At 37.4% G+C, this 134,641-nt stretch overlaps 2 protein-coding genes across 16 annotated transcripts in view; both read right to left on the bottom strand.

Moving 5' to 3' along the window:
* Positions 1-2,019, bottom strand: part of ARPP19 (cAMP regulated phosphoprotein 19) — a 17,956-nt gene extending 15,937 nt beyond the window's left edge. The window contains exons 1-3 of one of the 3 annotated variants that reach the window (XM_059890234.1): positions 1,934-1,979; positions 1,611-1,665; positions 1,069-1,196 (exon numbers count right to left, since the gene is read on the bottom strand). Coding sequence is in view for 2 of the 3 variants with exons in the window: in NM_001113255.1 (NP_001106726.1) it covers positions 1,611-1,655 (45 nt within the window). In the remaining variant the exon portion in view is untranslated. 3 annotated transcript variants of the gene reach the window in all.
* Positions 2,020-13,139: 11,120 nt separating this feature from the next.
* Positions 13,140-98,705, bottom strand: ATOSA (atos homolog A). 13 transcript variants are annotated; one of them, XM_059890849.1, is made up of 15 exons: positions 98,492-98,705; positions 97,052-97,168; positions 71,670-72,010; positions 50,748-50,801; positions 40,054-40,238; positions 38,979-39,181; positions 38,588-38,713; positions 35,956-37,801; positions 33,005-33,124; positions 29,912-29,991; positions 28,734-28,842; positions 25,440-25,598; positions 19,947-20,015; positions 17,501-17,700; positions 13,140-13,730 (listed from the first exon to the last, which is right to left on the bottom strand). In XM_059890849.1, the coding sequence occupies exons 3-15, from the start codon at positions 71,704-71,706 to the stop codon at positions 13,577-13,579; spliced, it is 3,342 nt and encodes a 1,113-aa protein (XP_059746832.1). In that variant the 5' UTR covers positions 71,707-72,010; positions 97,052-97,168; positions 98,492-98,705; the 3' UTR covers positions 13,140-13,576. The 13 variants fall into 13 exon arrangements, 11 of the variants coding, with proteins under 11 accessions (XP_059746832.1, XP_059746833.1, XP_059746834.1 ...); XM_059890850.1 differs by lacking the exon at positions 98,492-98,705 and adding an exon at positions 98,288-98,421; XM_059890851.1 differs by lacking the exons at positions 50,748-50,801; positions 98,492-98,705 and adding exons at positions 58,324-58,418; positions 97,548-97,990.
* Between the last annotated feature and the right edge of the window lie 35,936 nt (positions 98,706-134,641).

The following is a 134,641-nucleotide window of genomic DNA, read 5'->3' as shown; positions in this document are numbered from 1 at the left end:
TCTCCTGTTTAGGGACGGGACCCATGCTACGGGCACTTAACATCTACAGCCAAACCTTAATTCAAGAAGAGACACTATTATATTACTAACACATTGGCGTTAGTGAAAACAGCCCTAAAAACGAGGACCTGAATTAAAATTTTAATGTAGACACAAAAAGAAAACATTCAGGATAGCCTTAATCTTGTTAAGAGACATAATATTAGGCTGTCCCAAGTGAATCAAGACTCCACGCTTTAACAACATACTAGCAAATCTCATAAAGGAAAATTACATAGCACATTACTGTACATCAGCAGTTGAAAATGGGGTTGATTTAGTGTTTAAGACAAGACATCAGGGATATGGCTTGACCATTTTATTTGGATTCCTAAATCCTAAAGAAATAATGAACACCATGATAAATGATCGCAATCTTATGATATATATACTTCTCTTTATTTTCCCCCTAAGTTCAATTTTTATCAAAGTGTGAAAAATACCCAACAAAGTTTTCATTGGACTATTCTCGAATAAAGTAGTGACTTGGCCTATTATTTACGCTGTCTTTTTTCCTCCAGTTACTTTACAAGTAATATCATAACAAAACCATCCAATTCAGGAAAAGTTAATATGGTAAAGAACATATGGAATGGGTTTAGAACACTAATCAAATTTCCAGCCTGATTAGGGGCATGGCTGTAACCTTAAGCAGAAGTCCTTACAAAATGCAAGTATTAGACCAAATCCTATTTATGATAATGCCCTCTGATTCTTTAAACAATTACGGTGGAAGAAGCAAGCGCTAGCCTATACAAATATAAAGCCTTTATGTTCGTAATTTGAATCACACAGATCCGTGGCACATTTCTCTACACCAGCAAGATATTGCAAGTGAATTTACAAAATGTCCCCATGTTTCCACACAAAAAAAAGTGATCAATTAAATTGGTTAAAAAGAAAAAAATAAATTCCAATTTTTAGTCATATGCGAATCCCACTGGCTCACATTTCTAACCACACGTTGCGCCAAAAGCACTAGTTACCCAGCGCATTTAAGCCTCACAACAGTATCAAGCAAGGACTTACTATTATTTTACAGATGAGGAGACTAAAGCCAGAAGAGTTCAGCAACTGACCAAGGTTACATGGCCAACGATGACTGGATCTGAAATTCCAACCTAGGTCTAAGTCACCGCCCAAACAGGAGATACCGCCTTTGAAGTGAAGAGCACGCAGACAATACAAGTAGTTGAAGTTAGTCATTTGAGGGAAAAACAAGGGTTCCTAGGTCAGCAGCCCATGGAAAACCTTAGGCTCCACAAGGTTCAAGGCTCTAATGAAAAGATGGGTGGTTAAAGAAAACCCCGAGACACCGAGGCGTCAAAAGGCACATTCCAAACGCGGACAATACTCAATTCGGCACCAGGCCGGCTAACTACCCGAGCTCCTGCGGACCGCCGACTAGGGAGTGCCGGGCCTGCCCAGGGGAGGAGGGGCGGCACACCCGCTCTGCACCGGCGCCGGGCTGGCTTCGGCCGCGCCCCTCGGCTCCAGGCGGGACCAGGCCGCCGCCAGGCCCGGGTTCCCGGCAGCGACGGCTCCCTGGCCCGCTACGCGCGCACACTCACCTTCTGCTCCTCCGCGGAGGCTGCCTCGGGGACTTCCGCAGACATACTGCTCCCTCTACGGACGAGAGGCCGAGAAGAGAAGCGATTACCGGGTGGTCGAGGCCGCCCGACCACCGCGCCGTCGCAGGCCCACCCGCCTCCCGCCTCCCGCCTCCCGCCAGCTCCCCGAGCGCCCGCCCGGGCCGCCTCCGCCCCCGAAAATGGCCGCCGCCTTATGACGACACGCAGGCCCGCCGCGCTCGGCGGGCGGCCACCACGGCGGGCGGCCACCACGGCGGCTCGCCGCCGGCCCGCCGTCTCTCCCGCGCCGCGCCCTCGCCTACCTTACTCCGCTTCTCCAGTTCTGCGACGCCCAAGCACTTCCTTCTTGCCTTCAAAGGTCGCGGCTCGCGCCTAACCTCACATCCGTCTGCCTAATGCTTCCTGGGAACTGTAGTTTAAACGTGTAACTGCCTCTCCTCGCCCCGCCTGCCTATTCTGGTCCCTTCCTTTGGATCCAAGAACCTGCCTATTTCCACTTCTCCAGACTCGCTGAGTCCCGGATTCCTCTTACCTCTCTGCGCCGTGCCCACACAGAATTTCGGGCGCCCCAAAGCTCTGTGCTTCACAAGTCTTTCCCTACTCTGCCTTGCCTCAGTTCGGTTCAGTCGCTCAGTCGTTTCTGCCCCTTTGCGACCCCATGGACTGCAACACGCCAGGCCTCCCTGTCCATCACCAACTCCCGGAGTTTACCCAAACTCACGTCCATTGAGTCGGTGATGCCATCCAACCATCTCATCCTCTTTCGTCCCCTTCTCCTCCAGCCTTCAATCCTTCCCAGTTTTAGGGTTTTTTTCAAATGAGTCAGTTCTTTGCATCAAGTGGCCAAAGTATTGGAGTTTCAGCTTCAACATCAGTCCTTCCAATGAATATTCAGGACTGATTTCCTTTAGGATGGACTGGATGGATCTCCTTGCAGGCCAAAGGACTCTCAAGAGTCTTCTCCAACACCAAAGTTCAAAAGCATCATTCTTTGCCGCTCAGCTTTCTTTATAGTGCAACTCTCACATCCTTACATGACTACTGGAAAAACCATAGCCTTGACTAGATGGACCTTTGTTAGCAAAGTAATGTCTACGATTTTTAATATGCTATCTAGGTTGGTCATAACTTTTCTTACAAGGAGTAAGCGCCTTTTAATTTCATGGCTGAAGTCACCATCTGCAGTGATTTTGGAGCCCCCCCAAAATAAAGTTTCTCACTGTTTCCCATCTATTTGCCATGAAGTGATGGGACCGGATGCCATGATCTTAGTTTTCTGAATGTTGAGTTTCAACGAACTTTTTCACTCTCCTTGTTCATTTTCATCAAGAGGCTCTTTAGTTCTTCCGCTTTCTGCCATAAGGGTGGTGTCATCTGCATATCTGAGGTTACTGATATTTCTCCCAGCAATCTTGATTCCAGCTTGTGCTTCATCCAGCCCAGCGTTTCTCATGATGTACTCCGCATATAAGTTAAATAAGTAGGGTGACAATATACAGCCTTGATGTACTTCTTTCCTGATTTGGCACCAGTCTGTTGTTCCATGTCCAGTTCTAACTATTGCTTCCTGACCTGCATACAGGTTTCTCAGGAGGCAGGTAAGGTGGTCTGGTATTTCCATCTCTTTAAGAATTTTCCATAGTTGGTGGTGATCTACACAATCAAAGGTTTTGGCATAGTCAATAAAGCAGAAATAGATGTTTTTCTGAAACTCCCTTGCATTTTTGATAATCCAACGGATGTTAGCAACTTGATCTCTGGTTCCTCTGCCTTTTCTAAATCCAGCTTGAACATCTGGAAGTTCACAGTTCACGTACTGTAGAAGCCTGGCTTGGAGAATTTTGAGTATTACTTTACTAGCATGGGAGATGAGTGCAATTGTGCAGTAATTTGAGCATTCTTTGGCATTGCCTTTCTTTGGGATTGGAATGAAAACTGAACTTTTCCAGTCCTGTGGCCACTGCTGAGTTTTCCAAATTTGTTGGCATATTGAGTGCACCACTTTCACAGCATCATCTTTCAGGATTTGAATTAGGTCTTGGAATACCATCACCTCCACTAGCTTTGTTCGTAGTGATGCTTCCTAAGGCCCACGTGACTTCACATTCCAGAATGTCTGGCTCTAGGTGAGTGATCATACCATCGTGATTATCTGGGTCATGAAGATCTTTTTTGTATAGTTCTTCTGTGTATGCTTGCCACCTCTTCTTAATATCTTCTGCTTCTGTTGGGTCCATACCATTTCTGTCCATTATTGAGCCCATCTTTGCCTGAAATGTTCCATTGGTATCTCTAATTTTCTTGAAGAGATCTCTAGTCTTTCCCATTCTGATGTTTTTCTCTGTTTGTTTGCACTGATCACCAAGGAAGGCTTTCTTATCTCTCCTTGCTATTCTTTGGAACTCTTCATTCAAATGGGTATATCTTTCCTTTTCTCCTTTTCCTTTAGCTTCTCTTCTTTTCTCAGCTATTTGTAAGGGCTCCTGAGACAACAGTTTTGCCTTTTTGCATTTTTTTTTTCTTGGAAATGGTCTCGATCACTGCCTCCAGTACAATGTCATGAACCTCTGCCCATGGTTCTTCAGGCACTCTATCAGATTTAATCCCTAGAATTTATTTGTCCCTTCAACTGTATAATTGTAAGGGATTTTATTTATGCCATACCTGAATGGTTTAGTGGTTTACCCTACTTTCTTCAATTTAAGTCTGAATTTGGAAATAAGGAGCTCATGATCTGAGCCACAATCAGCTCCCACTCTTGTTTTTGCTGACTGTATAGAGCTTCTTCATCTTTGGCTTCAAAGAATATAATCAATCTGATTTTGGTATTGACCATCTGGTGATGTTCATGTGTAGAGTCTTCTCTTGTGTTGTTGGAAGAGGGTGTTTGCTATGACCAGTGAGTTCTCTTGGCAAAACTCTATTAGCCAAGTACTCTAAAAGAGTACTGCTTTTCTTTGTACTCCAAGGCCACATTTGCCTGTTACTCCAGGTATCTCTTGACTTCCTACTTTTGCATTCCAGTCCCCCATAAAGAAAAGGACATCTGTTTTGGGTATAAGTTCTAGAAGGTCTTGTATGTCTTCATAGGAGCATTCAACTTCAGCTTCTTCAGCATTACTGGTTGGGACATAGACTTGGATTACTGTGACTTGGATTACTGTGTAACATTGAATGGTTTGCCTTGGAAATGAAAAGAGATCATTCTGTTGTTTTTGAGATCGCATCCAGGTACTCATTTAGGACTCTTTTGTTGACTATGATGGCTACTCTGTTTCTTCTAAGGGATTCTTGCCCACAGTAGTATATATAATGATCATCTGAGTTAAATTCACCCATAGTCCATTTTAGTTCACTATTTTCTAAAATGTCGATGTTCACTCTCACCATCTCCTGTTTGACAACTGCCAGTTTGCCTTGATTCATGGACCTAACACTCCAGGTTCCTATGCAGTATTGCTCTTTACAGCATCAGACTTTACTTCCATCACCAGTCACACCCACAACTGGGTGTTGTTTTTGCTTTGGCTCCGTCTCTTCTTTCTTTCTGCCTTGCCTACTTCACCCTATTTATCTTTAACATCCCCAATCTGACGTCAAGGCCTCGGGCTTTTCTTGAGCCCCTATACTAGGTCAGAGTCACCTCTTAAATACTGTCATATGTCTGCATAGTTGCTTAAGAATGCACACTTTATCATTAGACAGTGTTTGTTGTGGATTTCTTTATTAATGTCACATTTCCTGTTTAGACAAGCCACATCAGGGCAATATTTGCTTATATTTTGTCCCCAGAGTCCAGCAATTCCTAGATAGTCAATAAATACCTGATGAAGGAAGTAAACTTCCATTAATTTATCAACTCCCAGGGGTCCATTCCCACTTTAGTGAAACTGCTAGCACCAAATTCCTCCAATAACATTTTAAATTGCCATTTTGGCTTTACATTTAATCTATATTCTACTTGACATCTGAATGCTATGCTAAGTCGCTTCAGTCGTGTCCGACTCTGTGCAACCCCATAGACGGCAGCCCACCAGGCTCCGCCGTCCCTGGGATTCTCCAGGCAAGACTACTGGAGTGGGTTGCCATTTCCTTCTCCAATGAATGAAAGAGAAAAGTGAAAGTGAAGTCGCTCAGTCGTGTCTGACTCTTCACGACCCCATGGACTGCAGCCTACCAGGCTCCTCTGTCCATGGGTTTTCCAGGCAAGAGTACTGGAGTGGGGTGCCATTGCCTTCTCTGACATCTGAATAGCTACTGGCAATAAGTGGTGGTTCCAATGAAGCCTCTCTCATAAAACTTGGGAATAAGATTGCCTTCTAAGGGTTAAGCTAGTTAAAAGCAACAGGTAATGCAATTCTGTGGGAATCTGGTAACCATCAAAACTCAAACCAGGGTGCCCTGGGTAAAATTGTTACCTAGTCCAAGCTCTCTATGCTGGCTGTAGGACAGGCCAATGAATCTAAAATAAATAAATAAATGGCAGGTTCTTTTATAGACCAGAGATTGGGGGAGATGAGGAAGCAAAGTAAAAAGGGCATTACTCTTGCAAATATCTCCTAGAATGGCAAGGCTCAGGAAGGGGATGGGTTAATTTCCTTCATCCTGCCATCTACATGTGGACTCTGGAAGGGTTCTGGAAGAAGGCACTTCACCAGTCAGGCAGATGGGCAGGATTCTCTGAGGCAGGCCATTGTATATGATTATCATAACAAAAGCAACAAAAAGCAAGTCAAAGAAACAGTTCTAACATGGAGTCAGAATTGGCTTTTGCTCTCAACAGAACCTCTGGCAGGAAAAATTGCACTGGGGTTGCAACTTCAAAGACAAAAGGTACACTTCTTTTGGGGAAAGAAAATGGGGATTGTCAGGCAAGGGAGTATTTAAAATAATACAGTTCAAGATGCTGGGCCTGAGCCCACTCTTCTACAAGGATCTCTATTGAGACTGACAAGCTGGTCCAGCTGAGAAACTTCCCAAGATCAACTAAATATTTGCTCTCATTTCATACTCATGGAGAAGGCAATGGCACCCCATTCCAGTACTCTTGCCTGGAGAATCCCATGTACAGAGGAGCCTGGTAGGCCGCAGTCCATGGGGTTGCTAAGAGTCGGACATGACTGAAGCGACTTAGCAGCAGTAGCAGCATACTCACAAAGGAACTTATTGAAAACTTGCCTTTCCTCTATGCAGACCTACAAGGAGAAGCCAAGAATCACTTTGGGAATATGAGGTGCCTAAAGGCCAATACTAATACGAAGAAGAGAAAGTGTGGACAAAAATGACCATGTTCGTAAACAACAGTGACATATAATGTTACTTGACATTTCTCCTACTTTTCCAAGTGTGTGTGAGTTTGTCCTTCTATAATCTTTTTTTAACCCTGCTGACTGTTACAGGGCTTGTCCGTCACAGTAGCAGGAATTACAGGATTTAGGGCTGTGCAGCTTGCAATTAAGAAGCAGCATGATGGAATTAATAGAGAACACTGTTGTGATAACTTGGATAAAGTACAGAGGGAAAAGAGGGCAAGTTATGTTGTTAAAATCTCAGCCTGTTCTGTTAATGTTCCAGCTACTGTGAACTCAAAAGCCATTTTCCCCACTCTTTTGACGGCCTGTATAAATTCCTCATGGGCTTCCCGTGGGGCTCAGTGGTAAAGAATTTGCCTGCCAATGCAGAAGATGCAGATTGGATACCTGGGTTGGGAAGATCCCCTGGATAAGGAAATGGCAACCCACTCCAGTATTCTTGCCTGGAGAATTCCACTGACAGAGGAGCCTGGCGGGCTACAGTCCATGGGGTAGCAATGAGTCAGACATGACTTAGCAGCTAAGCACAGGGAGAACGGAGAATGCACAAGTCAGGCTAACTTTTTCTTTTTTTTTTAAGTCAGGCTAACTTAAGTAACTAAAATTTTTATTGAGCAACTAAAATTTTACTTTTATTGAATGGACATTGTGGTATATATCTATGTCAATGTATTTGTGAGATAAAATCTAGTACACACATATATAGAAAATGAGTATATGTAACCTTAGATAAAGAGAATCTGGTCCTGAAAGATAGTGATACTCACAAGGGCAAATTTGAATTTCTGAAGGGCAGATTTTGACCAATGTAGAATTTACAAAGACCAATGCCCCATTGTGGGGACTGTCTGGGAGGCCATACTTCCCAAAATAATGTTCCTTTTGCATCATCAACCATGTACCTTAATGTTTAAAACTACACAGTGATCACCAATTCCCTATTTCTCAGAACTTTTCTTCCCTTGACCTCTAAGAAACTACTTTCTCTCTCTTACTTGTCTGGTCATTCCTTCTTAACCTCCTTTGTTGAATTTTTAAAAAATATTTATTTTTATTTATTTATTTTTGGCTGTACTGGGTCTTAGTTGCAGCATGTGGGATCTGGTTCCCTGACCAGGTATTAAACCTGGGCCCCCTGCATTGAGAGCACGGAGTCTTAGCCACTGGACCATCAGGAAAGTCCCTCCTTTGTTGAGTCTTTATCTGCCTCTTAATGTGGGGATTTTAACAATTCTGTCCTTGGATACCCTTCTCTTCTAATTTTACACATTCTGAGAAATCATTTCTACCCTCATGGCTTCAACAGTCATATATATTTTAGATCAGTGCTGCCCAAGAAAACTTTATGTAATGATGGAAGCATTGTGTATACGAGCTAGTCAACAGAGTAGCCACTAGCCATACATGAATAATGAGCCTTTGAACTGTTACTAGCACAACTAAGGAAGTGAAATTTCAATTTAATTTAATTGGCTACAAGGATTAGAATTATTGAGAAACCTTAGTAACAGAGATTCTCATTAAATCTGGGGTGAAGTCAAAGAATTGATGTTTAACCAAATCACAAAGCTCCCCCTTGTGATTCTGATGCATACATGCACAAAAGATTTTTCAGTCTTGGAACTTGGTTTATAAAAATTTTTTAAAGATCAAGGGTCTTTTTGCATTTTAGGTGCCCTAGTTCGAGTTTGTAGGAGTGAGTAAAGGAGGTAAGACGTTAAATCCAATCCACTCCTCACGAAGCTGAGTGAAGTCTGTCTACCTGCATCACTGCTGGTGTTGTATCAAATATCAAGAACAGAATACATTTTTAAATTGAAGTATAGTTCACTACAGATGGTGACTGCAGCCATGAAATTAAAAGACGCTTACTCCTTGGAAGGAAAGTTATGACCAACCTAGACAGCATATTCAAAAGCAGAGACATTACTTTGCCAACAAAGGTCCGTCTAGTCAAGGCTATGGTTTTTCCTGTGGTCATGTATGGATGTGAGAGTTGGACTGTGAAGAAGGCTGAGCACCGAAGAATTGATGCTTTTGAACTGTGGTGTTGGAGAAGACTCTTGAGAGTCCCTTGGACTGCAAGGAGATCCAACCAGTCCATTCTGAAGGAGATCAGCCCTGGGATTTCTTTGGAAGGAATGATGCTAAAGCTGAAACTCCAGTACTTTGGCCACCTCATGCGAAGAGTTGACTCATTGGAAAAGACTGATGCTGGGAGGGATTGGGGGCAAGAGGAGAAGGGGACGACAGAGGATGAAATGGCTGGATGGCATCACTGACTCGATGGACATGAGTCTGGGTGAACTCCGGGAGTTGGTGATGGACAGGGAGGCCTGGCGTGCTGCGATTCATGGGGTCGCAAAGAGTCGGACACGACTGAGCAACTGATCTGATCTGATCTGATAGTTGATTTTCAATGTTGTGGTAGTTTCAGGTGTACAGCAAAGTGATATATATATATATATATATATATATATATTCATTCATGCATATACATATATATGTTTCTTTTCAGATTTTTTTCCACTGTAGGTTACTACAAGATATTGAATATAGTTCACTGTAGTATATAGTATGTCCTAATTGTTTATCTGTTTTACATATAGTAGTATGTATCTGTTAATCCCAAACTTGTTAATTTATCCCTATTCCCCTTCCTTTTTGGTAATGATAACTTTTCTATGTCTGTAAGTCTGTTTCTATTTTGTAAATAAGTTCATTTGTATCATTTTTTAGATTCCACATATAAATGATATTATATGATATGAACAGAATATATTTTTAATGAAAGAGAAAGACTGGAAGATCAGTTTAGGGAAACCAAATGAGATACAGAGTGCCAGAAATCCTGAGTATAAATGGTTATGTCTGTGAACAAAATTCAGGGAACATATCTGACTAGGTCAGGTAACTGTAAAAAGAAAAGTTTCAACAACTTGACTGTTAGAAGTGGGACTTAGAAAGTGGGGGATACCATCTCTCTAGGGATTCAGTGAGACAAGAGAACTTTATATGAACTAGAAAGGCTGGAATAGGAAATTTTTGAATGAATTAAAAAGAATGAGGAACAGTGGGGTCTGGAAGAAATTTTTAAAACTTTAGGCATTGCCTTATTATATATCTTATTTCAGAGCAAATTAACTTTCTTTGCCAAGAATATTGATGAAAAGTATATTTTAATGCCAGGCCACAGTTACCAGTTTTAAAAAAAAAGAAAGAAAAGAAAAAAGGGGCAAAATACTAGTGTAGTTGAATGGAAAAGTCAGAAACTTTAACTGAGATTTGAATCCTGGCTCTTCAACTTACTGACCATGTGACCTTGGGCAAGTACTTCAAGTCTGTTTTTTCTTTCACTGTAGACTATATCCATACTCTCTGAATCATGGCTTTAATACTGAATAACAGAGAAATCACTTACAGAACCTGGCACACAGTAGGCATTCATATACTCCCTGCCTCTTCCCACAGTATTCACGTTTAAGACATACATCTCTCACAGATAATCCATGATGGAGTTAGTTGATTCCAACCCACACAGAGACAGTCTTAGGGATTGAGAGTGAGTTCCTATCATGAAAAGCCCACTTCCCATCTAGACTGATATTGTGTCCCAGGTCCAGTAGACCAATTGAGGTTTCACATATCAAAATTTGAACAGCTACCATCTCTGTAAAGAGATAGCTAGAAGGGCAGACGACAGGAGGAACTTTCACATTTACTTTATATAACTATGCAGTGTAAAAAGTTCTTAAACATGCATTGCATAAATTAAAGTCGAATCACTGCTTCACTCACAAACTGATTAGAGAAGAGTGGGGATCCCAAGGATGGAGTTTTTGGAGAAATTACTTCATTAACACTCTGGGAATGAGAGAGACCTGGTGGAGTCAAGTGACAGTAGGAGGGAAGCTTCTGTTGGGTGCCTTCCAGCCAGTCCCCATTGTCCTCATTTATTAATATTTTTCATTTTCTCCTGAGAAAATCTCCAAAGATTTCCCAGAGGTTACTTGTGTCCTTAAGTTTCTTTTAAAAAGAAGTTATCCCTCATTTTTCCAGTCTGCAAAACTGCCAAGTGAGCCTGCAGTAAGTGAGAACTCTCATAGGTAGCAGTGTTGGTTGTCTTACCTGCATATGTCAAACACTCTCAATGCAGTGACATAATCTGTGAGTACAAAGAGGGGGAGTACAAAGTCTTGGCCTATGACAAAAGAAGGGTAGGAAAAAAACCATTATGATAGAGATAGTGCCAGGGCAAGTGAGAGCAGACAGGGCTGGGTGACTGTACCTCACTGGGGAAAAGAACACAGACAAAAGAGGCCCTAAGAAGTGGATGGGTGAAAGGTCAACACGTCTTTACTGTGCACAAACTTGGCAGGAAGAGCACAAGATGCATCCAGCTGCTGCAGTCATTTTCTTGAAATCTACTTTAAAATGTCCAGAAAAGTGGAAAACCAAGCACTAGAAAAAATTCTACAAAGACTGCATTGTGGTATCTACATGAAAGACACCTGCAAACATATATATCACTAATTTTTGGATTACTAGAGAGGTTAAAGCAGCAATCACATTTTTTTAATTTAAAAAAAAAAGCACTTTTATGTTTTAAATGTTTTTGTATTTTCCAAGTGTTATATAAAATGATCAATACTGACTTTTGTCAAGTGTATAAAAAGTCTATTGGGATTGACATATATACATACTAGTATATACAAAATAGATAACTGATAAGGACCTACTATATAGCACAGGGAACTCTACTAAATATAATGCTTATATGGGAAAAGAATCTTAAAAAGAATGGATATAGATGTATATGTATAACTGAATCACTGGGCTATACACCTGAAGCTAACACAATGCTGTAACACAATGCTGTAATCAACTATACTCCAACTATTTTTTTTTTTAAACTCTAGCTACATGTATTTAAATACTTATTCTAATAATTAGTTGATGGAATTTAAGAAAAGGCACATTAATGATACTCTCACCTCATTTTCTCAATCACACAGACCCAGAAAGTTTAGAGGATTTCTGAAGTCAGTTCTGTCAGATACCATTAGAACTGGGACTAGAATCCAAACCTTTTGGGTCCTAATCCCATGTTGTTACCACATGGCTAAAGATTAAGAACAAATCTTTACAAACTTGTGCCACTGAAAACTTTATTTTTTAGTTTTATGGAATATAAATAGCCTTTTCTCTTTAAGCTGGTATTTCAAAAGGAAATTTATAAAGGGCTTCTTGCTGACTACCCCCAAAGCCATCCGATACACATTCACATCCAGTTCAGATTCTTTTGCATGGTCTATCCATTAGCCGAGTACCAAAAATAAAGACCTTCCCATCTCCCAAATTCCAGACTGCTCACTTAGTTCTAGACTCCCAGGTATTCCAAATCTGGTCTACTTGAACGGTAGGTATTTTCTAACCCACATTCATGGCTTTGGGCATTCCCAATATTCATCCATTGTTAGCCGATCTGCTGTTACCCATTTGTCCCTGTAGAAAGATCTAAAACTACTCCTCTTTCTGAGGGGGATGGATGGAAGACTTTGATGCATTCAGTCAAGTTCTCTTACTCAGTGGTTTTCCCAGTTGCCAAATGCCTTCCATGTGACCCTGAATGAGAAACTGATAAACGGGAATGAGGCTCAAGACATCTTCCCTCTCCTCTTATCAGCTGTAAAGCTAGAATAGAAACTGTATGATGGGTACCAGAAATTCAATCACATAAATGTCTCATCCAAAAATAAAAGCCAAATACACATTTCTTTGTTTCTTGCATATATTTACAATATAAATACTAATTTGTCTTCAAAGTACATATTCTTTTAACAATTTGCAAAAATTATCTAGAATGGGACAGCGATTTAAGGTAAATCCTCTGTAGTAGTGATTAAGGAAAAAATAGAACTGTTTTGGGGATAAGAGATTTTAGAAGGAATATGAATGGGCATGATGATCTGAAGTTGCAAAGGGAATGTGAAGCAGCTTAGTCCGCATTGCACTGCCAAGACAGCATGTTACAGGACTACTGTGTGAGACAGCAATCGGGACGAGGTGTTGTAAAAACTAAACCTGGGAGATACAAAAAGTACACATGCTTGCATAGTGCGTTAATCTTAAAGAAGCTCAACATTTCATTCTCATTTTCAATAACTTAAATGAATAGTACTTAAAACACATCACGCAAAATTAAAAGACTTGTGCATATATTTCAGATTTCAACAGTAATGTCAAAAATACACAGTATGATTTTACATAGGATTTGTGCTACATTAGAACACTAGAGACAAACATCACTTGAGTATTAAGGAAAACATTAAATATTAAATAACTGAGAAATAAAAAGTGTAAACACTAATCTAATTGTGGGGGGGAGGGGATTTGCTATTGCAACACGTCCAATGAAGTGGTTTCAACAGTACAAAAAGGATTAGGACATGAGTGTTTCCAGTCTACTTGGAATATGTAGAGCTCATTCCAGGAATCCTTTGATTAAAAACTGGTCCAGGAAAACAGGAGAAGATCCACTCTCCTGCTTGTCAATTTGGTACACTCCTTTCTATGCTAATTTTTACTTTCAAACTTGGGTACTGGGCAAATACTTTAAGCTGTCACTCTTTATCAACATCTTGGTGAAAACTGAGGGTTTGTTGGAGATTCAGTGTAAGATTTGAGTTCGTATGCAGCACCGCTATCAACTTCCATTGACTTTCTAGAGAACAGGAGCCGTACATCTCTATGGAGGTAGATCTTTCCAGATTTAGAACTCTGGAACCTAAACAAAGAAACAACAAAAAGATGCTTCATTTCAGGAAATAAGTGTTTAAAACAAACAGATCTGAGTAAGTTTTGAGCTTGAAAGTTTTAAGTTTTGAAAGCAGGAAAAATCAGTCTTGTTACAGTATTAACAGTCCCTCTTTAACAAAATATTTGACATATTATATTGCCAAAGCAAGTGCTGCTATGTTAAATGCTTCCCCTTCACTATTCCGTACACATTTCATACTCTCTTTTCCCTCTTACAATGACAGAGGTGCTTTCTGTAAATCTGGGTTTCACATACAATCCTACTTTATATTCCTGACACCAAAGCACATGCACCTTTCCTCACCTATAGCATTAAGTTTCAGTTCATGTCAGCCAGTCATACTACATTTGGGCATCCTCTAGTTCATACAAAGAATGACTCATTGCACATAACCTGCCCTCCTACAATTTTGATTCCACACTTGGAAAGTTACCACAGAAAACTATATCAAGCTTTGAGGACAATCACAGGATGAGAAAGGACTGCTACCATCCGTAGTGGCTAGCAAAGCCTAATTATCAATAGAAATCAAGAGGAGAAAGTTAGCACTGAAATGAAAGTGGTAATCAAAGCTGTATATGGAACTGTTTCTGTCTTCTGCTAACATCTATAGTATACTACTGCCCCCTTCTGATGCCTATGTCAGAAGCTTTCTCTATCTCCTTTATACTTTAATAAAACTTTATTACACAAAAGCTCTGAGTGATCAAGCCTCGTCTCTGGCCCCAGATTAAATTCTTCTCCTCCGGGGGCCAAGAATCCCGGTGTCTTTGCGTGATTCAACAACAACCTTTCATCTTGGGGGCTCGTCCGGGATCCTTCAGGACAAGGTAAAGATGCTTGGAGCTCTAGTTCTTTGTTCTTTTAGCGAACACGTTTTCTGCTGTGCTTTACTAACTCTACCGTGTGCTTGTGTGAATGAATGACATGCCCTGCGTGAAGTAAGTAAGGAGCCCTGCTCTGTGGTTCCACAGTGATCTCATACGGCTTATGGCAGAAACCTGTTGGGGGTTTATACCGACCTGCCAATGCCAAGAGGCACCCAATGTCTCCTTCGGGAACCGACCAGAAATGGGCAAAGCATATAGACCGAATTCTCCTTTCTCGGTCAAACTTTTTGGTCTCTTTGACCATTTCATAACTCCTTGGGAATTAGAAGTACTAACCTAATCTATCGGATCATAGACTTTCAAGGGACTATTGATCCATACTGTTACTGTGTACTGTGGCTTAGGTCCCAAACTTGGACTGGTAGCCAAGAAAGCACCTGGCCTCACTAGGAATCCAAAGTTAGGAAGCTAGATGGAGCTCTAGCTCCAAGAACATCTCTGAGGTTAAAGGTTACTCAGATTGGGACTGCAATGGGTTTTTTCCTTTGGTAACGCTGGCTCTTAGTGGATCAGAGGAGGCTCTTATACTGGTGTGGTGATGCTTGGAAAGAACATCTCAGTTTTATGTTCATGCCGGTCTTATTGTGGTCAGGAAATACTCAGGGTCGTGCACAGGCACTCAGGTGACAAATGTTTTCCCCAGTGGTCTTAGCTTGGGAGGCATTCCGGAAGGTTACTCTGATTGCACCCCGGGTGGCTTCAGAGGCAAGCAAGGTTAAGGGTGAAGAGCTGGACATCAAGTAGGGATGCTATCAAGTCTACCCCTGGTACATCCCCACCCCATCTCGGTGGTAGAACCAGGAGGGACAAGTATAGCGCCTGCGTCAGTAAGGGACAGACTAAGTCCAACCAGGAAGGAAAAGCTTTTGGTGGTGTAAAGTCTGTCTACACCCCCATCTAGAGCAGGGAGGGACGCCTCCGGTAGAAAGATGGCGCTGGTCGCTTTTTTTCTCTCTTACAGATGGGAGCTAACAATTCCAGCCTCACTCCTTTGAACTGTATCCTAAAAAACTGGGGTAGATTTGATCCCCTGGGCTTAAAGAAGACACACCTGGTCTTCCTATGTGATACTGCATGGCCCCAGTATCCACTGGAGGATGGCGAACGGTGGCTAGTTGGAGGGTCTCTTAAGTATAATACTGTTCTACAATTAGACCGGCTCTGTAAGGAACAAGGGAAATGGGTAGAAGTAGCAGAAGGCAATGGTACCCCACTCCAGTACTCTTGCCTGGAGGGTCCCATGGGCAGAGGAGCCTGGTGGGCTGCAGTCCATGGGGTTGCGAAGAGTCGGACATGACTGAGCGACTTGACTTTCACTTTTCACTTTCATGCATTGGAGAAGGGAATGGCAACCCACTCTAGTGTTCTTGCTGGAGAATCCCAGGGACAGGGGAGCCTGGTGGGCTGCCGTCTATGGGGTCGCACAGAGTCGGACACGACTGAAGCAACTTAGCAGCAGCAGCAGGGATTGGAGCTTTAATCACATAAAGCCTACAGGGATTGGAGGCTTTAATCACATAAATCTATCTGGCAGATTATGGGTATGTCAGACATACCCTTTATTGCTAATTTTTGTGATTTTCCTTTTGTATAGTAGAAATATCTGGGACTGTGGGTGACATTCCCAAATTAGCTGAAAAATCTGGTGGTCAGTTGTATACATTAAAGCAGACCTCAGGCTGTCTCACTCTCATTCTTTCTGAAGTTTTTCACCTTTTCAATCTGAAAAAGAACATGGTGAACTTTGGGAATTACACCATACTTTCTAAAGTAGTTTCTTTACAGCATTTACGGTATCTAATCATTGGTTACATATGGGTAAGGTTGTTGCAACAGATTATAAAGAAATGGCTGGTACCTTCTCCTGATGAATGGGGCTTCTTGGAGTAAGAAGTTAAGATGAATTATTGTCACTGATGTAATCAGTCTCCTCACTGATTGAGGGCTTACTATTAGGAGTAGAGTTATGGACAAAAGACTATTGAGCTTTCTACTAAGCAACAGACTTGCTCATGGAACCTAAGAACTGCACTAGGATATCAGGGCTACAAGGCTTACCCCTGGAAGTATGAACTTCAAGAGCAAACAAATGGTTTCTCACAACCTAGAGCTATGAGCTGGGTAGTAAAAGTTTGAGGAAAACATCTTTCTGAAAGAATAACCAGAATATAAGCTGTATGAGAACAGAGATTTTTGTCACTGCTGCTTCCCTACAGTCTAGAAGCATGCCTGACACATCAATATTTTCTGAATGAATGAATGAATAAATGAAGGTTAAGAATTTCCCTGTCCAACTCAGAAGCCACAAGCACCTACTGAGCACTTGAAATGTGGCTAGTTCAAATTGAGGACAGCAAATGAACATAAATATCTCACTGATAATTTTTATGTATATTACATATTCAAATTATATTACATATTCAAATTATAACACTTAAATGTGTTCAGTTAAATAAAACATATTAATCCTCCACTACCTATTACTTTTATTAATGTGGCTACTAGAAAATATAGAACTATTTATATGGGTCATATTACACTTTTATTGGGCAGCATTGCTTCAGAAAACTGTTTCACTGCCCTTCCAGATATATTAGCATTTTTTCGCTATAAAATATTTTACATTACACAGCTACCAATAAAAACTCCCCTAAGTCAACAAGTAATAATGACTGTAGAAAAATATGCCATGTGCTTTCTGCATCCTGGCATATCATAAAAAGTGTCCAAGTTAAGCAAATTCCAAGGGGCACTTGTCTAGTTAGAGAGACAGTTCTTTAAAATAAAGTAAAAATTTTAGAGTTTTCTTCTGAAGTAATGTATTTTCATATTCATTTAGAACATTACCTCAGATGTATGAGGTAGCGTAATAACCGTTCTTCTGTATGTCGGATGTTCTCTTTATTAACACTTCTTTTCATTTCTTGTTTAACAGGTACAGAAAAAGTTCTTTGTCGTAGGAATGTCTGATGATTGGCTGGCATATCTCGCAAGTCATATATCACAACAAACATCTTCACCACAGTCTTATTAGGATTAAATAAGGTCTGAAGAAACAATATAAAAATTATTTTTTAAAAACAATGATTTGTTGGTTTGACTTACAATGATTATGCCAACAGTAAAATAGGCTTTGTAATAATAAATTAATCCCAGTGGATATAATTCAGTTTGAAGGAATAAAGCTAATAAAATTTCAGAAGTTTATGAAATGATATTCAGTATTTTTAATAGTTCAATTTATTTTTTTTATTTACAGAAATAAGAGATTCTGTAACAAATCAAAATCTTTTAGTCACAAATCTCTTATTAATAATAGACAATACACAACTCTTACTCTTGTTCATATATTAAGAAATAGTTCCATTAAATAAAATACAGCTTCACTGAATTAAAACATTCCAGTTCAAATATTTCAAATATTACTTTATTAAAATGCATTAACTGCAAAATGTTCAAAATAACATTTCAGCTTTCCTCACATTTTAAGTGAATAAATAGAATTTTTTTAAAATAAAAAGTTTGGTAAAACTAGACTTTGATGTTTTAGTTACATATGGTTATTATAAAATTTAAAATATGTTCTCAAAAAAGAAGTTTTTGTTTGGAAATTTTTCCAAGTTTAGGAAATAAAGTTCATTATTATTAGTTACAAAGTACACTAAGTAATACTTTATATTCTTACAGTTAGATTCATTTCAGAAACTTCAGTGACACTAGACTTTTTTTTTACCACCATCAATATCATAATAGACCAAAATTAAATTCAATTGCTATTTGGCCATGAAGGAATATTATTTTTTTTAAGTACTAATTTTTAAACAAAATTCCAAGCTGCTGATTTGACTTTAACCAAATTACCAACACATCAATAGGTAACTTGGTGCCCATGCTTTCAGAAGCTCATCCGTGGCACTGGACATCACTCACTGAATCAAAATGAGAAATATATCAATATTATGATCCAATTTTTGAAATCTAGTGAGTCTTAAAATTAAGGCTAATATATTTAACAACTACAACAACTAGTAAGCCAGAAGTTCAAGCCATGTTTATACATAATTAAACTTACATAAGGAATGAAAGACATACCCAAGTTTCAGATTTAAAATAGCCAGCAGAGTTGGCAGTCTTCAAACAAGGGGTAAATGTGCTGCCTCTGGGTTTATGCCTCATTATTATGACAACTGATAGCTAGTTTTCCAGTGACCCACACTTTCACAACAGCTACATAGCCAGAGGCAAGAGATCAGAAGATGATCACTCTTTTAGTTCAAGAAATCCATTCACATAAAAATCTTACTTTAAAATGCGATGATTTTTCCTAAGTTATATATATGTATACATACTCCAATATAAACATGCATATAAATTGCTTAGTACTATGTTTCATTTCTGTGTGACACAAAATAAACAAATGTACAGACTCTGCCATACTAGAACAATGGGGATGCATAAAAGTGGTCTGACAAAGAACTGATTACACTGCAGCCAAAAGTCATAGAAAGGCTTGCTGAATTAGACGAGATCCTTAGTGTGAGGAACTCAGCTAGACTCCTTTTTTTTATTTTTTAATTTCAGCTTTTTTGAGTTACAGTTGACAAATACAGCTAGACTCTTTTGAAGAGTTACAAGAGTCAATACTGTAATAGACTTTAGACTCACAGGATTATCCTGGGTCTGACTTGGAAATGGACTGAATCACAAATAGGCCTTGATATAAAATTACTCTTCTAAGAGCTGTGGATCAAAGATGATGAAGGATTACTGCACTGGGCTAGAAGAGTTCTCCTAAGGCAAAACTAGATCAACATCTAGGCCAAAAGGAAAGATGCATTCTTTACCCTGACGTCTGCAGGACTTCATTTCTGCTTTGTGTAACCATCTCATTAAATCAATTTTAGAAATTATTATAGTAGGGATAATTTTTCTTCCCAAGTTCCCTGCTAAAGCAATACTAATACATGGGTCAATCTCAACCTGTCTTATTATATTAAATAGAAGATACTGGTAATCTAAATTTTATTTATACTGAAAATAGCTCTATTTAAGTTGTGTTAACTGTCATATGCTATTTTTCTAAAGCATTCACCTTGATTAGCTTATTAATTCTTTCCTTTTATGGAGGTCCCCAAATGGTCATTCCTGAGGCAGAGCAGGGAAACTCCAAACAAAGCTGCAGCCCCACTGTTACTTACCAAAGTTGTTGCAGCAGCAGTAGCAGGAGAAAGGGCTAAGTTCTATATGTATGTGAGAGAATGATTATTGCAATTGTAGGCTATAAAACACATACCACTTGTATTGTTCCTGAAGGAGGTACTCGATAACCCCTTTTACCAAGGGACTCTAAAGTAATCACACCCTTAAAATAAAAGAAGACAAATTGAGTACAAACTGATGCATATATATACACAGAAAAGACTAAAATTAAAATAATAAATTATGTAATTAATAACTTTTCACAACTGTATTTGTATGGGAAAAAAATTCACATTGAATTAATAGAGATACATTCAAGGAATACAAAATAGTAAGGATTTCACCCATAAGGAAACAATTTACTATTTTTTCTGGAGATGTTGCAATAAACAATACATAACATCAATGACCATGCTGCTTGAAATTTCTATTAAGATATAAGAAATAGAAGTAAGAAGTTCCTTAACTAAAAAGAGGATAAAGGGAGATTATTCTCTTGTATCATGTGGGAGGAGGAAATGAAGAAGCAAAACAATTTACTGATCTTTGGACATATGAAAAGTCAAAAATGAGGGATGATCCTGTTTATGTCTGGCCCAAAAAATGAAGTCAATTATTCAGTCAGGAAATTAAATTGTTATATACATAAATGACTTTCTGACTTGAGGTGGACCACCATCATCAGCATCACCTGTGAACTTGTTAGAAACACAGAGTTTCTTATTTCTCCCCACACGCCTATTAAATCAGATCTACATTTTAACAACATTCCCCAGATGATATCATATGTACGTTAAAGTTTGAGAGGTACTGTCATATTACACAAAATAATTTTCTGAGAAAGATGCTGTAACTACTGTAGAAGTCCAAACAATGGCAAACAGTATAAATTACAACACAGAAACTACAATTGAATGTGTGAAAGTTTCTAGATAACCAGGATGACCAAATGACTACAGATGGTGATTGTGGTACTTAATTCTTAGGTAGCTTCAAGAAAAAAATGCTGATTCATTTAACTGGGTGAATAGTTTTCTTTTGAGTATTCAAGTAGAATAATTGCATGTTCTACGATTCATATCCCATCATTTTACATTGTACTTGCCAAAACATGCCAACCTTATATAAAAGTAAATATAAAACAGGACTGTCCCATCAGGTAATATCTCTGTTGGGTTTGAAAGACTGACCAGGGGTAGGGGTGGGGGATAAAAGGGAAGGGACAAAGGTAAAAAGGAAGGCCAGACTCTAATATGTGAGTACCTAACCTTCAAGTGAACAGCACTTGACAATCAGAATATTAAATTAATATGTTAATAATGGGAAATGTTCATGTTCAGTTCAAGGGCACTGAAAAGACATGTGGTTCTTAATCAATCTGATATATCAATGGTAATTTAAAGCATGAAAACAGCATGTTAACAAACTGCGTCCCTAACCAAAACAGTAATGAAGCTTTAATAATTTTTCTCTTACAATTTTCTCTACATGAAAAAATGCTATAGTATATATAGTGCTCCTCTTTTTCCTAGTGCCAGAAAGAAAAGCAAAATATATCTAAGTAATAGCTACCTTTCTAATTATATTACTCCAGCCAATACACTACTGTTTTTCCTTGCCATCCTCTGTTAAATATATATAAGAACACTGGTGAGGGAAAATCTACTACCAAGCCTGCACTCATTTCCTTTAATATAATTCTAATAGTTTTTAGAACATAATAATAATAAATCAATTTATAAGGGAAGAATATAGATTTTTCTAAAACCTCAAATTTTAAGGCAACACTTCACAAAATTTCTAAGCAATGTAAGACTAGTATTGACGATGGCAAGTTAGGAATTTTAAAAAGAGATTAGGAAAGTATTTGGAATTTCATTAGTAGTATTATTAAATTTATTATTTTAACAATTTCATTATTTTAATCGGTTGGCATATTAATATTTATACCTAGAAAATTACTGTATATAACATAAGGAAGAAAAACACATTTCCTTCTGGCATTTTAGAATGGAATAGAAGGATTAAGATGAACTCAATTTGGTCAAAATCTTACACAAAAACTCTTTCTCAAGTGATTGTGTAATAGAAAATATGCAAAACTAAGTAAAACTGAAAGAAGATATCTTAATATGGCTAATTACAAATAGAAAAAATATATAAAATACATAGTGTTGCTTTTTAAAAATCAATTAATTAATTTATTTTTGGCTGTGCTGGGTCTTCGTTGCTGCACAGGCTTTTCTCCAGTTACAGTGAGTGGGGACTATTCTTTGTTGCGCGCGGCCTTCTCACTGTGGTGGCTTCTCTAGTTGCAGAGCACAGGCTCTAGGGTGCATAGGCTTCAGCAGTTGTGGTGTATGGGCTCAGTAGTTGAGGTTCCTGGGCTCTAGAGCACAGGCTCAATAGTTGTGGCACAGAGGCTCAGTTGTTCCACGGCATGTGGGATCTTCCTGGACCAGGGATTGAACCTGTGTCTCCTGCATTGTCAGCTGAATTTTTTTTTAACCACTGAGCCACCAGAGAAGCCCCTACAGTGTTGTTAATATGATCATAATGCAAGTCATACCAGGACGCTGCCATGAGCAACCTGCTTTAGACCTTTCTAACTGGTATCACCATGCAATAGTTTCTAAACAGTGAAATGTCACATTACCTAACACTTGGAGAATATTCTTACCATTAACACTGGACTGGAGAGAGATATTTATCTGGCTTTGAGCTAATCTTAAAGGAATTATTAAATGAAAAGCCCGATACTATCTCCACACCACAAAGACAGAATTTTCTGTGCTAAAATTTCACTTTTGTGAGTCAACTGTATAATTTGTTATGAGAAATCCCAAGGTCATTATTAGAGTAACAAAGAGGGATTTGATGTCTCAGTTCCACTGGTCTATGATATATACTACCTTAGCAAAACATGATCAGTCCTTTGAAAACAGACAACTACCAAAATATAAATAAGATTCCCTAAAAAACAAGATTAATTTTATTAATATACAGTAGGAAAGATCTGTTGTATAAAATTTGGACTGGGTCATTTGCAAAGGCAACTCATTTTTAATGAGTAAAAAATTACATAATGGAAAATTTATTAAAGACAATTATCAGAGAAAAGTAAAAGACTCTTAAAGGATATACTAACTTAACCTGATTTTAACTCTTTTCAGTATTTATTCAAAATCTGTGATCACCTGGATGTACTTTCTGGAGAAAGAATGATAAAATCCTTTACCTCTTAATCCTTCATTTTTTAGATGTCAACCAAGGTCAAGGATAAATTTTGTTTTGCCTTCTTTAAATAACAGTTCAAATTACCTCTTGCTCATGAATTTCACGCCAAGATATTTTTTGAGCTAATTTTCAGTCAATTCACTCTTTTATCTTGTTTCTAATTCCCCTAATGGTCATCTGGAACTCTGTACACTAATGACCTTAGACCTTATCTTTCCATTTCTATATTAGTATGTGCCAACAGAATATGTGAAACTAATGAGACTCCTTGATGTTCTAGTAAAGCAAAATGGGCATCTTTATAGATGTATTCTAATACTGTAAGCATTCAGTATGCACATTTTTTTGATATTGAGCTTATCTTAATGATATTTCAATGATATTTTCCATTATCTAAAATTAAGTTATTTTTTCAAAATTATACTGAAAAGTGGATATATCTTTCTATGTTAAGTGAATATCATTTGGTGTATATGATAACTGGGCAGGTTTGTGAAGAACTGAGCCTGTTTTTTGTAACAACCATTGTTATGCATCTTCACGATTATTACTCACAAATGTAATTATTATCAAAAAAAGAAAACCTTGAATAAATGATTACATATCGTTGTGCTTTTTGATTAAAGTATGAAACACATATCAGACTCCTGACTCTCAATTACATAATAGAATTCCCTTTTCATAGGTTTTATTCATAACAAAAGGCACTGTTGCTAACGTCCTTGAGAATCTAGAAGATGGGGGGAGAAGGATATTAGAAAGAAAGAAGGAAAGAAAGAAATTGGATCAGGTGATAAGCTAGGAAACTCAAATAGGAAGACCAGAAATATATATTTCTATGTCTATTGAAATTTGTATTTCCCAAAGTAAGGCCTAACATAAAAACCCTGATCTGACTCCATATTTTATACCATCAGTATAAACTTCTTAAACACTTGTATTAGTAGCCACTGACTTGTCTTTTGGAAAGGGGTTGACAGTAATCACACAGCAGGACCTGGTATCATTTTTGCAGTTGAGGGATTATTTTATCCTCAAATCTGCTGGAATAAAAAAATGATAAAGATAAAATTATAGGATCTTAAGGTTCAAGACGCTGCTCTTATTCCCCAGAGGTGTTTTACTCTCCACTAAAACATTGGTACAGAGTCAGAAATAGCTAGTATTCTAAAGAAACTTGTTGTTCAGTCACTCAGTCTTTGAGACCTCATGGACTGCAGCACATCAGGCTTCCCTGTCCTTCACTATCTTTAGGAGTTTGCTCAAATTCATGCCCATTGAGCTAAAAAATCCTGTTCTGTTATTCAGTCACTCAGTCGTGTCCAACTCTTTGCAACTCCATGGACCGTAGCCACCAGGCTCTTCTGTCCATGGGATTCTCCAGGCAAGAATATTGGAGTGGGTTGCCACACCCTCCTCCAGGGGATCTTCCCGACCCAGGGATCGAACCCAGGTCTCCTATTCTGCAGGCAGATTCTTTACTGCTGACCCACCAGAGAAGTCCAAATTCATTTCTACTTGATATTATTGGCCGTATTTAGCAAGCAGGCAAACTCGTTTGCAGTCCTGATGGTAGATTCAGAATAGCTTGCATTTGTGGCTAATTGTCGTAAATCAGTTTACGTACTCTGCACAGATTACTCATTCTTCCCTAACTCTGAACAGCAGGGCTGTGCTGCTAGAAGCTCTCAAGTCGGAGCCTCAGGAAACCAGGCAGCTTCTGGTGTAAAGTCTCACCCTTGGCATTCCCCGGGTCTGGGCCAATTTATCCATCAATTTCAAGAAACTACACAAGACCACATACAGAGCTAAAGAAATAAACTATGTAATATAGTATTCTCGTCTGTTTTAGGAATCCTAGGATTGGGATTGGAAAAAAAAATGGTCCAAAGATAAACCAAACAGGAGAAAGGGAGTGAAACGGTTTCACAGAAAACGTAGGTCACTAAATCTTTATTTAAACTCTACTGAGATGAGGATCATAGTGAAGGCAACACTGATAGGACTAGAGTGCACAGTAAGAACTTAAGAATTTGTGTGAACTCAGCAAGATATGGAATTACAGTGTCATTAATCAGAATTTTATCATTTTTTCAAATTATATAAAAACAAGTAAATTTTCAGCATCATCTCAAATACAAGAGAAGATATCTGTCATTGGAGCTTGCTCAGAAAGAAGCTGTAAGGTGCTGTTTTGGCATATTTGTCTCTATTTGGCCCTCAATCCCCTCTTAGGAAATGGTTTATATTTTCAAGCATTGCACCAAAGCAGTACTAAATCTCTTTAAACTTAAAGGCATTTGTCATTAAGATGGTTGATTTCAGCAGAAGACAATTGAAAAATACTTGCCATGTAAGGAGAGGGAGCATTATCCTCGGAAACACTGTAGAATGACACTTCAACTGGAAGAGTCAAATGGGTGGGGCAGAAGACACCACTTGCCCCTACCTCTGCAGTAAAGCCATCGACAATGCCAAGAGGATCTAAACGATAGTTCAAGACAGATTCCTGGAAGATAAGATAAAATAAATTTTCAGAAATAATTAAAAGTTAACACATTCTTTCTATTTAAAGCAATATGTTACTACCCTTTCTGGCACTAGAAGAGTGGTCACTGCCATTGCCATGCCCTCATTTCAAAAGTTCATCTGACCAGAAATCAATTTCCTCTCACATCAATCATATAAAGTTTGGCCTCCTTACTATTCCAATCTACATAGAACTATCTTTAAACTTAACCACTGTTTAGACATAATTGTGTAATAAGTTATTCTTATCTCTGTGAAGAAAAATATGCTCTACCAGAGCAAGTATAATATTACAAATTTTCTTATTCCTCACAGAGTATACTCCTAGTGTTAGCCACAGAGAAGCACTTGAAAGCTTGTTAACAGGTTATATTACAGAAGTTGCATCAAAACAGAAAGTCAAGTACTCAGCTTTGAGAAACAAGTGCTTCTTAAAAACTGTTGTATGTGACATATGTTTTATTTTTCAGTTTAATTTAAAAAACAGCAAATACACGTTGGGGAAAATATTTAAGAGTATATAAATAAAAGCAGTAGAGAAGCTCCTTATTCATCTCTCCCAAGTTCATTCAATGAGGAAACCACTGTTATTTAATATTTATCTGCCCAGGTATGAGAAAAAAGTAAATCTTTCCACAAGCTCTCTTTTACATATATATATATATGTGTGTATCAACACATATATGCATACATCATGAAATGTGAGTAGCATTTCTTTGATTCAATAATTCTTTGAAAAGAAACACTCCAAGCCCTCAAGAGTCTAAATTTGAAAGTGACATCAGCAATTCTCAAGTTCCATGGTCAAAAAGACCATGTCAATGATCTAAAGTAGTCTCTGATTTTAGATTTTTAAATGAATATACTAGCATGCATGCTAGGCTCTATTCAGTGCAAAACTACAAGAAAAGGAAATAAAAGGCATACAAATTACAAAGTAAAAAATAAAACCTTTCCTATTTCTAGATGATTTGGAAATCTACATACAAAAATCTGCCCCCATGAACAAAATTAATAAGCAAATTGAACAAGGTGATGGGTGGTTATATATGTGTTTATGCATGCATGCATGCCAAATTGCTTCAGTAGTATCTGACTCTGTGCATCCCTATGGATTGTAGCCTGCCAGGCTGCTCTGTCCATAGGATTCTTCAAGCAAGAATACTGGAGTGAGTTGCCATGTCCTTCTTCAGGATATGTTTTTATACATGCATATATATACATACAACATACATATGTACACACACACACACACACACCCATCGTTGTTGTTTAGTTGCTAAGTCGTGTCCAACTCTTTTGCGACCCCATGGACTGTAGCCTGCCAGGCTCCTCTGTCCTACATGCATATATATACATACAAACATACATATGTATATACACACACACACACACATATATATATATACACCCACTGTTGTTGTTTAGTTGCTAAGTCATGTCCAACTCTTTTGAGACCCTATGGACTGTAGCCCTCCAGGCTCCTCTGTCCATGGAATTTCCCAGGCAAGAATCCTTGAGTGGGCTGCCATTTCCTTCCTGACCCAAGGATTGAACCCACGGCTCCTGCAGTGGCAGGTGGATTCTTTACTACTGAGCCACCAGGGAAGCCTATATACATATATACACACACACATACACACATACCTATAAATACATACAAAATCATTCATTTATTCTTTGGCTGTACCTCACAGCATGCGGTATCTTAGTTCCCTGACTAGGGATTGAAACCCTACTCCCTGAAGTGGAAGCAGAGAGTCCTAACTACTGGACTGCCAAGGAATTCTTTAAAATCACTGTTGGTGGGAGTGTAAATTGGTATAGTTGCTATGAAGAACAGTATGGAGGTTCCTTAAAAAAATAAAAATAGAGCTACCATATGACCCAGCAATCCCACTGGTTTACCTGGAGAAAACCATAATTCAAAATGATACATGCACCCTAATATTCACTGTTGCACTATTTACAATAGCAGGACATGGAAGCAACCTAAATGTCCATCGACAGAGGATTGGATAAAGAATATGTGGTACATACATACAATGGAGTAATACTGAGTCACAAGAAGAATGAAATAATGCCATTTGCAGCGAAATGGAGGGACCTAGAGATTATCATACTAAGTGAAGTAAGTCAGGTAAAGATAAATAAAATATAATATCACTTAGATGTGGAATCTAAAAAGAGGGTACGAATGAACTTATCTACAAAACAGAAAGAGTTAAAGATGTAGAAAATAAACTTATGGTTACAGGGGGTTAAGTGGGGCAGGATAAATTGGTAGATTGGAATTAATATATACATACTACTATATATAAAACATAACTAATAAGGACCTACTGTACTGCACAGGGAACTCTACTCAATACTCTGTAATGACCCATATGGGAAATGGATCTAAAAAAGAGTAGATATATGTATATTTACAACTGATTCACTTTGCTATATAGCATAATCTAATACAACATTGTAAATCAATTATATTTCAATAAAAAACTTTTAATGTCATTTACAAGTACAATGTTTAAGACTTTTCTAATTGAAGACAACTAAACCCTTGATATACTTGATCTCAAGTACAACAGTCATTAAATAAAGCAGCACATGTATGAGAGACCATTTGACTTTTTAAAAATAATCTTATTTTAGAATAAATTTAGATTTACAGAGAAGTTGCAAATATAGTAAAAAGAATCATTTGATTTTGAAAATCAACCTCCTTTGATGATGAATCAGCTTCTATCAGCCCATCATCAATCCCTTCTGGATCCCAGAGACAGTTTTACCAGATAAGATGTGGTCAAGTCTATTTTCCAGGTAGAGTAATGGATACCTCCATCCAACCTGATTTCACCTATGTGCTCCATCTCTTCCCACCAGCTACCCAACTGTAAGCTATCACTGCCAACAATCTCCCTACTTCACTTGTCATGAAAAGGAAAGGGAAAAGGAAAAAAAAAAAAAAGGAAAAATAGGAAAGGAAGGAAAGAAGGTGATTTCAAGGCTTTAGAAAAATATAATCTATTTATTTCCTTTTCAAAAACAAATGATATAGCACCATGGATCTAGGTTAAGAAACATCAACTCTTAAAATAGTTTTAAAAAACATTACCTCAAAATTTCCTAAGAGACTAAGACTTGTTACAGGTGGAGCACTAGAACTCAGAAGTGGTTTTTCATGAATATCTGGATCATCTTCAATGTTTAAACATGGTTGAGGACTATTTAAAAACAGAACAAAAAATTAAAAAAGAACAAATCAGCAAATAGGCACATTAACAACAATGTTTTCTAACTTACTTTTGTACAAAACTAACTTAGGAAGATCTGATCAATTTTACTTAAACTCTCATAATAAAAATTTAATGTAATCAAATGTTAAGATATGAAATATCTTAAATTCCTGATTTTATAATCTTTGTTATTGTATTCGATAAAGAATATATATAAAGCATCCTAGATTTCAAGGTGGAATTTATAACATATCACATAGAAGCATCTACTGGAAACATATAGTAGTGTAATGCAGTCTTCTTAGACTGCAAGGAGATCCAACCAGTCCATCCTAAAGGAAATCAGTCCTGGGTGTTCATTCGGAGGACTGATGTTGAAGCTGAAACTCCAATACTTTGGCCACTTGATGCGAAGAGCTGACTCATTTGAAAAGACCCTGATATTGGAAAAGATTGAAGGTAGCAGGAGAAGGGGATGACAGAGGATGAGATGGTTGGATGGCATCACCGACTCAATGGACATGAGTTTGGGTACACTCCGGGAACTGGTGATGGACAGGGAGGCCTGGCGTGCTGCGGTTCAAGGGGTTGCAAGGAGTCGGACACGACTGAGTGACTGAACTGAACTGAACTGAATGCAGTCTTCTATATCAATCTTCATTTTAAGTTAAGAACTAGAATACAAAGCAAAATTATGTGACTAAGGAATATAATGCGAGTATTATTTGTCAAAATGGAACAAACTGCCAAGGCTGTTTTGCAAAGGTGTATAAGACAAAGGAGGAGGTGAATGACCAGAAGCAGACAAACCCACTTAAATGTTAAAACCAATGTCAAGTGTTTGTTTATTATGATGCCATTATATAGTTAGCTATGCATTGTCTTGATCTCTCTCATCTTTAATAACTGAATGTGTGAAATCATCTTGAAAATGATAAACTGAAAAATAAGATTCCTGTTAAAATTTTGATTTTCAGAATCAACATCATTTACTATGAAAGGCTAGAATTTTGTGTAATACTATTTCATATATACAAATGAATTTTAAGATAAATACCTTCTAGATGATAAGCTTTTCAGATGCAGGAATGAAGAATCCAGATCAAAGCAACCTGATTGTGCTTTTCTTTGAGGAACCTAAGGTTAAAATAATCACTTGTTAGGTTTCAAAAGAATTTCAAAAGACTGTATTTTTTTCTTGAATTGATCAAACAAATTTCATATGAAAGTTAAGCATGTCTTAAAAATAATACTTCTCTCTTAATAGTGTACTTAAAATCACCCTTTTTATTACATATTGTCCCTATGTCTTCATTTTATTAACTAGTTAAAAAATAAACAAATGATTAATAAAAGCACTTTTACTGTTTTTTTTTTTTTTTTTGGCCACACCTCGAAGCTTGCAGGATCTTAGTTCCCTGACCAGAGATTAACTAGGGCCACTGCAGCGCAAGTGCCAAGTCCAAACCACTGGACCACCAGGGAATTCCCTAGCTTTTGACTTTTTAAGGACCAGACCAGGGACTTCCCTGGTAGTCAGTCCAGTGTCTTAAGATTCTGGGCTCCCAATACAGGGCTCTGGGTTTGATCCCTGGTCAGGGAACTAGATTCCACATGCCACAGCTAAGACCCCAGTGTATTCAAAGAAAGAAAGAATCAGAACCAGTTTTCTCAAAAACCAAATTTTACATGTAACCTTAATATAGAAAAATATTTTTACTTTTTACTTTACATACTTCTGTATTGAATGTGGTAGCAATAAATGATTTATAACTTTACAATAAAAGGGGGGAAAAGAATTAAATGGTGATGGGAGCCTGGGGTCCTAGCAACTCCACTGCTCCTTTACCTATCCCTACTCCAGTGCACATTTCTAAGAACCCTGGCTGGGGCTTCACAGAGAATAGTTTTGAAAAATACTATTTCGGATTTTCAATCACTATTGTATACCAAATTACATTTAAGACAAACCACCAACTAGCTCAAAATACTCTAAAAGTCAAAGACCCTAGTGTAAATTAAAAGGTAAAATCACATACAACATGCAGGTTAGATGAATTTGTCTCTAAAATTAAAGTTAAATATGTATTAAAGTATCTGAGTGATTGGTCTAATTTGTGATTAAGAAACAGATCATACTGAAAGTCTAAACAATCTCAATATTTTTGAGAGTTGTACAAGTATACCATGCTATATTTTGGAGTCAGAACTTAATGTGAAATATTCAATCCAAATTCTCATGTCTTCAATTCAGGAACATTTTCTACTTTCATTTCTTCTAATACTGCATTTTCTTTATTCCATCTAGTCTTCCTTTTGGAATTTCTACTAGGCTTATATTGAACATTTCATTTTATCCTCCAGGCCACTTTTATACTGTACCATCTGTCTTTCCTTCTGCACTTTATTCCAGGTGCTTTCTTAACATGTGTCTATCTATTTATTAAATCTCTATTCAGATGATTTCAGTCCACCATTTAATTCATGTATATGGGTATGTGCACATATGTGTACACTTCAATTATATTTTTCATTTCTATTTTCCCAATTCCACATGTGCTCTTATCTCAGTTCCCTGTCTTTATCTTCTTTTATATCCTGGAAAATTTTACAAAGAATTATTTTTAATTCTCTTTCATGCTGCTCTAATAACAAGATTCCTAAATATAAATTCCCTTACTTCTTTCTCCTATTGATTCTTTTAAGGTGCTTTGTAATTCTAATTCCCCTGAGATCATCTTTAGCAGGAGCTATTGTTGAAAATAAATCCTTGGTGCCATGGGTTATAGATGTGGGATAATCTCATGTTTTCTCATATATAGCACACATTTTGAGCCCCCTACCTCGGGGTGATTTAGGCTTAGGTCCAAATTCTTTTGGGGGCTTCTTCTCCCATCTAATCTATACCTTCCTGTTGTACCTTTTAATTAAATAGGTGATTTTTTTCTCCTCCTCTCTCCCATTTCTAGAATGGCAGTCCTCTTCTGTTTCTGGCTTTATGGAGTTTGGTTTTAGGTCTCAGCTATGATCAGTATAGACCTGACTCCTGACCCAGCAGGAACATTAAACCTTAGCACTATATTAGATTTAGATATTCTGGAAAGCCATAATTAATTCACCCCTAGTTAGTATTTGGAAATGTATCTTTCCTGCTCATACACTATATTATGTATTTAGAAGTTGTGTTATATTTTATCCAGTATTTCTGTTTTTAGGAAAGAGGAAGGATCTTGTATCAACTCAGTCCACCATATTGAACAGAATTCGTAGTGGTCTTTACACCAGGATGATGCAAGTATTTTTCCTGACAACTTGGGTATTTTGAAAGCACCTCATAGGTAGGCCAAATATTTGGGATTATTTTATATTGTTTGGAATTCAACTTCTGTAAAACAAATACCTAAGGTCCTAGTTACAATTTAAATCTAGATCTCTTATTCAAGAATTATTTTACATTAGTAGCAAAATAACAGCTTAACTCTAGTTTAACTGAAATGGCAGCACTAGTGACTGTCAAACGCTTACCATATGTCAGGAATGACACTAATCATCCTCCCAACACTAAAGCAGACATTATCACTCCCTTTTTACAGATGAGGAAACTGAGGCTCAGAGAAATAATATTTCTCAACTAATGTCACACAGCTAGAGAATAGTTGGTGTGACTTCAAAACAAGGCTCTTAACCATCACACTCAGATCTATAAATTTATTTGTAAATGTAGAAAGGGGAAACCTCTATATCTCAAAATAAGATGATGAATTGTACAGGTCCTAAGTCAAAGACAGCCACAAATCTGAATCCCAGATGATTCAGCTGGTGGTGTCAACCAGGCTCAGTACTATAACACAAATCTATCTATAAAGAATACATTGACACTTATTTTCCTTACATTTAGTAAGAATTAATATGCTGGATATTAAGAATTTCAGAGAAATTTTATAATCATAACATAATAAATTCATTTTATCCACTTTTCCTTTTTCCATATTAACATTTAGCTATTAAGGATATCAAAAGGTAAAATGATTTCCCACTAAAAATTTATTTTGAAGTATTTAAATTAAAATTTTTTCAATTAAAATTTTGATAAAATTATTTGCAAACATTTTACATAATAAGAGAAAAAAAATAGGAGAAAAACACTTACAGGACTGGAAAGAAGAGGCAATCCAGTTCGAGGATGAAAGGCTCTGGTTGAGGTTCCATCCAAGGAATGAAAATTATGTTTCTGCCAGACACTTGAGTGTCTAAGTGGTATAGTTCTCTGCTAGGAAAATAATTAGATTTTAATAGTAACATTTAAGTTTTTTGTTTTTAGACTTATTCTTATTATGTACTGAGTTATTACATCCTCGGTGGTAAAGTTAATGACCTATAAACCTATCTATACACACATATTCATTATTTGTTGTTAAGTCGCTAAGCCATGTCTGACTCTTTTGCGGCCCCACGAACTATAGCCTGCCAGGCTCCTCTGACCATGGGATTTTCAAGGCAAGAATACTGGAGTGGGTTGCTATTTCCTTCTCTGGGGTATCCTCCCAACCCAGGGACCGAACCTGCATCTCCTGCAGTGGCAGGCAGATTCTTTATCATCTGAGGCACAAGGGAAGACCACATACACACACAATTATATACACTTTCATTAGAAAACAGAGTTTAAGAGTTTTTTCTAAGATGCTGAATGAACTCAAATAAAGAAAGTATGTCTAATGTATGCCTTGTTGTTCAGTTGCCCAGTTGTGTCTGACTCTTTGTGACCCCATGGACTGCAGCATGCCAGGTCAATGTATTTTATACTTAGTCTAACATTAGTAAGCTAATATTAAATTCTTTTATTTGTGAAAAAAACAACTTCTCACAGTTAAAAAAAAAATTAGCACAATATTCTAGAATACAAAACTATGTCAATAGCAAGAGCCCTCCTCAGAAAACATAATTTGGTAGTTAGTGCATGATACAAGAATATAAATGTGAATTTTAAAATATACTTAACACAGTCACAGTACCATGTTTTTGAAGTGATATAAGAAATAGACTAGTTCTTAAGAATTTATGCAAGTTTATACTCAGAAATGGGAGAAGGCAATGGCACGCCACTTCAGTACTCTTGCCTGGAAAATCCCATGGATGGAGGAGCCTTGTAGGCTTCGGTCCATGGGGTCGCTCAGAGTCGGACACGACTGAGCAACTTCCTTTTCACTTTTCACTTTCATGCATTGGAGAAGGAAATGGCAACCCACTCCAGTGTTCTTGCCTGGAGAATCCCAGGGATGGGGGAGCCTGGTGGGCTGCCGTCTATGGGGTCACACAGAGTTGGACACAACTGAAGCGACTTAGCAGCAGCAGCAGCATACTCAGAAATCAAAAATTCATGAAAACACATGAATATAAACCAGAAAGAACTAATGGGTCCTGGCTTTATCATTTCCTAGCTTTATTACTTTGGGCATGTTATATAACCTCTCCAGGCCTAGAGTCTGCATTTGCAAACTTGAATTAGTAACAGCACCTAATCTCACATCGTAGTGAAAGGATTTAGTAAGCCAACATGTATAAAACATTCGTAAGAGTGCCTAGGCACATAGCAAAGGCTGGTATGCTTTTGGGTTGCCATTTCCTTCTCCAATGCATGAAAGTGAAAAGTGAAAGTGAAGTCGCTCAGTCATGTCTGACTCTTAGCAACCCCATGGACTGCAGCCTACCAGGCTCCTCTGTCCATGAGATTTTCCAGGCAAGAGTATTGGAGTGGGGTGCCATTGCCTTCTCCATAGCAAAGGCTATATAATTATATTTAAAGTACTGCTAAGTTGCTTCAGTCATGTCTGACTCTGTGCGACCCCATAGATGGCAACCCACCAGGTTCCCCCGTCCCTGGGATCCTCCAGGCAAGAATACTGGAGTGGGTTGCCATTTCCTTCTCCAATGCATGAAAGTGAAAAGTCAAAGTGAAGTCACTCAGTCGTGTCTGACTCCTAGTGACCCCATGGATGCAGCCTACCAGGCTCCTCTGTCCATGGGATTCGCCAGGCAAGAGTACTGGAAGGGGATGCCATTGCCTTTTTGGATATTTAAAGTAAGAACATGAAAAAAACTAATCGTAGTGGCTTGAAAAATACCATGGTCAAAGTAAGCCTCCCTATAACGTACCAGAAAGGATCATGAAAAGCTAGTATTCTTAAGGTCAGGGTAGGTTTTTGTGACAATTAACATTTTAGTAAATTGGAAACTGAAATTTGATTGAACCCATGTGTTAGAGGAGAGGAAATCTTCTGTTGAAAAACAGCAATTGGAAACATGGCATAATTTTAAGACTCTAATGTCCAACAAGACTAATCTGCCTGATAAAGAAGATGAACCAAGGTCATTCAGATTTGGATCAAGGCAGTTAAGTAGTTTTCCATATAACTGAGATATAAATTTGTAATGCTTTTTAGAGAAACAAAGGAAATTTAAGTCTAATAATAATTTTCTAAAGTTAAAAAGTGGTTTGGTGGACAAATAAAATGGAACTAACTTAAGTATGCCTGATTTATGCAGTAAAGTAAAAGTTTAAAAAATGTTTAAAAATCTACAATTATTACCACAACTATAAGCAAAAGAGATTCATCATTCTTACTTTAAAATTGAGGAGACTGGAAGTTTGAGAAGTGAGTGATTTATTCAGCTTCACTCAAGGACCAAATTTGTCAGGACTGGAATGCAGGTTATTTTGACCACCGATCAGTGATTTCACTAGATATTCCTTAGTTGAGCAGAGGCGTAACACAATGGGCACTCTGCTCATAATGGGCCAGAGTTGCTAACAAATAACACATTTAACTAATAATACAAGTTTCATTTCTGACTCCTTTTTACTCTCCAGCAACTGTTTCCAGTATTGAAATAAACAAAAAAGGACAAGAGGAAGAATTTACCTAGCATTTGCTCTTAAGGGGGTGGTTTATGTATAAGCATGTTAATACTAGTTCTGTAGCCAGATAGTCTGCTCTATAGACAACGGGCACCTTGGGCCTTTATAAAAAGATCTTCTGTAAACAAAATTCAAACCATAACAAATATTTGAGGATTATATTTGAAATGTTATATATTACTTACCAACACCTCTTTATTTTTCAGTCGTTCACATGTGGACAAACAGTCTTTTATATTCTTTCTCTGAGAACAGTTTTGAGAGTTTTCATCAATCGGATCTTCTTTCTTATCCTGTTCGTTTCTTAATTGGTCTAGCTTTTTGCATTTGAAACCTTCACTATCTTTAATGAGATAATTTTCTATACTATTAAGTTGAGTGTTTTGTTCACATGGCTTAGGCCTTTTTGGGTCTTTATTTGAGCATTCATTTTCATGTTTACTCAGATATCCAGACATTTCCAACACAGTAACTTTTACTTTCGAGTCATTTTTTTTTGAATTATCACACTGGTGATTGATAAAAGATTCTGGATTATAATTTTCATTTATTATTTTGTCCTTATACTTATTTGTGCAAACCTGTTTGTCAATACTGTTACAATTTGAATACTCTTTATCAATTTCATTGTTAATTTCTTGCTTCTTAAATTGACACTCAGAACATGTGTTTTCTAACCTGATTGTCAAATCGAAGTTATTTTCTTTGCAGTGAGATATATTTGAAGGGGTCGTTAAACCAGTAGCTTTGTTCTGTGTCTGCTGAAACGTACCTTGGATTTCACTAGGATTGTCCTTATACAGATTTCTTCTTATTTGAGGTTGCAAAGAAGGCTTGACTTTACTGTTGCAATTAAAAGAACTAAAATATTTATTAGATATTGAATTTTTCCCTTCACTGATGTCATCTAACAAGGAAAATTTTGTATTAGAAATGGAAACAGAAGTGTCATCCTTGTTTTTCTTCAATAAATTTTTGTCTTCATAGGAACTCCTAAATACTTTAGAAGGAACTGAACTGGAGTCCTGCATATTGAATGATTGCCGGGGCATGTGAGATGCCATTGGATCAATATGCTCCAAGTGTTGAGCAATCCTTGCAATGATATCTTGCCGTTCCTGGAGTAAAGAGCTTATCAACGGATTAGTCTCACCAACAGACTGACGAGAATGAAGACCATTAGAGATGTAAGTGCCATTTCGAGGAGTTTCTGGTTTTACTCGAATCTTCCCTTCACTGGTGTCTTCTGAAGAGGTGAGCTCTGGACTGCCAAAAGAGACAGAGAATGTTTCTTTACATCTTCTTACACTTTCATTTTCTTGTGAAACACGGAAAAGTTTTGAATTAAGTGAACTAGATTCTTGCATATTAAGTGGATGTTCAGAAACATGGGAAGTACTTGGATCACAATGAATCAAATGCTGAGCTATTCTTGCAATAACTTCTTGCCGCTCCTGAATTAAAGAGCCTATTAAAGGATTAGTCTCACCAACTGACTGCCAGGAACTCTGGTGACTAGAGTCACTGGAATCAACCACTGAAAATGATTTTAAAGTTCTCACTGATGTTTCATGTGACTTTTTCTCTCCTATATTACTGAAGCCTAAAATATTGCCTTGAGATGTTCCATAGTCAGATTTACTGCCAATGCCTGGATATAGCTTGACATTTTTGACAGCTGCACTATATTCTGGAGTTGTGCCATTTTTTGCATGTAATATTATGCTTTCAGGTGCCATGGTCCAAGTTTGTTTGCTGCAAACACGCTGTGAACTGTCTGTACTACAGTGATCTGCTTCTGTAGAATTTCGGTGCTGATGGGTTTTAAGTTCGTGTTCTTGAATTCTTTTCTCATAAAGGCCAATATTAGTGTGAATACTACAGGTCAAAACTGGATAATTAGATTGTCTGGGCAAGGACTGAACGCTGACTTTCAAGGCCACATTGTGAGAAACATTGGGAACAGGAAACACATGTTCAATTGGAGTCTGTGAAAAATTCCACTGTAGGTCTACATCAGCAGCACTGATTCTAGAATCACACAGAAAAAAATGGAATCAATGGATTATAAAACATATCATTATTATATATTATTTTTAAAACTTTAAACAGTCATATACTTACCTTTGTTTGCACTAATTACTATTGAGATTTTATTTTAATCTACTTTACCATGCATGTCACTCTAACAAAACCAACAGAAATAAATAGACTATGCCTGCAATACAGACAATCTTCTTTTTAAGAACACTATAGTAGTAAAGCACTAAAGTTAAAAAATAGTGTAATTCAAAATTAGTTGTCAAAACAGAAAAAAGGAACTTTCCATTTGCTACTAAATAAATGAATTCAGTTAATCCTGTTATAATTATATGCTTTCTGTGAGGTGATTTAGACATACTCTCTATCTCATGGCTACCTGCCTAAAGAGACAGTTAAGACAGCTGTTCAGCAGCTTGTGTGTTTACAGTTTTCAAGATCTAAAGATTAAGTAGGTTTACCACTGTGAAAATTCAGCAGCCCAGAAAGTTTTTCCACTTTATTTATAATGGTGGTATCAATTCCTTGTTGGTTCTACAAAGTAAGCTTAAAAGTTCTCGGAAAACTACTCTACACCAAATTTAACCCAAGAAGCAAAACTCATATTGAGTCATATCATATCTAAACTTCTCTAACTTGCTTTGAGAAAAACTTGAGTAAATTTTATCCACTTACATTTAGAAATGAAGGAAATAAACTGCTTAAAAGGTCAAATACCATTCAGTAGTTAACCACTTTAGCTGAATATGCATGGTTCTTTTTCTGCCCTAGACATACCTGTAAAGAATATTTCGTGGAGTAGCACCATGAGAAACACTCAGCCAAGCACTTAATTGAGAAAAAAACACAAATGAGCGGACAGCCAACAGGAGAGTTTTCTCTTCAATAAATCGATCACCACTCCTGAGGAAAGTAAAAAAGCATCATCTAAATGTGGGCAAGTACAAAATGACTGAATTTTAGAAAGAAACTGGTAAATATATCACTCAGGATATGTGCTTTCAAGAGTGTGGGAGTACATTTACAAGTGTCACTTGAAGTCACAGAAGTACAAAATAGGTAAATTTTACTACATAGAGGGACTCAAAGACATATTATTAAAGTAATTTATAGAAAGTAATGGAAAATCGAATTTACCAGGGACAACTTCAAACTCAGGTCAACTTACTGTCGAGGAACTGGCTCCAATATCCATCTTTCTAATAATAACGCATCTTGTTTAATAGCAGGATCATTTAGATCAATCCCTTCAGTGGTGGGCCCATCATCACTGTAGCAGCAGTCTGGTAGTAGCATCACTTCCACCATGATTGGAAGGTTATTCTTCCACAACAATGCGACCTCAGACCTAGTTCGTCTGGCTTGGCGACACTTGGAGAAGATGGAGATAAGTAAAATGGCTCAATAGCCCATCCAATTTTATATTTCAATTCAAAAAGTATAACTGTAAAGGAGACATCTGTATGAAAATGAGTCGCCTATTCAAGGGCTTTCCTCAGCCTTGTCTGTCTATTTAGGTTTCCTCATTAAACAATGCATCAGCACTATTAACTCCAGAGTGTGGGGATTAGTAGCTAAAATTACGATGCAAATTTTCTTGTGGTAGGATATCTTTGCTCTATTTTGTGGAAAAATAACTGCCATGCACAATGTCTGACAGGCCTCAAGATGGCCCAGCCTTGTCTCATCTGTCAATGATATCATTAATTATAGATGAAAGATTCAGTCTAAGAGCAAAATATTAAAAGTTCATTTTCATTAAACACTCAAAATAGACAAGATTTTAGAAGTTTAAAATTTTGGACTACACTTAAAAAACTAACTGGCAGAACTATCTTTACAGCAAATTATATGCTACATACCAAAATAAATATTTTTAACAGTATTATACAGAAACATTAATGACAGCAAAAGGCATCCTCCCATTAACATGGGGAAAATAATAATGAACATAAATCTAATAAATAAACAAGAACACAAAGTTGATGAACTAGGGCTGAGACTAAAACTAATGAAATCTAATTCATAGTTAACAAGGATCATCTTAAATCTGATGTGTGTGGACAAAGGTATGAAATTGGCTGCGCACTTACCTGATGATGGAAAAGCTATGTACTATACTTTTTCTTTATGTTGTAACCAATTTTTTACTTAAATGTGAATGTTATAATTGTAATAAAGGTGATGACAGAATTTAATTTATATAAAAGGCAGATAAAATGCATTCAACACACAATTCTCACCTGGGCCAGCTTGTCACTACATTCATGTTTTGTAGTTATTGGGTAACAGGACTGTGCTGGAGGACAATGGAAACTTTCTGTCCGACCTTTAACAGAACATTCAGGTGTTCGTCCTTCTGTTATTAGCAAGGCCAGAGAGACCAAGAACTCCTCTGCATCATACTCAAAATATTCATCCAGAGTATCTAGTATTAAAAGAAAGAAAAGAAAGAAAGATGGGTCCTTGCTTTAAGGTATCCTTGATAAGAATTCATTTTTTAATGTCTACAAAAACTAATACCACAGCCCAAATTCAATTATATCCACTAACAAAGAGTGAAGCTATTTCAAGTCCTAAAAGATGATGTTGTGAAAGCGCTGCACTCAATATGCCAGGAAATTTGGAAAACTCAGCAGTGGCCAGAGGACTGGAAAAGGTCAGTTTTCATCCCAATCCCAACAAAAGGCAATGCCAAAGAATGCTCAAACTACTGCACAATTGCACTCATCTCACACACTAGTAAAGTAATGCTCAAAATTCTCCAAGCCAGGCTTCTACAATACATCAACTGTGAACTTCCAGATGTTCAAGCTGGTTTTAGAAAAGACAGAGGAACCAGAGATCAAATTGCCAACATCCGCTGGATCACAGAAAAAGCAAGAGAGTTCCAGAAAAACATTTATTTCTGCTTTATTGACTATGCCAAAGCCTTTGACTGTGTGGATCACAACAAACTGTGGAAAATTCTTAAAAAGATGGGAATACCAGACCACCTCACCTGCCTCTTGAGAAATGTGTATGCAGGTCAAGAAGCAACAGTTAGAACTGGACGTGGAACAACAGACTGGTTCCAAATAGGAAAAGGAGTACGTCGAGGCTGTATATTGTCACCCTGCTTATTTAACTTCTATGCAGAGTACATCATGAGAAACACTGGGCTGGAAGAAGCACAAGCTGGAATCAAGATTGCCGGGAGAAATATCAATAACCTCAGATATGCAGATGACACCATCCTTATGGCAGAAAGTGAAGAGGAACTAAAAAGCCTCTTGATGAAGATTAAAGAGGAGAGTGAAAAAGCTGGCTTAAAACTCAACATTCGAAAAACGAAGATCATGGCATCTGGTCTCATCATTTCATGGCTAATAGATGGGGAAACAGTGGAAACAGTGAGAGACTTTATTTTCTTGGGCTCCAAAACCTCTGCAGATGGGGACTGCAGCCATGGAATTAAAAGATGCTTGATCCTTGGAAGGAAAGTTATGACCAACCTAGACAGCATATTCAAAAGCAGAGACATTACTTTGCCAACAAAGGTCTGTCTAGTCAAAGCTGTGGTTTTTCCAGTAGTCATGTATGGATGTGAGACTTGGATCATAAAGAAGGCTGAGCATTGAATAATTGATGCTTTTGAACTGTGGTGTTGGAGAAGACTCTTGAGAGTCCCTTGGACTGCAAGGAGATCCAACCAGTCAATTCTAAAGGAAATCAGTCTTGAATACTTATTGGAAGGACTGATGCTGAAGCTGAAACTCCAATACTTTGGCTACCTGATACGAAGAACGTCTCATCAGAAAAGACCTTGATGCTGGGAAAAATCAAAGGCAGGAGGAGAAGGGGATGACAGAGGATGAGTAGGTTTGACAGCATCACCAACTCAATGGACATGAGTTTGAACAAGCTCCAGAGATGGTGCAAGACAGGGAAGCCTCATGTGCTGCAGTCTATGAGGTCGCAGAGTTGGACACAACTGAGCGACTGAACAACAACAAAAAATCCTTTAAGATAATAATATTTTTAGATGTCAAATATAATAGCTTTCATGAAGAAAACTTTGCCAACAGCCAAAAGGTTAAAATGTCTTATTACATAATATATTTTTAGTTAAGATATTTTATTACTATTATTAAATATTAGAAAAAGAGGCAGATCCAAAAGTATGTTTTTCCCTTTCTCTCCTTTTCCCATTCCTTAACTAGTTCCTAGTTCTTATAGCCCTAATTCGGTGATGTGGACATTCATAGCCACAGGGTTCTTCTTTTTCTTTGTTACACAGTAGTAGTAGTTTCAGAGGAAGACATTTCATAATTATCTAACAGGAGATGCAGGCCTGATTGCAATATATGAAATGTGATGTTTTTTGGTTCCTATGAAGTTTCAACAATCTAATCTGCAAAAGTTTCACTTAGTTATATTAATTTTAAATTTCTTACAAGTCCTCCAATTTTAAAAGTACAGTTAGTTTTCAAAACTGTTAACCTGCTATGCAGGTTGGACATGCATGCATGTGTACATGCACACACAAAATTCAACTTATAGTACAGTCTTAAAAATGCTGCTTTCTCTCATCTCTGCCAATTAAGCAGTACATATAGGAGACATACACGCCTGTAATACAGGAGACACAGGAGACGGAGGTTTGATCCCTGGGTCAGGAAGATGTGACGCTAGTGGTAAAGAACCCGCCTGCTGATACAGAAGATATAAGAGACTTGGGTTTGATCCCTGGGTCAGGAAGATCCACTGGAGAATGACATGGCAACACACTCCAGTATTCTTGCCTGTAGAATCCCATGGACAGGGGAGCCTGGTGGACAACAGTTCTTAGGTTCACAAAGAATTTGACATGACTAAAGCAACTTAGCACACAAGTGACTAAGCACATCCCGAAGTAGATGACGAGGGAACGCAAAGTTGTATTGCATATAGCTACTAGTCTCAAACGGTTTGACTCAGAGATGATTTTTAAAACAGTGGAACGTTGAAGCACACAATAAATTCCAAAGAAGTTCCGATAATACTGGTAAAATTTTGCAAAAGAGGCAGATGTTGGGCTGAACCAGGAAAGAGTAAGTACAACTTGAGGGGAGCATTTGTACAAAAAAAGTGTAGAAAAGGTAGGACTGGAGCCTGATTGTGAATGGCCTTGAGGGGGGTATGATGATAAGCATCTATATCTAGCCTCAGGAATGCTTATCAGAAAAAGAAGGAACCTTGAGAGCCAACTTGATTGAGCTTGTAGTTTAAGGCCATTCCGAAAAGTTTCCCTAAAATGAGCATTTACAACATATAAAATTGCAGTCAATACTTGATGATATTGTCAGGTATTGTCAATTCTCACTACTTTCTATACATTAACTTTTTTAATCCTCAGAGCACCTCTAGAAGGTGGGAACTATTACCACCATTTTTATAGATAACCGAAGCATAGAGAGATTAAATAACTGCCCAAGATCACCCTGCTAGGAAGCTGCAAAGTTGATATTTGAACCTACATAAGTCTGGTTCCAGAATCTGAGTCCCTAACTACCCCAAACATGCTTTCTTTTATTGTAGCTACAAATTTTGCTTTTATATACTAATAGATATTTGTAAAAATATAAATATAAATAATATACATTCAACATATATTTTAATAATATATTTTGGAATATTTGTGGTACAGGGTTTGTTTCCAGGAAAAGGACCATAATTTATAATATTGTGCCAACTGGGGATAAAAGAGAGGTCTGAACTTTTATTTTTCCTCTAGGAACCAATTAGGTCATAAGCCAAGGGTCTCCTGTGGTCTCCTGAGATGCAGTGAGTTAAATCATGATGTCCTGCAGAGGGAATCAAAAGACATAAAAAGAAATCCATTCATCCTTTTTTCTCTGATGGTTCTGTGGGTTTTCAAGATTAGCTCAGCTTTGCCATGGGCTGGCAACATGGCATGATTTTAGCTCCTGGAAAATTTCTCTGGGCTCATCCTTTTCCCTCTCTCAAACTGTGGGGTAATCTTGGAGAGCTAAAAATTATGTCAGAACAGTTGCTCCTAAGCTATGAAATGCTGAGTGATTCCAAGATGTCAACTACTCCATGTGAGTACTAAGGATGGTCCACAGCCTAAGTAATGTCTCATATATATGTGATACTATTTTTTAAATTATAATTCATCTTCCAAATGGATAAAGAAGATGTGGTGCATATACACAATGGAATATTACTCAGTCTAAAAAAAAATTAAATAATGCCACTTGTGGCAAAATGAATGGACCTAGAGATTTTGATACTAAGTTAAGTAACTGTCAGACTTTATTTTTTTGGGCTCCAAAATCACTGCAGATGGTGACTGCAGCCGACGCTTACTCCTTGGAAGAAAAGTTATGACCAACCTAGATAGCATATTCAAAAGCAGAGACATTACTTTGCCAACAAAGGTCCGTCTAGTCAAGGCTATGGTTTTTCCAGTGGTCGTGTATGGATGTGAGAGTTGTACTGTGAAGAAAGCTGAGTGCTGAAGAATTGATGCTTTTGAACTGTGGTGTTGGAGAAGACTCTTGAGAGTCCCTTGGGCTGCAAGGAGATCCAACCAGTCCATTCTAAAGGAGATCAGCCCTGGGTGTTCTTTGGAAGGAATGACTCTAAAGCTGAAACTCCAGTACTTTGGCCACCTCATGCAAAGAGCTGACTCATTGGAAAAGACTCTGCTGCTAGGAGGAATTGGGGGCAGGAGGAGAAGGGGACGACAGAGGATGAGATAGCTGGATGGCATCACCGACTCGATGGACATGAGTCTGAATGAACTCCAGGAGTTGGTGATGGACAGGGAGGCCTGGAGTGCTGCGATTCATGGGGTCGCAAAGAGTCGGACACGACTGAGTGACTGAACTGAACTGAACTGAAGTAAGTCAGATAGAGAAAGGCAAATATCATATGACATCACTTATATATGAAATCCAAAAAAATAATACAAATGAACTTATTTACAAAACAGAAACAGACTCAAAGACTTAGAGAATGATTTATGGTTTCCAAGGAGGAAGGTGGGGGGGAGAGGCACAGATTGGGAGTTTTGGATTAACATGCATACACTGCTGTATTTAAAATAGATAATCAGTAAGGACCTACTATAAGACAAACAACAACAACAAAAAACAAGCCTAGTAGGATATGACTTACTCACATACTAGAATTATTAAGTTTAAAGTTATAAAAACCAAACTGCTAGAAAAAAGCATTTTTGAATAATTTAATATTTGACTGAAATTGGTTGTTTTGGTCATTACCTCCTCAAATAGCAAACTAAAAATACTCCAAACCATGACTGGAATCTGCAACCCTTTGGAAGGCTTACTGAATTTAGCCAGGGTATAAAATATCTATATGAAAAATGCCAAACAAAGATTAGAGATGACAGTAGTTACCTATTAGTTATCTATGTAACTATTACAAAAAATACTGCAGGGAATAATATGGACTAACAATGGTATCATGAAACACATAAAATACTAGCTAAATGCATGTGACAACATGATGACAGCCTTTAGCAACTTGTCAGTAAAAACTTATGGGTATCTGAATTTTAACAAATGATAATACTAAACAATAGTCATTAGAAAAGTTGCATTATTAAAATTTTAATAATTTCAATTTCTAAAACCTCTGCCATACAATAGAGTTTACTGTAGTAAAGAATATGACTAATGAACTGGGAAATTTTATGACATATTAAAGAAAATTCATTAGATATGAATTGCTACCTTAAGGACGTAGATTATCCCAGAATAAGGTATAATTTTGGGGGTCTCTGTAAACAATTTACTTTTATAAAAACAAAACGTTTCAAACGTAGACAAACATGGGCTGCAAAGGCTTACCGACTAGCCTTTTTTTTTTTTAAAGAGATAAATTGATTTAAAACATAACTTTGAACAGAAAGGTTGTTATAAATTTTCACAGGCTATCAATGACAGATCATTAGAGAATAGAAGTCAATCAATTAAAACATAGTTCTCGAATCCCTCTCCCCCGAAGACCTCAGTGAGGATACTGCTTACACCACAGCCTGACTAGAAGCTGTGACCAGACTGGCTCCCTTTTAGTGGCGCTCTCTTCTAGTTCTGGAGTTCAGCCATCTTAAAGTTCTTCATCTGTTCTCTCCAACAAAGAAAATAATTTTCCCATTGGGAAAATCTTAAACAATCAGAATGATCCACAGGTGAAACAGGCTAACCTGGGAAATAAACTCTTCATCACTAAGGATGCTCACCAACAGACGGATAAATAATTGCCCAGGTGTAGCTGAAGGGATTTAGCTGTCAAGTGGTAGCTGAATTAGACATCCATTGGTTCTTTCAACCTTGAGTGTCTATGAATCTCTACTCTTAAGTACTTCATAAAAAGCCCAGGGGACAGGCCAGAACCACCATTTCCTTCTTGGGAGGATCTAACTGGAGTCCCTCTGAACCAGAACTTATCATAAACACTTAATGGTGGTATCTGAATCCTTGATTTAAGAGAAATCTAGAATACTTCAAGGCTCTGTCCAAAGGAAATGGAAGAAGAATGTCCTTCCTATCACTGGGCTGCTGTCTATGCTGTTAAGTTTACTTCTAAAGTCTGCCAAGGTAGTAGATTTCACACCCCTCCTATATGGAATAATATGAAGCATGAGAACACCTGGGGGACTGCTAAAAAGAAAGTTTCTCTAAAAATCACGTCCTTTCAAACGTATAGTGAACAATCTGGTAATATGAATAAAGATTCTCCCATGAATTTATTCCAAAGAAATAACAGAACAAGTAACAGAATTGAATGTCGAAGGGTATTTATTAAAGTGTTTATATCAGTCAAAAAATGTAATCAATCTAAATGTCCAAAAAACGGCCCTGGTTAAAAAGGCACTGTGGTAAAGTTTTACCTAAAATAATGATATAGACCTACTTTTGACAAAAAAAGATTATCCACAACATAAGTGAAAACACAACTCTCAAAAGAAAGAATGTTATGATCATGTCTTTGTGGGATTACATATGCACACATGTGTAGATTCCTATAAAGCAAACACACAAACTAAATTTTAAATAAATTTCTAGTCTCTGATTGGCATTAGACAAAAGATAAAACCTATTAGCTGAAAATAATATGCAAATAAAAGAATTACATAGTGTCATATACATTAATTAATTAGTTATTGTTTTGTAAAACCCCTGCTAAGTAGATCACATTAATAGTGTGGTTACTTAGTAGAGGAATTTGTAACAACAGACATAGATAATGGCATACTAGTTCTGGTGTTGAAATTAGAACTTAGAAGTTTCAAATACTTTTCTGCTTTGTTTTCTTTCTTTTTTTCTCTTTAAAAGCAATCTTTTAAAAATAATTAGGTAAGAACTAGTACCTTATATTGATAATATGAAAAACATATGGATGAATCTGAGAAAGGGTGTTAAGATTTAGGAGAAGAGGTTATGCTTAGAGAATTGGGCTCAGTTGATATAGCCAGTATGTAGGTATGAAGATGGTGTTAACTGCAATACTATAATTGCAAAAACTGAGAGGAATTATGTGAATGCTTTATACTGACTGTTGAGGGATGGCTTTTCTCAGCAGATAACATTTAAGCCAAGGTCAGAACAAGGAAAAAACCATTAAAAAACTGGGAGAAAGAGCACTCTGAGCAAAGGGTCTAAGGTAGGAATGAAGCAATAATGTCCCAGGAACTAAAAGAAGGTGAGTAAGGATGGAATGGCAGTAGCAGAGAGGAAAAGTGGTAAGAATTATAGTTCAGAATGGTGATCAGGGCAGAGCAAGTTTGATGCATGAAGTAGGGCACTCAAAGCCAGTGCTCTAGGACAACCCAGAGGGATGGGGTGGGGAGAGAGGTGGGAGGGAGGTTCAGGATGGGGGACACATGTACACCAGTGGCTGATTCATGTCGATGTATGGCAAAAACCATCACAATAATGTAAAGTAATTATCCTCCAATTAAAAAAAAAAGAATGGTGGTCAGCGACTACATCATACAGGATTTTGAAGCTAGGGAAAGGAAATTAGATTTTATCCTAAACATAGTGGGAAGTTGTTGGATGGTTTTAACTAGAGAAATGACATGATCTGATTTACATTTTAAAATGATCGCCCTGACAGATATGTTAATAACAAAATAAGGGAAAAAGAATCAGAGTAGGTATACTAGTTAGGAGGTTGGTTTTTTCCCAGGGTTAGAGATAGTTTTGGGAAACACTGGCACTTAGACAGCATTTAGAGTGAAGAGTCACCCAGAAGCACATAGTGAGAATTCATGACAAAGGCCTGAGACACTCGAACAAGTAGAGATCTGGTGGAAGATGATGAACAAGCAAAAGGAGCTGGTATATGTCAAGTATGGTATAATGGAAGTTCCAGGAAAAAAAAAATGTTTCATGGAGGGTGTGGTCAACTGTCTCAAACAGTAGTGAGGTCTAATAAAACATAAACAAAGAAATGACCACTGGATTTGACATTAAGGAAGTCATTGGTGACTTGGACAACAGTGATCTCAAGAGATGGTGATGATGGAAGATTAGATAGATGTGGCATATATTGTCAATTATTCTGAAGGGTACAGATGATAAACACAAAAGCCTACTTTCTTAGTCCTCACTTAACACAGTGACGACTCATGTATCACAATATAAGTACTACACATGTAGAATCCTTTCTCATACAAAATTGTCTCCAAATGCCAAAAGAGAATAAAAGAAGTTCCCTTCTAAGTCTTGGATACAGGGGCAGGAGATTCTCCCTCTTCAGGGCCTAAAATCCAGTAACTGAATTTTACTAATTTGTTCTTCAAATGTCTCTTGAAATTAAACCTTCCTTTTTAACCAACCTCAAAACAGTTACCAAGTTAGATTCTTATTATTTACACCAATCTCCTAGTTATGGTCTAGGACTCCAGGCCCTTATTTGTCTTGCACACTGATGCAGATTAATCTTCCTGAAAAGCCATTCCACCACATTCCTCTCAGCTCAACATTTTTCTGTTTGTTTTTTGTTTGTTTTACTGGCTCCTTAACTGTCTATTAAACCCAGTATAAATGCTTAAGCCTGACACTAGGGCCTGGGCCACCATACAGAGCCAGCTACTCTGGTTGTGCACTGCCAGATTCTGATAAGAACACTGCCTCCAGAAGTTATAAACTGAGGTGAGTCCGCTTAAGGCTCCAGCTCTGGTTCTTAATCTCTTCTTTTACTGCTACCTACGTGTAACCCTGTTCTATCCAAACTACTGTCTATACCAAGCTCTACTCATTTCTCACCTTGTACTACCACCTTTTCTCTTTTACCTATTAAATATGCCTCAAGTTTTCTGAAGAACTTTCCTGACCATTTTTCCTACAAGAGTCCTTTCCTAACTCATTTCCACACTGATCTTTCACTTACTTGGTACTCTTCCCCAGAACTTATGTAAGCCATTACGCCATGAATGGTTACTTCAGGGTACTGGCACACAATCCTAAGGTCATAAATTTCACCTCCACCTGTGTATATTTCACTCTGTTCCATATACAGTCTGTACTGCTAACTTGAGCCAACCTTCTCCCAAACTGCAAGTACTTCCAGAGTTATAGTAACCCATCTATTTCCTTATAAAAATATACTTAATATTCTGTTGATGTTAATTTCCTAATGAATGAGGTTCTAAGTACTCTGAAATATTCTTGGTTTCTCATTTACATGCTCCAATCTCATAGGTATGTGTTGAGTGTTTCTGTTTTAAGTTAGAATTGTAAAAGATCTTAGAAATTATGTAGCTAATCTACCTTACTTTCAAATGAACAAAGGTAAAAAGACATTAACTTCCTTTTTATCAAACTTGTATGTATACCGCTGCACACCAGGATCTAGGTTTTTTCATTCCTAGTGCAATTTGATTTATACACTATGAGAAATCTTTAAGAAGAAAATAAAGGAGAAAGTTAACTTTAATGACAAGTGCAAAAAAGAGAGGCTGTGGCTATAAATGAAAGCAACTTTATATGTACAGTATTATTTTATTAATACTAGTGACATAAATATTTTCACTAGAAGAAGAGTACCTTCAAATACAAAAATATGCTTTGTTTTTGTTAGCCAAGAACAAAGCTTAAACTGATCCTCAGCATTCTATTCTGAAAAAGGCAAGTGATCTGTAAACAAACTTATCACAGACTGACTTTTAAAAACAACTTTCTAGACTTGTGTATAGTTTGCTTAAATTCAACCAAATATTTCTGCTGTACATATACATTATACAGCAACCACCAAAATTCAAGATTATGATTAAGGCAATTAACATTCTGAGGTTCTATCAGAAAAACAAAGTCATGTGTATGTGTAGCACAAAGTAATAGTTAAGAACATGAACTCTTAGATCAGGCAAACAGTTCTGCTACTTGCTGGTTGGTTTTGCACAGGTTATACCTCTTGTACCTCTCTTTGTCTTAGCTTTTAAAAAATCTATTAGATGGCAATAATAACACTATTGACCTTCAGAGGGTAGTTAAAAGACCTGCATTGCTATTTGTAAAATATTCTGAATATTGCCTGGTACACAGAGTGCACCATATGGCTTCTTAAACTTAAGATAAAAATAAATGCAATGACGTGGGTCTTTCTCTCACTTTACAGATGATAAAACTAAATTTGTAAAATCATTTGCCAAGGTCACAAACATTATCAGTTGAGAACCATCTCTAAGAGCTCACTTTATACTACCAATAGTTTCTAATAATTCTCAATTATGAAAGTGCATTCTTATTTTTCACTTCACACAAAATATGACTCATTTTTAGAGTAGAAGTTACCCTACCTACTCAGGGCACAGATTCTAGAAAGCCCCTCAGACAGACATATCTTCAAGGATTCCTGGTATTAAAAGAATTTTCAATGTTTCAATGTTCTGTTTTGTGCATTCAAAACCACTTACAGTTAATTACAACCAAGCTTGGTCCCTTTATCATCAAAGAAAAATGAGCAGCTTCTGTGGGCAAGACAACAGGGGATAAGTTAAAAAGTAGGGCAGGAGTGGAGAGGGGAGAGTCTTGGCTTTTGTATATAATTCAGTTTAAAAACTCAAAGGAACATTGTGAATTTTAATTAATCTACAGATGAAGAAATTAGACTTCATAGAAGTGACAGTTCAGACACATAGAGCAATATAATGGTAAACTAACGCCTTAAACTAAGATCTCCTATGCATATAAAACATTAAAAATTTGAGGACTTATTTCCAAGTTTTATCTAGTATGCCTACCTAAACTCTACTCCCCAGTTAGTCCAAATCCAATTCTAGCTCAGGAAAGAATAATGAACAGAGAGTCAGCCTCATGTATTTGTTAGTATCAAGGTCATTCTTACTGCTCATTCTGTACTGGTTATCCAGCCTCTGAACATTGATTCTAGTCCTTATTGTAAAACATCTTGATGTCTAATTCCCAATCTGTTTCCCTTTGAATCCTCACTGAACTTCCCTGTTTACATGGTTACTCTGCTGCAATCCTAACAGAATTTTCTTTGTTTCTTTGCTCATGCACTGAGACATGAGGATTGTGTCCTCAATATCTATTATATCTATAAGGATTCCTATATGCAATGGCTACCCAAACTAAACCTGGTATTTGGAAAGCTGCAAAAGAAGAGTTGTAAATGAGTTGGAAAACCAAAACCAGAAGATAAGCAGGGGTTAAAAGCCTTAACTAAGGAGTACACTGTTACAAACTGTGTATTTTCCAATGGAGAAGTTGAAAATCTGCCAATTTTTTTCTAGTGCCTGATTGCAGTGAAATTTCAACTCAGATGGGAAGTAGACGCAAAGGGAAATTCTCTCATAAGCTTCAGGTGTTCCTACTGCTCTAATGGCTGTTTGTCTCTAATTAGATCATAAAATCCAGGCATGCAGGAACCAGGTCTAACACAGCCATCATTCTATTACCAGTGTCTAGAACAGTGGGCTTCCCTGATAGCTCAGTTGGTAAAGAATCCATCTGCAATGCAGGAGACCCTGGTTTGATTCCTGGGTCAGGAAGATCCCCTGGAGAAGGGGTAGGCTACCCACTCCAGTATTCTTGGGCTTCCCTTGTGGCTCAGCTGGTAAAGAATCCACCGGCAATGTGCGAGACCTCGGTTCGATCCCTGGGTTCAGAAGATCCCTGGAGTAAGGGAAAAGCTACCCATTCCAGTATTCTGGCCTAGAGAATTCCATGGACTGTATAGTCCATGGGATCACAAAGGGTCAGACACGACTGAGCGAATTTCACTTTCAGGACAGTGCCTGGTATATAGAAGATGCTCAATGAATATATAAGCATAATGAAAAATGATTAAGCATATTTAACTAATAAGATCTCAGGTGTAGATCAAAGACTACACACTGAAGTATGCCCAAGTTTGATTAAAGTAGATTAAACTGAAGAATTCAGGTTTTATAGGACAAATGAGCTCAGATTATTAGCTCTGTAACAAACGGCAGACTGAAGGTGTCAAAACATCAGGCAATGCACAAGAAGCTCTTTTAACTTTTATTTGACTATGCTTTTTAAAAGACAGAATTTAACTTATTGACACAGACATTTCAGCAAAGAGTTGTTAAAACACACTCACATACCCAACCAAAATGATTATTTCAAGTATGTTCCTGGGACCCAATCATCAGTATCTCAAGAGAATTTATTTCCTAAATTCCAACTTGACAGCCATTTCTGCCATTTGATAGTGTATTCTCTAAAATGCTGACAGCAGGTAATTTTGAGGGTCTGATCTTACACATATTTCACACAGAACCTCACAGAAACCAAAGGAAAAAGCCTTGGTTAATTCTCTAATCACTAATTCTCAATTGTTAACAATCAGTAGAACTAACCAATGGAAACGCACTAAAGAAAAGCAGACTTAGTGATTTGTTAAGTGACAATTTGGACTTTCAATTATTTTCAATGCTCTAAAATGTTTCTTAAATTTTTCTAAAGCTGTTCATGTTTGTAGACATTCTATCAGGCTCACAACTGGTGTTGTGCAATTTTCATATATACGTGTGTGTATAACATACACACAAAATTTTAATTATTGTGAACAAAATCAATATAAGATATTCATTCCATCATTCTTAAGATATTTTAAGGTTAATAGTATTTTCTAAAGCACTATGAACTTCTTGATACAAGGATCTAAAAGTTAAAAGTCAAATAGTTCTAGTTCTAAAACTAAAGAACATAAGAGAATTCTGGAAGTATACAAGGTGCTCCTTTGATGTGAGGTATGACAAGACTATTTACTCAGAACTCAGCCCATGCTAAGTTCCTCTGTTCCCTAAGTTATTTACAGTCAAATAATAAGTACTATCTCTTTTCCCACCTTTGCAAATATCACATTATATAAAATAGCAACTACCTACAAATCTGAATTTGTTTACCATAACTATTAAATGAACTACAGTAATAAAAAAATACAATGCTGTGTAGTTTCCAAAACACTATCATAGGCTACAGTAAATCTTAAAAAAAGCATATGTCATTTAAACTGCTCAGATGATTATATTATAGATTAAAAGTTTGCATAACAAAGAAATAAAGCATTTATGATTAGTATTTACACATCTTTCATCAAAATAATTTCTAACTAAAAGTGCTCTAAAGGTATAACACAAAAGAAACTACTCTTTATACTAGTAAAGCAATTGCTGAGTTCATTAAAAAAAAAAAAAGAAATCTCAATCTAATTATGCAACTACTTATTATTGAATTTTTACCCAGTTGTTAACAAATAGATATTTTCTAGGCACAGAAGAGTAAAAAGAGTTCATCAGAAGCCAAGGAAGGTAAAGCTTGTACTTCACACAATTCTGCAAGGCGACTCTCTTCCCAGAGGACTATAATTGTCTGTTGCAACAAACATCATTTCTTTTACAATCTGAATTCTCAACTACACAAAACCTCTATATATGAGTGCCATCCACATTCCCCTTCTGGCTCCTTACAAATTCAGCCACAGTAATTCCTGTGGAGATAAGGGAATTCTTATAGAAAATAATCAGAAAAGAACAGAAGGATAAGTAACTAAGAATTGTGATCAAAATAAAGAGGAAAAAAAGGGGAGGAAAAGGGACAGGAATAGAGAATAGACAAAGAGGAAAGAACAAATAGGAAAATAAGAAGGGGGAAATATAAAAGGAAAAATAAACTGAATAAGAGTAGAACTATTTATTATTTGACAGTAAGAGTAGGGATGATTTGTTTGACAATCATATTGCTTATAATGATTTTCCTGTTGGCTTTAGACAAATGATCTCAAAAGATAATTTTTCTAAGGGACACATAAGATGCCAAAATTATAATTCATCTTAAACCTAAAATATTAAAATTTTATATTCTTCTATAGAACTATGATGGTTCTAAAACATGGCCTAACTGGGAGGTAAATACTGACGTTATATCAAACAGAGGTAAATTCAAATACTGAGTAACTGCAGGCAAGTTAAAATAATAATTCTCTCAGAAATTTCTGAGAAAGAAAAAGATTCTTTGGCATACCTTGCTATGGTGAAGTGAAAGTGAAAGTCGCTCAGTCGTGTCCAACTCTTTGCAACCCCATGGATTATATATGGAATTCTCCAAGCCAGAATACCAGAGTGGGTAGCTTTTCCCTTCTCCAGGGGATCTTCCCAACCCAGGGATGGAACCCAGGTCTCCTGCCTTGTTGGCAGATTCTTTACCAGCTGAGCCACAAGGGAAGCCCCTTGTTAGGGTAGGAATTATCGAATTAAATTTCAGTAATTATTTAACCTTCAAAAGCAAACCTCATTGAAATGAGGTTATATACAACATAACTGATGGCCAAAGTAAAAAAATTCATGTAAAGATCTGAAAACAAATTAACCTTTAATAACTCTCACAACTGCAAAAGTAAAACATGCACTGCAGAATCTGATTTTACTGTTTTCACAAAGAAGACAGCAGGATGTAATTAGGACAGTCCTGGGCAAGTTGAGACATGTCACTGAATTTCTTTATGTAAATACTGATAATGGTAAGTGTTAGGGGAGAAAGGTACTTTTCCCCTTTACTTGGGTTGGGTCTCTGTACATAGGAGGAGAGCAAGACTTCACCTTATCTTCCCACCAAGGAACATACTGGAGAGAAATGACTGATTTCTATATTCACCCATTTTATGAATTCTTCCACAAGGCTGGTAGGATGGGTAACATGACTGGTTTGGTTTTGGTAGTCATTAGGCTATTTCCAGTCGAAATGGAGTAACAGGGACTTGATTTACCTACACGCCTAAACCACGACAAAATACAAACAACTGTTTCCAGACATTGGACAACAGACAGTGCAAGACAGTGATCTCTGAGAGAAAAATAAACAGATGAGTCCTACAACTGCTCAGCTTTAATGCCTGGAGAAAGTTTCCAGGCTGAAGAAAGGAGAGAGTTTCCAAGAGAGAGGAGAAGCAGACACAACCCAGCAGTCTCCCTGAGTAAAGGACAAAAGAACTAAGGGAAAGGGAGGTTAAGTGGATAGAGTCACAGGGCAGAGTATCAGATAAAGGAGAGTAGGGTGCAGAAGGCGAGCTCAAGAGAGAGGAGTAAAGAAAAAATATAATAAAACTATAAAATTCAGCAAATATATATATTCAGCAAGAGTGAACCCTAAAATAACGTATAGACTTTTGATGATGATGTATCAATGTAGATTCACTGACTAACAAATGAACCACCATGTCATGGGGTATCCATAGTTGAAGAAGTTGTGCATGTGTGGGTAACAGTGTAGATATGGCACTTTGTGCTCATAGTTTTGCTGAGAATCTAAAAGTCCTTTCTAAAGAAAGTTTTTAATTAAAAAAACATTTCCCTTTTATACAATTCCAGGAAAATATTCTCTTTTTGCTTTCTGCAGATTTAAAAAATAAAAATCAATAATGAAAATAATCTATTCACTTATCCCAAAATTATACTTAAGAAGTTTCCTTTAGGAAACATAAATTATAGAAAAAAAATAATTGAAAGCAACGTCACAAGCAAGAAAGAAAATGATCAAAGCTCAGGTGAGTTTTTACCTCCCAGGACCAAAAAAAAAGGACATTCTGTACAAACTTAATATAATTTATGTTTTATATAGAAGGACTGATGCTGAAGCTGAAGCTCCAATACTCTGGCCATCTGATGCGAAGAGCTGACACATTAGAAAAGACCCTGATGCTGGGAAAGACTGAAGGCAGGAGGAGAAGGGGACGACAGAGGACAAGATGATTGAGTGGCATCACCGACTCACGGGACATGTGTTTGAGGAAGCTCCGGGAGATGGTGAAGGACAGGGAAGCCTGGTGTGCTACAGTCCATGGGGTCGCAAAGAGTCGGACACTACTGAGTGACTAAACAACAACATGTTTTATATTAAGCACTTTAATGTCTGATGGGTATGGATATACTTAAAAGTGTTCAGGGCCTGAAAAGTAAGTGTGAGTTACTGAAAGAAGAGAGAAATATTACTCCTGCAACAATTATTTGCTATTTAACTTGTATTACAGGTAAAAAAAAAACTGTTGTGTGACTGAGGGAAGCACAGCTCTTATAAAAACTGACATACTCAAAGTCTACTGACAACAATCTTGTTTCTCATACCTGTAATCTCTGGTGCTGCATTTCTTGGACAAAATTCCCCTGGACTAGACTAGTGAATATCTATATTCAATTCTGTATTTTGGGAATATGCCAGAATAAGAGTCCATAATGAGCAGTACAGCACAGTATATTGTATAATGCTGGTTTTTAGCATTCTATATATACAGCAGTCTTGGAAATATCAATCTAGTGCCAGTCAGATTTGTTTATAAAAGAACCTGTCTACAGGAAATAACTGAAAGAACAGTTAATTTCTTTCACTTATAAACTGAAGGCTGCCGGTCACCTTTCTCTGGTCTGTAACTGTGGAGCCATGATGCAGTTATAACACTAATATTTACAATGTCATAACAACAGCTGACATTTCCTAAGCTCTTACTATGTGCCAGATACCATGATGATTATTTTATCTTATTTAATCTTCGCAATACCGAGAATATATCACACTGTTTTACCTCCCAAAATAGGCAGAGTATATATGGAATAGTCATTCATATATAACCACTGTTGTTAATTCATCAAATCCAAGATGTCATTAATTTTAAGACATACAACTATTTCATCATTCATGAACAGAAAAATCCACCAATTTAACTACAGTGGGCCATCAAAGTGAAAGAAACAAATTTATTTCGGACTTCAAAGATGTCAAATATAGAAAATGTGTTAAGATCAACCAAATATGGTAACCCTAAAATTATAAGTTTAATCAGAATGTGATTCAAATGCAATATTTCTTAATAGACTTGAAAACAAAGTGAGCTAACTAAGTGAATGCTTTTCAGCCTCTTTTGAAAAGAAATCCAATCTTAGAAAATGAAATCATTTATCCAACAAACTTCTTAATGGAATAGGGAAAAAAGAGAACTATAGCTGCAGGTGTTCATATGAACTGCATTCATACTTTATGCTTACACATTTTTAGTCAAAATATGTAAACTACTCAAAGTAAAAATGCCTTCATCAAAGTGTGCATTTAACAGGGATTGGTTAAAGTAAATCTATATTGTAATAAAAGGGTGAAATAAGACTGAATATTTATAGTGTTGTGGTTAAGATAATGATTAACAGACAATCTGAATCCCCATTCTGCTGCTAATAATGCAGCCCAAGGGAACCTAATTTGTCTCTCTAAACTTAACCTTTCTGAAAAATGGAGCTAATACCAATTTCATAACATCACTGATTTTATGAGGTAATGATATGTGTTGAACAACACAGTGCCTGGCATACAGTAAGCAGTATTATATAATACACAGCCTTACTGCTCCTTAATAAGCCAAAATATCTTGATAGAAATTTTCAATAGTTTTAGAATCTTGTGGTTTTGAATCCCAGGCACACATTGAACAAACTGGAAAACTTTAAAAACAAAGTATAAGACAAAACAAACAAACAAAATAAAAACAGAAACAAAACTTGAACACATCCAAGACTAGATATTATATTCGCATAAAAGCTCCCTATGTAATTCTAATGTGCAACAGGGACTGAAAATCACTGCTCTAGTTGAAAACTTGAGGCTAAGTAAAGGGAGAAAATGAGGATATTAGGCAAGGTAGGATATAGGGAAAGCAGAGGTGACATTAGAAAAGCAAGGGACCTGCTTTACACTGGAATTATGTTTTTCAGTTGTAGCTGTGAATTTGCATGTATCAATGTATAACATGTAACTGGGTAGAACTGGTTCTCAGACTGGAGTCTGTGGACATTCTGAGGATCTGAAACTCTCTCTCCAAATTTAACACATGATTTATTTTCAATGAAAATCTCAAAAAAAAAAAAAAAAAGCATAAACCTAGTCTGGAACATTGTGGACAATGATAATCAAGGACTGCTTTCTTATTTCAATGTTATATTCATATGTACAATTATGACTTACATTGACAGTTTTGCTGGTGTTTAAACAGCATGACTTGAATAGCTCTTGGCTGGTAAGAAGAGAGGTGGACTTAATATAGTCCACAAAACAGTGACCTGGGGTACCAACAAAAGTTGACAGTGAGTCAAATGGGACAAGCAAATATCAAGCCATAGTATCGTAGGCATGTTCAACTCAAAAGGACTTGGCCCATAACACCAAGCATGATAGTCACATTTTGACCAATAGCTTTTTAATACATCACAATGACAAAGTTTAGTGGTTCTGTAATTTTATCCACATTTATTATTTTTTAAAAATATTTTAATTTTATTGGAGTATAGTTGATTTACAATGTTGTGTTAGTTTTAAGTGTACAGCAAAGTGATTCAGTTATACATATACATATACTCATTCTTTAGATTCTTTTCTCTTTAGGTTATCACAGAATATTGGGTAGAGTTCCCTGTGCTATACAGTAGGCTCTTGTTGGTTATCTATCTTATATACAGCAGTGTGCATGTGTTCATCCCCAGCTCCTGATTTATCCCTTTCCCCTATGCTTCCCCTCTAGTAACCATAAGTTGTTTTTGCTATCTGTTAAGTCTGCTTCTGTTTTGTAAGTACATTCATTTGTATCTTTTTAAAACTGGATTCCATATATGAGTGATATCATATATTTGTCTTTCTCCTGTTTGACTTCCTTCACTTGGTATGATAATCTCTATGTTGCTGAAAATGGCATCACTTCATTTTTTATGACTAAGTGGTATTCCATTGTGTATGTACCACATCTTCTTTCTTTATCCATTCCTCTGTTGATGGACATTTAGGTTGCTTCCATGTCTTGGCTATCATAAAAAGTGCTGCAATTAACATCAGGGTACATGTATCTTTTCAGATTATGGTTTTCTCCAGATATATGCCCAGGAGTGGGATTGCTAGATCATACAGTAGCTCTGTCTTAATTTTTTAAGGAACCTCCATACTGTTCTCCATAGTGGTTATACTAATTTACTTTCTCACCTGCAGTGTAGGAGAGTTCCCTTTTCTCCATATTCTCTCCAGCATTTATTTTTGTAGACTTTTTGATGATGGCCTGAATTTAGCTTTTTCAAAATTATTTTGGTTTTACAGTTGCATGAAGTCTAAGAAATATGAAAATAAATATGGAGTTCATTTTTCTACATTGAAATTAAAAAATTATGTCAGCTGGTCCAAAAAAACTTCTTTAACTAGTTGTGGGGAGTCCTGGAGGAAAAACTAAATAAATGGATTAAAATCTCAGCTCCATTATATAAGGAAGAGGCTTTCAACTTTTTATGAACTCTTGAATATCTCTTTTTCTCTCTCAGATATTATCTTGAAGTTGGCAAAAAGTCTTATTTGGCACACCTATCAGAATGGCTACTGTCAAAAAGACAACAAATAAAACAAGTGTTGGCAAGGATGTGGAGAAAAGGGGACCCTCATGCACTGCTGGTAGGAAAGTAAATTGGTACAGCCACTATGGAAAACAGTATGGAAATTCCTCAAAAGATTAAAAATATCATCCACCAATTCAACTCCTGGGTATTTATTGAAAGAAAACAAAAACACCAATTGGAAAAAATACATGCATCCCTATGTTCACTGCACCATTATTACAATAGCCAAAACATGGAAGCGATCCAAATGCCCAGCAAAACATGAATGGATAAACAAGATATGACTTATTTATACAATGCAATATTACTCACCCACAAAAAAGAATGAAATTCTGTCACTGCAACAACATGGATGGACCTAGAAGGGTATCACGCTAAGTGAAATAAATGAGACAGAGAAAGACAAATACTGTATAATTTCACTCACATATGGAATCTAAAAAACAAATGAACGAATAAACAAACACAACAAAACAGAATCATAGATAAGGAGAACAAACAGGTGGTTGCCTAAGTGGAAGCGGATGGGGGAAGAAAAGAAAGAGGTCATGGGTATAAAATGAACAGTGTAAGCAAGACAGCTGGTAACTATGCAATATCTTTGAAAGGGTGACATATCATAACTAGACTTATTATGGTGATTATTTTGAAAGGTATAGAAATACCAAATCACTGTGCAACAGGAACTAACATAATGTTGGATGTCAACTGTACTTCAAAAACAGAAAAACTAACTTACTCACAGAAAAAGAGATCATTGTGGTTATCAGAGGCAAGGGGTGGGTGAAGGGGAAAATGGATGAAAGCAGTCAAAAGGTACAAACTTCCAGTTAGAAGACAAATAAATACTGAGGATATAAGGTACAACATGATAAAACCAAGCCAAACTCAATTACTAAAGTAATTTTCCTCATCTGCATCTAAAAGTCCACCTCAATGTAAAATTTATACAGATTTTAATATCGTGGGCCTTCTATTTTTAGAATTCATCATCTTATTAATAATTGCATAAAAGTCAATATATCACATTTTATTTACATTATAATTTTTCTGAGTCAGGAGTACTTTCTTATAGTTTACCTCAATTATTTTCACAAATTCTCTCAGGTGAAAGACTAAAGAAATATCAAAAAAAAAAAAATCTAGAAAAGGTTATATAATCTTCCAAAAATACATAGAAAATTTTTAGACTTGATATATCTTAGTCCCATTTCAATATTTAGGTCCCTAGCCAATATGCTACTGATCAAATATAGGCCTTACTACCAATTTTCTTGTTTTTTTGTTTCAGCAACTCTTTTTCACTTGTTTTTAACAACTGAAATAGAGTTGGCCCAGATGAGGTCTCTGAGTCATCTTACAGATTTAGAAATTGGTTAAATGCATTGTTTTAAGCCATGAAGTTGCAGAAATTTCTTACAGCAGAAACAGGACTCTAAAACAAGTATTATCTTAGGAGTTTGCAGAAAATGTATATTCCTAGGTCCTACTCCCAGAGATTCTGACTCAGGAGTCTGCATGTTTAATAAGAAAGCTTTATGCCTCTGATGCAGGTGACACACTTTGAGAAACAGCACTTTAGATCATACATGAAAATACAGACCTCACAGGTAAAAAGAATCACATCTAAGTTTTTTTTTTTTTTCCACATGTAAGTTTTAATGGGGAAAATATTCAATATGTATTTATTTAGTGAAATGAGACATTTCTTAGCTTGAAAAGAGAAAAATATATATAAAGGAAAATACTGGCAGATTAAAATGTATAAAATCAAAGTATTTCTTAAAGAAAAAGTAGAAGGGAACATATTTCTATACTATATGGTTGACAAAGTGTTCCTACATATATTAAATTATTCCATATGCTATTTTAATTAAACTTGCTATTTTCAAATTTGAAAAGAAGAATTCACATAAGTAAACACAGACCAGAATGTTTAATCTCTCTAGAGAGGATATTTAATCAAAGAAATACCAATATAAATCACAGTGAAAAGCCATGTTTTATCTACTATAATAGTAAAGTTAAAAGTATTTTCAAAAATTACTATGGAAAAAGGTTTGAGTGATGTTATGTCAACATGATGGAATATCCTATGGCCATTAAAATAATTATATTGTTTATAAAAAGGCATAAAAAATTCATTAAGTTAAACAGCAATACACACAATTTTATATTTACTTTTTTCAATAATGTATAAACTTAATTAAAGATTATCTGAAACAATAAAATATAAAAAATTAAAATAATCTCTCCAAAGTTTGCTAAAATAAGCTTTCTAAAACTCCTGGAGATTTTTAAACACTGCATTTCACTTCTAAAATTAAAACAAAATTACAAAGAAAAAACATGATTTCATAAAAGAAAAGACACTTAATAACAAAAAACTGACAGTCATGATCACAGAAAAGGAGTCTCTCTTGAGAATGGCTGCCATCTTTGTCATGGACAAATGAAAAAAAACTTACATTACACTAGCACAGGTCTGAGGACCAAACTTCAGGAACCACCACCACTATCCTGAAAATGATTTGACTTCAGGCCCTGTGTGAGTAATAACCAAGAACCCAACTATCATTCTCCAGAGGTCCCTCCCCTCTCCTTCTCCACTGCTCCCACTTCAGTCAGCCTGAGAAGCTTATCTATCATTTGAAGGAGCAATGATGGGGAAATAGAGACCACAACGTTCCACAAAAGTGGAAAACTGCCAATCCATTAAAAAAGGTGGTGGGGGTGGGGAGACTGCAATGGATCAGAAGTCAATGAGAATGATAGCTTGCCAAAAATAAAATGAGATAATGTAATAGCACCAAGAAAGAATACCCACCGATTCCTTCAGTGATTCAACAAGTTGAAGCAAGCAGACAATGTCAGCCTTGTAACCATTTGTTTGTTCAAGTGGATTCATTCACTGACCTCTGCACAAGTGTGGAGAGATCAATTATTTTGAATAGAAGTTATAGTTTAGTTGTAAATGGCTATTATAAAGATATCACCTTGCTATATTAGGTCGGTAAGATGAAAAACAACAGTTTTTCTATTTTTTTCTTTAGTTTCATATCGCTGTAGTTCCCCCTCAAATGTGTAACTCTGCCAAGGCAGTATCCTTTGATAAAGATAATGATCAAGCAGTGGGATTTAATGCTAATATAATGCTTTTAATTAAAGTTTTATTGGATAACTGTGGTCATTACCATCAACTTGAATCACCCAAGTATAGGATACTTCTAGAACCAGATTAAACTGGTTTTAGTTCAGTGAACAGATTCACAACTATCGTCAATTGAGCATAACTATTATTTATTGTTAGATTATTCTAAAATCCTATGTTTAGAAGATAAACTTGCCAACTGGCTTTAAATCCATATTTAACTTAGATCTTTCACCTAAATTTTTTGATAGCTAAATAACAGATCTGACACCAACCTTTACACTTATAATAGATCTTGAAATTGATAGATCTCTCGATAAAACAGAAAACAAATGAAAACAAAATTTCAGTAACTTGCAAAAAGTATGAAAAATGCTATACTAGAAGCCAGAAGATCTGGATTCCAATTCCAGCTTTCTCATGAACTAGTTACAAGACTTCAGGAAAGGTCAATTAAACTCTGTGACCCTCAACAAACTTACTTGTAAAATGAAGGAATGAGAAACAAGATGCCCCTTCCAATTTAAATAATATTTAATTCTACATGTGTTGACTTTTGAAATTATAAAATACTACCATCCCATTTACTGTAAGTACCACTTTGGCCACAAGCACAGACTGATCCTGGTACGTATAGCCTACCACAAACTAAAAATAATCATGGGGGTTCTGGTCAAAGTACAAAACTTGTTTCCAACTACAGCTGTTTTTGCTTTTTGTGACTTGAAATCTTAGAATGATCTATGCCTCCTCCCTTTCTCCTGTCTCCAACAAGTCCTCATTGGTAAAGTCTGACTGCTTCTACTAACAACCTCCCATATCTCATCTCTCAGCATTCTCAGTTTGGTCAGAGCATTGGATTCATAAAGGTGACCAATGAGAGATGAGGTGAAGAGGGATGCTATCTCACTTTTTTAAACCTCTTTAGTCATTACTGTCCTGTGTGCATCCAATGTTCTGGCCCACCTGATCTGATTCTCTCACAGGGCCACCTTGAGATATCTTACCCCTTCTTTATTCCATTGAATAACTAGAATTCCTTGTTTCCAGCACTCCCCTCCTCACAAATCTCATAGCCCCATCTCAATCTTTTTAATCTTTCTCTCCAACTATGCCAGTATTCTTAAAGTCACACCATGGAAAAACTTTGTGGAAAGGTGATTCATCCTTTGTGTATTATTTAAGGAGAGCAGTCCAACTCTCTAACACTCACTGCTTTTCCATTCTTGATACCTCAGTAATTTTTCAATGATTCCCCCAAATCAGAGTTAGCGACTCAAAAATCACTTCAACCAACTTTTTAAAAACTGCATTTTAAAGGGTCAAATCTCACCATTCACATTCTTTGGAAGATTTAAATGTTTTTCTTCATAAAGAATTTTCTAGGGCTTCCCTGGTGGTTCAGTGGTTAAGAATCTGCCTTGCAATGCAGGGGACCAGTTTGATCCCTGATCCCTGATCCAGGAAGATCCCACATGCTGCAGGGCAACTAAGCCCATGTGCCACAACTACTGAGCCTGTGCTCTAAAGCCCGGGAGCTGCAACTACTGAGTCCGTGCAGCTAGACCCCATGCTCCCCAACGAGAGAAGCTACCAGAATGAGAAGCCTGTGCACCACAACTAGAGAGTAGCCCCCACTCGCCACTACTAGCAAAAGCCCACGTGCAGCAAAGAAGACCCAGGGCACCCCAAAATTATAAATAATTTAAATATTAAAAATTTCTCTATTAAATTAATTCAAAATTAAATTTGTTACTCTTGTGTATGAGTTTTTAAAATTACATTTTCTAATGACCTACACATTTACGAAGTTAAAAATTTAACTTTACCACGTGATCAAAGTTCTAAAAATTAAGAGAATAGGGTAAAAAATAACGTGATGAGCTCTAGTTCAGCTTAATACACAATTCTTAATTAGGTCATATCCAAGCTCATCTGGTCCTATTATACCCTCCCATGATGCTTTATTGTTTTTAGGAGACAAGCCTGTTGTATCTTATGCTTTTCCTTCCTAAATTTTAGCCCGCACACACACACACACACACAAATAAATCACTATTTACCTCTCTTCTCTAACCCACTAAGGTCCATGAGAAGAAGGATCATCTCTCTTACAGTTGCCCAGCATAGTACTTGGCATGAACAAGCTCGCAAACACTACTAAAATAATGAATGGTTAATATTCCATCACATTTTGTTTTCTCCCTATTTCAGCTTACTTCCAGTTAAAGTGATAAAGGCTTGTTGTTTCCCTGTCCAGATAATTATCTTGAATTTGATATTTTGCACTGAAATAGTTTTTTGTGAGTTTTTTAAATGCCCTTATCTATATGATTTTCTTAAATGGGACAAGGAAATATCTGTTTAAAATTTTTTTTTAATTGCATTAGGTAGACACTAAATCTCTAGGCCAGGGCAAAAACATTTAATTTAAAAAAATAAAAAGGAGAGAGAGCACTTTCTGAGTTCTAATTTCCATATCTGTTATTGGAATTTCTAGGTCTCAACAGTCTTTTAAGGAATAACAGAATTCTTCATACCAACCTATTGACTGCTTATGTGATGAGTTGAGGGCAACTTAAGCTCTAGAAAGAAAACTAAATTTTAAGCAATTTAAATATTGGCTCAAAGGTAAGAGTGGAAAATGAAGTCTCTATGTGTCAAAAAATTCAAGTGAAACCCAGCTCGTCTCCTGAAAGCAACGGCAGAATCAGCTGCTGTTCTGCCTTCAAGCAGAGGACAGTCCTGTGGAGTACATTCAGGTAAAGCTAATTCAGGGTGATGCTTGATAAATAACAGGAGTATATTTCAGTGCTATGGGAATGGTTAGGTGGGAACTCAATCTTAGATATCAGAGAAAGCTCCCAGAAGTCTTAATATTTAAAACGAAACAATTAGAACCTGTCAGCGTCATTGACAAAATTTACTAGTGTCCATTTGTTTTGCCTCCTTAAGTTCAGGTTACCAGGATTGTGCTTTTTGCCATACACCACAGATACATGGACACAAACAGAGCTATATAGATTTTATTCATTTCTTTCTTAGTTGCACTGATCTTATTTTCTAATTTCTCTGTTCTCTGTGTAAATCATTAAGCCTAATTCGCTACTGTTTCAGGGCCTGAAAATACTAAAGTAGAAAATATTGTCCTTTCGACTGTCTTTTGTGGGAATATTTCTGATCATACGGGTGTTATCGCTCCACACCACATGCAGAAAGAAGCAGGGGAGGAAAAGCTGAGAAAACACTGCCACAAAAGGAAACAAAGTCCTTTCTCCCAAAACCACAAGTTCTAGATTTAGCTCTACACTCAAAAGATGACCCTGTGCTAAAAAAGCAACCATCTACTATTCTAGTGCTGTTTTGTTTTGTTCCAGCTTTACTAAACTCAGATAACTGGCACATAGCTTTCCAAAATTATCCTCAAGCTTAACCTAATTTAGTCTTTCTTACATTTTTACCTCATGGGAATATGGTTATAACATAGGCTGGTCCCCAAAAATACACTATGTCCTTTCAATCTCCTTCCCTCTACCACATGCATGACTCCTTCTAAGCACCCTCAACATTTGTATTTTCCACTGATTGTTGGTATGTGTGAATCCTAAAACTCCAGCAGAAATAAAAAGTGGATGTAGAATTGTTTTTAATTAAGAGTTGAAAACTTGAGCACATACACTAAGATCAGTTCTGCTCAGTTCTCTAGAACAAAGATGGAATTAGGTACCATCCACTGCAGTGGGTCTGTCATCTCTCGCACAGAGCAATTTCTGGAAGAGCATTCTGGTGAAAGTCTAAGGCCAAAGGAGGTGTCTTTGAGATTTCCTGTAATCTCAACCTACAACTCAGAGATGATATGTAGGTCCTCAGATCTAGATATTACACATTCTCGGCCTGGTCCTTTTGACTAGATTCTCTATCAGAAGCTCATCCAGAATAGAGAAGTCAGCACAGGAATGTGGGGTCCTCCCCAGAACAAATCCATCTGCAAGAGTACGAATGTATGGCGTATATGTTAGAACATTTCCCCTCTCCTCAAAAAGTGACAAAACAGCACTGCACACTCACTACTTAATACTTTGCTTCCATTCATATCCTGAAGTTCTTATCCAATCTGTTTTAAACCTCAATTCTCTAAAATTAATGCTTTTATTCTCTGACTAAAACCAAATTATGTCTAATAAGATTTCTTAAGAGAATTTATGAACCTTTGGCTATTTTCCACAGAATTATCTATGTATATACATAGATGCATTTTTTCTAGCAAGAGGGTTGATATTTTTCATCAGATTTTCAAAAGGGTCAGTACCCAAAATATAAAACAAGGACATAGAGCAATCTTTTTATTCTTTTTCTATGTGGATATTTTCAGAAAAAATGATTTAAGGTAAACAAACACACCAATGCAATGCAGTCAGGTAAAACCAGGAAATGTATTTCTAAAAAGGTTCTCCTACCCTTTTTGTTAGATGTAAAATAATTTCTGGATCCAATGCAGAAGCCACTTAGGTAGTACCATTGAATGCACTGACAGTGAAAAAAATGGAGTAAACCAGTAAAAGATTGTCTTTTCTTTACATTTGCTGGTTCTCTAATTTTCAATAAGCTAAACTTTATCTTCAGCTGAATTGAAAGACTAAATATGTTTATGTAAGAATCACAAAATCTTAGCACTTGATTAAAATATGAAAACCAGGACGGGAACCAGATTGAACCTCTCTCCCAAAATAACATAAAATTATCACTACCCAAAGCAATGAAAATAATGTGATCAGTTGAAAAAGAACCTGAAATTTTGTGTACTTATTAAAATGACAAAAGACCATTTTCTGAACATTTTGGCTTGGAATTTTGAGTTTTTACATTTTAGCCCCTATATCACCAGATTTTTATTCTGTAAGTTCTTATATTTCAAAACAGTTACATTCATCATGTATGTGATAAAATTTAACTTCTGGTTTCCAGACAGCTGACTTGTCCCTTGTCATTAATGAGTGGTAAGTACAAGGTCATCCTTATCACAACCTAGTTGAGGAATTTAAAAGAAAAGTCAGAAACAAGTTACTTCCCAGTAAACAAATCCCTGGTGAATTTACCAGCTCTAGTCAGTCAGCCCAGCACTGGTGGGAACTTTTATGCATACATACACACACACACCCCTCAAAAATAACACTGTATCAAATAAATTTTTTTCTGCCTCCTTGACTTCATTTATTTTCCCATTTACTCATTGTTTCCTTGCCATTATTGACCATTATCTTTCTTCAGAGGTTTAGTCACATACTTCCCTATCAGCCTTGCCCTATCTTCTTCTATTTTGTTTGTTTTTCTGGCCATGCCAAGCAAGGCATGTGGGATCTTAGTTCCGCAATCAGGGATTGAACTCACTCGGCCTTAAGTGGGGGCACTGGAAGCTCGGAGTCTTAACCACTGGACTACCAGGAAGTCCAGCTCTGCCCTTTCTTCTGCCCAAATCCCCAAGTTTTGAAGACTTTCTGGGTCATAAAGTATCTTAGAAGATTGAGATTCTGCATAAAAGTATATCTGAATATGTGAAACTTAGAAGAAAAATATAAAAAATTATATTTATAGTATACTTAAAATTCTCATCAGAATTTAAAAATGTAGAATAATTTTTAAAGAAAAGAGAATGGCTAATATTTAGCAATAAAATGTTACATAAATAACAGGGATTGCAAATAACTGGCAGAGTTTTCTTTTCATACTCTGGATAACAAGAAGCTTACAGCAAAATGCGAGGTACAGCTATATATGACTCTTAGGACCCAATTCTTTTTTCTACTCTATCTTGACTACCTCCTGTAATTTATAATTTTAATGTTCCTGTGCTTATCATAAACCTTATAATTCAAATCCTTTGATGTTCAGAAGTCTTTGAATGAGTAAAACTGAGACCAGCGAAGAAAACAAGGCAATATTTCCAGTTTATCAAGTAATAGCTTAATAACTCAGCCTCATCACAAAGAATTATATAATCAGATTCAAGTAATACTCCAAACAACTGTGTTTTTAAAACTTGGGTCTCTGATATTAGATACAATGGCATCTGAAGATTTTTTTAAAAAGATTATACTCTTGCAAAAGCAATACAGTTTACATAATAGCACTGCTGCTATATGAAAATGTCTGATCAAGAGTTATTAAGACAAAACTGACTCGCCTAGCTGACTATAATAATCAAATCTTTTCTGGGTTCAGAACAGGAGTAAGTGAATGGAATTTCTGCAAGGAAGAGTCAAAGAAATACTGCATATAGTGCTACAATACTTAGAGCATACATGTAGGAATCACACACTTGGGGATAATACTTGCTGTAGGAATTATTTTTTAAAAAAAGATTTCACAAAAGACCAAAAGAAAAAGAAATACTTGGGTTGTTACCCCTTCTTAACCTGAAATTCTAAATAAGAGAAATTTTTTGAAGAATTATAAATGAAATACTATTTACATATTCTATATTATTGCCTGGTGATTTAAAAGTTAAAAATATTTTATTTGAAATAAAATCTGTTACAGAAAACACTGCATCTGATAAATATGAGAATTTCTATTTGCTATCCTATCAAGTGGCTAAGACAAAAAAGAAATCACTACTTTTGAGAACTGAAGTATTTTTCTATTTACAAGTACAAACAAATAAAGTCAGAAAGATCTGACACAGAATAAGACAATTAAAATTCTATCGTCAAATAACAGATAAATTCAAAGAGCTGAAGTATGCTAGCAATGTCACCTTGACCAGATTTTAAAAAATCAGTTATTACCCTGAGATTCTGTTACTGAACAGGAACTCTCACATGTATAAGATGTATAAGAACCATCTTTAGGTGATGAGCCCAGAAATAAAATCTAGGATTCTGCCAAGACTATTCCTCCTACAACACAATGGCAAGGCTTTTGTGTGACACAGAAGCAGATCTAAATTTCTTGCCAACATCATGTTCTTTTTTTTTTTGCAGCATATGAATGAAATCATCCTTCTCTTGGAAAGTCTGTTAACTCTTAAGAAATAAACCAAGCAGATGGGGAACCAATACGAGGAACACTTTGGTTTCTGTGGTTGTATAATTAAAAAATAAAATGAGTAATTGATGAGAGTGATAGCTCAAAAAAGGGAAATAACTAGACTGAGTTCCATGGGATTAGAGCTATATTTGATGAGTTTGGGCCCATTTAACAACCCTCTGCCTCCCATCCCTGCCCACCTGCCCCCCCCCAGCTTCTCTTCTGCAAATGAGTGCTTTATATCATGAAGGCTAGCAAGTACAAAGTATATAATAGCTTTTTTAATTTTGCCATAATTTTTATAATGCCTATCAAGTTTTGGCTACATATAACAAACTGAAAAAAACTAAGAAATGCCAGATTTTTTTTAAGTTTAGCAATATGTAGGTTCACATAAAATACCTTTCTAAATATACATGTACCCGTAAAAATGGTCAGTAATGTGCACAAAAGCATGAAATATATTTTGAGTTCTTTTCAAGGAAAAAAGAGCCCTCTTGGCTTATCAAATAATGCTGACCCTCCCTAATTACAAGCACTTCTTGAAGAGAATAATGTCAAAACCAATCATATTCCAAAATATATCATTTGTAGAGATAAAATATAAAGCTCGCATATTAGCTTGGAATTTATATTATACTAATTTTACTCAGACATAAATTGCCTAGTGAATTAAAAAGGAGCCACTTACAGGTGAAAGTAGATAAACAAAAGAAAACTGTTTATAAATGGGTAATATGTTAATTAATATTCTGTTCTGCTTTAATTAATTTAAAAGAATCATTAGCTAAATCAACTATGTAAGATATAATTTCACAGTATTTGAAACTGCGTGAAGATTTCTGTTTAAGATATTTTAAAACTTGCCTGTAATTAGTTGGATAAACTGGTTTTTCCAGATCTCATAAAAGTAAACTGTAACCCATATTTTGTTTAATTATTACAAATACTGAATTGGTGAGGTTTAATTTAATAAGACTTTACTATATCTGCAGTATTAACTAAGTCAGATAAGGAATTATTACATTTAATTGAGGCTTACTTTAATTTTAAAAATAGTATCTTATACATTTCTAGTTTGTCTGCAAAATCCTTTATATTTTCAATTTTCTATATGGACATTTATTTAGTAGAACACACCACTGTCTGCATTTTGATTATACTACTATACTTTATCTGAACTGAGAAGAACTAGCCAACAGATCAAACAATTAAGAGCTTATACAATTTGAGGTTGCATCTTCAGAAATCCTTTATAGAAAGATTGAACATCAAAACTATGTCAAAATTCTCACTAAGCTAAATTCTGATAATCTCTTCAAATTCAGAAACAATGAATTTCAGTTAAAAATACGTAACTTCTATAAAATACATTCTCCTTAAGAGCTTCTATTTAAAAAAAACAAAAACAAAAACCTCCCGCACCCAAGTACAGTTAATACTTCTGTCTAAACCTCTTTCTCTTCCCAATTTTCTCGTTTTTGTCATATTTTCCCCCATTAAAGTAAGCACATTGTATTTTGGTTTCTTTTCTCCCTCATTGTTCAGATGAGCATTTTAATAATCTTTTAAGCCATGCTGTTCAAAGAAAACAGGCTATTTGAAGGTAAAGAAAATTCTCTAAGTTCAATGGTTTTCAACATGAGATCATTTTCCTAGACCTGTTTATTAAAAATCCACGCAAAGCAAACACTGCAACTGTAAACAGCTACTGAAAATTGGAAGTTTAAAAATAAAGCCGTTGAAAACACTTCATTACACACCTTCTCTGTGAAGCCCTTTGTTTCCACTGAAAACCATACTGGAATCCTTGTACAAAAGAAGTTGCCTTCTGGCTGTCAATAGCTATACAGTCAGTAACTGAGGGATCCAGATGTCTGCAGTGGTTAAAACAAATGTTCAGCCGTGGGTGCTGATTTCGCTTCGCTCTGTGTAAGGTTTTTCACAAAGGCAGCAGAGTAAGAGCGCACATAGCAACAGCACTCACAGCTGATTGGATGGAGGGTGTGCTCTGCCGCCCCTGCTCGTTGGGTCCACTACAGCTTCCCTTCTACTTGGCAGCGCTATCTTGTTGTCTTTGCTCTTCTTACCAACTCAGCTGTGTCTAGGCAACGTGAAAGGAAAGATTGGTGTGACGATAATGACAAAGTATTCTAGCATGAGTCCCTAAAATGTGCGTCTCTGGGTACTTTTAAAATGGAGAGAAATTCATAGGGCAAACATTCACTTCAGTCGGTGTTTCACATAAAACAGAGGACAAAGGGGTGGTGGAGGGAATCAATTTATTACTTCACATTTCAAGTAAATCAGGTTCTACCATGTGAAACCCTCTGTAAACAAAGAATACAAAAATTTAGGACAATCAGGATAAAGCATTAACCTCTGTCTACCCAGAACTATGAATTACTTTACAACAAACTTCACAAATTCCAAGAAAACCAAGATTAGTTAGTTAAAACAAGACAAGACCTAAAAATAGTCCTCCCTCAAATTTATGCAGTGTCTTTTAAGAGGGCAAGACAAACTGAGGTTAACAGGTTGCTTAGAAAAAATTGCTCAGTAAACTCTGACAATAAAAGATTTAACTAGGTATCTGCATTAAAATATCTCTTCTCATACAAACAATGACAACATAAAACAATGACACTGAGTCTGAATTAAATTTATTTTTCAGGAATTTTTTTCCCTCTAGGAAAAATGTTTGGGGGAGTCAATGCAGGTAGTAGCAGATAAACAGATATGAAGAATCAGAAAAATTTCTCATTTAGGAAATATTTCCCATGAACTTCACACAAACTAGGATAGTGTTTTTCAAACTTTTAAAGCAATGGAATCCTTTAAATCTGCATTCTTCCAATAAAATGCATTATTAGTGGTGGCATTAGGATTTCTATACAGGAGAGAGTAGGCAGAGGCAACAGCAGAAGCATACTATTTATTACTCAGATCTTTGTTTATGTGGAGTGTCTTGCGGATAGGGCAGAGAGGCTGATGGAAATGTTGGCACTATTAAAGCACCCCATGAGCACCATGAGGCTATTTTTAAATAAGAGGCTACAAACAACACTGCAGTTTCATATTAGTCCCAGAATCTACAAAATTCCTACCCTTGAAAAAGCTTTCAGGATCCCTGGAGTTCTACAGAATACAAGTAAGAGATATAACCTGTAAGAGTTAAACCTTATTACCTTAGTAGTATAAGGAAAGAACCCAATCGTTGGCTTAACAATTAGCCAGAAGGAGAGCTGCTAAGCCTTCTGAGAAATAACGAGAGAGATGTGTTTGGGAGCACAATAACCTCTGAGATAAGCGACTCAGAGAAAGAATGGCAGAGTAGAGAGAACAAGGATGTTGGAGTCAGGCTGACCAACTTGGGTTCAAAATATGAATCTGCCATTTAAAAACAGTAAGATCCTATACAAATTAGTAAACTACTCTGAACTTCAGTTTTCTTGTCTATAAAATGGAATTAATTCACAGGACTACTGTGAAGGCTAAAAGGTGCTCTTTGCTAGTCAGACTGCTTTTTTTGGTTACTAAGGGCTCTTAAGGTTCTTCAAAACTTAAGAGCCTTTGCAAATTCTATTCCTCATTTGCTTGGAGTGGTCTCCCACAATCCCTTCCACTGATAAGTCTCCCTTAAATTTCTCTTCCCCAGGGCAGCTTTCTGAACCTGGTCTCCGTCTCTCTATACTTTTTTCTTAGTCCTTAGCTCACAAAATGTTAAATAATTATTTGCAAAATGACTGGTTGGACATTCTCCTCCACCACACTGTAAGTGCTTTGAAGGGAGATACTACAACTATCTACATTATTGCTTACCTAGCACCATGACTGATTTATATTCCATATACTACTTTATTTGATTTCATAACCATGCAAAGTTAAATAGAGCAAGTTTAAATAAGAATATCAATTCCAAACATTTATTCAAGTCATACAACTAGAACCAAAGAAAATAGATTTAAAAAAAATTTTGGATAAATAATTGCATAATTCAAAATTAACTTCTTCCTATATCTTTGAAAAAAAGAATATATGATCTCTAAACTGTTTTAGAATACTTCCTTTCAGTTAAAATTCTTAAAATTTTTAATTAAAGGCTAATAATAGCCAGTTTCTATAATCTAAAACTATTAACATATTCAAAGAGAACTTATTAAAAATACTAAATTTAATCAGAAGCATGTAATTACAAGTGAATAAAATGAACTGGAAGAGACATGCCACCTTAAAAAGTAAAATGCAACCAAGAGATTTATTTAGCAAAATGCTTCCTCTGCTACCAGTTTTCAAAATGATAAATAAATTTCAAAATGGCACTTTATATAATTCTGAAGAATGGTTGCTTTTTCCCCTGGTTCATTGTGGTACACAATGCTATAAATAATCTCAACAGTCAACAAGTTAAAAATCTGAATAATATATCAATAAAATGCTATACTAAGTACTAGTCTCAGGTTCTCAATTCTCAACCCTCAACCAGGAAAAGAAACCCTTTTTGCCCAGTATGGTCATAATTGTGTTCTCCAAATGGGCCAGTTCAAGAAGTGTAAATTATCTATATTATACTAATCTAAGGAAATAAGTAGGAAGCAGATCTCCCATGAGTTTTTTTAAGCTACATATTCCAAATACAGAATGGAAAAATTTGAAATATTAACTGTTTCACATAATCCGAGTCCTCTGTTAGCAGAAACAATCGAACTATCTACTTTTAAGATGCCGTGCTTAGTCACTCAGTCCTGTCCTACTCTTTGTGACCCCAAGGACTGTAACCCGCCAGTCTCCTCTGTCTATGGGATTTTTCAGGCAAGAATACTAGAGTGGGTTACCATTTCCTCCTCCAGGGGATATTCCTGACCTAGGAATTGAACCTGCGTCTCATGTGTCTCCTGTATTGCAGGCAGATTCTTTACCCACTGAGCCATCGAGGAAGCTTTTTAAGATACCTTATCTTTTAAGATATCTTTTAAGATATCTCTCTTTAAGAGATAACCATGCTAGCTTGGATAGTTTTTAAACAAAAAAGATAAATTGCTAGAAGAAAAAAGAACCCTTCAAAGGTAATTACATAGCTACTATATATATATCACAAGAGTCGGACACAACTTGGCGACTAAACCACCACCACCATCACTATATATGTAGGCCCATAGACCAGGCATAGTGCTAATTTCTTTACATGCCCATCTCCTCTGATAGTTACTATTCTCACAGATGAGAAAACTGCTTTATAACCTGCTCAAGTAGGCAAAACTAAGTGGGCAAAGCCAGGAAACAGGTATTCCTAAATCTGTGTGCTTTTAACAATTCCTTTCATAATTATATTTCCATAAGACAAATATGGCATCATATAAGAATAAACTTGAAATACAAAAATCTCAAGCTAACATTTTTCTATTTATTACTCATTCAATAACCACCACTACAGCCCCATTACACCTCAGAACTGTCATTGATGTTACTTACAAGACAGAAAAACAGGATTTGACTGCTAAACAGGGAGCCAGGCTATAGTTACATTAAGGACACAATAAAAGGTTCAATCTGTGAACTTCACTACTTCATAATCACAGATCACATACCTGATTCAGAGAAAGTAAAGGAGGTAGAAAAGAACATTGAACCAGGAACTACGGATCTGGGTTCTAGACTAAACTCCACCTTAAATACTTCTCTGAAATTATTCATTTCTAAATCAGAAATATTTTTTTTTTCTTCTTCTTTTGACTGCAATGTTGGTATGTTGTAAGGATCAAATGGGACAAGATACAATAATTTTGAAAAACAGCACAAATAGGATATTGTCATCACTGGTAGTCAGTCTTCTAGGGGTTAACAGTGTAAACATGTTTGCACAAAATACAACCTAATTACTGAAAAGATCCCTTAAAGCAGCAAGACATAATGGAGAAGAGCTAGCGTGTCTAGGGTTCAAGTTCTTTCCTCTTAAGAAGCTGTACTGTCAAATGATTTAAGCTATCTGAGTCTATTTCTTCATCTGTAAAGTGGCAGTAATAATTTCTCTAGAGTTATGAGCCATCTAGCCCAATACTTGGCTCTCAGTTCAGTTCAGTCACTGAGTCGTGTCTGACTCTTTGCAACCCCATGGACTGCAGCACGCCAGGCTCTCAAGCAATTTAAGTTTCCTCTTTTCTTTTGCAAACATCAGTTCTATAAATATGTTGCTAAACAGCAAATGTACATTCATACATACACACACACCAACAAATAAAAGGATAATACATTAGTAGTATCCCATATTAATATCAATAGGGATAAAATTTAAATCTTGACTATCACAGAAAGATTTTTATGACACTGACATTTTTAGTTTGTTAAATAATGTCACTTTAACAACACATTTCACAGTTCACTAACTCACTAACTTTGCAAGAAAGACTAAATAAAACTAAATTTTACAATTTAAGGAATTAAGAAAATTTATGACTTTTCTCATTAAATCCATATTTATTCAAAAATTATGCTGTTAGGTCAGTATTGGATAAATTAAGCCATAAAAGGCTACATTAATTTCCACTCACATGGAGATTTCCAGTGATCATTATTGCTGAAATGATTATCCAGTGATTTGTATTCATTATCGCATGGTACAAATAAGCCAAGTGACTATACAATCCAAACATATTGTGTTTTTAAGACCTAAAACACTTCATAAATTTGCAGTATTAAAAAGAACTTAAAGTTGAGCTGTAGGAAGTTGCTTGTATATTTTTGAGATTAGTTGTTTGTCGGTTGCTTCATTTGCTATTATTTTCTCCCATTCTGAAGGCTGTCTTTTCACCTTGCTAATCTCAAAAATATACAAGCAACTCCTACAGCTCAACTCCAGAAAAATAAACGACCCAATCAAAAAATGGGCCAAAGAACTAAATAGACATTTCTCCAAAAAAGACATACAGATGGCTAACAAACACATGAAAAGATGCTCAACATCACTCATTATCAGAGAAATGCAAATCAAAACCACTATGAGGTACCATTTCACACCAGTCAGAATGGCTGCGATCCAAAAGTCTACAAATAATAAATGCTGGAGAGGGTGTGGAGAAAAGGGAACCCTCTTACACTGTTGGTGGGAATGCAAACTAGTACAGCCACTATGGAGAACAGTGTGGAGATTCCTTAAAAAACTGGAAACAGAACTGCCTTATGATCCAGCAACCCCACTGCTGGGCATACACACTGAGGAAACCAGAAGGGAAAGAGACACGTGTACCCCAATGTTCATCGCAGCACTGTTTATAATAGCCAAGACATGGAAGCAACCTAGATGTCCATCAGCAGATGAATGGATAAGAAAGCTGTGGTACATATACACAATGGAGTATTACTCAGCCATTAAAAAGAATACATTTGAATCAGTTCTAATGAGGTGGATGAAACTGGAGCCTATTATACAGAGTGAAGTAAGCCAGAAGGAAAAACATAAATACAGTATACTAATGCATATATATGGAATTTAGAAAGATGGTAACAATAACCCGGTGTACGGGACAGCAAAAGAGACACTGATGTATAGAACAGTCTTATGGACTCTGTGGGAGAGGGAGAGGGTGGGAAGATTTGGGAGAATGGCAATGAAACATGTAAAATATCATGTAGGAAACGAGTTGCCAGTCCAGGTTCGATGCATGATGCTGGATGCTTGGGGCTGGTGCACTGGGACGGCCCAGAGGGATGGTATGGGGAGGGAGGAGGGAGGAGGGTTCGGGATGGGGAACACATGTATACCTGTGGCGGATTCATTTTGATATTTGGCAAAACTAATACAATTATGTAAAGTTTAAAAATAAAATAAAATTAGAGAAAAAATAAATAAATAAAAAGAACCTAATAGGCTTAATTGAGATTGTCATCTTTCAAAAGATTTGGGGTTATGATGACCTAGATTAGTTTTAGGAGCAGAGCCTTGTTTACAAAATCTAAGATCTTGGAGAGAAGAAAATGTTCTAGCCTGTTTTTTTGGCATCATTCATACTACATTGTTTAAAATGAGCAAGAACAGGGGTTATTTATAATCTAAGCTACTGGACAAACACTCTAATAATATCTTATCTACACACTAGATACATTTAATAAGTATCAAGACCAGGAATAAGAGTTAATTTTTAATATCCTATACTATTTGGGTCTTAATAAAAATACTATCATCATTCTTAAATAAAATACATGCCAGGATACACATGGATTCCCCTTTACCTAGACCCATATTTCTTTAAAGACATGGTCTGGGATGTTGTCAATCTTTCACTATTATAAAGAAGGGTATGTTTGATTCAGTCTTAAAAGTCCAGAAACAAGAATTTTTTATCCTGATAAAATGATATTTTAGTAAAAGTATTTCCATGGAGATAATGTATCTTACATTTACTCGACCCTTTGACAATCACAACACTGTGAAATAAGAATGAAGAAACAGAATCATCTAACAGAGGTCTAATTCCAAGTCCTGTTTGTCTCCCCCAACCATCATCACCACCCCCCTACAGCTAGCTATCACTAGCCATAAATTTGAGTTATGCCAATAGTCATACAAATGACAGGTCCTGCATTTAAAATTTTTGAAGAATATTAACAAAATCTAGTAAAGTAAAACAGTTTGCTGCTGCTAAGTCGCTTCAGTCGTGTCCGACTCTGTGCGACCCCATAGACGTCTGGCAGCCCACCAGGCTCCCCCGTCCCTGGGATTCTGCAGACAAGAACACTGGAGTGGGTTGCCATTTCCCTCTCCAGTGCATGAAAGTGAAAAGTGAAAGTGAAGTCGCTCAGTCGTGTCCGACTCTCAGCGACACAAGAAAACCTCATGCAGCTTTAAGACTCACTTGTTAAGTCCTCAAAGCTTTAATACTGTTTACTTGCATTTTTTTAAAAATTTGTTAATTTCAGACTATTTCATACACTCTTGTTTCCAAATGATGTGACTGAACTCTTTTGGCTATCTGTTTGAATGCAAACTCTAATATATCTAAAACTGAATTAATTTTCCTCTGAATAGGATTCACCATTATTATCACTTTCACTTTCCTAAGCTAACAAACTAGAGAGAATAAAAATAGCCATTGATTATGTGTTTAAGGGACTGGTACAACTACTTTCCTCAGGTTATGTCATTACAACAAACTTCTAAAATGAATACATTATCTCAATTTTAACCAATGAGGAAACTGAAACTCAACCACCCTGCTTATTTAACTTATATGCAGAGTACATCATGAGAAACACTGGGCTGGATGAAGCACAAGCTGGAATCAAGATTGCCAGGAGAAATATCAATAACCTCAGATATGCAGATGACACCACCCTTATGGCAGAAAGTGAAGAAGAACTAAAGAGCCTCTTGATGACAGTGAAAGAGGAGAGTGAAAAAGTTGGCTTAAAGCTCAACATTCAGAAAACTAAGATCATGGCATCCGGTCCCACCACTTCATGGCAAATAGATGGGGAAACAGTAGAAACAGTGGCTGACTTTATATTTTTGGGCTCCAAAATCACTGCAGATGGTGACTGCAGCCATGAAATTAAAAGACGCTTACTTCTTGGAAGAAAAGTTAAGACCAACCTAGACAGCATATTCAAAAGCAGAGACATTACTTTGCCAACAAAGGTCCATCTAGTCAAAGCTATGGTTTTTCCAGTAGTCATGTATGGACGTGAGAGTTGGACTATAAAGAAAGCTGAGTGCCAAAGAATTGATGCTTTTGAACTGTGGTGTTGGAGAAGACTCTTGAGAGTCCCTTGGACTGCAAGGAGATCCAACCAGTCCATCCTAAAGGAAATCAGTCCTGAATATTCATTGGAAGGACTGATGCTGAAGCTGAAACTCCAATATTTTGGCCACCTGATGTGAAGAACTGACTCATATGAAAAGACCCTGATGCTGGGAAAGATTGAAGGTGGGAGGAGAAAGGGATGATAGAGGATGAGATGGTTGGATGGCATCACCGATTCACTGGACATGAGTTTGAGTAAACTCTGGGAGTCGGTGAAGGACAGGGAGGCCTGGTGTGCTGCAGTCCATGGGGTTGCAAAGAGTCGGACACAACTGAGTGACTGAACTGAACTAACTGAAGTTCAGAGAAGCTAGGTAATTTAATTAAGCTTAAACAGATCAGGTGACAAAACCAGAACTTTATTTATTTTTTTAACTTTTTATTTTACTTTGAAATACAATCAACGATGTTGAGATAGTTTCAGGTAGATAGCAAAGGGACTCAGCCATACATATACATGTATCCATTCTTCCCCAAACTCCCCTCTCATCCAAGGCTGCCACATAACATTGAGCAGAGTTGCCCGTGCTACACAGTACAACTTTGCTGGCTATCCATTTTAAATATAGAATTGTGTATATGTCCATCCCAAACTTCCTAACTATCCCATCCCTCTAATGTTCCCCCCAGTAACCATAAGAAAAATCAGAACTTTAACCAAGGTTTTTCAAGTTCTTCTAAATGCTAAAATAATCTGTAGGATTATATGTGCTGTGAAATTAATCTAAAGGTCTGGGACTATCATTTTCTTTTTAAATAAAATGGGAAAAAGAAAAGATCAGTTACCACTTCATGAGCAAGACTGAGTACCAAATTTTGTTTGGGAGGAGGGAATGCTGTTACAGGGCAGCAACTTCAACTGTTTGTAATTGTGAGCAGTCAAAAAAAATTTTAACCTACTGCTCCATGTGATACTACCTCTCAGTGACCCTCCCCCCACCTTAATTCTCTCCAATAGGTGTTTGGTTCTACCTTATCACGTTCAACCAATATGGACTTTGGAAGCACATATTAAAGGCTGATATGTTTTACCGAGTCTGAGAAAGAAGTAATTGCTAGAGATTTACCACCAGAATGCATGAATTCTGTAACTACTGCATCTACCCTTTTGTGTAGAGGGAGCATTTTCTTTTTATTCACACAAATGTTGTAGTCAGCCTTTCAAAGCTTTCCATTTTAGATACAATCTCAGTTTACACAATTATTTTACCTAGCAACCTTGTGCAAAGTACTTATTTTTTGACTACCTCAATAGCTTCTAACCTTTTAGACCAGAAAGGTTTTAGTTGCATCACCTAGAGGGGAAAATCAACAAAGTATCATGAACTAATAAGCACCTCAAGTGAAACCTGCACTTACTGAGAAAAAATTTCCATTCCTTATTCTCAAAAACAAAAACAGAACAACCAACACATACACACATAACCCTATGTTCAAACCAAAAATATTTGAGACAACAACAAATAGAAAAGAGTAGTGGAATGTCAAAGATCTACAAGTCTGTGCAGGCCATCTGCTACTTTTTTCCTCTGGGCCAGTTCCCCTACTGGCCCTTTGCACCTCTTCCAAAACAGCAAAGGGTAACCTCCAGGAAAAAAAGTGAGGAAAGACTACATTTAACTATAGGTTCCAGAGGGCAAAGTTCATGTTAGTTCTTGCTCATCATTTTATTTCTACCATGTAAGTGCCAGGCATGTATCAGGTGCCCAATGAACATGATTCAGGAGAAGAGAGGGAAAGGAATCCAATTGTCCAGAGTTTTACCATATTTAACAGTAAATTCTAAAAATAAGTCATTTTACCTATACACTGTACAATCACTAATTTAACATTTACCACAGAAGACACTGTTCATAAGAATTCTGATGACTTTGACTAAAATTTTTTTTGCTAAAACATGTGCAGTTTGGTAGAAACATTTTAGAAATCAAGACTTTCTGAAACAAAGTCCAGGTGTTTTGACTAAGTCAAAGCAAGCATTCCAGTCAATACCTTGATTTAGTACAAGAGTCCACATAAATTATAAAATATTAAATACAATACCCTACATAACACAGCAAGCTAGCTAAATACAGAATAAAACAGAAGTTAACAGAAAACAAGATTTAAGTGCACCAGCAGGACAGCACAACACTAGTGTGAACATAAAATTCTTTGTACAAAACAATAAAAAAAGGAGAGACAAACTGTGAAATAGGATTGAACACAGGGACATCAGGCGTAAACCAGGACCATCCCAGGTAGCATTTAACCCATCCCATCCCCCAAGAAAATGTGAACTTCATGGTTAAAATAGATATATAAAACAGTTAATTCAAATTAAATTTTTAATGTAATTTTTTTATTCCATGAAACTCACTGAGTCAAAATATAAAATTTACGATATTTTATGGTATGTGAATACTTTACAGCTGTGCATCAGGTTTTCCAAATATCCTTTAAAAAAGTAACCATAAGCAACTCACTACATCCTAGCTATCTTGTTTGAAGGAAAGATCAAGTCTTCACCCACAAAGCACTGACAGTGATGAAATGTTTTCTCAACTATCTAACAAATGCCAGCCCTGTGCCAAGGACCATAACAGGTGTGAGGGAAGAAGTCAGATGCTGTCCTGCCCTTGGAGAATAAGTACTCTAGTGAAGGAGACAGTCTAAAATGAGCAAGTAAAGGATGCCCAAACAGTGGTACATGCCCTGGTCTTCTTTTGTTTCTTAGCGCATGCCAGGCTCTTTCTAAATTCAGGACCTTTGAACATACCACTTCTTTGGCCTGCAATGTTCTCCTCACTCATTACACAGCAGGCTCCTTCTTATCTTCGCCTCACTTTCTCAGAGAGGCCTTAGCTAATCATCCCAAGCAAGGGGGTCTTCTCCCTGCCCTAAGTTGTCACCTTCTTAACCTTTGTGTATTTCCTTCAGAGCACTTACAACATGTACTTTTCTTACTTGTTCAAGAAATGTTAATATACTAACAATAATACATCACATTTATTGAATATTTCTTCAGAGTCAAACACTATTCCAAGCACTTTACATGTATTACCTCATTTAACCACTATGCCAGTCCTTTATTTAGGTACTATTACTAGCCTTATTTTTCACATGACAAAACTAAAAATGGACTTCTTCCTCTATAATTCTTAATAATAAGCTTCACATTATTTCTTAACTTTTAAAATTTAGACATTATCTCTAATTTCTTTATATTCCTTTCTCTTTTTAGCATCCCAGTTTCAAGGATTAAATATTTATTTCACATTGAGTCTATTTATTACCATTTGACTTTCTTTTAAAAGTATGTACACACTACTTGGAGAAGAATGTTAAAATATAATCACCTAGCCTTTGTTTCTTCCACGTTCCTTGAGGAAGGCTGAATGATCATGATGATCATGATCATGGGGCCAGAATCTAGGGGCAATTGTGCTCTTGTCAGAGGTAATAATATAGTATAGAAAAATTCTCAACTGGTTAGTAGGTAATTTGTTTTACTTTTATAGTTAGATAGGTTACTTTTTTTCCTTTGGGCCTTATGCTTTATCAGCTGTAAAAAAAATGAAAGAGACTCACACTAAGGACCTTTTCAATTCTGATTTCTGGCAACAGCTTAACTTTGAGAGTAATCTCAGAATCATAAAACCATTTTCATGTCCTGAGCTCTTTAGAATGGAATTTAATTTGCACCATGATGTAACCTGATGACTTTTTTTCCCTCCATTGTTAGTCATTCAGAGTCCCCTAGCAGATACCTGAACTCTGCAACATAAACTACAAGAAAAAGCACAGGAGGGTTGTTATATGCTGGACTACAGAAATATGTCTCCAGGACCAGCAGTCAATCAACAAAATAATTACCAAGATTTGAGTGCAGATTCCTCAAAGGCATAGATATGTTCCTTATTCCAACTTCTAAAGAGTGAGTATACTAACTTAAGAACACACATGCCCAGAGAAACAATTTTTAAGAAAGGAGTTATGAATGACAGAATCTAAGATTTCCTGCTGTGTTCTTTCTGCCACAATACACCGTTGAACAAACCCCTTGTATGGCCAAAATTTTTTTCTTAAAGCTTTGGTGTGAAATGTTTATTGGGTTGGATAGGGGAGAAGATATATGTTCATTCTCTCCTTAACAAAGATAGAAAAGCTTATCAGTATTGAGGGGACCTCCTCACTCTTATAGCTCACATGAGGTTGGAAAGTATAAGGGCTTCTAATCCTCCAGAATTCATTAAGCTTCTACCATGAGAGAAGTAATCTCAAACTTCATCTTGTTTCCTCTTATTTGTTCTGCTGCTGCTAAGTCACTTCAGTCGTGTCCGACTCTGTGTGACCCCATTGATGGCAGCCCACCAGGCTCCCCCATCCCTGGGATTCTCCAGGCAAGAACACTGGAGTGGGTTGCCATTTCCTTCTCCAATGCGTGAAAGTGAAAAGTGAAATTGAAGTCACTCAGTCGTGTCCGACTCTTAGTAACCTCATGGACTGCAGCCCACCAGGCTCCTCCGTCCATGGGATTTTCCAGACAAGAGTACTGGAGTGGGGTGCCATTGCTTTCTCCGCTTATTTGTTCTAACACACAGCTATTTTAAAATGAACCATGCAGTTTACTACTCTGAACAAAGTGTATCATAAAACAAGAGCCATGGTACAACCAGTATTGTATACCATATTAATATTCCCAAGAATTTTCATAAAAGGCAGTAATTATTAATCCCTCATATATTACAAAGAATGGTGGTGAAGGGAAAACATACAAAGGAGAAAACAATCAGTCAACAGTTGAGATGAGTGTTAGGTAATTTTTATCATACCAGGTTATAATATAATTTTGAGAGCGAAAAAACTGATTTTTTAAGACTGTCAGATATTCAGTATCTGTACTGGTTTACAATGAAATAATAGAAATGTACTGAAATTATTCTCCCAAGAAGTTCTTTTTAATCATAGAAAGCTAATAAATGGTGCCCTGCTATCAAATGAATGAAGCTGAAAGTCCTTGACATTCAAAACCCTAATCTCACCCATTCCTAAGTAACCCCTCCAATTCACATCAGTCGACCTGCTATCCCTGGATCATTTTTATTGCTCCTTGTGTCTTTCAGTCTTCCCCTTTTTAGTCTCTGTAAATTTCCATCTATCCAAATCATACTGTGTTTTAAGGCTCAATACAGCTGTTATCTCTTCCAAAAGACAGGCTTTGCCCCGAAATTAATCACCCTCTATGAACTCTGATAGTAGACATTACTTTAACTATTTACTGTATACAAGCATCTTATACTATGCTTGTTTATAGTTATCTCATTTGATCCACCCAATAACTTTGAGAAGTGGGAATAAATTTAGAAACAAAATTGGACACTGTAGAATTAATTCTTACAGTTATGAAACAAACAAATCATAGAAAAATAATACAAAAATTTTTCCAGTAATAAGTTTTATGCTACACCACAAACATATTAAAATGCATGCAGATATTCATTCAGTGATAAATATTTACTGACTAGCTACAAAATGCCAGACATCAATCCATGCACTGACAAACACAGCAGTGGTTAAACACCACTAAGTCCCTGCCTTCGTGAAGTTTATATTCCTATTGAGAGAAAAACAAAAAAAGCAAATAAACAAACATAAAACATCAAGTCAAGTAGTGACAAGTACAATGAAGAGTAATTCAGAGTCAAGAGACAAGAAAAGACCTGTACTCTTTTGATAAGATGGTCTAGGAAGTGACAACTTCCTCACTTTGAAGAAGTGACAACTGCGTAGAAAGTCAAATGATGGAAAAGACAATCTTGAGACTTACAGTCCAAAAGGAAACAGCAAATGCCAAGTCCCCATGATGTCAATGTGTTTGTAGTGACTGAATAACAGTAAAATCGATGTGCCTAGGGTACAGGGAACCTTAGAGTACCAAGAAATGAAGTCAGAGAGGTAGCATGAGGCTTCAGGATTAAAAGTGGAATTCTTTCCAATGCAAAAATAATTTAAAATATAATTCTTTTTCAACTGGGAAGTCCTGGAATTTTACCAATACTCATTTTCCTCTTAAATCCACTTAGTCCAAGTAATTTTTTTTCCAAAAAAGTTAAACAAAATAAGGAAATACCCTAAAATCCTAATTAACTGTCCTATTTACATGACCTATTTTTTTTCCCCAAAAGCCAGTACTTTTACTTACTTGTACATTTATATATTCTTATGGTATTCTCCAAAAGCTTTCTAAATGTCCAACACCAGGGTCTAACTCCTTTTTTGTAACAGAAAGCAACTTCCTTCCTTAAAAGGCAGTATTACTATAGACAATACTGGGACTACTAGAGAAATATGAACATAAACAGTAAATTAGATATTAGCATTGTGTTAATAGATTTCCTGGATATGGTAACTGTATTACAGGTACATAGGAGAATTTTTTTTTTATGTTTTAATTGGAGGAAAACTGCTTTACAATGTTGTGTTGGTTTCTGACATACAACTGGAATCAGCCATAATTATACATTATATATATATATACATAATTATCCCCTCCCAAGAATGCTTATTTTTAGGAGATACACACAGTAGTATGATGATAAATGTTTAACAACTGGTTCTGCAAAGGGAAAAAAAAAGTCCTGGTCTGTAGCAGTGCCAATTTCCATGGTGTAAATACTGGTACCCTTGCTGATAGCAAGCAACCAACTCGACTGAGTAGAGAAGAAATGTATACAATCAGCTGTCACATGCTGCTACTAGCCAGTTTCATACTGAAGTACACAGGGTTGAAGTGTCATGATGTCCACCACTTACTCTGAATTTATAAAAACAAAAAAATAAAAAAGCCCTATGTCTGTCTGTCTACCTACCTATCTACTGACCTAGCAGTCAAGAGAGGTAAAACAAAAGTGCTAAGATGTTCATAACCTATGAAAATTAGGATTCTAACTTTTTTTGTGGGTGTGAATACAGCATGCAATGTATGGAAGTTCAAAGAAATCCTATGGCTAATTCTTTCATATATCAAAAAATCTGTACATCAAAAAAATTTTTGCATGTCAAAATTTTGTGACATATACCAAATATGATATAGAGCTTTAACCTCAAGCTATGTTTAAGGTCAAAATCTTGGCAATTCTTGACAGTCTAGTGGTTAGAACTTTACATTTTCACTGCCAAGGGCCAAGGTTTGATCCTTGGTCCAGAGATAAGATTCCAGAAGCTAGCGCAGCCCCTCAAAAAAACAGATCAAAATTGCCAATATTGAGTGCTGAAGTTACACATTCTCTTAATATTATGAATTTAAGTAGAAGTGACCCACTGGATCACTTCCTTTCACAAAACCATGATATTTCTTCACAAAAGAAAATGGCTAATTTGGTTTTTAAAATGTACAAGAATTCTCTAATGTCAGGATAAAGTTTTATAAATAGCCTGATTTCAGCTATTATTATAAAATTTTAATTCTATTCAGAATATATAAGCTTAATAAGTAGGAAAACAAAAAATGGAAACTTCATATTAATTTAAAATGTCAATTCCTAATTATAAACGAGTTGTACTCTCAAAGAGAATAAGTTTTAAAGTCCAAATAATGGTCATACTTTGAATAAATATTATTTACAAGTAATAGTACATAATAAATAATTACAAATAATAAGTTATGACTAGATTCCCAGGCTAGCCTACCAAAAGCTTCTTAACCTATAATATTAGGCCATTTCTTGCAGCATCAGGAACAAGTCTAGATTCTGACTCACAGAAACAAAAGGGCCATGCTCCAAACACTGAATCAATCCTAGCTAATGTTCTAAAATAAAGAAAAAAGCAATTTGGGGCACCATCTGGCCATTCTAATAACTTTCATCAACCTCCTTCTAGTGTCCACCCCCACCCCAATCTCTCTGCCTTAATGCTGCTCTAAATGCTCACAATGGTGTATGATCACCCAGAAATAGTTGGTGTGCTCCACTTACCTACTTTCCCTCTCCCCTTGCATGCACATTACAGATGTGTAGTTCCATACTGGTTTGGATTTCCTCTAGTTGTATATTCCAGAATGCAAGGTTCAGAGTGACAAACAATAAAGATCTGTTGGTCTCTTATGCCTTTTATGATTAGCTTTCACAACAAAGCCCTGAAACATTCATTTCCTCAGTGCAGCTGATTCAAGTTGCTTATCCTTGGAAATGAAACACTAATCAATCCCTGTCCCATGTCAGGCACATGCTAGTTGCTGAACCTTGGGTTCTCAGTTCACCTTTCCCACAACCGTTAAAGCTAATGGTATTTGAACAAAAAGAACTGAAGTTCTGACAGGTTATGTAATTTGCTCAAGGTCATTTGGCTGAAGTGCTAGATTTAGAATTTCTATCTAAGTTTGATCCTAAAGCCTTAGGGTCTTAACTCTATGCTGCTAAAAAGGACACATTTGAGCCAATTTTATAACAAAAGATAGCCATCATTTCAATATTCCTTCAAAAATATATAATTAAATATACACTTATTAATCTAAGTGGTTCTCCTGTTGGTTTAATTTCAGTCAGGATAACAAGGGGAAACTTTAAAAACTGTAAAAAACCAGGTACTGCATAAATGGGTATTTTTAGACAGAATGACCTCCCCTAAGATACACCTGAGAGCACCTAGCTCTTTGCTCATGAGTACAGATCATCCTGTCTATACAGCAAACCAGTCAATATATATAGCATTTCACACCTTATAAAGTTCTTTGACACGTTATTATCTTACCTGAAGCTCAGAAGCAACACTTGGAGCCTAGTACATTTTACATATGGGAAAACAGGTTTGGAAATTGATCCCAAGTCACAGAACCTGTAAACGAGAGAACAGGCCCCAAATCTACACTCTAAATCCTAAGTCTTTATCCTACTTGTACTCATAAATCTGAAGTTATCCAATCAATTTAATCTCTCTCTCTTTCAAAGAAATAGCAACAGGAACAAATTCAGTATGGTGGTTGGAGAGCGGAGAGCTACCAACAAATGCTTCTGTGTGGATTATTTGTTAAGTAAATGTATATACATATATACATTTATATAAACTTAGAACTACCTATACCAAACAGCTTTTGCCTACACCTTAGTTATTTTACAGAATTTTATTTCAACTTAGTGAGATTTAATCAATTTTAAAATATCATCTTCTTTTAAGTTATTTGCAAATATATTTTAAATCTATTTTTTAAAATTAGGTACAATGTTGTGATAATAGCCTGTCAATAATGTAAGAAAATCCCTAAAATGAGAGAATTTCAGTTGGTGTCAGTAAAACAATCAATGATTTCTAGTCATCTGCTTCTACTCCTATTTGCTTCACAAATATTGAGATAAACTAGTGATTCATTTTTTTTAAGCACCTCCTACACACCCACCATGTATAAGTCCATCAGCTAGGTGATGGAAATCCAGTTGTGAACAAGAGACAAGGTTCCTGTCCTCATGGAACTTAAAATCTAGTCGTGGAGACAGACAATAAACAAAGAAAAAAAATCACATAATATGGTAAATGCTACGAAAGAGACTGTGGAGACACAGAACAAGGACCCTAATTTAATAAATAATAATAGCTGCTAACTTTAATTGAGCACTTTAGATAGTGTAGTCAGAGAATATCTCTCTGAAAAATGATATTTAAACCAAGATCAAAAGAATGACAAGGAGCTCCCCACGTGATGACTGGGGAGGTTTTTCAGGCAGAAGAAATAATGGACACAAGGCTGTGAATGGTCACTGAACACCTAAAAGGTGGCCAGTGGGGCTGGGCAAGTTGAACAAACATAAGACATTCAAAAAGCCTTATTATAATTTTACTGAATGAGTTTCTTTTATATGAAAAGGAATATATGTGAAATCTCAATTCAGGTTATTGCTGGGTCTGTTTTTGGCATTACACATGGATTAATGGCTAATATTTTGAGTAGCTACTGGCAATTTTTAGCCAGTTGATTCTGTTTCGATTTAATAAGGAAGTCTAACATAATCAACGTCAGATTTTTTCAACCATTTGAGGAAAGACAGAATTAACTATTGACAAATTGACTTTGGTTTACCTACTGAGAAAGAAATACTGTTTCCTGGTACTGCGATTGTGCTTTCTCATTTAAAAAAAGTCAGTATTCAGTTGGAATTTCTAAGTTAAACATTCCCTCCATTTTTAAAACCCTCAGCCTTAATTGAGTGGAAAATACTACTGTAATTAGATGCAAAGTTGAGAAGGACAAAAGAATAAATGAATGTAAGTATTCCTTATTTAACAACTAATTTTTTTCCTATACTTGTTCACAGTGCAGAAAGTTCAGGCCCCACAGGTTTCTTCACTTTTTGAAAAGGAAATCAGCTTTTGAGTTACTCTCCCTGTGTACACATTAGCTTCTCAATTCTGCTTCCAATTATCTTTTCTTCTCATCCTTCAAAGAAATGACAGTGTTCTATCCACTGAATCATATCTTTCTTACAGGATGACAGGCAAAAACATAAGGAACCTCTATGTTAATCCCTTTAGAATTGAGTCTCAGAAGTTGTATCAATCCAGCACTTATCTGACAGATACTGATGTGTCAAGACCCATCAGTGGATGAAAGGCCAACAGTAGTCATTTTCGGACTTGAGATCACAGTGAGTATATAAAACACATACAGCTGAATTAGCCCCTTTCTTTTGTCCTCCCCAGCCTTCCCTAAATAACTGACTTAATTAGAATATGTCCAATTATAGGAAAAGCAGTTCACACATGAATATTTACTATGTCCCAGCCATAGTTCTAAGCACATTATATACACTAACTTATTTACTCAAATAACTCTAAAGGCAAGGTACTATTACTTCCTCCATTGCAAAGATGAAAAAGGTAAGGCACAAATAAGATATATAGTTTTCTAAGATCGTAATAATTAGCAAATCTCTTTTTTATTTCCCTTGGGCCTGTTTTTAAACAAATTTGGCCCCCATATCTTATAACATTTTAATACAACATATTCCTACCAGAGGGTTTACAGCATGTACCCAAGCCTGCCTTTTCATACTGTTCATGGGGTTCTGAAGGCAAGAATGCTGAAGTGGTTTGCCATTTCCTTCTCCAGTGGACCATGTTTTGTCAATACCAATAACCTCAGATAGGCAGATGACAGTACTCTAATGGCAGAAACCAAAGAGGAACTAAAGAGCCTCTTGATGAAGGTGAAAGAGGAGAGTGAAAAAGCTGGTTTAAAACTCAACATTCAAAAAATGAAGATCATGGCATCTGTTCCCATCACTTCATGGCAAATAGATGGGGAAGAAGATGGAAACAGAGACAGACTTTATTTTCTTGGGCTCCAAAATCACTGGAGACAGTGACTGCAGCCATGAAATTAAAAGATGCTTGCTCCTTGGAAGAAAAGTTATGACCAATCTAGACAGCATATTAAAAAGCAGAGACATGACTTTGCCAACAAAGGTCCATCTAGTCAAAGCTATGGTTTTCCTGGTAGTCATGTATAGATGTGAGAGTTGGACCATAAAGGAGGCTGAGTGCTGAAGAATTGATGTTTTCGACTGTGGTGCTTGGAGAAGACTCTTGAGAGTCCCCTGGACTGCAAGGAGATCAAACCAATCAATCCTAAAGGAAATCAACCCTGAATATTCATTGTAAGGACTGATGCTGAAGCTGAAGCTCCAATACTTTGGCGACTTGATGCGAAGAGCTGTCTCTGGAAAAGACCCTGATGCTTGAAAAGATTGAAGGCAGGAAAAGAGGATGACAGAGGATAAGATGTTGGATGGTATCACAGATTCAATGGACCTGAGTTTGAGCAAACTCAGGGATATAGTGAAGGACAGGGAAGCCTGGCATGCTGCTGTTTATGGGGTCGGAGAGTCGGACACAACTGAATGACTGAACAACCACCCAAGCTTACTTTGAATCTGGGCTAGTTCTCTTCTTAGCTGTGTAACCTTGGATAAGTTACTGTGACTATTTCATTTATGAAATAAAGATGAACAACAGCACCTAGTTTCTTGAACAACTGTGATGTTTAAATGAGTTATATAAACTACTTGGATCAGTGCCTGGCACACAGTATGTAGAAGAGTTAGCTGTTACTAGTAATAGTACCACCACTACCTCCACTGAGGGAATTTAGCAAAAGGCTGTTCTATTTAATGTAGTCAACACTTCTTATCCTCTGTCATTTCTGTTACTTGATTTACATTGGCTAACAATGAACTATTAGCAAGTTAGAAACTCATCTACCTCCCATGCTATTTTTTTCTAGTCCTTACCATTTCTTTCCCCATTTCAGTTGCCCAGGAAGAAATGTTTGAGATTAAAATGATTTGCATATACTCTAGGTAAGTTCATAAGCCACTGCAATACTAACGCTAAACCCTAAATTTGTAATATAATCAAAAAGGGGGTGTCTCAGTCCATTTAGTCTGCAATAACAAAATACCATAACTAGGTAACTTATAAACAGCAGAAATTTATTTCTCACAGTTATGGAGGCTGGAACATCCAAGATCAAGGCACTAGCAGATATGGGTACCTGGTGAGGATCAGCTTTCTCACTAGGTATTTGTCTTTTCATTATAACCTAAAATGGTGGAAGTGGTGAGGGTACTTTCCTGGGTCTCTTTTATGAGGGCACTAACACCATTCAAGAAGTCTTCACCCTCATGACCTAATCATCTACCAAAGGCCCCTACCTCTTAGTACCATCATCCTGGAGCTAAGGATTTCAATCTGTGGATTTTATGGGCACACAAATATTCAATTTACAGCAGAGGGGGAAAAAAATTAAGCTTTCCTCTCAGTTTAAACCTCAAAAAAAAAAATCAATTGCTTGGTATTTTATTTGTGCAACAGGTTTTGCATTAATAGTTTTCACTTAATACTCATAAATGAATGACTCATGAATTGAAACACAGTATGTTTAAATTATTAAAGTTTTAATGATTACCTAGATATTATAGGCCTTAACCTTTCATAACAGTTGATAAGTTCAGACAACTTTCTTGGAAATATCTGATGAAGAAACTCTAACCAAAGCAAGTGTGCATGCATACTAAGTCGCTTCAGTCATGTCCAACTCTTTGTGACCCTATGGACTGTAGCCTGCCAGGCTCCCCCTGTCCAGGGGGATTCTCCAGGCAAGAATACTGGAGTGGGTTGCCATTCCCTCCTCCAGGGGATCTTCCCCACCCAGGGATCAAACCCGCATCTCTGGTAGCTCCTGCCTTGCAAATGGATTGTTTATCACTGAGCCACCAGAAAAGACCAACAAAGCATAAAGCACAGCAAAATTGACATTTATCTTTTAAATTAAAAAGATTTTGATTCTACTTAAACTGTTATACAATACCATGAATTTAGGAATTCTGAAACCTTTGGGGCTTTGAAATCAAAACATAAGCTTATATTATTTTGAAATACATTTTTATAGGAAAAAACATACCATGCATTCAAAATATACAAAATTATAAATACCACATATTTATAACATAAATATTAAATGTTAAAAATGTAAAGTGCTTTAATTACATCTGTGCAAAAACCATACTTTAGACATCTCTTGAAACACTGAACATTCAATATCTAACTAGGATCGGATCCAAACTTAACATCCTTGAGTACAAGGTGAAATAACATCATTTAACCTCTCCAACTGCCCAGCTCTAGTCAGAATTTAACACCATTTAAACAGGTATTCCTAGGAAGCTTGGTCCACCCATGCCACCCTCTACACATAGAAATTAACATATTTATACTTGTAGTAACAAAAGACAGAGAAATAAATTCCACATATATCAAGCATTCTTTTGTAGCTTTTATATATTCTCAGATACCTATACATTAAAAGCCTATTAAATCTGCTAGAGCCTTAGCAGGTTTCAGGCTATGAATGTGAAACAAAACAAGGTACTACTAGGCTATTGCACATTTGACTAGTTCTTTACCTTTTTTGAACATATTTTATAACTGAACATATAAGCATCTGTAATATCTTAACATAATTATCATGTATTTAAAAACTACTATGTGCCAACCAGTGTCATATTTCTTTCTAGCAAAAGGAACCTGAAACTCTCAGAAATTAAGTAATTAAATGAAGATTACAGAGCTAGGAAGTAATGGAACAAGGATACAAATAGAAAAAGTCTGATTCCAAAACCTGTGCCAATGATAACATCAAAGACTCATCTCTGGCAGCATTGTGCAAGTAATGTTATATAACTGCTTAAAAATCTTAAAAAAAGAAAAAAGAGAAAAAAAGATTTACCTCAGACTGTAATAAAATTCTATTGACTACTGTAAAACATTGCCATTGTACAGTAACATCTTAGTTATCTGAAAGTACAGTAGAAATTCTCTTATTTTCACTTAATCAACTAGCCATATTGTCCAGTGCTTTCCATTTCCTCCATAAAGTAAACTGACAGATACTAGCAGCTAGTAAAGTACTTCCAGTTTCCTGTGCACTTCTACTTCTGCTAGTTGAGTTGTGTGCTTAACTAATGGCTAATATTTGGAGTTTAGTCCCAAACTTGCTTATGCCACTCAATAGTAATGAACTTATTTGAGTGCAAACAAAAGGTTATTTCTGTGAAAACCGTGTTGACTGCTTTGGAAATAGAATATTTTGATGAACATAATTTTGATGAATATATATTCCTTCTTCCCCCAAAGCACACTCCTGTTGACTACACAAATATCTTTATAATTCTTGGTATACATAGATATCTATAAAATTGTACTAAACATTAAAAAAGAATTTTACATTTTTTAAATGTAAAATATTCCACCCTTTGATTTGTTTACAAAGTCTTATTCCACTTTAAAGAAATCAAAAGTAGAAATCTTTAGGTTTACATTTTTGGTGTGGTTTACATAAGAAAGATCACATCTAACTGATTAAACAGGCTCCATTCTCTGCCACTCCCATTTCTAAAGAAGGGCCTTCTAGCCTACATCAAAAGACAGGCAAAATAATTAAGGCATTATTTTTTTCTGATTCCTCACTTTAACTTTTTAGATTATCCAACCGACTACCACATGCAACTGTGTAGGATAAGAGACTCTTTTTGTACTTATTTAGAAACCGAGGCACATTTGTATCCCACTCAGCAAATATCTCAGACTTTCGACACTAGAATTCATATACATTCTCAGTTTCTGAATGAATATCTGAAGATTCCCCTATTTACTCTCATTTTTTAGAGAACTCAGTGCTAAGTATGGTTATCTAGTTTTTTAACCACAGATATTAAATGCAAGAATAAGCATATTGACAACAAAGACAATTGACAGCATGGGAATTCAAAAATCAGATATTAAAGTAAACAGGCTGAAGGGGTTTAAATTAGAGGCAAAAAAAAAAAAATCTTTGTCCACATATTATGAGTACAACAGAAAATATTTTGGCATTTAAAGAGTGAAGTTTCAGTCATCCAGAAAACAAACTCATACAGACTAGTTTCTTAGACACCAATGTAGAAAAAGTGAAGTATTACTGTTGTCTAGCTCTCCCATAACTGTCCCTTGCCAACTACAGATCAAGAAATCAATTCAATGGGTTATGCAAGCAATTTTTAAAAACTGAAATAGAAGAGAAAAATACAAAACCACAATGCACGTAGTAAGTATGTTTTCTGAAAAGTTTATTTCAGTATTTCTGTACTATTTGCAAAGTCAAAGATATTACTTACTCTAGATCATGGTCAAAAGAAAGCCATGGGCCTAAAGACTCATAAAATATAGTCTCAGTACCAAACTTTCGATTCCCTCATTTTTGCATCATAATGTTAAAGAAAGACACAATTTTAATGAGAAAAAAAGTCACTTCTTTAGGAATCTTGATGCATAAATGTATTTACTTTTTCTAGTAATCTACATTAATAGATAACATTTTATCATGCTTAGTACTAGTTTTGGCTAAAATAGAGATTTTGTGTACGTATTTAAAGTAACTTTGAAACAATGACTTTGATTTTATTTGTTTATTCTGAGATGCAATTACTGACCTTGGTGCCAGCTTTCCAAAGTCACTAATGTAATCTAAAAGTCTAAACTTGGCAATCTACATAAGCAACCTGATTAGTAGCAATATAGTTGCTAATACTTAAAACATACAAAGCTGATTTTAAGAATCAACCAAACACTGAAACACTTAAAAACTAATTTAAACCTCTAAATTAAGTATGGCTTTCTCCACTTCTTTCTAGTGCATTTTAAGAAAATATCACCAAAGACATATTTGCGTAGAAAAGAGAATTTGACTTTCTAATCCACTTTGAAAATAATATGTGGAAAAAATAACCAGTTTAACACGTATCTTTTCAAATAATTTTATTTTTAAAAATTATTATGTGTTTTTTTTTTTCCTGTCTTATTTATTTACTTATTTACTGCCACACTGTGCTGCCTGTGGGATCTTAGTTCCCTATTAAGGATCAAACCTGTGCCTCCTACAGTGCAAGCACATAATCCGACCCACTGGATCACCAGGGAATTTCCTATATCTTTTTTTTTAAATGAGCATCTAATTCATAAGGATAAATTAACATTTCCAATCCAAAAGTCTCACATTTGGAAGGGACTCTGTCATCTAGTCCAACTCCTTACCAATTACATTAATCCTCTTCTTATAATATTCCTTAGAACCAAATTCCCATATTACTGAAACTCCTAACTACCACTGTATTAAAGTCTTCTAAAGTTGGTCCTTGCTATGAATCTAAAGCAGACTGATAAATGGGTTTTTCAATTCCTTTGAAGTGCTTGAAAAACACAGTGTATACATTATTCCCAGAAGTCCTGAAAATACAGGTTTAGAAAGAAAATGGCACATTTACAGTACTTATTATAGGGATTTCAGTAGCCCTGTCCATATACTGATATACTGCAAAGTACTCCAGGGATTTGTTCAAACTTTGAGAGTTTGCTTAAAGCATAAAAATCAGCAATGACAAATAATATCTGTTAACTCAAACAATCTTAAATTTTCTGTTTATCAAGTTCAAATTCTCAAACTGAGGAAACTTGTAAACTTTTTTAAAACTGAAGTTAGACTGACTTTACCTAAAAATGTGTAACTCTCGAATGGTATCAAATTTTGTGACTCCAGATAAAAATGCTATTATTGAAAATTTCACTTTTAGTATCTCTTGAAACTAACATTCTGAAGACACTTTTGAAGAATGTCTTCTCCCATCTAGTTCCGAACTCTTCCCCGTGCCCTTCTCTACCTTACCAGCTGGAAATCTGTAACAGAAATAATCATATGTAATTCAGTTGATCCTGCCGCAGAATTAGGTTAACCTTTCTAAAATGGGGCACAAGAAAAAAGAAATCCTACTTAAATTATGTACCTCGGTCTGGCTTCATTTTCACGTCGATATCCACCCAAGGTGCTGTGAAATACACGTGTGGGTTCTCTTCAACAGGCTCGCCGCTGATTTTGCAGCTACTGTTTCGTTTTCAAAAGGCTAAAAGAGGTCAAAATAAAATTAATCTGGTCCTGCCCTAACACTCGATCTTGCAAGAAAACTACTGCTAACAGGCCTCTTCTGGCACTAAGAGCGGTGACAGCACCATCCGCAGGTCTGAAAAAAGCAAAACTCTACACCGCCTCCCCCATCGACTCCGGACCAAGCACCCTTCTTCCCCGCCCCTGTGCTCTCCAGGCCAAAGTGTCCTTCTTTGACACGTCTCCAAACCAAAAGGAAGATCTATTTATAACTTGAATGTACAGGCGGGGGAGGGGAGGGGGGGAAATCAAGCAACTCAAGCTAACTAACCCCTTTGTAAAAAACGCCTCTGGGAATAGTGGCACCTCCGCAGTGACTGGTATAGATATGCTCGGACCTGATGACTTGGGCGCAGGAAACTCTTCAAGACCCCAAACGCCTCGCCGACGCTCTGCCCGCCCCGCAAGGCCTCACCTGTGTAATTACCCTCTGGCTAGTCTTCCTGCCTCAACCGCGGCCAAGTTTACACAATGAGAGGGTCAGAAAGAAACGCGAGACATCTCCTCGCGCCCAGCCCCCAGTCCCAAAAGAACTGTACTGTGCTGCCCCGGGTCGCCCCTGCAACACCCCTGGCCCTGAGAGGCCGGGCCTGAGGGTCGTCCCGGGAAGGTGTTTACAGCCGGGCGATCGCCCCTGCTCGGTGCAGCCTGCCGGTGAGGGCCCCTTCCGTCCCGCCGCGGCCCCGGATTTCCTTCAGTCCCGCCGTCCGCAGCGCCGCGCCGGCCCCTCTCTCAGCCGGAGAGTTGTTTTCATGGCTCCCTCGGCCGACCTCTGCTGACTAACTCTCTCTCTCGCCTCCCGTCCCAATACCTCCTCCTCCTGGCACTTCTCTCTCCGCCGTTCGCCCAGCGGCTCACATCACACTCCCACCTCAGACGTGAGGCTCCGAGAGGCGCAGGGCCGGCAAAAGCGGAGTGTGGCGCGCAGCGGCCCCCGAGGCTGCGCTAGAGGACCATGGGGGCCCGAGACGACAAGCCCGACGCGGCTCCCCGGCGCCCCTGTGGCCATCCACCCCCGCCTTGGCCGCCGCCTCGCTCCGCTCCCGACGCTCAGCCCCTCGTTCTGCCTGACTCGCACCCGAGCCCCGCGGCCCTCGGGCTTTGGCCGCCTGTCGACCTGGCCAGCCCGCTCGCCCCGCGCCTCTGCCAGCTCCTCGCCCGCCCGCTGTCTCTAGCTCTGGCGCCCCAGCTCCCCGGCCCCCTCGCTCGCCCAGTTCTTTCTCTGCTGTTTGCCCTGTCAAAACACTGCCCGGGTCACGTGTCCCAACAACAGCCAACCCACCGCTCGTCACTTCCTCCCCGGCGGCCTCAGCAGCTGGCTCCCGGTTGTTATGACAACGCCCGGCGCGCCCAGGGGCGCTAGCCTGGGGGCCTGGGTTTCCTTGCAGGTGCGGCGGGTTGCGAGGGGCTGGCGGAGCCCCGAAGGCCCGCGAGGCGCCAGGCGCATCGGCTGCGCTCGCCTCCTGTCTGCCCCTCGAGCTGGCTGAAGCGCGTCTGGGACCAGGAACCAGAGCTGCGCTATTAGAGCACAGAGTAACCGAGGAGATGTCATCCGAGGGCCTGCCCGAGACGTGGAGGATAATTATAGTCTCCTCCTCCACCTCCTCCACACGGGATACTGGCGCAGAGTTGTGACCCATCCCCGAGTGGCTTGCAGTGCACAGTGGAAGCTGGATCTAATTGTGGCCGGGACAAGAGCGTGGGCCTCCATACGCTTCAGGGACTGGGGAGTTTAAGAACAGCCCTCCTCACCCTAAATTTTTTTTTTTCACATCACTAGGGATTTTAGTAGGATTCAGAACCCAAGCTCCCGAGGCACTTGCTGTGCTAAAAATAATTTTTATAATCTCTGAAACACTGACTCATGGCAAGAGGACACTTTTGACACCGTGTTATTGTTGGGGAGCTGTAATTTTGTTGTTGTGCTATAACAATGTGACATGATGACATTTCATGTTGCGATGTTGTGTCATCATTTCAACACAAACAGATGACAAGGATCTGCTGTAATTAAAAAAAGCAACCCTAGCAAGGACTGAAGCTATTAGTTACTCAGTTTATAGACAAAGTACATATGGGGTTGTGAGCTTAAAATAGAGACAAAGTACAAAATTTACAGTCCTCTTGGTTTCAGTATAAAAACTCTTTTTTTAAAAAAGAAACAATTTTGCATACAAGAATCACAATGGGATGAGAAGGAAATAGCAATCCACTCCAGTATTCTTGCCTGGGAAATCCCATGAACAGAGGAGCCTGGCGGGCTACAGTCCATGGGGTAGCAAAAGAGCCGGACACGACTTAGCGACTACACCACCACCACCATCATGTATTTTGGGGGTAAGTGTCTAGCGCCACAGTTCCATCTGATGTGGTTCCCACTTTGAAGATGTTTCCAACAGCTTTTTGTTTTGTGCACTTCTGTCCTCTAAAATTAAGTGGAATTAATATTGAAGGTGTAAACGTTGTAAGTATTCAATAAACCACTGTGTGTGTGTTTTTTTTTTACAAACCCCTATCTTTTAATAGTTGATAACTCAAGAGAGTTTTGAAAACGAAACTGTTGTATTTGTTTTCATTATATTTAAAATATTCAGAAGTAAACTAAATTATCATTAAAAAAAAAAGAATCACAACAAGAAATTACTAGGATGGGTCTAAAGGTGATTTCCATTAGTCTTTGTATTCTTCTGAGGTTTCCGAAGTTTTACAGTGAGGATTGTTTACTTCTACCTCAGAAGTTTTTGTAAATTACAATTGGGATTACATTTTTTTTGCCTCAAATCAATCAAATGCATATATTTTTATTATGAAAAAATAATATTTTCTGGATGTTTTCATATGTACAGTAGAATTATGTATGCAACTGCATTTAAAAACCCTAACTCTAAGATTGTAACTAGTCAAAACTGGACAGAGCATTCAAGAGGGTAATATGCATGTTCTAGCATCTTGAAGATGAAACTTCTGACAAATGCCAACAGTTTGTTAATCAATGTAATAGCTACAAATGTTAACTCCCAGTGGATTTGACTTAGATATTATTGAATACCATATTATGTAGTTTCTTGTGTGAACTGAAGTTTTATTTGTTCTAACATCAATTCTCAGTTAACCTTGGTAAAGGGAGACAGAAAGGACAGTTAAAGATAATCCAAAATCCTAAATTTAGCACAACAGCTGGGACTAGCTAACAGCTATTGTAAAGGCTTACTGGGTGAACAGGCAGCAAGATCTGTGATTCAGCTCCTCTTCCTCTGCCAAATTTGCAAGAGGTATAAAGGCTAGGAAAAAAAGGAGTGGAGGCTGAGAGTATTGGATAATCTGGAAAACAAAATAATTATCTTTTAAACGATTAAGTTTTACAGCACATGGATAAATGATAATGTCTGAGCATTTGTTAGACTTGAATCTTTTTACCTTGAAACTTTTGATTGAGAATCTTAAATTTGTTGAAAACTTGGAATTAATTATGGCACTGGAAAAAGTATTTTTAAAGAAATATATTTTTGACTCATTAATTTATTTTTCAAATTATTTTTTCATTCATTCAACTCTCCTTTATAGAACACTCACTATCTGCTAGGCATATGCTAGTCTCTGAGAACACTAAAGTCACCAAAAACAGGGTCATTACTCTCATGGAGCTTAACAGTATTGACTACTGCAGTTGCATGGTCTAGGTCAGGTCACATTCTACAGCCTCCCTTAACCTATAAAAGTGAGGTATTTGGACTCAGGCAGTAAATAATCTCTTTATAATTCCAAAATAATTCTATAATTGTTTAAAACATTTGCAGAATGGTTGGAAATAATGACCTACCTACCATGGCAACTCTTAAGTGTTGGTGATAAAGTGTGTTTGCACCTTGGAGCACCCAAGCAAAACAAACATCTCTGTTTCCTGCTTGGTGAGGGGTGAAGGTGGGTGAAGCAAGTCAAAACAGCTGGCAGGAACCTTCCCCCTTTTCTATCTGATTTACTCTCCATTTTTTCCCCCTTAGTGTTGCAAAAAAAAAAAAAGTGAAGTCACTCAGTTGTGTCCAACTCTTTGCGACCCCATGGACTGTAGGCGGCCAGGCTCCTCCATCCATGGGATTTTCCAGGCAAGAATACTGGAGTGGATTGCCATTTCTTTCTCCAAGGGATCTTCCCCACCCAGGGACTGAACCCAGGTCTCCTGCATTCCAGGAAGACTCTGAGGTGGCTCAGACAGTAAAGACCGGGGTTCGATCCCTGGGTCGGGAAGATCCCTTGGACAAAGAAATGGCAACCCACACCAGTATTCTTGCCTGGAAAATTCCATGAATGGAGGAGCCTGGATGGCTACAGTCCATGGGGTCGCAAAGACTTGAGTAATTAACTTCAAAAAAGCTAGCTTATCTTCAGCAAGGAGGTAATCCCTTCAACTTTGATAGGTTTTGCTGAAATGGGCACAGTATAACAAAACTATGTATTTAATGGAGGTCTTTTACTGACTAAAGTGATGAGGATAACTGGTTTACTCACTTTATTAGTGCAAAGCTGTTACTGTTACCAAGGTCATGGAACCAGTCCAGGCTAACAGAATGAGCTCCACAAATGCAGGGACTGGTTACCTTTTTCTTCTTATATCTCTAACACCAAGTAAAGGACCTGGCCCAGAGCAGGACCTCAATACATGTTAACTTTTGTATTCACGATAAAGTTTTCTTGTACATGCCCACAAACTGTACTTGTAATACCAGTTGGCATTTTACTCCCTAGGGATAAAGCTAGAGAGCTGGGAAATCAGTGGGTGGCACAAACTTTATACATGAAGGATATGTTTTCATTGTACTTTTGGTGTTGTCTTATAATAGTAGGATCTTGTTGTGGGTTGAGTTGTGTCTTCCAAAATAATATGCTGATGTCCTATCCCTGATACCTGTGAATGTGACCTTAATTGGAATTAGGGTCTTTGCAGATGTAATCAAGTTAAGATGAAGTCATGCTGGAGTGAGGTGTGCCCTAAATCCAATTTTAAGTGTCTTTATAAAGTGAGAGTTATTTGAAGACAGGATACTCAAGGAAGATGGCCCTGTGGCCAGGCAACAGAGATTGAAATGATGTAGCTGCAAGCCAAAGAATGCAGAAGATCGCCACGAGCCACCAGAATCCAGTAAGAAGCAAGGAAGGATTCTTCTCCGAGACTTCAGAGGGAGCATGTGCCTGAAAGTATCTTGCTTTTGTCCTTTTCATCTTCAGAACTCTGAGAGAATAAATCTCTGCTGTGTTAAGTCATTCAATCTTGTTGTATTTATTTACTGTGGCCCAAGAAACTAATATAGAACTCCAGCGAAGAGTTTATTGTTTAGTTGCTAAGTCATGTCCGACCCTTTTGTGACCCAATGGACTGTAGCCTGCCAGGCTCCTCTGTCCCTGGGATTTCCCCAGGCAAGAATACTGGAGTGGGTTGCCATTTCCTTCTCCAGGGGATCTTCCCAACCCTGAGATTGAACCCACATCTCTTGCATTGACAGGTGGATTCTTTACCGCTAAGCCACCAGGGAAGCCCCCAGCAAAGAATCTTGCCATAATTTTTTCTTGGCCTGTAAGTTGCACTGCTGATACTGCAAGCTTTCTAAGGCTTTCAGGTTCCGAATGGTCACGGAATCATGGGGATCTTTAATTATGTAAAAATTAGAGTAAATAAGTTGAAAATGTGAAGAAAATCTCTTCAGTGTCACAAAAGAACAACTTTATGATCATGAATAAGTGATTGAGAATCATCACATGAAAATAGACTGTTTTAAATATGGTGATTGGTAGATCTGTTTCACCATATTGTAGAAATAAAGACTAGTATAATTAATTAAAATGTATAGATACATCTTCTAAGGTAAGTGAAAAAACATCAAACTGTGTACTTTTAGTTCTTGAAGCAACAAGAGGAAAGGCAAGCTATTTTTTCCATTTCTAAATTGTTTTCAATTGTTCACTCATATTTATTACAGTTCATTTCTTCCTAAGGGAGAAGGATCACAGAGTCATTGCTAAGGTATCCGTTCATGTAAACAGTTCTCCACCTTCTTTTAAATGAGTTGGCTGATTTGTCCTTTTTTGAGACTCCTGTTTGTCCACCTTCTTTAACCACAGGTATAAGGAAGTGAAAAATGACTCTTTCTGGTTCCTGCCTGCAGAAGTGACTGTACTTCTTAGAGATATGAAAGCCTCTAAACTTGAAGTCATGGAAACCTTTAATCTGAAGGTTTGCTGAGCTGCTAGAGGTCTCTGAGCCATCAAGACTTAAGATTTTTTCAAAAGTTAAAAATAATTGCACATTTTGTGACAGTAATTGTGCTCAGCACTTCACATATATTATAAATTTGATCCTGAGAGGGTGATATTATCATTTAGATTAGAAAACTGGGGCTCTGAGGTGAGTATGTTTCCCAAGGCTGTAGTTAATAGGTAGAAGAAGCCTGCTTCCTAAATGGGCTCATTTAATTTCCATTACAACTTTACAAAGTAGGTTAAATTATTCCAAAATTTTCAAATGGGGAAACTGAGACTCAGTAACATTGAGAATGGTTTCATATTTGGAATATAAATTGGTTTATGTAAACGTAAGCTCAATGCTGTAAGAGATAAGTTCTAAAGAGAATGGCTCTGGCTTGTTTTATGTAAATTCCAAAGAGCAAATAGTCACACTTAGTTAATAACAGCAGCTAATGTATTTTGAGCACTTAAGCAGTAGGCACTACACTGAATGCTTTATAGGTATTAGTTCATTAGTCCTCACAAAGTCCCTATGAAGTATTATTCAGTATCAGTCAGTTCAGTCGCTCAATCGTGTCTGACTCTTTGTGACCCCATGAACTGCAGCACGCCAGGCCTCCCTGTCCATCACCAACTCCCGGAGTCCACCCAAACCCATGTCCATCAAGTCAGTGATGCCATCCAACCATCTCATCCTCTGTCGTCCCCTTCTCCTCCTGCCCTCAATCTTTCCCAGCATCAAGGTCTTTGCAAATGAGTCAGTTCTTCACATCAGGTGGCCAAAGTATTGGAGTTTCAGCCTCAACATCAGTCCTTCCAATGAACACTCAGGACTGATCTCCTTTAGGATGGACTGCTTGGATCTCCTTGCAGTCCAAGGGACTTCAGAGTCTTCTCCAACACCACAGTTCAAAAGCATCAATTCTTTGGCACTCAGTTTTCCTTATAGTCCAACTCTCACATCCATACATGACTACTGGAAAAACCATAGCCTTGACTAGATGGACCTTTGTTGGCAAAGTAATGTCTCTGCTTTTGAATATGCTGTCTAGGTTGGTCATAACTTTCCTTCCAAGCAGCATGTGTCTTTTAATTTCATTGCTGCAATCACCATCTACAGTGATTTTGGAGCCCAGAAAAATAAAGTCTGACACTGTTTCCACTGTTTCCTCATCTATTTGCCATGAAGTGATGGGACCAGATGCCATGATTTGTTTGCCATTAGTTTTCTGAATGTTGAGCTTTAAGCCAACTTTTTCACTCTCCTCTTTCACTTTCATCAAGAGGCTCTTTAGTTCTTCATTTTCTGCCATAAGGGTGGTGTCATCTGCATGTCTGAGGTTATTGATATTTCTCCCAGCAATCTTGATTCCAGCTTGTGCTTCCTCCAGCCCAGCGTTTCTCATGATGTGCTCTGCATATAAGTTAAATAAGCAGGGTGACAATATACAGCCTTGACGTACTCCTTTTCGTATTTGGAACCAGTCTGTTGTTCCATGTCCAGTTCTAACTGTAGCCCTATTTTATGATCAAATAAACAGGAAAAGGCAAGTTAAATAACATGATCATGTTCAATTAATTAGGAAATCTCAGAGCCAGGATTCACAGTGAAGGAGCGTGATTATGGGGCTTAAGTTCTTAAGCACCACCTAGTACTGGTCCCATATAGTTTCGTTTTCCATGTAAACCCTGTATCTTCACCACCAAACTTTTGCCATTTTCCCCACATAATGTCCCTTCCTAAATTCTTTCTGGGCATCACAGGTGGCTCAGCAGTAAAGAAGCCACCTGCAATACAGGAGATGTGGGTTCAATCATTGCCTGGAGAAGGAAATGGCAACCCACTCCAATATTCTTGCCTGGGCAATCCCGTGGACAAAGGAGCTTGGAAGGCTATAGTCCATGAGGTCGCGAAAGAGTTGGACACAACTTCTAGTGACTAAACAACAATAACAATTCCTGTCTAAACCCTTGTGGACATCCAGGGCCCAAAGTCTTACCTCACAATGCTTTCTAATGCTCACACTCACACACACCCATTTGTCTTTTCTCTGAACTCATGTTTTATTTATGATATAAAACCACATACTATATACTTTTTATCTTTTTATGAGTAGAGATGAACTGTGACCTCTGATTCCTTTTTATTTCTTGTGTTGATGGACAGCAGCTGGGCACAAATCCTCAGGTAATTACTGAAGATCTGAGACCATCATTTTTCTCTAGAATTGCTCTGGCCAACACAGTGGCCACTGGTCACATGTGGCTGTTGAGCACTTGTAACGTGACTAGTGAAACTGAGAAACTGAATTTCCCAATTAATTTAAATTGAATGACTAGTTATTCATTCCATTATTAGAAAAGTCTGTTTGGAACAACTTCAGTATGTGAATCTACTTTTTCCAACTGAAAATTGTAGAAAATGTAAACATTGATCTATTATTTCTCTTTTTTCCCAACAAATATATATTTTTTTATTCTAGCAAAATTCACATAACATAAAATTCACCATTTTAAAGTGCACAGTTTAGTGAGTGGCGTTTAGAACATTCATTCACAGCATTGTGTAACTATCATCATTGTCTAGTTCCAGAACATTTCCAACACCCTAAAAAAACCCTGGTACCCACTGTTTCTTGTGGCTCAGACGGTAAAGCATCTGCCTACACTGCAGGAGACCTGGGTTCGAGCCCTGGGTTGGGAAGATCCTCTGGAGAAGGAAATGGCAACCCACTCCAGTATTCTTGCCTGGAAAATCCCATGGTCAGAGGAGCCCGGTAGGCTACAGTCCATGGGGTCGAAAAGAGTCGGACACGACTGAGTGACTTCACTTCACCCACTGTTTAGCACTCACTCTTTATCTTCCCTCCTCCAAGTCCCTGGTACCCACAAGTCGGCTTCCTGTCTGAATGGATTTGCCTGTCTTGCACGTTTCACATAAATGAATCAATCGACTTTTTTTTCAGGCTCAGCACCTGCTAGGAACCAAGGGTACAAAGATAAATATGACAATCTGCTCTTAATGAGATTACTTCCAACTGGGATGCAACAGATTTTTAAAAAGCTGTAGTACAATGTGATGTGATGATTATTGTAATAAAAATACAGACTTTGTGAGAAAACAGATGAAGGAGATGAGGGATGCTGTAAGAAGTCAGTCTGAACTTGGGCATGGGGGCAGAAGTTTGCTAGATCAGTGAGGACCACGCAGGGTAGTGGTGTGAAAAAGAAAGAGCCAGAGTAGGACAGGGAAAGTGTGACCAAGGCATTAGATCAATTATTTCTAATGAAAATATAGCATTCAAATTGAAATGTGCTGTAAGCCTAAAATATACACCAGATTTCAAGGATTTAGTATGATAAAAAGAATGCAAAACATATTAATACTCTAAAAATGTTGATTCTGTGTTGAAATGACCCTACTTTAGATAGATTTGGTTTCTTTAAAAACTTTTTTTAAAATATGGCTACTGAAAAATATAAAGTTACATCTATAGCTCACATAGTACTTCTATTAGACAACACTGCTCTAGGACTTAGTGGCTTAGTAGCAATAATACAAAAGGCATTTAAAAATCAGCTATGCTCCCCAACCAAGTGATGCCTTCTAGCAGGTCAAATTTAGGGCTCAGGGAGCTTACTGCTTACTCTATCCTATCAAAAGTTCTATGCATCCTGTGGGGATTCCCTGGAGATTCAGTGGTTAGGACTCAGCACTTTCACTGCTGAGGGCACGAGCTCAATCCCTGGTCAGGGAAATAAGATCCTGCAAGTTGGCAGGGTGCAGCCAAAACTTAAAAAGTTATATGCATCCTAATGAAACTTGAACATACCACAAAATGGTGAGAGCACACCTTAGATACAGTAGACGCAGTAGTGAATGACCCTTCCAAACACACACATTGAATTTAGTAGAGTTTTCATAGAAATTACTTTCCCCTTTATGCCTGTTAAAGGATCACACAAAACTACCTTGCCCCCAAATAGTGTGAGCTATTTTCAGAAGCAGTGATGGGTGGACTCCAATGCACAATTAAACTCTCTCCATGAGCTAGTATAAGTCTATTATAAATCAACTTACTGTTCCTTTAAATCTTTTCATCAGAATAAACCAGTTCATGGTATCTTAATGAGAATTCTATGATAGTGCTTTTCATTGTTAAAAAAAAAATCCATACCATTTGACTTGAACAGAGATATAAACAACAGCAATGACCTCTTGTTTCAAAATGTATGTGATCAGATATTTCAGAAAAAAAAATCTTGAGCAGAGTCTAATTCTTCAAAAGTTTTAAAGAAGCAATCTTAGGTTATTATGTTATTAGGCTTTAAGAAAGAAAAAAGGTTTGTAAGACTATACAAAAACAATGCAGAAAATCTCCAACTCCTTTTCACAAATAGGAAAACTCATAATTGAAACTAAATTGTTCACATGTAACAGAGCATGGTAGAACAATCTGTAAAGTATTTTTTAAAATCAGATTTCTGCTACTTCTATCAGAACCCCAAATCTCAGTGCAGCATAAAAAGAATTCTAGAAGTGATTCCTTTCTTTGCCTGCTGTGTATATCGTAATAATTTCATACTGCCATGCTTCAGAGAGAACAGAACATTAGCTGCCTTCTTATTCCAAATTGCACAGGCAAAATTCTGTACTTGAAACTCAATGTAATTGGTCTTATTTCCAAAATGTCATTTCTGTCTAATGTAATTTTAATTCAATTCGGCATTCATTGAACTTTGCATGCCAAATACATTGTTGGGCCCTAGAGACACAGAGACAGAAAAGCAAATACTTAACCTCAAGAAGATTTATTAATCTAAAAAAGGAGGTGGCAATGTAAATAAGTAATTGCAATTTATTTGATAGAAAAAAAGTTCATGCATAAAGAAAACAGGTGGCACAGAGAAGGAAATGGCTTCTTTCTAGGAGAAGGGGTTACTCAGGAACGAGAAACAACACGTTAGCTATGTTTTAGAGAATGAAGGGGTCATCAGAAAAACAACATGGGGTAGGGTGGAGATGGGAGAAGCTGTTCCTAGCATGTCATTCAAGCACGTCATTCAAGCATGTCACTGAAGCATGATAGAAAATATTTTGTTCAAGATGTCATATTAGAAGGTCAGATTCAAGGAAGTTAAGTGCAAGTGATAGGTACATTAGACAGCCCCCGTCTTTTTTCCCCATTGGCTTCAGTTCTTCATCCGTCTCTGTATTCATGCTTTTCCCTTGTAACTTACAGTCTCTCCCAGTAATAGGTCAAAATATATTTCCTAGATCCTGATTCAGTCACATGACTTTGACAATTAGAATGAGGGTAACATGATAGTTTTTAGTTAGACCTTAAGCAGCCTTAGCTGTTTGCGTTCTTGTGCCTCTGTCTTTACCACAAAAAACAGATACCAAGGCTAACCTGCTGGTCCCTGGAAGAGTCAAGTGGAAGGAACTTTAGCCACCTCATGTGATCCACAGATCATCCCAGTTTTGATGAGCAGAACTACCACAGCCAACCCCTATATCCATGAATATGAATTGTTGTTATAAGCCATTAAGGTTTGGAGTGGTTTGTGACACAAGATTATTGAGGCATTAGCAAACCAATACAGCCATAGCAATGAATTTGGGTTTTATCTTGTGGATTACAGAAAACTATAAAGGATTTTAATAAATCAGTAATAAGATTGTTTCAGAAAGATGGTTTCAGCAACAAAGTGGAAGATGGAGATCAAGGTGGTGACAAAAAAAGCTATTATAGTGCTCCTACCCCAAGAACACGCAAACCTGAACTAAGGCAATGGCAATGGGAATGCAGTAGATGAGACCAGACTGGAGAGACGATTAGGTCTATTAGGTCTATTCTATTTGATAGAACTGGTAGAATTTGAGTGGTGATTGGTTGTAGGCAAAGAAAGAGGGCGACAACCCCACCTCTGCCATTCAATCCTACCCCGATTCAGAATAGTTGGTAGACCACCATATACTTATAGATAGGAAACACATGGAAAAATCAGATTGGCCTCTGAGGGCTAGGGTAAGGGTGGGAAACAGGAGTATAATGTATTTAGTCAAGACATAGTGTTTGAAAGACCTTTATTGTCTAGACCGACAGTTTGAAGGCAGAGGAAATTTCTGCCCTGACACTTGGGGATGGGGTCTCATCTGGATGTATAGTACTCAGAAACCATCACTGTACAAATGGCAGCTACTCTATAGAAGGAGATGAAGCTATCATGAGATAGAAGAAGATGTTCAGAAATGCTGGCTGTTGTGAAGTTAAATAAGGTAAGGACTGAGAAATATTCTTTTGATTTAGCAATCACGTCATCCTGACAAGAAGCAACGATTTTGAAACTCTTTTTACAAATGGACAGTGGTAGCCTGGGCCTAACTGAACTCAGTGTTTATTCAGAAAATAGCCCATAGTTGGGAAATTCATAGTGCCAGTGCTTTGACTCAGATCACTACTTTATACCAGGTCAATGTGACATAATTCTGAGAATAGCTGATAGATTTACTATGGGCACATGTTTTGGGAATTCAACATCATTTGTGCTGTATCCCAGAAAGACCATTATCCATAATTTCATGAAGTATACCAGCAAAAGTCAGCATGCAGAGATTTCACAGAAATTGTTTTTCTGAGAACAAGGTTTTCTGATTTATAGGAGTGTCATGTATGAAAAGCGCCCCCCCCCAAAAAAAACCCTCCCTAGCTCTTATTCATAAGTTCCCATATATTGAATTTCTCTTCAGCGTGCTATGTACATGACATTTTTCTCTCAATAAATCATGGTTCATTTCTATTCATCAGAATACACCATCATGATTCTAGGATACATGACTGGGTATTAATGGCTTGACTAGTAAATGAAATCCGCACAGTGAAGATGTGGCAACATGAATATAAAATAAAACTGTATGGCTGTTTGGACTGTTAGATGTTGATACAGAACAGGCCCTGGTGACTGCTTTAAATAGACAGGTGGTACTAGGTCATGCAAGGTGCCTCAGGGTACCTGCCTCACTAGTGGCCCCTCTTTTACCATGTGACTCTACTCCTTCACCACAGATGACTGAACCTAGGATCATTACCTCACCTGAAGGCAACCCTATACAGGTTGGCAAGTGACCTGCAAAGTGGCTCAGTGCTGGAGAACTAGACCTATTATATTGGTTAGTGGTTGGCTAATCATATTCATTATGACGGTGGTGGTAGGAGGGTAGCGATGCACTCAGACATGCAGAGTTAGTAGCAGCTGAGCAAACACAGAGGCCTCCTGAATGATGAACAATGGGAAAGGGGGCAACAGATACCCAATTCTGAAAAAGCATGATTGCTAGAGGTACCACCAGTCCAAAATGATGGTCAATCAGCTGTATACCTGTTGAGATTTTTTTTTTTTTTGGTCTTCATTTTATGGTTCCATGAATCCTTCCAATAAACCCCTATAACAAATGTAAGATCTGAAGATCTCTGATACGTGAAACTTGAAAGCATCTAACATAATTTTACATTGTCATTTTTAATCATGTATGACAATGTTAAGATACGTTATTGAATTAGGGTCCTTATACACATAAATTGATTATTCAGTCAACTGTATGTACTGATTAACTACTATGTGCCAGACATGTACTAGCATTAGGAATTTGGTAGTAAACAGATTGACGTGACCCCTGTCTGTATGATGCTATGGTCTAGACTGGAATATGTAGACTCTTTGGGTCTTAATATGTACTCTGGTGGCTCATATGGTAAAGAATCTGCCTGCAATGCAGGAGACCCGGGTTCTATCCCTGGGTTGGGAAGATCCCCTGGAGAAGGGAATGGCAATTCACTCCAGTACTCTTGTCTGGAGAATTCCATGGACAGAGGTTTGTCTGTGTACTATATGGACAAACCTAAACTTAATATGTCTCAGAAGCTTGTGGTCTACATTTTTTTTCCTTCTGTTTTAAATATTTATAGTTTTCCAAATATATTGATAAAGTTATAGGATTAATACTTATGTTAATAGTTTAAGGATACCCTACATTTGTATCTGGGTAACTTTTAGTTCAGAGCTTTCTAAGATTTACTGTATTAGAAACAGAGCAAACCACAGAAATCAGGATTAACAAAACTACAAGCTATTAATTAGAACCTGGCCCCTGCGTAGAGCCAGAAATATAGTAGTAAGACGAGGCTCGTAGAAATCAAAGGGAATAAAATGATGACATTTATATGCCAGCATCTTGCAACAGTGGTAATGTGTCACCTATAAATGAAAGTGAGTCTTGAAGTAGAAAGGCTGAACATTTTTCTTCGTCCTAAGTAAAAGATAAACTGAAAATTAATGGCATGGATTGCCCAAGATAACAAGGCTGAAAATAAAGATATAGGTGATTCATTAAACTAGATTGAAGAAAAATGGAGAAGATGGAATCAGATACTTGGTGAAATTGAAATGTCAAAGAATTGACATTGATGCATCCTGCTGGTAACTCAATAGTCAAGCAAAAAATTTTAATGCTGTATTTCTTAGACTGACTAAAATTAAGAGTGAATGTCTTTCTCAGTGCAGATAAGATGGTCCAGTGAGAGTAGAGGGTTGAGGGGATCACCGTTAAGCTCTTCAGAGTTTCTTGGACTCTATTTCACTTGGAGCATCAAGGGATTGAAATGCTCTTAGTTATATTTTACCATTCAAACTTTTTTATGTTTCCCTTTCAAGATACTCAAATCCCTAAGCCCTTGAACTTCTAATTGCTGTAAGACTTAGTCTGGTTGCTATAGTAACACTATGGAAATTATCTCTTGTTGTCTTCAATTCAATAGGTTGCAATCTAAAGGTCTGTAGCTCTCGAAGCAGAGAACACAGACAATGCTGGAAATTAGAGATGACATAACCACATCTATAGAAGATAATTTAATTAGCACAAACTTTATTTATATAATTTTATATAATTAATTATAAAATCAATGTGAAGTAGATAATCTTACAGAAAATATAAGCTTATAATATGGAATCAAGAGTAGGTAGAGAAACTGACTAGTCTGCTGCTGCTGCTGCTGCTAAGCCGCTTCAGTCGTGTTCGACTCTGTGCAACCCCATAGACGGCAGCCCACCAGGCTCCTCCGTCCATGGGATTCTCCAGGCAAGAGTACTGGAGTGGGGTGCCATTGCCTTAATCTAAGAAATAGAAAAGTTAGTCAAAGATCTACTTCTTAAAAAAAAAGATAACAGACCCAGAAGAGTTTGAGAGAATTCTACCAAACGATTGAAGAACAGGTAATTCTTTTGTTGTGTAAATAGTCCAGGGCAAAGAAAGGAATAAAAAGCTTCCTATTTCATTCTGAGACCAACATAATCCTGATAACCAAAATGGAAAGTACTGCTTTCTCCCCAAAACCCACAGGAAACTAATGCCACTTATGTACATAGAAACAAATATCCCAAATATTAGCACAGAACATGACAGTATATTAAAGGACTATCACATTAAGACCAAGAGAGTTTATTCTAGAAATACACAACTATTTCAACATTATGAACTCTATTAATACAAATCACCATACTGATTAAAGACATAGAAACCAAATGATCACCTGACATTGAAAAAGGAACTTGATAAAATTGAATACTATTTCTATTAAAATGCTTTAGAGAGCTAATGGGAGGGGAAAACTTCCTTATAGAGAGTTTATCACAACCTTAGAGCAAGCATCATCCTAATAGACATTCAAATCAAGCATCCCCTTGAAAGAATGAGATAAGAATACCTACTTCCACCATAACTATTTATCATTGTATTTGAGGCTTTCGTCAACACACTAAATCAGGGAAGAAAGACATAAATACAAGTAAATGGAAAGGTTGAAACAAAACTATTTCAGAGGTTATGGTTAAACTAGTAGAACAAACAAGGAAATTTAGTACCAATATGTGATCAACATTTGAAAAATTAATAGCTTCTAACACTAACTTATTAGATAATGTTAGAGGAAAGGGATCCATTCATTATAGCAACAAAACCATTGCATCACTTAGAAATAAACCTAATAAAAATGTTAAAGACTTACATGGGAAAACAATAACAATGAAACAAAATGAAATAAAAGATTTAAATAACTGAAAAAGCAGACCATATTCCTGATAGGAAGAATCAGTGTTTAAAGATAAGATTTCTCAATCAATGTTTACAGTATGTATTTTATGTTTATGTTTACAGTATGTATTTTCTGATTTTTCTATAATTTCTATAATTGTTACAAATTACCTGTAAAATAAAAATGAAAATACATGCATACATGAAAATGAAAAACAAATATATACATACACACAAAGAATTCTAATCAAAAATTAAATATAGCCTCAATCAAAATCTCTACAAGGTTTTTAAATGGAATTTGACGAGTTGATTACAAAAGTTTATATGAAACACTGAAATTGCACTTAATACAGTGAAATGCTTACACTAAGAGCATGTGAAAACTAATACCAACCAATGGCATTGCCTCTTCAAACCTTGCTTCTCATGCATACACAGAAAAAGCTATTAGAAGGGGGATGGCAGATAGAAGTGCCGACACTATTTAAATCATTTCTCTTCTCTCTTTAAATCATTTCTCTTCTCTCTCTCTCTCGTACCTAGCTCTACTTTCTTTTGTTCAAAGACCCTGTGAGTTCTCTAAATTAAATGCAATATATAATGTGACTCCTTTGCATTTTGATACATTTTCTTCAAAAATACAAGCTAGAATTTTGCAACTTTTCACATCAATCTCTTTGCATTTTACATTTAAACCTCCAACTGAGTACATTTTTAATACAAGATCACTTAGAATTAAAGCAGATAATTACCATTTCTCCTCTGAGTGTCAAAAATTCACAGAAATGTGGTCTGGCACTTTTGTGTCAGCTAGAAAACAGAAAATACAAACAAAAAGAGAACAAAACATTTTGACACAAATCCTGCTGTTTTACAAAATTGGAAAACTTCATTACATGTTTAAAATCTAATTTTGAAATATATTTGGTCCTGCCTATTTCCCTAGATTACTGTACTTTTCCACTTTTAAATTTAATAGTTACTTTATGTTTTCTGATAGCTCTTTCTAGTGTTTTTGTTTTGCTGCCACATCTTTTTTGATGAGTTTTCTTATTTTTTTTACAAATTTTATTTATGTAGAAATTTGGATACAGTCAGGGTAAGAAGAGATTCTCTGTTCTTTTTTTCTTTGCCTAAACTAGGTCTTTGTTGCATTTGCATGGGCTTTCTCTAGTTGTGGCGAGTGAGGGCCTCTCTTTATTGTGGTGCTAGGACTTCTCGTTATGGTGGCTTCTGTTGCTGGGGAGCACAGGCTCTGGGCAAGCAAGCTCAATAGTTGTGGCTCCTGGACTCTGGAGCACATGGGCTTTGTTGTTCCGCAGCATGTGGAATCTTCCTGGACCAGGGATGGAGCCCATGTGCCCTGCATTAGCAGGCGGATTCCTAACTGTGCCACCAGTGAAGGCCCTAACTACTTTTTAAAAGTTGCTTTTCCTCCAAAGTTCTCAGTTTCCTTCTGTTATTAGGCAACAGGTACTCTTTGAACAAGCCCAAGCTTCAATTATCTCCCACATGCTAATCAACTTTCAAATCTAAAATTCTGTACCAGTAATCCTTTCCCTCAAATTCCAAACCAACTAGGTATCCACCAGGGCAACCCATGGATCCTTCTTTAATGTATTAAATCAATAATATTCTCCTTGTTCCCTGAAAGCGTCTTCTTCCTTCCTGCCTTTCCTTTTTCGGAGCTGCATCACCATCTCCACAGTGAATACTATATTCGTTCTTACAATATCTATTGAACACCTGCTGCGTACCAACCACTGTTCTTGATATTTTAGACCACAGTACCAAAACAAAGATTCCAGTCCTCATGGAGCTTACATTCTAGTGAGAGAATACAGACAAGAAATTGAAGAAGGGATATCATATGTGAAAGGCAGGAAAAAAATAAATCAGAGTAAGTGGGATTTGAGGAAATATTACTGAACCAAACTTGGGTCCACTAGCCCACATGCAGGAAAGCCTATCTACTGACATATGCTGAAGGAATGTGCAGCATTTATTGTAATGGTGCCAGACAAAGAGAACTGGTGGCTCATGTTCAAAACCCTCAACTCTCCAAAGGATTTCAGCAAAGCATTTTTACACGCAAGGTGAGAGAGGCTGGTCCCAGGGAGTGTAATCAACTCATGCACAATTCTGATTGGTTGATGGTGAGATAACAAGGAGTTGTCACAGAGGTCAACATTATCAGTCCTGAGTAGGTGCAATGTAGTCCAATAGGTCTGGGGGATACATTCTCATGATCACAAGTAATTAATTTCTTCCATGGGGTAGTGCTTTTAGCATCTGAAAAAACTCGGGAAATATGTGTCAGATACTATCATCTAGGAACTTCAGAGAGGAGCTAAAGCAGAGATATGGGGGAGGGATCTGTCCCAGAAAGGCCCCATAGGGTCCTTCTTAGTTACAGAGATGCTATTTCAAATCCAGTTATCACGGTAAACCTCACTGGTGTGATTTGAAGGAGGTTAAGGAAGAAAGGACTTGAGTTTTGAGCAAAGATTTGAAGGAGTTAAGGGAGTTAGCATGTGGCTGCTTAAAGGAAGACTGTCCCTGACTGAAAAAGAGTCCAAATGCCCAGGGCAGAAACATTGCCTTGTTTGTTTGAGAAGAGCAATTGTGTCTGAAACAGTGAGTAGGGGAGGGTGAGGGAGGAGAGAGAGAGGGGAGAGACAGAGGAGATAAAGCCAGAGAGAGGATGGACACTCAGCCCATGTGAGGCCCTAAGGACTATTGTAAGGACACTGGTCATTGCAGGGCTTTGAACTGAGACATTTTGTAATCTTATTTCTGTTTTAAAAGTCTACTTTGTTCTTTTGAAGTGAGACTGTAAGGGGAAAGGACAAACACTACCAGCCAGTTAGTAGGCTATTACTGCAGTCCAGCTAAGAGCTAGTATGGCTTGGACTGCCAACTCCCCTCTTAACCAAGCTCTGAACCTCAGTGAACTCCTCTAGTCAGGCTTTTCTCCTGCTTCCTCAGCCATCTCCCTGCCAACTTCCAAGACACACACACCTAAATTCTCTTTCCCAATATTAGACACTGCCCTTGACCCCACTACCATGGCCTCCATTTAAACTTGTCTGGACTATAGAAATGGCCTCCCTGCCTCCAGCTTATCCCTTCTTCTAGTCTATTCTATCGGCATGGGTATCCTGATTACAGGAAATCTTCATATGGGAGGTACAATGAGTGTGTGCCTCAGAATTCACTGAGTTTGTGACCTTGATGAGAAAAGAACATTTTAATTTTTGCTAACATTTAACTGTCGGGTCGCTAAGAGTTGGACACAACTGAGCGACTTCACTTTCACTTTTTACTTTCATGCATTGGAGAAGGAAATGGCAACCCACTCCAGTGTTCTTGCCTGGAGAATCCCAGGGACGGCGGAGCCTGGTGGGCTGCCGTCTATGGGGTTGCACAGAGTCGGACTTGACTGAAGCGACTTAGCAGCAGCAGCAGTATTTCTTTCACTTATGAAGGTAGGCAACAAACTATAGTAATGGTAGAACCTACAATTGTCAACAGAAATTATAGATATTTTCATATCCCATTAAAGTTGAAACATTTCAAGATATCATTTATAGCCATGACTACTTTGAAATTATGATAATCATTAGAGCTACCACTAGATCTTTTTATGCACCAATAATGGAGCAAACATTATAATTAAGAAATGCTCTGTATTTCAAGATTATTGTTGGAATGTAGTTTAATTTATACATTTTAAATTATTATTTTTAGGGATTCACAGGCAGACTTCCAAAGTGATTCAAGGCCAGAAAAAATTAAAAAGATTAAAATTATAGCTCTAATTATATCATAATTCCATTTGCTTATAAATAAATTTGCTTGCAAGTCACAAAATAGAAGATATTTGCAATACACACATCTGACAAAGGATTCAGAACCACCTTTAAAGAAAAAAGATTTCTATAAAGCAATAAGAAAAAAGGCAATGAATTCAATAAAAATATTGGGTAAAAGACTTGAATAGGAACTTGGAAAATGAGGATATCTAACTGGGTGATAAACAAAAATAAAACTTAACAGGAATTTATATGACTCATCAGAGAAATGCAAATTAAAACCACAATGAGATTACCAGGGGAGAAGTGTGGTGGGGAGGAATAGATTGGAAGTTTGTGATTGACATGTATGCACTGTTAAATTTAAAATAGGCCACAAAGAGCTACTGTATAGCACAAATCTAAATGGGAAAGAATAGATACTTGCATACATATAATTGAATCAGTTTGCTGTATACCTGAAACTAACACAACACCTGGAACTAACGTAACATTGTTAATCAACTATAAGTGAGTGAGTGAAAGTCACTCAGTCGTGTCCGACTCTTTGCAACCCCATGGACTATACAGTCCATGGAATTCTCCAGGCCAGAATACTGGAGTGGGTAGCCTTTCCCTTCTCCAGGGGATCTTCCCAACCCAGGTCTCCAGCACTGTGGGCGGATTCTTCACCAGCTGAGCCACAAGGGAAACCCAAGAATACTGAAGTGGGTAACCAATCCCTTCTGCAGTGGATATTCCCAACCCAGGAATTGAATCAGGGTCTCCTGCATTGCAGTCAGATTCTTTACCAACTGAGCTATCAGGGAAGCCTGATCAATCAACTATATTCCGATTAAAAAGCAAACAAACAAACAAACAAAACCCCAATGAGAGACCACTATTCCCTTCCCAGAAAGGCTAAGATTTAGAACACTGACAATATCAAGTGTTTTCAAAGATTAAATCTCATATTTTGTCAGTGGGAGCTGCAAAGTAATGCAATCTCTTTGGAAAATCATTTGTTCGTTTCTATTAAATATACATTGGCTTTAGGATACAACAATTCCATTTTTTAATCCTCCAGAGAAATGAATGCATATGCATTCATATGCCCTCTAATCTGTACACTATATTCATAGCAGCTTTATTCATAATATCTAAAAGATGAAACAACACAAATACTCATCACACAAACAGATAAATAAATTATGGTAATTTATATAATGGAATTATATAATATTTTATATTATATAACTACAAATCAATTTTTTTAAAAAGGCTCCAACACAAGGTAGAGAAATCTCAGGTGCAGTATTGCATGAAAGATGCCAGACACAAAAAAGTTCTAGCGTGTGATTCAATTTATATACAGTTTGTGTGTTTATGCTCAGTCACATCCAACTCTTGGACACCCTATGGACTGTAGCCCACCAGGCTCCTCTGTCTATGCGATTCCCCAAGTGAGGCTACTGGCATGGGTTGCCTTGCCCTCCTCCAGGGGATCTTGCCAACCCAGGGATCAAACCCATGTCTCTTATGTCTCCTGCATTGGCAGGTGGGTTCTTTACCACTAGCGCCACCTGGGAAACCATATACAGTTTAAGAAAAGGCAAAACTAAAAGATGTATTTAGAAGTCAGAATAGTGATTAACCCTTCAAGGAAAAGAATGAAAAGTGCACAAAACAATCTCATAGGGTACAGGAAATGTTATATCGTTTTCCCTCAATGGTGGTTATTTAGATGTGCACAAATGTTAAAAAGAAACTACATGCTTAAGATTGTGTAGTTCATGCACTTACTGTGTGAACGTTATTACTCACTAGGTGAAATAAAGTTGGTCAAATCTGCAGAAGTGGTAGTGTTTCAGGAAACTCAAACCATGGCAAAACCATTTGGAAAATGGTTTTAATTTAGTCCAAAACAAACTGCCAGTTGACCCAGTGGAAAAAATAAGAAAGTTATTCTTGGATGAGTAAAGAGGAGAATGAAAATAGAAGTATTTTGAAAGCAAAAGCACACCACACAAATGCACTGTTAACACAACATGCCCCAGCCTTGGATCAATGAGAATGTGGGTTAAGCAATGGCTCAGAAATCAAATCACTCAACAGAGTGACAATGTTGGCCTCCAAGCTATTAAAACATATGCTGTTTTGTTTAGTTTAACTTTTTATTGAGATATAATTAACACATAACATTGGATAAGCTTAAGGTGTAGAAGGTGTTGATTTGACACATTTAAATACTGCAATATGATGACCACCTTACCATACTAGTGGAGAAGGCAATGGCACCCCACTCCAGTACTCTTGCCTGGAAAATCCCATGGATGGAGGAGCCTGGTGGGCTGCAGTCCATGAGGTCGCTAAGAGTCAGACAAGACTGAGTGACTTCACTTTGACTTTTTACTTTCATACATTGGAGAAGGAAATGCCAACCCACTCCAGTGTTCTTGTCTGGAGAATCCTAGGGACAGGGGAGCCTGGTGGGCTGCCATCTATGGGGTTGCACAGAGTCAGACACAACTGAAGCGACTTAGCAGCAGTAGCAATTACCATACTAGCACCACTGTCATTTCTGCTTCCTTTTTCCTCTCTCTTCTTTCTTGTCTGTGGCTTCACACAGATAGCACCTAGGATTGAAGAATATTTTATTCCTTTTGCAGTGAGGCATGAGATGGGTAAATGTCTTTGAGGGAGATCATTTGGCTAGGGAAAATGGAACTCAGAGTACAATCTCCAAGGCCCACAACACTCCCACATCCTTGTTAAGTGCACTCAGCCATCCTGGATGGGCCCTCCAATGTGACCTTCAAATCCTTCCAGTCCTACCTCTGGCCTGCCACTGTCTTTTACGGCCCCTGATGTTCCTCTAAGACTGACTAGTCTTCTTGCCTCAGATGTCCTCTCCAGCCCCATTTTCACTTTCTAACCCCCAGAGTGATTACCCGCTAAGTAGGTCTGATCATGTCATTCCCCTTAAGTGGTTCCCTTTGTCTCAGAATAAAATTGAAACTGTCTGATGGAGAAGGAAATGGTAACCCACTCCAGTACTCTTGCCTGGAAAATCCCATGGATGGAGGAGCCTGGTAGGCTGCAGTCCATGGGGTCGCGAAGAGTCAGACACGACTGGGCGACTTCACTTTCACTTTTCACTTTCATGCATTGGAGAAGGAAATGGCAACCCACTCCAGTATTCTTGCCTGGAGAATCCCAGGTACAGAGGAGCCTGGTGGGCTGCCGTCTATGGGGTCTCACAGAGTCGGACACAACTGAAGAGACTTAGCAGCAGCAGCAGCAACAGATGGTAAGCAAGACCTTTTACCATCTGTCCCTGTATATCTCCCTCTCCAGCTTCATCTCCCCAGTAGCATCCTGTGATATCAAGAGGGAATGTCCCCAGATTAGCCTTCAGAGGATCATCATGACCCAGGATTCTAGGGGTGTCTTACTTTTGACCTTACTATAGCATTTGGGTTTAGTATCTGTGAGAATCTGAAGGATGCTGGCCACAGCACCAATTCTGTTATTTGCCTTCTGGCCTTGGAATGCTAGAACTGTCAGCACTAGAGTGAGGTTTCCAAACCTGAAAGAAATTAAAACTAGTCATGGGGGGCTCCCTGGACATAGCCCCATTTTCCTTAACACTCAGAATATGTATGGGTGTAGCATCAAGCACTTTATTCTCAATGTACAAATCCTTTAGAATCTAAAGTGTAGATTCTTAGTATGGAATTAGATTAACCACCGGTAGGGGAAGAAGTCTCCTTCTTTTAATTTCACAGGGACAACACTGTGATCTTCTTAGTGGAGCTTTGCCAAACTAAAATCTATTCACATCCAAATTATGTTAAACGATAGATCCCTCAAGAGAAACTGGAAAATATGAGTAATACAAATTAATATCAGTGAGTAAAATGTCCAAACCTAGATAGATATTGCCTCTGCAGCACTAGGTTTGTAAGCCTGTAATATATAATCCATAGTGTTGTTGTTGTTCAGTTGCTAAGTCCTGTCCAACTCTTTGTGAAGCCATGGACTGTAGCCTGCCAGGCTCCTCTATCCTCCACTATTTCCTGGAGTTTGCTCAAATTCATGTCCATCGAGACAGTGATGCTATCTAATCATGTCATATCCTCTGCTGCATTCTCCTTTTGCCTTCAATAATCCATAGTGCAGGGGTTCAAAACTAGCATCTAAGAATCAGCTTCATGGAATCTCTGCCCTCTCCTCCTACATGAAAAAATTTTGAGCTTATGTATTTTGGGAGACATGGAGTCCATGGCTTTCAGATTCTTAAAGGGATCCAAGATTCATTCATCTGTTTTATCTATTTATCTAAGATTCATTCATCTGTCTGTTTATCTATTTATCTATCTGCCATGACACATGCCTTGCAGGATCTCAGTTCCCCAACCCAGGACTAAACTTTTCACTGCCTTTGCCAGCGAAAGCACAGAGTCCTAACCACTGGATCACCAGGGAATTCCCCAAAGTCTCCTTAAATAAACAAAAAAGACTTAAAGTGATTAGGCTTATTATTTATATTGAGGAGTGACTGCACTTCATATTGACCCAGAGCAGACCCAAGGAAGAGACATCCAGGAAATCTGAATGCTGCAGACCAAGATGCTTAACAATTCCCGAACACAATTAAAGCTACTCAAGTAGTGTGTTACTACTGTTTTTAAATTGCTTCTTTCCTTTATTGGAAAAAAGGCAAGATAGACTTCTTGCTTTTTAATATGTCTCATGGAACTAATCTCTGGTTCAATTTTTAAATATACTTACCTAAAACATATCCTATTTAACAAATGAAAACTTACGAAAACAAAAGGAAAGATACCTCTTGCTCATGGTTAGAATATCTAATCATCATCAAAGTATGTTTTCCCTCTGTTAATTCATAAATTAAACATGATCCCAATAAAATTACTAATAAACATTTTTCCCCCTAGAGCTAGACTGGTTGATATTAAAGTCCATGTAGAAAAATAAACACATGACAATAACCAGAAAATCTGAACAGGGAGCTCTGCTGTGGTGGGGGAAAGAGAAGAGACGTGTCTGGCCAGATAATACAAAAAAGCCTCTATTCTTTAAACAACATGGTGCTGGTAAATCCAGAATAATACCAAGTATGTACAGAAATGGGTTTCCCTTGTGGCTCAGTGGTAAAGAATCTGCCTGTCAGTGCAGGAGACAAGGGTTTGATCCCTGTATGGGGGAGATCCCCTGGAAAAAGAAATGGCAACCCATTCCAATATTCTTGCCTAAGAAATCTTATGGACAGAGAACCTGGTGAGCTACAGTCTATGGAGTCATCCACGAAAGAGTCAGACATTCTGAATGACTGAACTACAACAGCAACAACCTGTGGACATATAATGTATGATAAGGTGATTTTTCAAATCACTGGGGCCAAAAAAAAAAAAATGGGCTTTTGATATTTCAGTACCACTTTCTTCACACCACAGACAGAATAAACTTTAAATGGATCCGGAATCTGAATATAAAAAGGGAAACCAGAGTAATACTGGAAGAAAACATGGGTGAATTTCTCTGTAATATGCATAGAGGGTAGACTTCTAATTGTGATTCAAAATCCAGATGCAATTAAAGACAAATATACTTGACTACATAAAAATTTTAAAATTTTACATAGAATCACCCTAAGAAAAATTAAATTACAAATTACAAGCTGGGAAAGAATATTTGTAGCATATATAAAAGAAAGGCCTAATGTTCCCCAAAGACAAAGAACTTTAAGAATAAATAAGACTAAAAATATTACAAAAAATTAACAAAATGAATGGACAATCACAAAAGATAGAAAATGGCATTTGAAAGATGCTCAGTTTCACTCACAACAAGCCATTTTTCTTCCCCTTGGGTAAACACCCAAGGAAGACAAAAACATATGTCCATGCAAAGCTTTGTACACAAAAGTTCATGGCAATTTTAATCATGGTAATTCCATACTGGAAAAACCCAATGTCCATTATCATATGAATAGATAAACAGCTTTCCTTTTGTTACTTATTCCTAACTTCATCCCATTTGTAGTCAAAGAAGATACTTTGTATGATATCTTAATTTTAAATCCATAGAGACTTGAGTTGTGGCCTCACCTGTATTCTACTCTGTAACGTATCTGTGTACACATAAGAGTGTGTGTTCTGCTATTGCTGGGTAATATTCTATATAAGTTTGTTAGATTGAGTTGACTTATTGTGCTTTTAAATCCTCTATGTCTTAAGGACAGGAAAGTAATGGATGAAGAATTGGAAGTGGAGGAGAGATGGAAGGAGTATGACTGGAGATCGAGCATGGGTGGAGGCAGTATGACTGAACAGGTGGAGTATTTAGAGAAAGGAAGTAACTTTGTGGCTTGTCATGGTTAAATTTTATTTGGTGTTGTTACGATTAATAATATAATGCAGTTAGCATAAGTCTGGTTCAAAGTAGAAATCTGATAAACATAACATTTTGTATTTTCTTTTAAGTTGATACGAGGACTTCTTTACATAGTGAATGTGGTTCACCTAATTTGTCACATTATGCTGGTTGATGCTGAGGACGCAGTGGTAAGAGACACCCAGGCCCTTCTCTCATGGTGTTCATCATCCAGTAAGAAAACAGATCTTGTCCCCAGATAGTGATGACCCAGGGTGGGCAGAACAGTATCGGGGAGCACAGGAGGGTGAAACTGGAAAAAAGCCTCACACACATAGAGAGAATGGCACAGTGTGGTATACACTAATTTACCCACTCACCAGATTCAGAATGTGGAAGACTTTGACACCAGAAGCACAGGTTACAAAAGAAAAACAGACAAATTGATGTTATGAAAATTTTAAAAATGTTATGTATCCAAACACACTACACACAGAATAAAAAGGCAACCTACAGAGTAGGAGAAAATATTTGTAAATCACATATCTGGTAAGGGATTAATATCCCAAATATACAGAAACCCCCTAAAACTCAGCAAGAAAAAAAACAAACATCCAAACAACCCAAGTCAAAAGTGGGCAAAGACCTGAATGGACATTTCTCCAAAGAAGACTTGCAAATGGCCAATAAGCACATGAAAAGATGCCCAACATCACAAATAAGTAGGGAAATGCAAATCAAAACTACAATGCGATACCACCTCATACCCATTAGGATGGCTGCTATCAAAGAAAGAGAAAACAACAGGTGTTCATGGGGATGTGGAAACATTGAAACTTTGTGCACTGTTGGTGGGAATGTGAAATGGAATAGTCAGTGTGAAAAACAATATGGCAGTTCCTCAAACAATTAAAAATAGACTTATCATATGGTTCAGGAATTCCACTTCTGGGTGTATACTCAAGAGAACTGAAAGCAGGGTTTGGAAAATATATTTGTATCCTCATGTTCATAGCAGTATTAGTCATAGCTAAAACTTGAAAGCAATCCAGTGTCCATCAATGGGTGAATACATATGGAAAATTTGGTATGTATAAATTATATTCACACACACACACAAACACAGACACACTAAAATGTTATTCAGCCTTAAAAGCGAAAGAAAGTCTCCAATATGAGACTACACGGATGAACTTTGAGGACATTCTGATAGTCATAGAAAAATAAATACCATATGATTCCACTGAGAGTACTTATAGTAGATGAAATCATAAAGTCATAAAGACAGAGAGAATTAGTGGTAGTTGCCAAGGGCTCAGGGGAGGGGAGAAGGGTGTTATTGTTTAGTGGGTGTAGGGTTTCAGTTTTACAAGATGAAAGAGTTATGGGGATGGATGATGGTGACTGTTGCATAACAATGTGAATATATTTAATACCACTGGACTACAACTTTAAAGTGGTTAAGATGGTAAATTTTATATATATTTTACCACAATTTTTAAAAAAAGGAAAACCTGCTGAACTGTATACTTCAAAAGGGCAAATTATATATGGCATGTGAATTACATTACTAAAGCTGTAAACAAACAAACATTGGCATAGAAAGGAAAACTTTGTCTTACAACAAATGTCATTTAATAAATGTAGAGTCAGTGTGGTGTAATTGGGAAATTACCATTTTGTAACCATCATGAAAAAGAAAGGATGCTAAAAGTAGGGGAGAATTTAACGAGAAGCAGAGCATTTGCATGGTCTCATTGTCTCCGAAGATTGTTGTTTGGCTGAAGGGTATAAGCAATAAATACATAGTGAGGAAATAAACAATGACCGGGTGGTTGAAATTAACAGCACCTAATACATGCTGACAGATATCATGTGTCTCCAGATAGGATAGTCTGGGGAGAACAAAATCACCCAGGAATGATCCACTGGGGATGCATAATTTGAACCTAATTCTAGTGAGGAAACACTAGGTAAACCAGTTGAAGAACATAAAACATAATTGCCCTACAGTCTTCAAAAAGGCCAGTGCCTTGAAAGACACAGACAGACCAAAGAACTACTCCACATTAAGGGAGACTATAGACATGATATGATCATATATGATAAAGGAAATATTATTTGGATAATTGACAAAGCTGGAATATAGACTATAGATTAGATTCAATTAGTTTATCAGTATTAAAATTCTGGAACTTATTAATGATATTGTACTTATGTAAAAGAATATCTTTGTTCTTAGGAAATATATGCTGAAGGCCCATGAGATTTGCTACTTGCTCTCAAATGAGTAAAAAAAAACACTGTAAAATAGTGGTGAGGTTTTGTGAGGGAGAGGAAAAGAAAGAATGATAAAACAAATGTGGCAATAAGGTTGAAAAATCAGTAAATTTGGGTATAGAGTATACAGTATCTTACAATGTTTCAGTAAATAGAGAAGTTTCATAAAAGTCTGCTAGATATTGTTAAATTCATTTGTCTTTCATATGTGAGCCCCTGCGAGAAGTTTTTTAAATGAATTTTTTTTAGAGTATAGTTACTTTACAATGTTGTGTTCATTTCTGCCGTACAGCAAAGTGAATCAGTTATACATATACATATATCCATTCCTTTTTAGTGGAATAGGAAATGGCAACCCGTTCCAGTATTCTTGCCTAGAAAATTCTACAGACAGAGGAGCCTGGTGGGCTACAGTCCAAGGAGTTGCAGAGTCGGACTCGACTGAGCACGCATGCACTTACTTTTCTTTAGATTCTGTTCCCATACAGGCCATTCAGTTCAGTCCTTAGTCGTGTCCGACTCTCTGCGACCCTATGGACTGCAGCACGCCAGGCTTCCCTGCCCATCATCAACTCTCAGAACTTGCTCAAACTCATGTCCATCGAGTCAGTGATGCCATCCAACTATCTCATCCTCTGTTGTCCCCTTCTCCTCCTGCCTTCAATCTTTCCCAGCATCAGGGTCTTTTCTAACGAGTCAGTTTTTTGATTCTTTTTCTTTTGGTTTTCCTGATTTTGCTTTATCATGAAGCTGATCAAGAGTCAAATTAGTCATTACAGAGTACTGAATAGAATTTCCTGTGCTGAACAGCAGGTTCTTATTCTTCACCTATTTTATACATAGTAGTGTGTATATGAGATCGGGATTGACATTTATACCTAAGAGCAGTTTTGCTTTGAAAAGCCAGGAAAATCCTAGTTTTATCAGTACACTAGCTCTTTGTTACAGAAACCTTATCAACAGAGGGTGGAACCAGAGGAGGCTTAGGGATGTTTTCTGAATCTTCAAGAAAGGAGTCAGAAAGACAAAGACAAGTCCCATATTAAATCACTTATATGTAGAATCTTATAAAAGACACAAATGAACATAACTATGAAACAGAAACAGACTCATGGACATGGAGAGCAGACTTCTGGTTGCCAAGGGGAAAGGCGTTGAGGGAAGGAGGGGATGGGAGGTTGAGGTTAGCAGATGTAAGTAATTACACATGAAATGGATAAGCAACTAGGTCCTACTTTATAGAACAGAGAACTATATTTAATATCCTATGATAAACCATAATGGAAAAGAATATAAAAAATGAATATATAGCTGAATCTCTTTGCTGTCCAGCAGAAATTAACACAACATTGTAAATCAACTGCTGCTGCTGCTAAGTCGCTCCAGTCGTGTCCGACTCTGTGCGACCCCATAGACGGCAGCCCACCAGGCTCCCCCATTCCTGGGATTCTCCAGATAAGAACACTGGAGTGGGTTGCCATTTCCTTCTCCAATGCATGAAAGTGAAAAGTGAAAGTGAAGTTGCTCAGTCGTGTCCGACTCTTTGCGACCCCATGGACTGCAGCCCACCAGGCTCCTCCATCCATGGGATTTTCCAGGCAAGAGTACTGGAGTGGGGTGCCATCACCTTCTCCATGTAAATCAACTACATTTGAAAAAAAAATTTTTTTTTAATGGAGTGTAGTTATCCTGTGGAAATTCTTGTGATTGTTAATTTAGGACAGTAGTCAATAGGAGAAAATGAAAAATGAAGAAAATGAAGGGAAGGCTAATCCCTCTTAGTTCTGTTCAGCAGCTCTACAAGCAGAACAGCTTACCCCTTCCAGAACCTTCTCCTCTCATGTACATGCCCCAACCTGCCTCTTCTCAATAGAAAATGGAGGGAAGAGAGGTAGGGGACTTTCAGTTTCAAACGTGAACCAAGAACGTTTTCAGAATGACTTGATGGTAAAGGCCTCTTCCTGATTCCCACTCCTCACCCAAAATAAACTTCTTACCTGAGTCTTAATCCTTTAAACAAAGCAAATCTCTTTGCAATAAAGTCTTCAAATGCATATAATTGGCCAGAGTAACACAGATATGGAAATGCATTCACGCTCCAGTGTAATCAGCGAATGAATCAGTACAATCCACGACTGTAAAGGACTAAGAAAATTAGAAATAGATTTGTTTTGGAAAAGAGAGGCACTGAGAAAAAGAAATAAATAAATTCCTGAGATTTAAATAAAGGGGAGAAACAGGAGAAGAGAGATCTTCTCTACCTTTATAATTTGCTGGAAAGTTAATCCTGGGCTTCCCAGGAACCAAAACACTCGACAGTCATTGCTATTAAGCTGCAGGACACTATCTTTCCTGCTTCTAAGATGTATGAAGCTTGCTTATCAGTCTGACTTCATAACAGATCTTGGGTTTGGAGGATATTCTGGATCAAGACATGGGTGTTAAGGCACTTTTCTTTGCCTCTATTTTAAAGTCTGTAAAGTGGGAATAGTTATATTTGTAAAATTGGCCTCACAAAATTGTTGGGACTGAAGAGAGTTTCTGTTAAACTGCTTTAGGAAAGAAAGAATATAGCCCCAATTAGAATTGTATCATTTTTTTTTGTATTCTAATTGGTCTGAACAAATTCTTCTCTAGCCTCCTACCTTAACCCTTAGGTCATTCACCCCCATAATATCCATTGTTCACAGATAGCAAATTGTTTCACTAACATGATGGGAGACTTCTCCCTTCCTCCCTGGTAAAATGAGGCTTCTTAGTTGACCAGTGGTCACAACATCAAATCCTCCAGGGCCCAACCAGGTACCACAATTCCTAAGGCTGACTGCTATGAGTGAACATTAAGGAGCGGTGGGGGCCGGGCTAGCTGAGATAGGGGGCCCTGCCTGAACCCCTTCACATACAAAACATGCCCAGGCAAGAGGGTCAGTTTTGCCCCCTCTAGATTAGAGGATGTCTAAATTCCCTTTTAGCTCTTAAACCTCATGATTGATTATCCTGAAACTTCACATTTAGCCTGGTAACTGGCCTGGAGCTCCTCTCCCAGTACTTATTAACCTGCATGGCTCTTGCTGGTCATCTATCATTGTGAAACCATGGGCCTTTGCGTAGTAGACCGGTTACTATTGAATGAGAAGTTCACATAAAATGTTTCATGTATTTGAGGTACTTTGCCCCAAAGCTCAAATTTAGCTGTCTCTAATAAAGGACCAAGGTACTTGTTATAAAATGACAAGTTACAGATTATTTTTCACGTTAACTTTTTTTTCATTTGGCTCTGCCACCTGGCATGTGGAATCTTATTTCCCTGATCAGGAATCGAACCCAAGTTCCCTGCATTGAAAGGTGGAGTCTTAACCACTGGACCACCAGGGAAGTCCCAACACATGGACATTTTAACATGAAATGTATACAAATCCCTTTTACCCTGACCCTAATTTCCTCTTTATCTCCTTTGAATATTCCAAATAACTCTAACCTCATCTGACTACAAATCCCTTCACTTTGCATGGTCTCTTTATCCTCATCACTCCCACCACAATCCCCCATCTCTTATCTTTTTACACCCATTCCCCCTTTCTGCTCCTCCCTATTCTCTGGACACTTACTAGGTTTTGTTCACAGAGGCTGGAGTGTTTGCTGCCACAGAAGATAAGATGAGGATCTGGGAGTCTGGAAGAAGGAGCAGCTGCCTAATTCTTCCCTTCAGCTGCAAATAGGCAGAGCGCCAGGCATGTGGGAGAGGGAGGGAGAGCTGTTCATTAGAGAGGCTGGGAATTCTGGCTTGAGAGAGGAGGGGCTCTTGGACCATCACAGCCTGCTAACCCGAAATGGTTTTGTTGCCTAGTTCCTGATGTTTCAGCCTGATTCGTTCAAACTACATCTAAAGCAACTCAGGATGTACTTTACTGTTGTAATAATAATGACAATTATGCCTCCGCAAGAGCTCATAACGCCAAATTTCTAGTCAGTTAGTTGTATTGCTGGCAGCTGATCCAAAGAAAGGCAGCAGTGAGGTCAGGTGTCCTAAAGTTCAGAGGTCTGATGCGAGAGATTGCAACCTGAGAGATTGCAGCTGTAACTAGGACGTTTCTGTTCCTGTTGGATGTGTTGCTGTTGTTTCAGTCGCTCAGTCGTGTCTGACTCTTTGCGACCCCATGGACTGTAGCCCCCCAGGCTTCTCTGCCCATGGGATTTCCCAGGCAAGAATACTGGAGTGGGTTGCCATGCTCTCCTCCAGGGGACCTTCCCGACCCAGGGATCGTACCCAGGGTTCCTGCATTGCAGGCGGATTCTTTGCTGTCTGAGCCACCAGGGAAGCATGTTATTTTAGGTCCATGAAGAACAAGTCTGGGCCAACCGACTCTTTTAATTCTTATTAACAGCTTGCTGTTCTGCAACCCTGGAATCAGTCTCTATTATGGCCTACAAGGTCCTCCCTGCTCTGCCCCTGCCAACATCTCAACTTGATCCCCTACCATGTGACACTCTTCACTATGCCCTAGCTACACTGTGTTCTCAGTGAACCATATCCCATAAATAAGTCAAATGAGTTCTGCCTCAGGACCTTTACACCAGCTATTTCTGCTCCTGGAACATTCATTCCACTGTTCTTTCCTGTACATAAACATCTGGCTCCCTGTGCCCCCCTCTCCCCATTCATTAGACAGCTCATTGAAAAAACAGTCTTTCTAAGGGTTTCCCTTGACTTTCCCCTCATTCACAGGACACCGTTCGGTTTTCTTCATAGTTATTAGCACTACCTGAAATTATTGAGTTTATTTGTTTACTTGTATTTTTCTCCAATACTCTCCCCTCACTAGATGCGAAGTTCCATGAAAGCAGAGTTGGGCCTGTATTGTTCACCATAATACTATTATTCCTACATCCAAGATCAATACCTGACACAGTAGGTATTTAATGTATGTTCATTGGCTAAATGAATGGTACACTGTTCATTCACTGACTAAGTATTATTCTGTATTTTGTGTGTGCCAGCTGCTATGAGTGCAAGAGATATAAGGGTAAATAAGATGGGCAAAGGCTCCCCCAAAGAGGCTTCAGGTCTAGAAGGAAAGATAGCTATTAAAATAATAATCAATCAAAACTTTTTTGTAGGTTTTATTGAAATATAGTTGATTTACAATGTTGTGTTCATTTCTGCTATACAGCAAAGTGACTCAGCAAAGTGACAGTAGTTTTTTTTATATTCTTTTCCATTATGATTTCACTGGATATTGAATATATTTCCCTGTACTAAAAACAGTAGAAGCTTGTTGTTTATCCATCCTATATGTAATAATTTGCCTCTGCTAATCCCAAACTCCCATTCCTGCCCTCCCTTACACCTTGGCAACCACAAGTCATTTTCTAGATTTGTGAACCTGTTTTTGTTTTGTATATGTTGATATGTATCAAATTTTAGATTTCATGTATAAATGATATCATGTGGTATTTGTCTTTTTCTTTCTGACTTAGTGTGATAATCTCTAAGTCCATCCATGTTGCTGTAAATGGCACTATTTCATTCTTTTTGATGGCTGAATAATATTATATAGTGATAATATATATACCATATCTTCTTAATCCATTTATCTGTTAATGGACATTTGGATTGTTTCCATGTCTTGGCTATTATAAGTAGTGCTGAAACTGTATCCAAAAACAACAAAGAAATAAGAAATTGTTTGTTCACAGATTACTATAAATGTATATGCCAGAAGTGTGGATAGTGTAGGTGAGCTGTCAGTCACAGAGTCTAGAATTCTCAGGGACCCAAACCACATTTATGAATTGATAAAAGGATTTTATTTCTGGAAACTGGATGGAATCCCATGAAGCAAATGATCCATTTCTAGTTCTCAGGCTAATTTTGTGCTGAGGTGTCTGATCAAGACTGCCCTTTGGCACCAGCACATTTATCAGTCTCAGTGAGTTTGATTTGAGAATAACCTTTGAATCCATGTTTCAACATCCAAAGAATTCAGATTCTGGGGATGGCTCAGGGCTCTGCGAGTGTTCTTTGGAGATTGTAAAAGAGATCAGGCATATGGCAGGCATTGCAATAGGTAAACTTTAAAACTTAAGAAGGGAAGTTGGAAACAGGTCACTTTCTTCTAGAAGTCACAACCAATAATTTTGTTGGAACTCTCTGGTTTCCCCCAGGCTCCTGAATCTCTACTTGACTCATTTTTTTTTTTTTTAAACCAGTCAGGCCCCTGAAGACATTTGATTTTCTGAGCCCTGCTTCAAGACTGAATTGAACATGCTGAGAGTTTTAGTTTTCTGAAATCCCTGGAAGTTTTTTATTAAACAAATAAAATATGATTTGGGGAAATTCAAATGCTAAAATGCTGGTGATTTGAGTACCAGTCCGAAAATCTTCAATACACATGGGTCCAAGATGCTAGGATTATAAATCTCAAATCCTAAAGATTCATAAAGTAAAATTTCTTTAGCACATTCTTTTGAATTTCCTCAGCAGCAACAAATTTTATCCTTTGGGAGTTGTTTAGTTACTGTTATTGTCAAACATCCTACCCTGAAATTTAGGGACCAAAAATACAGTCATTCCTTGTAATCCAAGGAGGGATTTGTCCCAGAATCCCCCAGGATGTCAATATTCACTGATGCTCAAGTTTTTTCTATAAAATAACATGCATGTGTGTGTTAATTGCTCAGTCATTTCCTATTCTTCGGGACCCCATTGAACTGTAGCACACCAGGTTCATCTGTCCATGGAATTTTCCAAAAAAGAATACTGGAGCGGGTTGCCATTTTCTTTCTCCAGGGGATTTTCCTGACCCAAGGATCAAATCCCAGCCTCCTGCATTGCAGGCAGATTCTTTACTGCCTAGGCCACCAGGGATGCCCCGCGAAATGGCATAGTATTTGTATATAAGCTACACATATCCTCTGTATACTTCAAATCATCTCTATATTACTTATTATACCAAATACAATGTAAATACTATGTAAATGGTTACCAGGCTTCCCCAGTGGCTCAGTGGTAAAGAATCTGCCTGCAATGCAGGAGACAAGGGTTCTATCCCTGGGTCAGGAAGATCCCCTGGATAAAGGAAATGGCAGCCCGCTCCAGTATTCTTGCCTGGGAAATCCCATGGACAGAGGAGCCTGGCGAGCCACAGTCCATGCGGTCGCAAAAAGAGTCAGACACAACTAAGCAACTAAACAGCAACAACAACAAAATAGTTATCAGCATGGGACAAATTCAAGTTTGCTTTTGGAACTTTCTGGAATTTTTTTCCAAATACTTTGATCTGTGGTTGGTTGCATTTGCAGATGCAGATTTTCTTAGGCTCGTGGATTCTGTGAGTTAGGGATTCTGACAGGGCAGAGAGGGGACAGTGTGTCTTTGCTTTGTGATTCTGGGTCCTCAGTTGGGAAGAAGGCCCAGGTGATAGGTAACTGGAGGTTGGAATCAGATGGAGACATCATCACCCACGTGTCTGGCAGTTGATGAGGGCCATTGGCAAGGCACACCTACACATGTGTCAGCATAGGGCTTGTTTGTGCCCAGAGAGCAAGGCTGAAGTGCATGACATTTTGATGATCTGGCTCAAGGTCTCAAGGCAAGACAAGCATGTGGGATGGGATTATTGCAGGCATCTTTGGAGAATACAATCTGCCACAGTGGTAGATTTGACTTCAGTTGTAGCTAAAAGTCATCAAGAGTTAAATTCTTTTTTTTTTTTTTTAATATTCATTTATTTATTTTGCTGTGTCAGGTCTTGGGCTTCCCAGGTGTTGCCAGTGGTAAAGAACACATTTACCAACCCAGGAGACATGAGATGCAGGTTGGATCCCTGGGTCAGAAAAAATCAGAGGGAGAAGGGCATGGCAATACACTCCAGTATTCTTGCCCAGAGAATCCCATGGACAGAGGAGCCTGGTAGGCTACAGTCCATGGGGTCAGAAAGAGTCAATTGCGACTGAAGTGACTTAGCATGCATACATACATCAGGTTTTAGTTGTAGCACGTGGCATACAGGATATTCGTTGTGGTGTGCGGGCTTTCTCTAGTTGTATGTGGGTTTAGTTGCCTTGTGGCATGTGGGATCTTAGTTCCCCGACTAGGGACTGAACCCTTTTGGGAGGCAGATTCCTAATCACAGGACCATAGCGAAGTCCCTAGACAGGTACATTCTTTCACTTAGTTTATGAGAAGGCAAATAGCCTGGTCATCTTATATCATGTTTTGTACATACAGCCATCACCAAAAGCTACACTTTGCTTTGGGGGGTTAATTTTGAGATGCTGAAAATAATCAGTAGATCCTACCTAAATGCTTTGAAGAAGCGTTTTCCAAAACTGTGTTCTGAGCACTAGTTCCTAGAGGAAAAGAAAAAAAAATCTTCTTCCTGGATATGAATAACTAATAAGTTATGTAGGTATTAGAATTTCCACAAAAGAAACTGTTTGACATTATTTAACACAGTCACCAAAAAAACCTCTTTTCAAGGAGAGCCTATTAATATCTCTTGGAACTAGTACATCGTGGTAATACTGCCCTGTGGCCTTGTCCCTAAAAGTGTTGGGAAATAGCAACAAAAAAGTACTGTTGGTTTGTCATTTTGTCCTCCATGTTCATTTTTAACTTCTGATTAAA

This window comes from Bos taurus, chromosome 10, assembly GCF_002263795.3.
Source record: "Bos taurus isolate L1 Dominette 01449 registration number 42190680 breed Hereford chromosome 10, ARS-UCD2.0, whole genome shotgun sequence".
NCBI classification, from domain to species: domain Eukaryota; kingdom Metazoa; phylum Chordata; class Mammalia; order Artiodactyla; family Bovidae; genus Bos; species Bos taurus.
The sequence above is the reverse complement of the archived record's forward strand: the minus strand, read 5'-3'. Positions and strand labels throughout refer to the sequence as shown.

What these genes read in the sequence shown, in the direction of transcription:
- ATOSA (XM_059890849.1), bottom strand. Translation starts at nt 71,706, where the DNA reads ATGGTTTTCAGTGGAAACAAAGGGCTTCACAGAGAAG. An exon ending in TGCCTCTTCTTTCCAGTCCT is followed by an intron (nt 29,992 to 33,004) that starts GTAAGTGTTTTT and finishes TTTTAACCTTAG; the next exon opens with GTTCCTCAAAGAAAAGCACA. An exon ending in CTTCAGGAACAATACAAGTG is followed by an intron (nt 17,701 to 19,946) that starts GTATGTGTTTTA and finishes TTGTTTCTTCAG; the next exon opens with ACCTTATTTAATCCTAATAA.